Here is a 144,179-nt window from a genome sequence, read left to right as displayed (position 1 = left end):
GTTAATTCTCTTTTTGTTGCTTCCCTTGGTTTGAGAGAGAATCCATATAGTTAAAAGGAGGATACCGCTGGAACTGATAACATCTCCAAAGGTAGAATGAACTTTCAAAGTGTGACCTCTGTACAAAATGTTTGCTTTGATAAATGTATCCAATTCCTATTCTGATAGCAGATGTACCTTAGAATACTTTTGTAGAGTTGCTTTGTGTTTGGTATAGGATGAACTCAAACCATAATTTAAATTTTAAGTATGTCATAGAATTTTACCTTTTCAACTTCTGCAGTAATAAAATGCTGTAGTTTTCTACCCTAAAATCACAGTTAAATTGGTGATCTGGGATTTTATTTTTTCTGTTGTTTCTGTAGCAAAAGTGCTTAGATTGTATACTAAATTATGCCCATTTCTAGACTACCAACAATGCAGGTTCAGGCGGATCTGTAAATGCCATATCATATTTGCTGTTTTCCACCAGATGTTTTGAACATCTTTGCTAGTAAGAGGAGGACAAATAAACCTCCACTTAAACCTGTGCCACCCTATTGACTCCTGTTCTATATTATAATCACACTAAATCCATGGAATAGGTTTTAAATTTAAATATAGTCAACAAATTTAAACAATTCGGATTACTTCATGAAGTTGTACTTGAACTAATACCATATAAAAATACTGAAATTAAACATTGCAAATAATTACTCAGAACTAGTAGTTTGTATACCACACCTGTCATTCATTCTTTCAAGTATAGTTATGTGCCTTATCCATAATCCAGCATTTTTGGGTTTCATTTAAATTTCTGGTAGATTCAGAAGGGTAGTTACCAAATTCAGGTTTACAAATATCTGATTATAACAAGGGGTGAGATTTTAGTCTTATGTCAAGGTTAAATTAAATTGTTCAGCCAAGTGGAGTACATCACTAATTGGAATCTCCCCCTCCCCCCCCCCCTTTTTTTTTTTTATTAACTGAAAAGGCCAAAAAATGTGATGATTTACTGTTGTAGTCTTATGTTTAAGACTTTTGAAAAACACACAACTCCCCTACACTTTTTCAGCTATAAGTATCAATAAAAATTATTATTTTTCCTGTCTTTCCCACCTTTCCCACCTTTGCTATAGCATTTTTTTATTTTTTTCCCCACTACAGAATCTATTTTCCTCTTGGTGAATAAATGGGGCTATCTATGTTGGTAGTTCAGCTTGTAAGTACCAAGAGACACTTTACTCTTCAAATTTAATTTTCTTTGATTTTCACAGCTTTGCATAGATATTCAGTGTGGAAAAGCTCTTATACTGTCTTTTTTAAAATGAATTTAGTGCCTGTGAATAGATCAATATCCCCAGAGGCTGGAATGTTCTGTTTATTTGCTGAAAACACACAACAAAATGCAGCAAAGGTTTAAACTTTTGGCTGGTTTCCTTGTGCAACAAAAGGCTGAAATGGCAATCTCTAAATAAAGTATTTTATATCTGTTGAGATACAGGAGTGAGTGTTGAATCTACCAAGGAAAGTGTATTTATGTAGCATGGATGTGTGGCAACTGCGTAGCTAATCCATTTCTATTCAGACTGCTAAGCAGCCTTCTGATGGTAAGGATCTATGAATTACCACTGAGTTGAGATGAATTTGAAGCTGAATTTAATGATGACGCAGAGCATCCAGTCTTATGACTCATTCATTTTCTGTTGATTAGAGTCTGGAGATAATCCAGGATCATCACAAAAACAGATTTAGAAGGAAACTCTTTTCATTATTTTAGCAATGACTATCTGACCAGATTAAGATGCAGGAACCTTCACATCCATAAACTGTACAAACTTGTGGAAAAAAAAATAAAAATATTGTTATGTGATTCAGTAGTCAGTTCTGTTTTCAAAACTCATTTAAGATCATAAAATGGTTTAATTTGGAAGAGACATATAGGTCCCATCCAGCCAACACAAAGTGGGGATACCTTCCAAGTTTAAGCTTGTTGTTCATGACACTATCCCATTGAATTTGAGAAATCATCCAAGAATGGAAGCTCCACAACCTCTCTGTGGAAGATTTTTATGGACCAAAGATACTAACCATATAAGGCCAAGGTTGCAAAGATTTAAAGTACCTGGAAGTACCTGTACCCCTGGATCTTGATACCTGAGTTTTGTTTGTTTGTTTGTTTGTTTGTTTGTTTACAGCTACATTTCTGTATACCTTGCATCCAAAAATTGCAGCCTTTCATCCTGGTCTGAAGAATTTCATAAGCTACTATATTGGCTACTAAAGTGACACTTTAGGAGGAGAGAAATAGCTGAAACATTTCTAGGTAAAGAAGCTGTAAGTGCATCAAAGAGGGTAGTATTGAATCAGTTAAAGATTTAAAGTAATTTTCTGTTGTTCCCTTATGGAGATGTCATTTTATTTTTTTATTTTTATTTTTTTAATGTGCCATTTTAAACATGAAGATATTAACAAACAAAAAACAATGTTCACATTTTAAAAGAAATTCTGCATGCACATGCTGTGCAAAAAAGGAAGTAGATCTGTCATTCTAAAGACAGCATTAATCCTACCAGTATTTGTAGAGAGCTGGTATCCATAAATGTGTGTGCAATAAATAGTCTAATTGCTTCATTCACAGTTGCAGGACATGCATTCTCTTCCTTGGTGACAGCAAACTTCACATTGTTTCCTATTCATTGTATTTCTTGGTGAAGACCGGGGCTTCATATCAATCACAAAAGCATCTGCTTGCATTAAATATTTCTTGCTCTTTTCCTGTGACGAGTGATTTATTGTCATGTTTGACAGTGCTTGTGTTTGTATCATGTCAATGCTGTCCAGCATCTTTTTCTTATAATTCAGTAGTGTTTGAGCACTCGTCAATTTTAAATGCATTGCTTAACCCTCACATTACTGACATTCTTAATTTTTTTTTTTCCTTCTTGTCTTGTGACTAGAGGTTTTTCGTTTTTACTGATTTTGCACTGTTTGTCCTGCTTTTCTTAGCTATACTCTTTACTTTGGGACAGTGGGACCTTCCCCTTATCTGCTTAACATACTCCCCACTGCTATGCCACTGTTATACCTGCACAATCACTTGTGAATATGCAGGATTAGTGGAATTTTCCACTACAAAAACACCTTCTACTGCAAGAACACAACTTTGTTTCTCATACGCCTTAGCCGCACCTCCAGCTCTTGGAGCCTCTGCTCTGTGTTGGCTTGTGCCTGAGGCTTGTGCTGGTGCAGCAGCCAGCACAGGCAGAGCCCAGTTTTTCCCTGATGGCACTCACCCCTGTGCATGGGTGAGAGCGTGACATCTGCCTCCCCACGGTCATCCTGGGCAATGCCGCTGGGCTCCCAGGGCATGGTTTGCCTCGGGTTGCCCAAGTCCCCCCTTCAGACTCCATACAGCACACTGGAACACGTGGTGTTGTGGAGGGTGCTGAGCTATTCTCATTGCCTTGCTGGAGGAACAAGGACAGGCAGCAGAGCTTTAGCTCCAGAATGAGTGCAGTTGGAGCCCACGGAATCAGCTCCTCAGTAGAACTCTCCCCAATGCTGTGGCAGCTAATCTGACAGCACCTCATGCCCACATTTCCTGACCAAGTGTGGTACAGACACTCACAGACAAAGCATTTGTTCAAGTAAGCAATATATTGGCATTTTTGCAGAGGTCAAAGCTCCCGGAGTGAATGGACACTCCCCGGGAGACCAGGTGGTCACTGTCCAGCTGGAAAGAAGAGTCTCTGCTTCAAGCCTCCCTTAAGCAGCCTCTTCAGCTGCATGGGGAGTGACTCCCCCAAGGGTGGTTTTGCTGTGGAGAGAACATGGAGGAGCAATTCCCACTGCCGACTGAGCAGCACCTTCTCCATGTCCAGTGTGCTCAGCTCTGTGGCATATGGCAAGCAGGGTGTCTGTCAGTCATCTTTGTAACCACCATAATCATCGCTGGCTGTGGGGCTGGAAATCCCTCCTGTGCATGCTTGCCTAGGGGATGGTGGTCAGGAGGTGCTTGACAGCTGTCTTCAAGGCATGGGTGGCAAAGCTGGCACCTAACAGGATATAGACACAGAGCTGAAGATGTCTGAGGTGGAAGGTGTGCCGAGCATGCCTAGGTGTGTCCTAAAGAACTGCATCTCTGGCACAGCGCAGCTCTGTGGCCACCTCATGCTGCTGCTAACAATGGCCTCTGCCTACTCGACTCTTAGGAAGGTGTCCGAGTTGTCTTGCTGTACCCCAAGCGTCAACTCGATGGAGAGGGTTTTCTTGAGGATGTTGGTCAGCCTGAGCTTGCAGAAGCGGGTGGAGGGCAGCACCATTAGCTGGAGTTTGGATGACTGAGGCATAGCCACCCAGGCTTCCGTCACCAGCTCCTGGAACCACTTTGCTGTTTTCTTCACATCCAAGTAGGAGCCGCTGCAGAGGGTGTCTAGGAGGCTGGAGTCCTGATGGCTCAGCTCGTCCTCAGGATGGTGGAGGAAGCACAGAATGTCTCCCACCAGACACCGGATGGATTGGAGGGCCTGGGCAGTCGCCAGTGGCATGAAGTTTGGCAAGGGGTCTTGCACCTGGGAAGGGGCAACCCTGGCTGTGCGTACAGACTGGGGGATGAGATGCTGGAGAGCAGCCCTGCAGAGAGGGATCTGGGGTTTTTGGTTAGTAGCAGGCCGGATGTGGTCCGGCGGTGTGCACCGGCAGCCCCAAGGGCCAGCCTGGCCTGGGTTACATCAGGCATGGCATTGCTGATCGGTTGAGGGAGGTGGTTGTCCCACTCTGCTCTGCGCTGGTGTGGCCTCACAATGGGTACTGTGTGTGGTTCTGGGCACCACAGTACTGGGGGGACATGAAGCTATTGGAGAGTGTCCAGAGAAGGGCTACAAAGATGGTGAAGGGCCTAGTGGAGAAGAAGTATGAGGAGTGGCTGAGGTCGCTTGGACTGTTCAGCCTGGAAAAGAGGAGGCTGAGGGGAGACCTCATCGCAGTCTACAGCTTCCTTGTGAGGGGGAGTGGATGGGCAGGCGCTGATCTATTCTCTTTAGTGACCAGTGATAGGAGCTGCAGGAATTGTGTCAAGCTGTGACAGGGGAGGTTCAGGCTGGATGTAAGGTTCTTCACCGAGAGGGTGGTCACCCACTGGAACAGGCTGCCTAGGGATGTAGTCATGGCACCAAGCCTGGTGGAGTTCAAGAAGTGTTTGGACTGTGCACTTAGTCACATGGTCTGAATTTTTGGGTAGACGTGTGGAGCCAAGAGTTGGACTTGATGATCCTTATGGGTCCCTTCCAACTCAGGATATTCTATGATTCTTCAAAGTGGCAGCCAAACAACTTCTCAGAAGGATTTGAAATTTCTAAAGCCTTAATTAAATAAATCATCTATATGTCTGCATGTTACTTGTGACTGCTCATGAGTTTTTGTCCATTAGGAAATAAAAGGTGACATTCCTGCTGGAGGAGAGAAAGCAAAAGGTGAAATATCTACTCAGAGTGCAGAAATATTTTAAAATAAATATGCACAGACAGCAGTAGAATGGCTGATGTTTGATATATACTTTTATAATATAAAAGTAAAAACATATGCTATTTAGAACAGCTCACCTTTTTAGACTACAAGGGATGACTTTCTCATGTATATTCACTGGCATTTTTTTCTCACACTTTTTTTTTTTTATTAATTACAGATAATTCACAGTCTCAGGTTGTTTATTTGTTTGTTTGTTTATTTGGTATTGGCTTAAGAGGCTCTTTTATTATTGTTTTATTTTTATTTTTTTCTGACAAAGATTTTTTTTTTTCATCAAACTAGGTGCAAATATAGTCATGCCAGAAATCTAGATAACAGAATTGTCCACAGAGATGAAAGCTTGAACACTTCAGCAATAAAAGTATACACCTCATACACCTCTATTATTTGAGATAATGGAGATACCCCTTTTTACTTATTATAACATTTTAACCACAATACCTCTCTTTAAAGCAGATTTTGTCCTTTTAATTTGCTTTGTTTTTTCTTTACTTCCTTTTCCTTCCCTCTATTTTTTTCCTCAGTCCTCTCACAAACTTTAGCTTTTATTTACTTCTTTTTAACTGTATTATTTTTAATGCCATGTATCCTATGGCAAATGAAAATAATAATAAAAAAAATAAAAAATAGAAAAAAAGGAAAAAAAGACCTGAAAGCTGGATGTTTTTCTCTTATCCTTCTTTTCACCAGCATATCATCTGTATGTTCTTACCATTTTTTGTATGTATATTCATTCTTCTTTCCTAGTGTGTACTCATCCTCACTGGATATAAGAGAAGGAACAACAAATATCTTGTCCTTCTGCCTTTCTTCATGTTCACACATCAGCTGGAAATGAGGAGAAAGGAAAGCTAACATTCTCATGTGTTTCAGTGCCTGCTCTTCTACAGAAAGCATCATTGCCATCTACTCCTTTTTTACTTTCCGGAAAAAGTGAAGCTTTGATCTGAGTAGCTCAGGACATGGAACAGTGCTTTTTTTGGGAAGCATGACATAACTTCTCTTTTGTGGACTTTTAAAGTTTTAATCTGTTGTGTACAACAGGAATGACTGAAAAATACTACTCATTCATTCAAGGATAGCATTTGTCTAATTGGATTAGAATTTATTTTACTTATTATTTGTGGTTCACCTCATCATATTCCTCACTAGTGAGTCTGAGGAGGCTGTTTTGTGGAGGAGACTCTTTGCAAGCCTGAAAAGTGTCTTCTTCTTCTCTGAAGATGGTACTATTGGTGATGAGTCTCATTCAGAATTTGCATATTTCTTTTAACTTCCTGTTTCTTTTGCCACATGCTAGTTGCCATACACTGATTCCATGTGTGCAACCAGTTAGCCTAATGATCTCTTGAAATTGTTATAAAGCCACAGCCAATCACTTGGCTGGAAGACACATTTCTTCCTAGAAGCACAATGCCTACACTACTCCCAGATTGACCAGAATGGAGGAGTGTGCTTGTTTCTGACTTGTGCAATTGTGAGCACATTATACTTGACCTGTTTTATTTTAGCTGACTGTGGTGTGGCAGACTGATTTTAAACTGGCTCTGTGGGTTTTAAAAGCTTTTGTAAAGCAGGCTGTGGCTGTACTTAAGACTTGTTCCTTCCTTGCTGATGAAGGGACTGCACCATAAGTACGTTATCTTCTATGGCAGTACATTAGAGAGCCTTTGCCGTATTGTCCCTCAGAATTCAGTGCTCTGTTATACTTAAGGGTTTTTGTCCCCCACTTTGACAAAAACTGCTAAAATACTGTATTTTAGCTTCTGCACAAATAGCCACTGTCTGTAGTTTTTGTTTATTCTCCATACACTTTCATGAATGGTTTGCTATCTTTTTACTTAAAGTCATCTTCGTCTCTTTCTCTCTTAAAAATGTTTTCCCAGTGCTGAACTTACGGTGTATTTTTTTTAGTTTTCTATGGAGCTGGACTGTGCCAGTATTTTATTTATTTATTTATTTGAAATGGCAGTGTTGTTACCTGGTAAATCAATAATAATACATTTAATTCTTCATTTGTTTTATCTGCATAATATTAATGTACTGTGTTTGCATACAGACTGTTTTTCTTTAGTCTCTTTTCTGTTCTTTCTTTGATCATTGATTGTCTTGCTGCAATCTTTGGTTCTTGATGCTGCATTACTTTAAATTTGCTGGAATACCAGAAATCTTCTGCCTTTATGTAGAAGTACTTTGACTGTTCTCATGCATCCAACAAAAATATCATGATTATACCTTAGTTACTGTTGAATGGTGACAAAGTAAGCCTGTTGAAGGCAAGAAACTGTTATCTGTACAAATGAACTCCAAACACCTTAGAGTATACGTGTGAGTCACACCATCTGTACCACTGTTTTGTGCTATGCCCTGCACAATTTTTTCAGGATTAAAGTTAAAAACTTTGCATGCTATGGGTGAAGGCACTTGTTGGCATTAAGGTGCCAGTCATCTGGTGGAAATTTTCACATCTTCAAGCTCCTGCCTGTCTGGAAGGAAGCTCAGGAAACAGAACAAAGCCAGCAGCATGCTTCTTCTGGTGTTAAAGAGTTCAGATGATACCTCAGATTGGGATATTGTCAGTAATTTACCCATTTTCAATGTACAGCTCTGGATTTTGTAGATTTTTGTCATATTCCTTCAAGGTCCTCTATTTTTTCTAAACAGTTCTGGCTTACTCAGCTATTGTCTAAAAGTAAACTGTTTCATGCTTTTAGCTTAAAGCAACAAGGAAGTCTGAGGAAAGTTACAGTTCTATAGTATCTTTTTTGAGATTAGAAGACCAAAACTTCAGGCAGTGTTCACTGTTCATATGCCCCATGGATTTATGTAGCAATTATATTTTCTTCTTTATTCATTAATCTTTTCTTGATGTTCGATTTGGTTGGTTGGTATTTTATTTTATCTCTGCTGATCACTGAAGTGAAGGTTTCATGGAACTACTTATCATATTACTCAGGAGCAAGGTTTGGGTGTTAATGGACAATTGAGAACAATTCTAACTTCACAAGTGGAAGTCTTCCCCCATACTGCCTCCTTCATATTTTTATATTTAATTACATTGAATCTCATCAGCCTTTTTTATTGTTAGATTCCTTGGACATGTAAAGTACAGTTCATCTCAGTCAGTACTCATAATTGTGACAGTGAGTAACATGGCTGTCAGCAAACTTCACCAGCCCATTTTCAGGACACTTATGAAAATGTTGAACAACCAAATACACCTCCCTCCACTTCAGTGATTAATGACTTTTTATGACCTGAAACTAAACGTTTATTTTTTTATTTGTCTATGCAAGGACCTTCCATCTTATATCATGATTTCTTACTTTACTAAAAAGCCTTTAAATCAACTAGATCATCTTATTTGAGTGGGTCATAAAATGTGTACAAAATTCAAATACGTTTGTAAAGTTCCCTTTTCAAATGCCATATTCTCTTTTCTTCAGTGATCCATGTGCTCACTCTATACTGATTAGTTTGTACTGATTTGCCAAGTACAGGCAATAGGTTTGCAAACCCACAATTGCTATTGTTCTATTGTTGCTCTAGAACATTTTTAAAAATTTGTTGTCACACTTGCCATACTCCACCTGTGTTTACCAAGGAAGAGTTAACCTACCATCACTAGTAGCCTAGTTATTTCATCCTTGAACTCCTTTAGAACTTTTGAGTGAATACCAAAACCTGTTTTGGGGATTTCTTACTCTTTGGTTTCTTTATTTACCCTATAACCTTTGCTGTAGTCACTTCAGTTTGAATCAAGTATGAGTCCTCCAAAACAGAGAGTTCTACTGTGGGAATACTTGTAGTTTCTTCTCCTCTGAAGACAATGCAAATAATTAATTTGGTCTCAAATCCTATATAGATGTAGTTGAAAAAATGAGGAAAGTGATTTTAGGTTTCATCTCTCTTTCACAGAGTTCCCAATTGTAGCCTCAAGATAAGCTACAAGCTTATAAACCCAAGCAGGAAACAAGATTTCATATGTGCACCAACACTGAACATTTCCTGTTGGGTTTCTTTGGGGTCTCAGTGTTTGGAATGCTGGCCGTTTTCATTTCTGAGCTAGCCTACTCATTCATCCCTAAGGATTTTTGTTTACCAAGGTCATCTTCATGTATTGCAGTCCTGGACCTAATTATCTATTAGGTTTTCCAGTGATGAAAATCAAGATGCCTAAGGCTATTTATTGAAGCCTGTGTTGGGAATTCATAAGAGAAGTTTTTGCCATATAATAGGGTTTCATCATTTGGGAAAAAAAAAAAAAAAGTGAATAAGTAGCTGGACATCCTAGCTGATCACAGAATAACTGTCAACTGTCAGCAGGAACCAGTCTTGCAAAAGGCAAGTATTACCCTTAGGTAACAGGGAGAAGAATTTTTAGGAAAGAGAAAAATAATAAAGTTGTTATTCAGGGCTTGGGTGAGAGGCCTCTTCTTGATTTCATGTTCAGATCAGGTTCCTGTACTCAAAAACAAATGAATGGAAGTTTTACTGGTGTAGATGATGGGTCCTTAGATGGCTGGGGTAGCAGGAAACCTTTCTCCTGAGTTTATAAGAGATCACTTTGTTTAGGCAATTGAGAGTGGATAAAAAGACATCAAATACTGAATCCTAGAGATTACACTAAAGCAAAAAGAAGGTAAACAGGCCATGAATTAATTTTAGATATTACATGAAGTTGCACAGTAGTTAGGTACTTCCATTTCTAGAGCAACCTTCCACTAACATGCCATCCCCCACCCCAAACCAACCAACCCGCCCCCCTCCCCCCCCAAAAAAAATAGACAGCACTGTAAGATCCAGGAACTTTATTCCAGTCATTTGCTCCTGATGCACCATGAGTCTTCAGGTGTCTTTTCTGTGACAGATATTCTCAAAGATTATGTTGTCAATGGCTGCGATTTTGTTTTGTTGTCAGGTGTGTCAGGTGAAATAATTTGAATGAACTTGTTTTACCTAAGGTAAAGCTTCTATAGCTTTTATATTTTCAGAAAGGAGTGTTCTATATGCTTTCTAACCATGATTTGGTTTGCCAGGAACTATGAAACTTGACTGATAAACTGATGTTAGCAGAAGGCCTATTGCAGAGCTATCCAGGCCTCTGTGATGTGAGTCTCTGATGAGCTTGCCTCTTGGCATTGCTGTTTCCATATTTTTTCCTATTATTGGCCCAACCTGAGCAACGTGCTTTGCAGGGGATCTCCTGGACAGTCTACACAAAATATCCACAAGCCATTTCTACAACAACTGGATTCAGTGGCACTTTTTGGAACATTATGAGCCAAACTTATTATTATATAAAATAGGACAAAGCTCGTTTTGTTGAAAAATTGGATATTGTATTGCCAGTCCTTTTATTTTGCTTACCTTTTAGCAATTAAGACTACAAACGTTTTTGACATTTTACAAAGTAGAATTTGATAATTGAAGATTGTCAGGAGTTTATAGATAGGGACTGATCTCGTCCAATCATTTACATGTAGTATATTTCATCTTCATGGTTATATTATTCAGCTTTTATTTGTTAAAGAAGCAATTAAAATTTGGGCGTCCTTCCGCTTAAAAAAATGCAAGATTGTTAAGGCCATTTATATCTGATCCTCTTAGGTTTAGTTGCCTGAAAGCCTGACTCAGACTGACTAATTCTGTGAGGATACAGCAAAGCATGTGTCATAAGGGAACCACCTTTGTTTTTGCTGAGCTCTTACTCTTGGAAGATATTTGTTGCCTTATAAATATTAACTGAATTGTTCTGATAAAACTGATTCGTTATTTATAGCATGTCTTTATTTTTTGTCATGCATAATTTAATATCTTTTAGCATGAATGTAATTGCTAGGCCTTTGCAAATATAATTTATGTTGAGCTTAAAGGATGGGAAGAAACAGCTGTGTTCTAGTCCATGGATTTCTGTAATGTCTCTGCTGCTGCCATATGGTAAAATTTGAATAAACAAACATGATCACAGTATGAATGGAACAGCATATATTTTATGCTAATCCAGTTTTAGAGTATTTTGTGAATATACTCATTATTTAGACATTCTTTGGCTCTGCTAGTTTGTATCTTCTTGAATGAACAGCTTCATATCACAGGATGGAAAACAGCTTTGGAAAGAACAGCAGATATCCAAACCTCCTAGCACTAAATTCCTAAACCAAACAGATCTTTTTAGCAATAGTCAGGTAGTACGTTTCCCATACAGCTTAATGCAAAATCACTTTTTAATCTTCCAGACTTACCTACTTATTTATATCCTACAAAACTAAGATACTGTCTTTTCGCTGGTTATACTGTATCTGCTTGTTCAAATTGGTTCTAGTAATCACATTTCTGAAGTATCTCATGATAGTTGCCTTGATTGTGATGAGATAATTGAACTCTTTCCTTTCTGCTGTGGACCTCTGTGTTATTAAAGACAACTTTGTCTATAGCTTGAATGCTCTTGTAAAGTCTGGATATAGCTAAAATTCTGGAAACAGGAAAATCAGAATTACATTTTTTCAATGTACAGTAATTATTAACTTTGTATAATTATGACCTAAATTCTACAGAAAATTTGTTCTGAAAGAGAATTTTATCTGTAGTGACAACACTAAAGTGAGCCCTCATACCAAGTAAGATAAATGCTTGTTTCATGATTGTCCATTATCTCAGAACTTCAAAATTTGTGGCATTTACTTGGTAAGTAAATATCCAATTTGTACTGCACTTCAACACAAGTATTTCTCCAGGAATTACCTTTGTTTTCGCAGAATTTATTATAGTGAAGTTCAAGTTATAGGAAAGTTTGAATGTTAGTGAATTGCCTGTTAATTAAAGGAATATGAAAACAACCTATTTCAAATACTTTGATCACAAATTATAGCAAAAAAAATGTATAAAAATCCTCAGGGAATTCTGGGTTTATTCATACACTATATGGTCTAAATTCAGCGATTTAAATACTTTATTCTTTCAAGTAATAAAAACAGCAACAACGACAACAACAACAACAAAAGCAACAAAACAACAACAACAACAAAACTGTCCTCCCACAAAAAACTTAGCATAACTGTACTGTAAGCTTATGTTATGTTTATGATGAACTATCCTCATTTTGATGTTGGATAAAGTCTTCACCTTCTTTGTTACTAATTTTGCTTGAGGAAGGACTTCAGGATTGAGCTACTCATTTCTTACTGATTTAAAACTTTCCAGCTAATCTAAAGGTAACTAGAACATAAATCCATTCTATATTCAGTACATACTAGAACCATGGATTATTGTCCTCAGGCTCATATTGACTTAAAATAAATAAATAAATAACATAATTGCATTGTTACTAAAGTGTTAAATACAAACAGTTGATACTAGAACATTTCAAAAGCTCAAGCTATAATTAAAAAGGATTAAATCCATTCTCTTCATTCAGAGCCACTAACTTGAGATGACTTGCAGAAATACTGTTTTGAGTTTGCTTAGCCTTACTTACTTTTTTATTTTTCTTTGTCTGATATGTACGTGAGTACAATACAAATATATTGAGACAAATTTTCTGTGATTAAGCACTCAATCAATTCTATTGCACTTGCATTATCTTGTTTAGCAATTGTTACCTGTAACATTGTCTGACAAATAACAATTATAGATACAATGAATGAGAAGAATTAATATCTATGGAAAAGTGTTTAATCAACAACAACAACAAAAACAAACAAACAAAAAACCACAGTCAGGTGTAAGGTATTTTTCCTTTCTTAGAAAATCTATCTGCTTTTCCTTCAGTCAGAAAACTAAGATATGATTCAACCCTCAATATTATCCCATGGGTTCAATTTACTTCCAACTCTCCAACCTTTCCAAATCCAGTTACATTTGACAAGTAGGACGATTCATAAAATGGAAACATTTTCCTGAGTGTTTGGTTCTTTGCACACATCGTACAGATATTTGAGTACTGTGGGTATAGACTATCTTTAGGTCTTTGACACAGAGAATCTGCTTGTGATGGAACATAAGACTGAGGATGACTACTTCATAACAATATAGTCCTCTGAGGAGCCTGCAGCTGGAGAGCAGTTACAAAAACATGTCAATTACCTACAGGCTGCTTTCATGCTAAAGGAGATGTCTTGAAGGGGAGGTCATTGTTAGACATAAATATGTGACAGCAATTTCAGATGTGTATTGTAAGGCCAAAACAGCAACTGACTTTTGCTCAAAGTGGAGGAGTTTGAATTCCATAAACAAATACACCAACAAGGGAGGGCACTTTTATTTCTTGAGGGGATTATTCTTCATACAAAATATACATTGCGAACTAAATTGTGTCTGTGAATTCATGGGAGAGTAATTGTAGGCCACTTTTAAGTATATAACACAGCTTCATTACAACATCTCTTTGGAAGGTGCTGCACTTCCTCAATACTGTGATATAGAGAATTTACTTTCATAATTTTGGTACTCTACAGCAGATTGGACCAGGTGGACTGATAAATCTATACAGTGTTTTTCAACTCTTTTTTTTCAACAGCAGTGTGCTCAGGTGGCCAAGAAGGCCAACAGCATCCTGGCTTGCATAAGAAGCAGTGTGGCCAGCAGGTCTAGGGAAGTGATTGTGCCCCTGTACGTTGCTCTGGTGAGGCCGCACCTCGAGTACTGTGTTCAGTTTTGGGCCCCTCGCTACAAGAAGGACATGGAGGTGCTCGAGAGAGTCCAGAGAAGGGCAACGAAGCTGGTGAGGGGTCTGGAGAACAAGTCTTACGAGGAGCGGCTGAGGGAGCTGGGGTTGTTTAGCCTCGAGAAGAGGAGGCTCGGGAGACCTCATCGCTCTCTATAGGTACCTTAAAGGAGGCTGTAGAGAGGTGGGGGTTGGTCTATTCTCCCATGTGCCTGGTGACAGGATGAGGGGGAATGGGCTAAAGTTGCGCCAGGGGAGGTTTAGGTTGGATATTAGGAAGAATTTCTTTACTGAAAGGGTTGTTAGGCACTGGAATGGACTGCCCAGGGAGGTGGTTGAGTCACCATCCCTGGAGGTCTTTAAAAGACGTTTAGATGTAGCCCTTAGTGATATGGTTTAGTGTAGGACTTGTTAGTGTTAGGGCTGAGGTTGGACTAGATGATCTTGGAGGTCTCTTCCAACCTAGACGATTCTGTGATTCTGTGAACTCAGTGATATAGATGCTCTTCAAAAATCCTAGAATATTTTTCAAACAATACTTATAATTTTGAGAATCATTTAACTATCAACACATAGTAGGCACCCATGGGAGAAATCATAACAGATATGAAATGTTATGTATCACCACTATGCAAAAGAATTAGATTTACCCAGAGAATTCGTCAGGTGAAAAGTAATTTTCTTTAAGGTTAGGATATGTAATGAAAGTAGACTCTCAAAAGTAAAAATTTTGGTCAAGTTCACTATAACAATCTAAAGGATTTATGAGCAGGGTCCCTGTTCATTCTTTCTATGTCACAATTCCACTATACAGCTGTTGATAACCATGCTTCTGCTGACCTGTTTTCTTTACCTTAGGCACACTGGGTTCTTTGGTTTCTAGGATGGCAACTTGAATTATTTCCTTTTCCATAACCAAATGCTTGTCCAGTGGCTTATGCACTCTTTTTGGTCTTGAAATAAAAAGTTTATTTCTACATTTTCAAGCAAATGTGTCTTTGCAAAACTGTGTTCTTTTGCTAACAGCTTTAACGTTTCTTTCCATGCACAGCAGATATACACACTTAAAAAAACAATGATGTCATTTTTGGGTTACAGGGAACAGCAAATCAAGTAAGCTCTTCCAATTATAATTTTTACATAGCTACTTCTATCTGTTTGTTCAGCTATCCAGGGAACCACAAAAGGTGGCAAATAAGTCTGGTCACATGTCTGTTAATAAGATAAGCCAGGCCTTAAGATAAGATAAATAAGATCCAGCCTGGCCTTGAACACCTCCAGGGATGGGGCAACCGCAACATCTCTGGCCAGCCTGTTCCAGTGCCTCACCACCCCTGCAGTGAAGAATTTCCTCCTAACATCTAATCTAAATCTCTCCTCTTTTAGTTTAAAACCATTCCCCCTTGTCCTATCAATATCAGCCCATATAAAAAGTCATTCTCATCTTCTTTTATATAAGCCTTCTTTAAGTACTGAAAGGGTGCAATGGGGTCTCCCTGGAGCTTTCTCTTCTCCAGGCTGAACAGCCCTAGTTCTCTCAACCTTTCTTCATAGTAGGGGTGCTCCAGCCTCTTGATCATCTTTGTGACCCTCTTCTGGACCTACTCTAATATGTCCTCATCCTTCTTGTGCTGGGGGCCCCAGACCTGGATGCAACACTCCAAGTGGGCCTTCACAAGAGAAGAGGGAGAAAATTACTTCTCAAGACCTGCTGGCCACTGCTTTTTTGGTGCAGCCCAGGATGCAGTTGTCCTTCTGGGCTGTGGGCACCCACTGCTGGCTCATGTTGAGCTTTTCGTCCACCAGAACCCCAAGTCCTTCTCTGCAGGGTTGTTCTCAGTGAGTTCTTCTCCTAGTTTGTACTCATGTCTGGGATTGCCCTGGCCCAGGTGCAGCACCTTGCACGTGGACTTTTTGAACCTCATGCAGTTCACATGGACCCACTTCTCAAGCTTATCCAGGTCCCTTTGGATGGCATCCCTTCCTTCTTTGGTATCACTGCCCCACTCATGTTGATGTCATTTGCAAATTTGCTGAGGGTGCACTTGATCCCACTGTCTGTGTCATTGATAAAGATATTAAACAGCACTGGTCAAAAGTTGGACCCCAGAGGAATAGGTCTCCCATCAAAGGCCTCTACCTGGACATAAGCTGTTGACTGCAACTCTGGATGTGGCCATTCAGAAAATTCCTTATCCACAAAACAGATGACCCATCAAATCCATCTCTCTCCAATCTGGAGATCAGGATGTCATGTGGACTATGTCAATGACCGTACAGAAGGCCAGGTAGATTACATTGGTTGGTCTTCCCTTGTCAACTGATGCAGTCTCTCCATCACAGAAGTACACCAGATTGGTCAGGCATGATTTGCCCTTGGTGAAGTCATGCTAGCTGTCTCAGGCCACCTCTTCATCTTGTATGTGCATTTAACACTGCTTCCAGGAGAATTTGTTCCATGGTCTTCCTAGGCACTGAGGTGGGGCTCACTGGTGTGTTGCCTGGGGCTTCCTTTGTACCCTTTTTAAAAATGGGAGTGATGTTTCCCTTTTTCCGGTTACCAGGATGTTCACCTGATTGCCATGATTTTTCAAATAGGATGGAGAGAGGCTTGGAAAACCCATCAGCCAGTTCCTTCAGGACTCTGGGATGCATGGCATTGAGTCCTGTAGACTTATACCTGTTCGCTTTCATCAGGTGATCTTGAACCTGCTCTTGGCTTATAGGGGGAGGGACTTTGCTCCCTCTACCTCTGCCTAGAGGTTCAGGGACTTGAGAGACATGGGAAGCTTTACTGCCAGTGAAAACTGAGGCAAGGAACTCATCGAGTACCTCAGCCTTCTCTATGCCTGTCGTTACCAGTTCTCCCTTCTCATTTATCAGAGGGGGGACACGCTCCTTGGCCTTTCTTTTCTGAGCAATGTACCTGTAGAATCCCTTCTTGTTATTCTTTGCATCCCTTGCCAAGCTCAGTTCCATCTCTGCCCTGGCTTTCCTGATCCCATCCCTGTACATCTGGGCAGCATCCCTGTACTCTTCCCAGGCCACGTGTCCCTGCTTCCACTGCCTGTGCATTTCCTTGTTACCCCTCAGTTTGACCAGCAGGCCTTGCTCAGCCATCCTGGTTTCCTACCTTCCCTGCTTGATTTCTTACACATGGGGATGGAGAGCTCTTGCACTCTAAGAAAAGTGTCCTTAAAGAGTTGCCAGCTCTGATCAGCTCCTTTGTTCCTAAGGACAGTGTCCCAGGGGATCTCATCCACTAGTCTTTAGACAACTCTTTGCTGTAAGTTTGCTCTTTGGTGTTTGGGGTCCTGGCTTTGCTTCTTGCCAGGCCCATATTCCTTGAGATCACAAACTCAACCAGGGCATGGTTGCTGCAACCCACACTGCCTTGGTTCTTAACCTCTTTAATGAATTCTTCCACACAGGTGAACACCAGGTCCAGTAACGCTTCTCCTCTTGTTGGTTTGTCTAATACCTGAACCAGGACATTATCCTCAACACATTCCAGGATTCTCCTGGAGTCTCTGCTGTGCTTCTTTCCCAACAGACATCTGGGTGTTTAAAGCCCCTTATCATGCTGAGAGCATGCGAGCGTGATGCTTCCTGTAGCTGAAGCAAGAAGACCTCATCCATAGGCTCTACTAAATCAGGTGACCTGTGGTAGACCCCAACATCAAGGTGTCTTTTATTGATCCAGACCTTAACTTTTACACACAAGTTCTCAACCCATCCATGGCTGTTTCTCAGAAGCATCTCTTTGCAGTCAATCCCTTCCATAACATAGAGAGCAGCACCCCCCACCCCTCGTTCCCTGCCCATCTCTTCTGAAGAGTTTGTAGCCCTCTGTGCCAGTGTAACAGTTGTGTGATCCATCCCACCACACTTCTGTGATAGCAATCATGTCATGGCTTTCTAACTGCACTATTGTTTCCACATCCTCCTGCTTCTTTCCCATGCTGCGTGCATTGGTGTACTTCAGCTGGAGGCACTTCAGCTGGGCTATCAGTATAGTACTGTCCCTTCAGACACTGGTAAACTAAAATCACACAGCACTGAACAAGCTCCCAGTCAGGGTACAACATGGTGTGTGGATCTCATCTATGGAAATTTACACCATTTTTGGTCTTTTGAGCTCTTACAGGATTTTCTTAAAGAATTTCTTCTAGAATTGCATACTTTTCAAATATGGTTTCAGTAGGGGATGGAGCCCCTGAGTGTTCTCTAGAGCTGAGTGCAGTCTTCGAAGCCTGAAACTGAAATTGTGATTTAGTGAAATGTGAGCTATGTTTCTGCTTAGAAATGCGCAGTTATGGGAATATTTTCACAGAAGAAAAAGCAGTTGTCTTTTTAATTTAATTTAATTTAATTTAATTTAATTTAATTTTATTTTATTTTATTTTATTTTATTTTATTTTATTTTATTATTTTATTTTATTTTATTTTATTTATTTTATTTTATTTTTTTGTACTGATATGTATATGAAAATGAGATGCTTCTATTTTAATTAGCTTGCTTCAGATATTGAAGACATAATTACATTGCTTCTGTCCATGTATGGAGGGGAGAAAAACCCATGTGACAAAGGTGACTGCTAATATAGCAGACAATATAATACTGCATCCAGATCAGAAGAAATAAAACAGAAATAATGGCATAGTGAAGGTGAGTCACAAGAGATCAATTGTAGGAACTTTTTTTTTTTTTTTTAGGAAAATACTTTAGACATATGTTAACTAGTCTTCCTGTTTCTTCATGAGCTTTACATTTTCTGCTGAAGAAATGCTGAAAGACCTGAAATTTCATTGTATTAATCTAGAGCTCTGTCTCTCTTTCATGCATAGTCTTGAGGAAAGCTTTTGCTCTCCACTAAATGCCAAACTCTACGTTTGTGTTTATTCTACCTAAACTGCACAGAAAAATGGTTCAAGGGGCTAGAAAAGGTGGGGGCACATATTTAAGCTGGAAAGCATCTATGGAAGTGATTCTTCACTAAATACAGCAAAGAAAATGCAAGCGCATGTCAAGTGTCTTGTTATGAGCTTCGATATTTACTTTTTCTTTATTTATTTTTTTAAAGAAAGCCTTGTAAAAATGTTGAAAGTCCTGTTTTTTTATTATTAGAGTAAAAAGTCAGGATGTACTTTGTCATCTTTTAAATTTTTCTGTTCTGCAAACGTTTTCCTTGTATAGTCATCCCCCACTACACTCTCATCATTTTCTTTTTCATACAGATTAAAATTACTGTGATTGTTTACTTTGGTACTAACAAGTAGCACAGGTAACATGCAAAAAATTCCAGAAATAGCCTTTATTTAATCTGCTATTATTGCAAAAACATTCTGTGTAGCTTTATGCTTATGGTTTTTGTTCATGATGTAGAAAAATCAATATGGGACTGCATTGGCATAGCTGAATTTAGAAAAATGCATTTACAGTTCTGTGTTAACAGTACACTAGTAGCCTGCATCATGTTTTTATTGCAGAGAGCTCAACTTGTTGTAAAATGCACTGATCATATCCATATAGCACTGTGGCCAGTCAGTCTTCATGTGCGAAATGGCCCTTGTTTCTCACCTTTCTATCGACCCATATCATTCTGAAAAATGCCTGCCTCATGCAACCCCTAAGACTACCTCATCATGTTTGTTTGTTTTGTTGGTTTATTATTATTATGTACAAGGTAATATGAAACAGTTGCAGCTGTTTGACTTTTACTCTAGTATGGGGCTCTGCTGCTTGCTTCTGCTGTCTTGAAGGAAAAGACAAGGTAAGTGTTGCTCTTGTTGCAGCCATCTGCTCTGTCTGGAGATACAAGGGTGAAGTGACTGTGCTTGGATTTTTTCAGACTTATACTTGACCATAAAGGGGATCAGGACAGTCATGATGGCAGGGAGTGTCCCAGCCTGTGTTCTGTTCACCCTGATTGTGTAATGGGCAGGGCAGTGGCTGGCCATAGTTGACAATTTTTTTACCTGTAGCTTTGTTTAATTTTTATTCTTTGCCCTTGAACAACAGATTAATTTTGTACCTGTAAAAGGAAATCTTTAATCTAGGCAACCTCAAGGCTTTCTCCATGGCAGCTTTCAGGTGTAGGTTCCTGTCTACGGTTTGTGCTGCAGTGGACACAAACAATGCTACTTATTGTTAAAGATTAGTAATGTTATTATTCTGTATGTTGCTAGTTTTTGTTTGTTTGCTTATTTGTTTTTCCTTTGTTAATGCTTTAGAACTCCTTTTTCTTTTTTCTTTCTTTCTTCTTCTTTTTCTTTCTTTCTTCCTCTTTTTCTTTTTCTTTCTTTCTTTCTTTCTTTCTTTCTTTCTTTCTTTCTTTCTTTCTTTCTTTCTTTCTTTCTTTCTTTCTTTCTTTCTTTCTTTTTCTTTCTTTCTTTCTTTCTTTTTCCTTCCTTCCTTCCTTCCTTCCTTCCTTCTTTCTTTCTTTCTTTCTTTCTTTCTTTCTTTCTTTCTTTCTTTCTTTCTTTCTTTCTTTCTTTCTTTCTTTCTTTCTTTCTTTCTTCCTTCCTTCCTTCCTTCCTTCCTTCCTTCCTTCCTTCCTTCCTTCCTTCCTTCCTTCCTTCCTTCCTTCCTTCCTTCCTTTCTTCCTTTCTTCCTTTCTTCCTTTCTTTCTTTCATTTTTCTTTCTTTCTCTCTCTCTTTCTTTCCTTTGTTTCTTTCTTTCTCTCTCTCTTTCCTTCCTTCCTTTCTTTCTTCCTTTCTTTCTTTCTTTCTTTCTTTCTTTCTTTCTTTCTTTCTTTCTTTCTTTCTTTCTTTCTTTCTTTCTTTCTTTCTTTCTTTCTTTCTTTCTTTCTTTCTTTCTTTCTTTCTTTCTTTCTTTCTCTTTCTTTCTTTCTTTCTTTCTTTCTTTCTTTCTTTCCTCTCTCTCTTTCTTTCTTTCCTCTCTTTCTCTCTCTCTCTCTTTCTTTCTTTCCTCTCTTTCTCTCTCTCTCTCTTTCTTTCTTTCTTTCTCTCTTTCTCTCTCTCTTTCTCTCTCTCTTTCTTTCTCTCTTTCTTTCTTTCTTCCTTTCTCTCTTTCTCTCTTTCTTTCTCTCTTTCTCTCTTTCTCTCTTTCTTTCTTTCTTCTTTTTTTTTTTTTCTGCATCCATTCTGTACTGTATCTTTGTGCCAAACTACAGAGTTTGAGAAACATTATTTAGGCTGTTATTTTTAAGTTGAGAGCATGAAAAGCATGCTTCATCATGAGAAAGGCTTTGCAGAGGTAATGCAACAATTCTTTAAGGCAGAAATCTCAGAGTTTGGAATTGTCTGGAGCTTTTTATTCACAAAAGTGTGAAGTGTGATATTTTGAGTAGATGCATTATTTAATGTATCTGAAAAGTCTAAAGAGTTTAAATTTGGGACCCTAAAGATTACCAGCCTTACTAAAAAACAACAGTTAAATTGTTTCATTTTGAAGGGCCGATATCATCACCAAAATTTGCAGTACTTTTTTTTTCTTTCTGCAGCATTGCTTAACTGAATCTAAACAAGAAAACCTCAAAACTTCAGCCACACTCACACTCAGGTAATATTTTACATTGCCTCAGTCAGAACAGGCAGGTAAGAAACGTCCTAATGCATCCTATCAAAGAGGAAAAACAAACAAATAAACAAACAAAATATTACATATATATATATATACACACACATCAGCTTTCATTGTATTTACTAATGCCTTCACAAACATAGCAAAGAAGTAAAGAGCACTCTGAATTCTGCAATGTCCCATGAGTGGACAGCTGAGCAGGTGAGCTGTTACCCAATGTTGACACCATTTGTCTGGCTAACCTGTTGTACTATTTGAAAATACAGAGTTAAATAAATATTGCAGCTGCTGTAGTTCCTAAGCTCAATAAGACAGAGCTTTAGGTGGAATTATTTTCCTCTGAACAGTTTACATAGGTTTTGGATTTATTTATTTATTTATTTAATCTCCATTTGTATTAAAATGGTGATTGTTATAATAAGCGGGTGATATGTTTCATGTGCACTGGTGTTTCTTCTTCCTCTTCATTTTCATGTATCTTTAGCTTTTAAAAGAGAACAGTGTACAAATTTAAAAACAAGAAGTACATCTGACCGCTGTATTTGCTTCTGCTTTTCACCAGCTTGCTCTACGTAGGTTTACAGTATCAGTACTGGCATTGCAACACTTGCTGTTATGTCTTTGAAATTCCAATTCCCATTTTCACTGTTTTTCTTTGCTTTAGTAATAGACATAGAATTTGCATCTCCAGAAATAGTTGAGGATTTTTTAATATCCTTCGCTGAACACATCTGTTCCCTAGGGCATGCCTTTACTGCTATGGGGCTATGCATGCAATGTAACATGCCAAAGACTAAGGAACAAAGATTGATATATGTGAAGGAACTATACGATGACTTGTGCTCTCCAGAGGGAGGTCTCAAGCCAAGTGCATTTGCAGCCTGTCAGTACTTGTTGGCGGATCAAGATACCCAGGCACACTGAGGTCTCAGAAACATGGATTTTTGAGTGATTTCTCACTACAGCTACTTTTGTAACTATCCAGAAGATAATTTTCCAGCTGCTGTTTCAAATGCAGGTCTTTCTTCCATTTCTGAACAAAAGCAAACAAATTAACCCTCTGAGACCTGAGAACAAGGCAAACCAGATGTTATTTCTTATAACAAGATTATGTGTTTAATTCCCACATGAGCAGGTTTTATCACATCACGACTGCAACAACCTAAAAAGGCAAGAAGGGCCACTAGAGCTCTTTTTTTTTTTTTTTTTTTTTCCCCTCTTACTTATATTGAGCAAGCTCACTATGTCTGTACATGGTGGCTGCCTCATATAAAATATCACTATCCCTCCTAATAAAGGACTTTCTTATTCTTCTGAGATTCCACTTTCTGCTGTTGGACTGCAACTGCCATGGAAGTAAAAATTATGAATACCAGGAAACTGGGACCACTTACTTTATTAGAAATTCCAATTTAATTCATCTCTTTCTCTTTCTGATGCATGATGTCATTTTATAGATGAATGAGGCAGAATAACAGGGGGAACTAGGTAGTTCAATGCTTAAGTGCTAGAGAAAAGGTAGGAGACAGTATATATCCTTTTTTTTTTTTTTTTTTTTTCTGGGCTCAGCCACTGAAGTTGTGCTATGAAGGTGTGCATGCTGTTGCTAGGAAAAAAAAAAATGTCATGTGAGTCTCTTGCATAATGTCATTACTATTTGATCTTGAAATGTTACATTTGTGTCATCTTGCAGCTTATGCCTCTAATAGCTAAATCCCTCACATAAGGCACCTGTTATGGGACAAAGGAAACAAATGAAGGAATAGAAGGAATAATGGAAAAGCTGCAACAGAAGAGAGCAGATGCAGTGAGAATGAAATTAGCTGATTCTACCTTGGTGTAATGTATTCTAAATAGACGAAAGGGGACTGAATTACTGAGTTGGGGAAGTTTTGATTGAAAAACCGCGATATGTATCCTTCTGGCTTTGGCCATGTGGGAGGAGGGGAGTAAAGGAAATAGGAAGGGAAGTTTCTGTGGTACCCAGATGGCTGATACAACTAATTTTATCTTGTGCCTTTTCAAATACATAATTGTTTAGGTATGTTGGATATGTTCACAGGTATGCCTCATAGAAACGTGTAGTTAAACACATACATATAATCTTCTCAAGAGTTTCTTTTGAAAAAAAAAAAGATGGAGATCTAAGGGAATGCTTTCTAATTCTAACCTCACACTTGGCACCTGAATTCCTCAGTCATTTTATATATTGCCATCAAGAGTCTTGGGATGATCATTACGAACAAGTAGACTTAATTAACTGTAACAAATGAGGTTAAAATATCTTTTAGAAGAGACCTAAATTAGCAGAGAAAACAACTGGTGTATTGTCAGCTCCACTGTGGGCCTAGTCTTCTCTTAAAGTCTGCCAAGATGTGAGAAAATGTTCAAGGTATTGTGATACTGACTGTAAAAAAATTAGCCAAGACATATTTTTAGCCCATCAAATGCACTTTGTACAGATACTGCTTTACAATAAAAGCAGAGATAAGACTGTCAAGTTATAAAAAGCCACAAACACCGTCAAGCCATAAAAACCAGGAACGAAACAAATGACCACCCTCCCGCATTAGGAAAATTTCAGTGATATAAGTGATGGTATTTGAACACTGAGATTGCAGTGGAACCAGTTGAAAAGCTTTTGTTATTCTAATGTATTGAGTTTATGTGGCAAGGGTTTGGTAGCAAGGGTTACAGGTGTGGTCTCTGTGAGCCGGGCCTAGCAGCTGTCCCATGTCAGAGCCAGCTCCAGCTGCTCTAAAATGGACCCAACTGCTGGCCAGAGCTGAGCCAGGAAGTGACGCTGGGTAGGCCTCTAGGAAAGCAGATTGAAGAAACGGAGAAAACTGCTGTGCTACAGCAGCTGGGAGAGAGGAGTGAGAAAATCAGAGAGAACCAGCCCTGCAGCTACCCAGGTGAGTGCAGCAGGAGGGCAGGAGGTGCTCCAGGCAGGCAGCAGCAGTTCCCCTGTGGCCTGTGCAGGGAGAGGCCCCTGGTGCAGCAGGCTGTCGCCCTGCAGCCCATGGGTCCCACATGGAGCAGATCTCCACGCTGCAGCCCGTGGAGGAGCCCCCGGTGGAGCAGGTGGATGTGGCCTGGAGGAGGCTGCGGCCCCCTGAGAGCCCCCGCAGGAGCAGGCCCCGGGCCGGAGCTGCAGCCCGTGGACAGGAGCCCATGCAGGAGCAGTGGGTCTGGGGGGAGCTGCCGCCCACCCGTGGGGGACCCGTGCTGGAGCAGTTTGCTCCTGGGGGATGGATGGACCCTGTGGTACGGAGCCATGTGGGAGCAGTTCTTGAAGAGCTGCTGCCTGTGGGCAGCCCTCACAGGCTCAGTTCGGGAAGGACGGCATCCCGTGGGAGGGACCCCATGTAGAGCAGGAGCAGAGAGGGACCGTGAAGGAGCAGTGGCGGAGAAGTGCTATGGACTGACCACAACCCCAATTCCCCATTCCCCTGCGCCGCTTGGGGGGAGGAGGTGGAAAAGGGTGGATGGGGGAAGGTGATTTTTGTTTTTAGTTTCTCACTGTTCTAGTCTTCTAGTGATAGTCAATAGATTATATTAACCTCCCTCATGCTGAGTCAGTTTTGCCTGTGATGATGATTGCTGCGTGATCTCCCTATCCTTTTCTCAAACCTTGAGCCCTTTCCATCGTATTTTCTCCATTGTTTTCTTTGAGGAGGGGGAATGAGAGAATGGTTGTAAGCAAGAAAAGAGCTGCAGCCTTCCCTGCTGTCACTCTTGTGGGTGTCACCCACACATTGTACCGTGTGCACTAGTAGCCTGTGTTGTCTGTACACTTCTGTTTGCCATAATTTGACTGATTATTCTTAAAAGTGGCTACAGGACCATCCTTACTCATTCTTACACTCCTTGTATACATCTACCATTGGTTTTCCAGGGGAGAAGTTGAAGGAGATTTGAACTTGAACAACTAACCTGGGATCTGTCAGAATGCTTCTTAAGCACAATTTGCAATTTCAGCAAGAATATTCAAGTATATGCATTAAAATTGGATATTTTTGGATGTTATTATTATTATTATTTGTTGTCCCTATAAGGATGGCTCCTAAACATCTGATTTCCTGATAAAATGGCAGCAATAAACTCACCCACAAGAGGATAGACAGAGATATACTACCATGACTTCAGAATCAATTTTAGAGAACACTGCTGGAAGCTTTTATGTTTGTCTTCAGGTGAAGCCGTATGGGATCCCACCCACTTGCAGACTTAGAAAACATAGCTGACTGAAAATAATGCAATTTTATTATATTACTGGTATCTATGTAAGAGTTGAGTTAAATCAATGAACTTTAAATTCACATCTATATCAGCGGACATGGCAGGTAAGATACATGAGCACAGGATGCAAGCAAAATCTTCCCCTATAGACAATTCCTTACATGGTTAAGCTTAACTGTTAACATGACAGTTAAATGCAAGCAGATTAAGTTTGTCCCCAAATTTAGTAAAAGGCAAATTCTTCCTTCATAGTTTGATTAAAACTTGCACCATGTTTAAATCTCTTCATGTCGCTGCCCCTAAATTGCCATGTAAGATCTAGCAATTCATTTAACTTTTGTGTGCCTGAGTTTTATCTGCATACAAAATGGACAAAAACAAATGCTGAGAAAACAGTTTAGATTTTACCATACACCCTTGTTTGAACAGGTTGGAAGCCACTGCTCATTAGCTCATGATCTATTTAATGGTCTTTGTAAACCTGTATTAGCTTATGCATATGCATCCTAACTACCCTTTGGGAAGCTAAGGTTGATCTCTAGAGTATTCTGGCTAGAACTGAAGCATGGCAAAAGAATGTTTTAGCCATCACCTGAAGCTTTGCAGAAGAAGTATATTCAAGGAAAAGCAGGTGGCAATTTGCCAGTTTATGTGCTGTTCAAACAGAGCAATGATGGTGGGCTAATATTCCTCTTCCCTGCTTTAACATTTAAGGCATCATGAGAGGTAGCTGGTGCCCCCTCAGGTCTTGTACTTATCCACAGCAGTGTATCCAAGAGCTATAGGATTTTTATCAGGAGGACTTAGAGGTTTCTCCAACTACAGCCACAAGGTGCATAGGTCATCAGGTACTATGTTATTGAAACATCTTGTACCTGAATTTCTGTAATTTTTATCTCTTTATGGTGTTGTACTGGGAATAGTTAGACCACATTTTTTTTTGTCCCAGGCAGCTTAGTTGGGTCCATTTAATATTTCTGTTTTTATAGCTCTCCTGTCAATTCTGCAGACTTGGAGGAGAGGCCACTTAACCAATTACAGTCAAGGCAGTGTGAAATTCACCAAAGATGGAGCTATATTTCTGCCAAATAATAGCAACAACAACAACATAATAACAACAACAATAATAATAATTCTGTAAAGTGATATAACTTTAATTTTTTGGTGCATTTGGTCTTATTTTTAATATATTCTTTGTGACTGTATACTATCCATAGATTCCTTGCCTTTTTCATTGACTGAAACCATCTGTAAACTAACTGGATGTTTCTTCTGTCATTATACTTCATTATGAAATGTATGTTTTCATGCCTTACTTATTGAACTCTGTTGACACTTTTGTGTGAGAATGAAAATCACTATTTTTCTTGTAGGCTTTTCTTTGATATTCAATGTGATAATGTTCATGTATATTGGTTTATTTTCCTAAAACTTAGATGGGGAGGGAATGTGCCATTTACATGAGGGGCAAACAGGTAAGATCAATTATTTCTGAACTCCTAGAGGCTGGTGTTCAGATTGTGGTATGTGGCACCCTGTCAGCTCCCTATATTGCTCTCGCTAACTTTGGTTATGCTAGTAAGCATCAGTATACAAGACTGTATGATGGGGATCCAAGTACCAAACAGTAAATTGTTAGCAACTATTTATAGATATTTTGAATCAAGTGATTTGCTAGACATTATCTAGGCATGCAGTGTGGTAGAAAGAGGGATAAAATCCAATTTTGTTTGGCAATATTTTACAGCCTTATCTTTGATTGACAGATTTCAAGGCCAGAAGAGAAACCATTAGATCGTCTAGTCACATATGTCCTGTACATTACATGACATTAAATTTCAAACAATGACTCCAGACTAAGTACATTTTCTGGAAAGGTGCCTAGCTTTGATTTGAGAGCACCAAGTAATGGGCAATCTACCAGTCCCTTTGGGAGTTTGTTCCAGATGTTAATCACCTACACTGTTAAATTTTTTATCTTATTCCTATTTTGAATTTGTCTGCCTTCCTTTTCTATCCACTGGTTTCTATCTATCCCCTTAAAGAGTTCTTTACTTCCTTGTGAGGTTGCTTATACACTGTAATCAAGCTACCTGCCTGTCAGTCTTTTATATATATATATATATATATATATATATATATAAGATAAATGGACTGATATTTTTAAGTCCTCACTCACCTGAATTTTCTGCAGCCTGGAATAATTTTGTATTATTTTTTTTTCCCGTATCAGCTCTGTGTTTTTTTTTTTTTTTTCCAGAGATATTTTAAAAATGAACTCTGCGCAGTATTCAGAACAGGAGGTAGTTTGCCAGCATCAATCTCACCAGTTCTATCTAGAGGCATAAAATCACCATTGCTTTTCATTATTCCTCCTCCCTTCTGGTTCCTTTGAGGTTTGCATTAACCTACATCATGTCTGTGTTTTTCTGGAAACACTTTTTTATTTGTCTGCAATGATTCTGAATTTCTTTTTCAGATTTGCTGCTATCAGGAAATAGTTTCTCATTGTATAGATATGACCTGCATTTTGAGGGGCAAGAGAAGGAAGAGAGTTTTCATTTCTGAAAAAGCGTGTTGTGTCAGTTCCACAGCTGGTCTCTCCTTGGCCTTAGCTTTGTCTACTACTCTTATGTAATGGTCATTTACTTTTTTAGTTCTGTTTAATGCGTGCTTCTAAATTATGCTTAGCAATGTAGGTTTTTATACTACTTACGTCTAGAAACAGCCCGTTTAATACTGTTTATTTACCGCCATTTTTTTTTCAACTAATCAATTATCTAATTCTTGTTCTTTTTAATGAATGCTTTCCTGGTACTGTGTAATTTTGATTTCTTAATGAAAGAATCATAGATATGAAGTCAAGAGCCTCATAAATGTTATACTTGTGCAATAAATTCACCAGTGAGAACTCTAATCTTACAAATTTAATTTAATCAGATTTAATCTGATTTGATTTACCAGAGCTTTTTTGCCCTTAGATGGTATCAGTTGACCTTGATTATATTTCTCACATTTAATTTTTAATTGATAGAATTCCATTCTAGATTTTCCATGATTTTTCCCAGCATAATATGATTAAACACATTTTCCCATTGGAGCATTCATAATATTTTCTGAAACCTCCACAGTGCCTCTGATATCTCAGAATGTAATGTAAGTGAGGAAAGTCCACAAAATTCTTCAGACATCTTGCTAACAATGTGTGTGTGAAAGTTACACAGGACTGCTGATGTAAAACTGCCTAATTCTAATATATTTTTCTTTAATACTTTTCCTTAGTTATTAATGGATTGAAAAAACTATCATCCCTGTAAAGAGATATTTGTAAAGCACTGTGCTTGTTTCCAAATCCTGAGCAGAAGTATTGGCTCTACTATTTCTGCATCATTATTCACAATTTTATGATCTCCTCTGTTAAAATATTAATGGTATTTATTTACTGCATGGATACTTTCTCTTTTCTCTCTTCTCTTTTCTCTTTCTCTTTTCTCTTTTCTCTTTTCTTAAGCCATGTCAGACACATGTTTTTCCCCAACATGTATTTATCTTCTCATATATGTACATTTGATACTTACTTTTCCTTCTTTTTTTTTAATGTTTTTTTTCTGTCAACTTTGAGTTTCCCATCACTGCTTTTATGACATCAGTCTTTCCCATTCACTGCAGCACATGCTGAATTCTGTAACAGAAGAAATTGGTGTTGTACAGGTAAGTTTTGTTCATTACACACTGTACATTATTCAGGGTACCAGTATGTAATGAAAGGATGTCTCATAATGCATGAGTGCACAAAACCATATTAAGTTTCAACAGGTCACACCACCTCTGACCTCCTTTTCTTGATAGTCCCTTATTTACCAGTCTTAATATTTTTGTGACTCCCCTTCCCTCCCCTTCCCTCCCCTTCCCTTCCCTTCCCACTGTATTTCAGATCTGTTCCAACATTCTTGGAAACAGAAACGTGTAGAAAGAATGTACAGAAAGAACTGTAAGAATCATTACAATATTGGGAAAGAGGACAGCTTAATTTTATTAACTTTTTCTTTGAAATTGTCTATGACAACCAAAGTTTTCCTTTCTGTCTGTAACATAGACGTGTCATGTGAGTATCAATTTGTTTTAAGTTTGTAAAGCTCAACTGAAAATAACATGTAGTTACTTTAGCCATTGATGTTACTGCAATATAGTTTAATTAGAATATTTTGGTTTTATTCAGAATAGGTGAACACTGAAATAATTGACCTTTTAGTACAAATGTCTGATATCTTCTTTAAACCAGTGCTTTTCTAGTAGTTTGTATATCACTTTCTGCATAGCAGTCTGACACAACATTGATGAGTGTTTTGTAATAACAGAATAAATAAATAAAGAAGAAAAGCAACCTAATCTTTAAGGTTGCTATGTTTTTGAAAACTGTAAGTAATAAATTTGAAATACCTAATTTGGACAAGGAATAAGTGTCGTAAGATCATGAGTTGTACATTCATCATCTCCTGATAGGCCCTATAATTGTGCTGGTTCTTAAAAACAAAACAAAAAACACTAAAGTTAACTTCACAAGACTATATTACAAAAGCATTTGACCTGACCGTAACAAGAATTGCAAAAATGCATAAACATGTTAGCTGCCTACATCTCAGCTTATGCTGCAGTTGTACTTCATGCATTTATAGTTTTGAAAACTGAGATGCCCCTTCAGACATTCAAATACTTCTGAATGCTTAAATCATAGACACTTAAGAGCAACAAGCTGAAAAATCAGAGTAGAGTTTTTATGGTTTTGGAAATTCTTTATCCCATGTTTTAAAAATTGAAACAATAAGAGAAGAAATAACTCATGAACCATTAAAATAGATCATCAAGGAAAATTAGGAACTCTATGAACTATGACAAAATATTTAAAACATTAATGGCTTTTAATTAACTGCAGTTTTTGCCTGAGAATTTAGATTCCAATACATTAAAAGTATTGGGTGTGTACATTGAGCTATAATAGTTTAATTCAAATTGACACTGGGTTATGTAATAATAACAATGCAATTACTCTCATCAAATGTATATGCATGTGTATGCATGCATGGGTGCACAAGGATTTTTGTGAAGATGTATGCATGTGCCATGTTCACTCCTACCATGGATAAAATTATCTCATTTGTGCATCTGATTGTTTGTGAAGAATGAGAAAAAAATATATTCCCATAGGAGTGACTGGTGTCCTAGAGGACAATTAATATCATAGAAACATATCATATCATAGAATGACTCAGTTGGAAGGCACCTTAAAGATGACCTAGTTCCAACACCCCTGCCGTGGGCAGGGATGCCACACACTAGATCAGGCTGGCCAAAGCCCCATCCAGCCTGGCCTTGAATACCTCAAGGGATGGGACATCCACAGCTTCTCTGGGCAACGTGTTACAGTGCCTCACCACCCTTACAATGAACAATTTCCTCTTAACATCTAATCTAAATCTCTCCTGTTTTAGTTTAAAACCATTCCTCCTTGTTCTATCAATATCAGCCCATGTAAAAAGTCATTCTCATCTTCCTTTAAGTACTGAAAGACTGCAGTGAGCTCTCCCTGGAGTCTTCTCTTCTCCAGGCTGAACATCTCCAGCTCTCACAAGCTTTCTTCATAGGAGAGGTGCTCCAGTACTCTGATAATCTTCGTGGCCCTCCTCTGGGCCTGCTCTAACAGATCCACATCCTGCTTGTGCTGGGGGCCCTAGACCTGGACACAGCACTCCAACTGGGGCCTCACAAGAGCAGAGTAGAGAGAAAATCACAGAATCACAGAACTGTAGGGGTTGGAAGGGACCTCAAGAGATCATTGGGTCCAAACCCCCTGCCAAAGCAGGTTCCCTGGAGCAGGTAAAATCACTTCCCAAGACCTGCTGGCCTTTCCTCTTATGATGTGGCCCAGGATGCAGTTGTCCTTCTGGGCTGCAAGCATACACTGTTGGCTCATGTTGAGCTTTTCGTCCACCAGAACCCCCAAGTCCTTCTCTGCAGGGTTGTTCTCAGTGAGTTCTTCTCCTAGTTTGTACTCATGTCTGGGATTGCCCTGGCCCACGTGCAGCACCTTGCACGTGGACTTTTTGAACCTCACGCTGTTCACATGGACCCACTTCTCAAGCTTGTCCAGGTCCCTTTGGATGGCATCCCTTCCTTCTGTTGTATCAACTGCCCACTCATGTTGATGTCATTTGCAAATTTGCTGAGGGTGCACTTGATCCCACTGTCTGTGTCATTGATAAAGATATTAAACAGCACAGGTCACAAGGTGGACCCCTCAGGGACACCAGTCATCACCAGCCTCTACCTGGACATAGAGCCATTGAGCCCCACTCTCTGGGTGTGACCTTCAAGCCAAATAGCTCGTGAATAAATTGTAATGAATTAGGTGTGACATGCAAGATATACTTTAGTATCCTGTTAAGAAGGCTGAGTGAGTGAGGAATTAAAGGAAAGATCTCAAAGTTGATGGGAAAAAAAAAAAAAAAGATTATTTATTTCTCCACCTTTTTAATCTTTCCATGTCAGAGCCTACTGTCATGTTCTCCCAAATCCTTTGTTAGTTCTTTTCCATCATGCAGACTCCCTACTTCTACTAGTGCTGTTTTTTTTTTTTTGTTTGTTTGTTTTTGTTTGTTTTTTTTTTTCCCCATCAATGATTTACTACTATGAAGATCAACAAGACTGGAAGAGGTGAAAAAAATGAATGGAGAAAGAGAAAGAGCATGGGACACTTCAGTTGAGACAAAGAGCTCTCAGCATATATTGCAGGCCTGCCAACATGTGAAAGAAGTGGTGTACTTGGAGATGGCACAGAGGACCCTGCCTCCCCACAGGGGAGAGTGTTCCAGGGTTCTTAGCAGGTGCACATACATTCCCCTCTGCACTTAATGCAGCTACGGCAGCCCTACTCATCTATGCTTGAAATCTTTCCCACAGATGCTTTGGTTTTTGCTGTTTTGGCAGACTGAGGATTCTTTGGGTGCAGGCAATATCCACCATTCAGAAAAATGAAGACAGATTGTTTGTTTGTCACAATGATAGATTATAAGAAAGAGCAGAATGATAAGGGATAATGCATTTCAGGGTTTGTCTGACTCTTTAAAAATATGGTCAGACTGTCTGAAATTGCAACTGTTTCTAATATTCATGCTTTTCTTTGTCATTTCTTCTTCTTTTCTTCCTCGTCTTCATCCTCGTCCTCCTTCTTCTTTTCAATTTCAAACTAAAAAAAAATAATCTCATCACACAATAAATTAATGCCAAAGGAAGGTTTCAAGATATGTGGTTTGCTATTTTTACCAGGTTTATAAGTGGAAAGAGGTAAAATTCTATTTGTGTGATTCACTTCAAAGTGTTTTTATAAGATGTTGCAGGTACAACTTCTGATGCTTTGGGAAGCTTATTTCTTGTAAACTTTCCTTAGTTTTTGGATAATGAACTTGCAAAGCATTTCAAGGCAGAATACTATTTCATTCCACTACATTATTTTGTAGACTTTTGTCTATTTTTGTCTCTATATATCTGTCCTCTTTTTAAATAAAAAAACTATTACAATGTGCAACTCTATTTGAATAACTATTTGAAATACATAATCGGACTTTTGGTGTTCCTACTGTGTGCCCTTCTTGTAATATGAAACAGAATTATGCAACAGAAAAAAAAAATGCAGATTTTCATATTAATCATGACTGTGATAGTATGTCAAGGAAGAGAAAGATATCTGAGAGTGAAAAATAGACAAACAACCCAGAAAAGAAAGCCTGTATTTAAGTATTTTTGTGACTGAGGACAGGAAGTGCAGAAAATAAATAAACTAAAAGAAAGAGAAAAATTAATTTTAGATATCCTTCTGGGCTGAGTGCATAATTGAGACATTGTCTGCCTCAATTTTATTTTCTCTCAATCCGCATAGCAATGTTAACTTCATATCAGATACTAGTGCTGGCTTAAATATGCATGTTTCCTCCTGATTTCAAGTAAATGGTCAAACTGACAGGTGTGCAGAGCAGAGTCTTAGGCATCACTTCTTTTAAACCACTAACCCAGTCACTAATGGAAGGGACGATACCTTAATACCTCCTGAAAAAACAACAACAACAACAACAAAAGAAACAAACAAATAAAAAAACAACCAAAAAGTAAGAAAAGTAAGAAAAAACTACTTCTAGATTCTAAGGAAAAGAATTTGCATAATGTTTTTTCTATGAATTTGACTGACCTCTCTCACAAGAAGGCATTGTTGCCTCAACATTGATAATCCTTTACATATATATATACTTATATATTCAACAAAACATAGAACACTCTGGAGTTTAGTGCCTAGAAATTCCACATAAGTTTAATCAAGACTGCCTTGAAAATGGGCTAGAAAAAGCAGTTTGAGCTTTAGAATTTGTATCTCTTTTGATACCTTTCACTCCAAATGGTAGCCAACCATTATAACTCATTTTCTCTTCAGCCTCCTGAGGCAGGGAAGGATACTCCTGTGAGGAAAATGCAGGAGAGAAACTTTTTCCACAGTTCATCATTAGAGTAAGAACCTCAAGGCATTTCCTCAAGGCATTGCTGCTGTCCCTAGGCATTAATGGAACAGTGCATTATGGTCAATTAATCCATCTGTTGTTGATAGTTTATGTTTTACTATCAGCCTGCTCCCATCTTGTGAGGTTGCCTCTGCAGCAGATACACCTTCTTTTTTGACAGTTTTCTTAAAGATTCATGTTCAGGGTATCCTGGGCTTAAATGGCAGCAAATATATTGTGTGAGCTCCTTACTTTTACTTCTGAATTCTCAATGTACTCTCTAGCTCTCCCTGCGGATGGTATTTGCAGATTTTATTGTGACAGCTCCGTGCTTCTTTGATAGAACAAAAAAGTTCACCTATCATTTTAATTGCAAGTTAATCCTGTAAATTGTTGTTCATTCTGGATGGGGAGCCACAAATCAGAAAGAAGGGCAATAGTTTTGAATTTGGTAAGACTGAAGCATAAACTGAGGGTAATCTGTTTTAAGCAGGGGAGTTGGAAGCTGCAAGGTAAAGAAATCATTTTTCCATAATCAGTAATTAGACTGTTTTGTTTCATAGCTAGTCTCCTGTTTGTGAGACACTAAGTGGAAGCTGAGATGTTATTTCTGTCTTTTTGTAAACCTTATTCATAGTTAGCACAATTCAAATATGTCCTAGGCAACTCCTAGCCAAACTGTAGCAATGGCAATGTGTTTTCTGGTGCTCTTAAAAAGCACCAGAAGCATGCTTGAAAAAAGCACAAGAAAACAGTTATATGTTTGTTTTTCTGATTGAGTTTTGCCACATCACATGCCAATCTTTTGAAAGTGTTTTTTGCTGTGTTAAATCATAATGTACCTTACAATGCCTAAACTGTACTACATCCCAGAAAGGCAGCTGCAACCCTACCGCTCTGTTTTAAAGGGCATTCAACATCCCCTGTGTTATCACAGTTAATTACAGGAAATCTCACCAGTTTGAATTCAGTCTTTAATGTGAACCCATTTGAAATTCTGATTTGGAAGAAGAACCTTTGAGGAAGATGATCTGTAAATTCAGTGCCAAGGGTTTCACTGCATATAAAATGACTCCCTTCATTGGTTCTGAAGTTTAACTGAGTTAGAAAGAAATGGCTAATATGGAACAGAACAGAAAACATCATGAGAGCTTAACAATATCTTCTTATAGTATTTATTATGCTGTATTTTGCAGAATTTTCCTGAGGAAAATCCCTACCTTTTTCAATAAAAAAAACCTAGAGAAATTGGTCTTCTTTTTTTTCTTATTTATAGTAATATTCCAGTAATGTGTTTCAGGCATATTTAAGTTAGGCATACCTAATTAAAATGCAGTGAAAATTAAAGCATTTGTATTTCTCCATTGTCTTTTATAGAAAACAAATGGAAGTTTAAGGTTTTGGTTACCCTGTTGCTAGGTGGTTTTTTTTTTTTTGTTGTTGTTTTTTTTTTTTCCTTTTTTAGCCCTAGGGCAGAGAAAATGTAATCAGCTGTTCTCCTGGCCCAGCTTTGTCATGGGAGAGGAAGAGTATTGGTGAAATACCACTAGGGATGACAATACTATAAAAGATTTCAACTAGACAAGAAAAGTAGATTTGTCTATAGTTTACATGTCATCTCCTAGCCCTTGGTGTCTTTCAGGAAAATGTCAACAGTACAACCTGTCTTTACAAGTATTACTGCTTTTCCACAGAGTAAGAAAATAACTTAGAAAACTATTTACTACCATGCAGTCACCGGCTGATGGCTTTCTCATTTAACAGCAGTATTCCAGTAGGTACTAGATGTTGTATGGAAGACAGAAAAGTCTGTCTCTCTCCAAATGAGCTGACAAACCAAATAATATCAAGGTGATGATGACTGTGGATGATAAAAGACAGCAAAATGAAATAAAGAAGGATGAGCTTATCTGATTCAAGTGCTCCTTTTAAGAATGTAGGATCACTTTACTGGTGGTTTATTTTGTTTTGTTTTAATGCAAATGAAAATGCACAAGAAAAATAGATTACATAGACAAAATATTATGGAGAGGCTGGAACAGATTTTGAAGCTGACTTTGTGAGCAGAAAAGGATAAAGAAAGAAATGGAAAAGGTAGTTCTATGGGAAAAAATGGAGAAAGCAAATAACTTCATAGAATCATAGGATCATAGAATATACCAAGTTGGAAGGGACCCATAAGGATCCAACTCCTAACAAGTCCAACTTGTTTACTCAAATATTCTATCATAAAGTATAATAGGAAAATGTACTGGAAGAAAAGCTTGCCAATGCATTTAGATGTTGTATTTCTCTATAGAATCTAGAACATGAACAATTAATTAACGACTATTTAAAAAAATTATCTGGTATCAAATGCTGACTGGGTGTTAAAATGGGACATTAGTTAGAATCTGCTAGAGGTGTAGGCAACAGCAGTGCATTTGCCCAACAGTAGCTGAACCAAGACCCATCTCATTTTCCAGATTTTGTCTGTGTTTCTCCTAACAAATAATTCTTTCATAACTGCACTACAGACTTTTTCTTATAGTTTCATATAAAGAAAAAAAAATTAATCTGAGCAAGAGTTTATAGTGAAGAGTGTGATGTCAGTCTGGGCAATTTTCAGAAGCTTTATTTGTCAAGATTGTATTTATCTGGGAAAGAAAGAATGTGATAGCAGTCAATGTAAAATTATTTTGGAGAAACCAAAATATAGCAGAGAAACAGATGAATTAAAGATGTGTAACTTTGGAAGAGAAACTAAAGCAAGAGAATGTCTTCATCTGTTAACTAATTGTTAAAGAAAGGGTAAATAAAATCATTCAGTTTGTGCTTATGAAAAGAGAGAAGTCACAAATCCCACAATGCCAGCTGAATAAAATGAATAAAATACCCTGAAATATCAATCTAGGCAAAGTATACAGGCAGGAAAAAAAAAAAAAAAGCCACAGAGAAGACTAATCAAAAGTAACCAGTTTAGAAATGATAATGAGTACTAATGAGATTGAGGAAAAACTGGCATGGAAATTAATTTGGATCGGGACCATAATGCTCCAAGATCAAAATATCATTCAGTAAAACAAGACTGAGAAAAATATCAGAGAAAAAAAAAATGAGGAACTGCAGAAACACATCAAAGACTGGGCAAGAAATGTTGACAGGTGAAAAAGCATGTAGAAAAACAAACAAACAAACATAAAACAGTAGTAATGTGTAATTTAAAAAAAAAAAAAAAACGTGTCAAGGGAGCTCTAGAGGCTAAGCTTGAGCTGCTTTATCGGAATGACTCTCCAGGCGATACTGTAGATGGTTTGTGCTAAGAATAATGGGAGAAGCTGAGTATATTGTAGCAACTGAAATTTGAAATGTAATTTTTGGGTTCAGCATCTCTCAATAGGTAAAAGTGCCAGGCTAATTTTCAACATCTCTGTGCTTTGTATTCTTTGCTTCTTATTCTCCCTTACATTTGTAGCCTATACACATCCTGTTCTCAGTGCGATTTCAAAGGCAGGTAAAGGCCTACAAATAAGAGTAACATCAGAGTAACACAGGAGTATACTCAGTCATTATCTCAAAGCAAAACAAAACAAAACAAAACAAAAAATATTTTGTAGCTGTTGTATGGATTTTCACAAGACTTTGTCAGGAACTGCTTTACTGGGCAGTGCTTTTCTATATTTACATACCTGATGGAGACCTTACCTCATGAAAGAGGAAAATGAGCCAGATAAGCATCTGATTCTTTAGCCTCTTTACATCAATTTTTTTTTGGATGATTACATCATTTTTCTGATGTAGGGCAAGTTATGCTACCAACTGCTATACTCTTCATAAGCTAGCTCCAGATTTAAGTATCTTTGTAGGGAAAACAGCTACATGTGTGTACGAGAGCGTGGGGATCAAGGAGACTCCTGATGCATTTAGTTTCATTGTGTTGTGCCATCTCCATGAAACCACATAAGTGGGCTCTTGGTAATACAGAGTATGGGAGCTACTGTGACTCTTCTTATTCCAATATCAACAAACTATGAGCTGTCAGCTACTACTTTCTCTGAAAACTGTGCTCAATCTAGTGATGGGTTGTCGTACACTTAATGCTTGAATATCTGGGTCCCAAGTGTGGATGTCCATTCATGATGACAGAACTGCAGTTGTGGTTCTGAGAGTCCTTTGCTGTCTCTGTTGGCTGTGAAGAACCACTAAAAACCTTCATACCTTGGAATGATGATACTCTTTTCGTGTCCATTTAATTCGTCCTTGCATCCCAGTCTGAAAGGCAGACACCCATGAATTGACCGCCTAATGAAGAATCTTACGTGCTGTCATCCAAACTGGCAATAAAATTTATCAATACTGAGCCGTACAAAAGTACAAGAACTTCTTAGGTATCTCTGGTGACCCCTGTGACTTTTCATTAAACAATTGTTCCTTAACCAAAATATATTTGCAGTTACATGTGAATGCTTAACCTGACCTTTCAAATGTGGGGCATTAGGTATAAAATATGGCCCACAGCTGAGACAGCAGCAGCATTACTGTAGGCAGTATTTCTCACTAAAAACAATTTGCAGTCTTCAAAAGAGAACATGCAAGCTTCTTGGTGTCTTCAGTAATCTTAAAACAGTCCATGAAACCTTATGCAAAGATCTGGTAGCTGTTTGGTCTGAACACTGCTAGTCAGAGACATGCAGATGTGCAGGAAACCAAGGAATTGCATGCTCCAGCACATGAAGGCTGGCTGCTTTCATCTCACATGGCAGCCTTAATGAATTCCAGCAGCTTCTGGCTGTGTAAGACAGCAGAGCCAGCAACACCACAAGTTTTATAAACAATTCAAGGAGATATTAGCCAGTTGCAGTAGAGCTCCCTTGTGTCTTTAGGCATGGAGTAACTTAATGGCAAGTATTGCCACTTTGTGACCAGACAGGCACAGAATAATTCAAAGATTAATCTTAAACATAGGGAAATATATACAACTCAGCATAAGAAAACCAGAAATAATATGTGCTGCTAATTAATGCAAGCCTCTCAAAGGCTTCATGATTTGAAATAAACAACAACAACAACAACAAAAGAATGATTACATGGCTGGTATTGGCTGTTTTAATCTGATCTGAGATAATTCGTGAACAACAATAACAAAAAATAAAGCAATATTTATCAGAAAAAAAATCGTTCAGGTCAAGTTATGTAAATGATTTTTCACTGGCCTTTTAAATGCTCTAAAAAATGCATTATACCTGAGTTCTCTGTCGTTCTAAATTTGACTGTGCTTGGAGAAGGCTAGAGAAATGATCAGACAGAAGATACTGAAAAGGAAGTTTGCATAAATGAACTCATTTATGCACCAGCACATTCCTTGAAATAGCCCTAATGCACATGACCAGTAGAATATATCGGTTTCGGCAATCCTGTCTCTGGAGAATGTTCTTTGACACTTTGAACATTTAGCATCAGAAGAAACAGTAGCTATCTATACCTTGTCAGCACCATACAAGCAGTGTTGTTTAAGGCTTAACTTTGTGATATATAAGTTAACATCTAAACTAATTTATGGTAATTGTCCCTGATAAACATACAAAAAGTTATGACATTAATAATATTTAGATACTCTATCTGCCAACCACAATCTGTTCATTATTTGAGAAGCCAGTATTTTCCAAGATACATTATTTTTAAACTGGCATGAAAACTGTCAAAGAAGATAAACTATCTTTAAATCAGAAAATAGCTTCTTCCCTGCTGTCTTATCAAACAACACCATATAGTCTAGAAATGTATGCTTGCTGAATTGCTAATGGGGAGATTTTTATGTATAGGTCTAGAAGTTATGACACTTGATTTGGGTAAACATGTTTTAAAAAAAATCTTTGGCTCCTAAGAATAAAACAAAGCATATGGGAATAGAATATTTAGTATTAGTTTGTGCCAGATGAATGGGAAGATAGGGGAGAAAAATAACTGAGATTTAGGTGTGCTGTGGCCCCATAAATAAAATAATAAAATAAAATAAAATAAAATAAAATAAAATAAAATAAAATAAAATAAAATAAAATAAAATAAAATAAAATAAAATAAATAAAATAAATAAAATTAAAAATAAAATAAAATAAAATAAAATAAAATAAAATAAAATAAAATAAAATAAAATAAAATAAATAAAATAAAATAAATAAAATAAAATAAAAAAATAAAATAAAATAAAATAAAATAAAATAAAATAAAATAAAATAAAATAAAATAATAAAAAAATCAAAAGCACTGAAGTTTGAAGAATAAACAAAAGACAGAAAGATGTAACTTCTTGGTTAACTGAAGTATCATCAGTGTCATCAGAAATTTAACATAGAATTTAAAGCCTAGCTATGAATATCATCAAGGTATCTTACAGGGTAACCAAACATTGCAGAAAGTTTAGTCAATGTGTCAGTAGAGTTGAACTTCAGATTATATTGGTACTGACAGTTGACTGGGACACTGGGACACAGTAGCATGGACTGCATAGTTAAATGCCCTGATGTGGGACACTGACATCTGAGCAGAGTGCTGCAGGATCCTGGATATGGTCTGCAGAGACAACTGGAGGCAGTCACTATATGGGTGCAATAGAGTCAAAGGCTGAAGACTGGAGACCAGGGACCATCGTTTGGTCCTGGAACAACCAGGTGGCAAAGCATTGCTCTCACCTTTAAATAAAAATAATAATAAATAATAAAAATAATAAAAAAAATCAATATCTCCTCTTCAAAACCTTGTGGCTGTGTTGTAAAGGCCTTTTAAGAACAATCCCTGGCATGACCTAATCCCCAGACTCCACCCAGGAACTGTCTGATAACATGATAAAAGCTGAAAAATATCAAAACTCTTCTGTGGAGTATGCTGAGAGTTAAACATTGTGAATTAACGTGAGTCAGTACTTGTGAGACCCTGGCCCTGCTTAATTTAGTAGTCTGGACGTTAGCAAAGGAAGTCTGAGTACCCTGCAGGTTTGAGCTCTAACTCATGGATTCTAATCCCATCTGTGTTAAAAAGTACTATAGTTTTGTGAAAAACTGTATAAAATCAGAATTCCTCTTTTGGATGCTGCTTAGTAAAAGAGAATTGACTTCCTTGAGATTCTGTCTGCAATGCTGGCTAATGTCTCATACTTTGTATTTTATTTTGTCATGTTCAAATTGAACCAGGTTTGCTCAGCAGTCTTGATCCTTTAGTGCAGTCCTAGAAAAGCATGCTTACAGCCTATCAGGACACAAGCTTGGTGAGTGCTGTTCATTGTCTCTCAGCCATGGTGTCCTCTTATAGGTCCCCCACTCTAAAGACTGAAATCAACAGGATCCTAGGGAGCCTTCGGAGCACACTTGTTCGGCAGACATGAGCTAGCCAGGACACACACAGGCTGAAGATAGAATTGGGGTCTCTAGTCTCTTCTCTGAGGGCTAGAGAATTAATCCTGGTAAGTTCCTAGATCTGTAAAAGAAATTGTATAACAACGATTCAGAGTGCTTGTACTACTAGTTCCTATGTCTCTAAATGAATAAATAATAATAATAATGATAAAACACATATACAAAAAAAAAAAAGGAAAAGAAAAAACCAAAACACTGTCCATATTATTTTAGGTACCCCATTGATTCTTTTTGTTTGTTTATTTGGAAATAAACAATATATAAATAATTATTGGGTTTGTAACCTGGAGTAAATATTCAAGATTTTGTGTTTTATCAGACATATGAATTTGGGCTAGGAAGTACAGAGAAATGTAAATATTTTAAACAAGGTATCTTTAAGGAATCTGGTGTTACCTGATGAAATTGTAAAGAAGGTAAATTATTATCCCATAAATGCTTTTTAATATGAGTATAGCATAAAGGAACATATTATATTTTCCTGTGTTTGTTCACATTTTGATATCTAATGCATGATACCTGAATAATGCCTGAATTTGTGGTCTAGAATATATGTATTGCAGCTAATTTGGAACTTAATGAATTGTTTTTAATGCCTAAAATTAAAATGAAAATTTCTCTAGCACAAGAATATATTTTCCATTCCATTGCAATTTTCTGTTCAAAGAATGTTCTCTTGCTTACCTTAAAAAAACCTCATACCCTGCAAATCTGCATTATTTAGTACTCTCCATCTCTCAATGCATTATTTAACTTTCAACAACATACCTGAGGATATAATCTAACAGAACTGTAGCAAAGCAAACCCCTCCTCTTCAGCCTAAAATTCTAAATAGAGTATACTCATTATTTGTGGTACTTATTTTCAGAACAATGAGCTGTGAAGAGTGGCTTCAGGTATTGAACTGACTTTATTGCTCTAAGCTTAAAACAAAGCAAAAAGAGAGAATAATAATGCTTCAGCTTTCATTCAGGAATATACCATTCATGTGCATTCCTCCTGTAGATGACAATTAATGTGGAAGTTTAAGAATATGCCTACATATCTGTTTCAACCTGATGCAATTTGAAAATCAGTATAAAATCAAAATCTTAAAAATCTCATTTTCTACTAAATAAAACATGGCCATTTATTCCTTTTTATTCCTTTTGATAATTGGAAACTACAGCTACAGCAAAAAAAAATAAATGCAACTCTAAAATGTGTGTTAAATGGAATAATCATACATAACAAATATGCTTAAAAAAACATGCTTAGGTCAATGAAAATAGTATACACACAAATATTAATAGTATACACACAAATTTTGTTCAGAGTATGAAGTAGTTTATGCAGATATCCAAAACATATGTACATACAAGTTTATTTTTTTCAAAAATCTGGTCCCTTTAAATGGGTTGTTAAGTAAATTGTGAACTAGGAAAAAAAAAAAAAAAAGAAAAAGACTTAAAAGGTTATTTGAATCTAAGTCAGTAAATAACTCCCACACTTGAAGTTACATTATTGATTTTCAACTATGTAAAGCACATAAAGCAATAAGTACTTATTTCCCTGTAGGAAGAATAACCCAATTATCTCACAAACTACTGTTTCAGTTTAGCCACTAAAATAAGTATTTGCTGAAAGTAACTTTGCTCATTTCTTTCAGAACATTACTTGAAAGGCATAAATTACCCGGAGACAGAACAATATGATTATTACTCAAATTCATGCTTTCCAGATCATACTCATATTAATATTTTTAGATACATGTATACACTTTTTCTCTTCTTTTTCAAAATCTAAGAGTAGATTGAGGAGGAACTTACAGTACTTTCGTCCCACTTTGTATACTTGAATATTTCCTCTCATTTACCTGCTAATAACATGCTTTAATTTATTCAAGGAAGAAATCCCTAAATTTTCACTTAATACAAGTTCATAGTAAGTAGTGTTCCCCTTGCAAAGACCTCAGATTTTAAAGGCAGGTAAGCTATTTTTGTGTTTCTGCTGAGATTGAAACCAATGGTGTGATGAAAAGCTCTAAAATTCCTACTGATGAATGAGAAATCAAAAGCACATTAGACTTTTGTGCACGTGCAGAAATCATTTGTGTGTATCAAACTAAAGCAAACTAAACACCATTATTACTCCTCCCTAATACTGATATATTATTATATTTTCTAAATGTAAATCATGGGATTAAACAACTGAAGACAGAGGTGTTGATTTCAATGTCAGCTCTACTCTCTGAGAATAGAAAATAAAGATAACTCCCTCTGCATGACTAATCATTACATTGTGTACTGAAGGTTTTTCATAGTTGCTGGTAGTTTGTAATAGTAGAAATGTTTCACTGAATGGTGAAAAACCTCGGCATTAAAATCTCTCATACTTGTCTGGATGCAATCATTTAGTCCCAAAGGCCATTAAGACTTCTGTTTCCCCATCTGTGTCCATAGGATCCAGGATCTGGGGAGTTCATTCACATGTATTTTTCTATACATGTACCTGAATGTGTACATATCTATTCACATTATCTTTATGACTCCAAATAATACATGGATGGGGACCCATTCTTGCTACCTTTGTTTGCCTTCCTTGTCTTACTTACTGTGTAGTAATGGACCTGACATTTTGCACTGGTAAAGTAGATGAAAATCCAGATGAATTGTTATGTTAGTAATTATCATGAAATTATATAAGACAGACAAGGCTGACAGAGAAAAAAAGTCTTTTATTGAAGAAAGCAATATTAGAAAAAAATACAGACTTTCAGGTGCACAAACCCTTTTCTAGTCTGAAACAGAACAATTCAAATTATTTCTGCCACTGTTTAGTGCTTCTGTTTTTTGGAAGATGGTGAACTGCTCTATAGCTAATGTTATAATGCATAACCCCTGAGATCATGGTGGGTTTTTTGTGTGTTTTTTGTTTGTTTCTTTGTTTCTGCAAAACAGAGTTTATATTTTCTTTGGATTAGTTAATACGTGAAGTCAATTTCCACTGAATAATCAGTGTTCATTCAACAGGTCTTTAACTATTGTCATGCATTAGCAGATTTTTTGCTAGCAAAGTGAAGAGAGAACACCAGTCACTTTATAGTGACAGTATGCAAAACAATCTAAGCTAGACTATTTTGTGTTATTTTTTATTAGATATTTATATTATGGTAGCAATTACCTGCTCATGTCAGAACCGCTGTCTTGCTGAGCCAGATACCAGTCAAACAGGAATGCCCTGCTCTGCTGAGCTTAAAAGTCTAGCAGTAACTAGATATTGTGAAATAATATTGGGTCATACTGAGTTCAGGCTTCCATAATGATATGAGAATGGCTCTCTTCCTCTGTCAGCATCTTCCCCGCTTCTAGGAGCCTGGAAGTGAAAACAGACCCCACTAAAGTCAAAACATTGTTTAGCTGATTACTCAATTTCATTCTAATTTATTTATTGAACTGTATATGTTGCAGAGAAATGATGCTGCATATGGTTTTCCTATCAGGTTTGTGTCACTTTGCCACACAAATGAAACATCTGTTGGTACCAGAAGAGCTGATTGCTATAACACCACTGTGCAGGCTCTGTCACTGGATTTAGCACAGCACTACAGGTCACTGAAATGCACAGAGTGGCATCATTTCTCATTAGTTTTATTTATGTAATTAATTATTCTTATAACATTTTCAGAAACTCCATAAATTAGTTATCATGTAAGAGGTTTACTCACTGTTGTCATCTTGTTTGTCATGCACAGCTGCCTGGGAAAAGGTGAATGAAATGAGTAAGAGCTCTTTTTGTTTGAAATAATGAAGGTTACATTCTGTTGTAGGGTGTTACCACTTTTATTTCTTTCAGAGTACTTAAAATGTATGTATGAAGTTAATAAACAAAATTGTGACAGAATCATGGTGATTAAATTTGCAAGGATTAGCAGACACAGGGAGTCATTTTTTACTTTAGCAAAAGTATGACCAACTATGTGTTCCAGGCATGTCCTTTCGTCTGCTAATAGAGATCCCAAAGCTCTAGCAATATTGCCAAAGAGTTGTAAAGACCTCACCAGTATACTGGGTATTTACTGCAAATGAGTACTCGGGCTGTAGGGAAATATCCACTCATTATGTTAGATCCATCAAAGTGCAAACTTGCATTCCACTGAGATCTACTCTTCTGGATAACAGCTCAGTCAATATCTTCTCTGCTAAGCCTCCTTACATCTTCAAGGTAATGTTTTGCCGTAGGCAATGTGACTATAAAAATACAGGATTTTGAAAAAGCCAATTAGAACAAAACAGTTCCAGTTTACTTTTGAAAGTTCACAATGCTAAGAAAAGGTATATTTTAATTAAAAAAGGCAGATTAAGGTTTTTTGAACTGTAGCAGCTTTTTGTGTGCTTGGGCACTTCATGGATTTCCATGCATTCACTCTGTGAAACAAAGCACAAAGGTCTTAAAAGCACAGTGTGCAAGTAGAAAATTTGAAAGGACAGAAGATGTTTCAAAGAGAGCCAGAACAGCTTGCCCACCTTCTCAGGAGGGAAACTGACTAAACCTGCGATCTGTATTTTTCGGAATTTTATTTCCAATTGTAGAGGATTTAAAAGAGAAAAACTATATATCCACCTATTTGAGCTCAAAGAAAAGCACCATGCAGTTGTACATTTTGTTTCTATTATAATAGTTTTCAGATGAAGAATCCAGACTGAGGTCCCTTGTAGGTGTTAGACAAAAGTATTACTACAACAAACCTTGATGCTATGGCAAACTTACTATTTTAGTAACAGACATGACAATATTATGAACAAAATACAAGCAGGGAGGACAAACAAAACAATCTTTTTTTTTTATGGGCACAGTTTGCAAATAAAACTTTCATTTCATTTAATTCTGTTTTTATTAGTAGCAACATTCATTGATCTAAAAAAATGATAGGTGAAAAGAAGAGCAACTGGACCTAGTCAAACAAAGGGTCAATCTAGCACAGTATCCTGTCTCTGAGAGTAGCTGTCACCGACATATACAGAAGGGATAAATGCAGAAATACGTTCCCAGAATATTCTCCTAGTCTTCAGAAATTCAACTTAGAAACTTTGTGAATCAGAAGTGGTGTCATGGTCATAGAATCCTAGAATCATAGAATGGTAGAATTGTAGAGTTACAGAATGACTTGGGTTGGAAGGGACCTTAAAGACCACTTAGTTTCAATACCCCTGATGTAGGCAGGGATGCCACCCACTAGATAAGGTTGGCCAAGGCCACATCCATCCTGACTGTGAACACCTCCAGGGATGGGGCATCCTCAACTTCTCTGGCCAACATGTTCCAGTGCCTCATCACCCTCTGAGTGAAGAATTTCTTCCTAACATCTAATCTATATCTCCCCTCTTATAGTTTAAAACCATTCCTCCTTGTCTTGTCATCATCTCACTAAAGATCTTTCTTATAATCCCCCTTTAATTACTGAAAGGTGGCAATGAGGTCTCCCTGGAGCTTTCTCTTCTCCAGGCTGAACATCCCCAGCTCTCTCAGCCTTTCTTCATAGAAGAGGTGCTCCAACCCCTTGATCGTCTTGTGGCCCTCCTCTGGACCTGCTCAAACAGCTCCTCATCTTTCCTGTGCTGGGGGCCCCAGACCTGGACACAGCACTTCAGGTGGGGCCTCACAAGGGCAGAGCAGAGGGGCACAGTCACCTCCCTCCACCTTCTGGCCACCCCTCTGTTGATACAGCCTAAGATGCAGTTGGCCTTCTAGGCTGCAAGCACTCATTGCTGGCTCATGTCAAGATTTTTGTCCACCAGAACCCCCAGTCCTTCTCTGCAGGGCTTCTCTCAGTGAGTTCTTTTCCCAGTCTGTGCTCCAATGCTGTTTATAGTCTTTGCTGGATGTCTCCTCCACAGCTTTGTCAGGTTGCTTTTTGGACACATTAGCTTTTAGCATCAAAAACAATTATGCAGCAAGGGGTTACACACATGCATATTTATCCTGCATGGTGAATAGAGCTGGTGTTTCAAAGAGCTTTGAAAGAGGGTAGGGTCAAGTTTTGGGCAGGTGTGAAGCAGTCTAATGGGTGCTAAAAACTGACCACTATCTGTAAAAACAAGGACAGTTTCCAGGGTCAGTCACCACCTCCTTCTATTAGGAGGTAATAAAAAAGTGTGTTTCCATTGACTGACTGCAACACTTTGCAAATTTCCGTATTCTTCCAATGGGGTTCAACTCAGTGTTTATGTGTTGCTTCTGTGAGTACATGGTAACGGTGCAGAATGATGGGGAGGAGTAGGAAGAACACTCCAGTTTCAGTGACTGTCCCTGGTGTTATCTTGGCTGTAATGCACCTTCTCTGGGGTTTGTAATTTCAATTTTAGCTGTGGCTGACTCAGCCATGTTGTAACCTTGCAACTCTTACGCTGAAAGAATCAGTGCAAAAGCTTGTCAGAGGGCAAATTCCCTTCCCTCCTTTCTCCTTCCTTTACCTTGTTGCTTTTGTTGTTGTTGAAAAATTTCTTCTAAGCATCAAGGGCAAAAGGGTAATCTGACCTCCTAGGGTCAGGTTCCTTTCCATTTACTGTCTTCATCAAGCTGGAGTCATATGATAATTTTTTCCACAGCTCTTCTTTAAGCATGTGGAATGTTTAAAATGGCTGCACGATGACTTAGTGCTACTAATATTGACAGTCAGACAGGGTAAAAAGATAGTAAAATGGAGATCTTTTCCGACAGCTGTAGAAACCACCAGTGCTCTCCTTTTGTTCAGCTTTACAGCACTATCCATTATTGTCGACACCATTGTCATAGCTGGGATGTGACAACCTTATTTGTCCTAAAGGACTTAATTTGTGATATAAAACATTCCTAGTAAGCTTAGTGCACATTTAGTTCATCTCTGAGGGGATGGGAGACAACCAGCTTTATACTGTAAGGTGCTTTCCACATACGGTAGGAATTGAAAGTGCTCAGCACAGCGTAAGATCAAGGTCAGGGAATGCAAGCAAACTCATTAAAGCATTTATGGGGGGTCTGGATAGATTAGGTGCCCTTGCTGACCTCTGCACTATTTCTTTCATTCTTCTGCAGATAAATAAATAAAAAGGCTGCCTTGGAACCATACCTTGGTGTACGTTTTGAAGTGTGTGTTATTATTAGTATAATTATAGCATACCTTCATACCTTTGTTATTATATTTTGTATGCTTCTTTGTGTTATTTGGAAAGCACACATATTTATTGCTTTTGAAAATATATCTGTAGAAGTTATATACAAGCTTTTACTTCCTGAACCCAATGACACCTCCACTCTTGATATCTCATCATTCATGTTAAATATATACAGCAGACATTACTTTTATCAATTTTTTTCTTGAATAAAATCATATGGTAGCAGGGGGAAAGTTTTTTTTTTTTTTAATTTTGTCTTCTTTCAGTTAATTTTAACTTCATTATTAAGATGAATTGTAATGATGTTTAAAATCCTAGAGGCGAACTGGTTTCATTTGATTTCTTCTGGTAGATGAGAAAAAAACTGTTAGCAGTTGCAATCTTCTGTGAAATGTATCCCATACTCTTGAGCTTACATTTTTAATGTGCCTTTCAAACTAAAATTGATTTCTTTCTTTCTTTTAAAATAAAAAAAAATGCATATTTTATGAGAAAATGAATACCTTTGATATTTTTTTTAGAATTGGTTGATAAGCATTCACAGCAAATATGATGACAAGAACAGTTACCTTCTTAACTATTCATAAAAATCTACATTCTTTCACACATAATTTTATATCTTTAAAAATGTCTCATCAAGCTGGAATGCACAAATGTTTGTGTAAAAACTGTCAGAGGTAATTATTATTTAAAATAATATATTTCTGACTTTCTATCCGCTTTACATAGTGCAAACTACCAATTCTAGGGTAATCAAACTACAAGCACTTGTACCTTGTGGACAAAGGTAAATATAAAACAAATCACTTACAGATGATGGGGAAAAACAGAATTATCCTACTTTTTATCAGTAAGTGGTAAAAATATTTTATGGTTACCTGAAATATTATTCCTGGGTATAATGTCCTATCTGAAACTCTGCATGAATAAATAAACAATGAGACTTGTGGCTTTGCATGGTAATTTGACATAGTCACATAATTGTATGTATTTTGCTGTGAGGAAGGTTATGAGTTAATCCTTTTTCATCTGTATTAAACTCGGACTTGTGAAATTTGAGCATCCCCTCCTCCCTCCTTTCCTGGTTAAAATCCTAGGTCTCACCTTGCTGGTCTAATTATTAGCAAATTGCTCTTGCTAGATCAATGGGCATGCTTTCAACTCTAATAAAAACGGGAAAAAATGTTCAAAGCAAAGTTATTTTTAGTTCTACAGTTAGATTGATTTTTCTTTTTTTTTCTTTTTTTTTTTTTGTAACACCAAACTTTTCTTTCTTTACTTGCCAATTCAAATTCCAGATTTTAAACAAGCTTAAAACAAAACAAAATAACAATAAAAAACTTTAGCCTCACTTCCTGTAAATCTTGTGTGATGTAATTTCTCCTTGAAACACCTCTTTCATTTGTCTGGTCCAAATATAATCAAGGAAACCTCTCTCATGTTTTTGGTGTTAGTTGTGATTTCCAAAATCTTTTTCCTCTGTGAATATTTCTCGGTCTGACAGTGAATTATAGTATCCTTGATGCAGAGCCCAAAGCAGTCTTCTTTCAGGCCTTCTACAGTGTTTTTCTTGTTAAGGTCTTATGAAAAGTAAAAGAAAAATAATTCTTACAAAGACACATTCTGATTAGAGGTGGTCAAAAATTAAAATACAGTTTTGCAGGTAAAAAGCCTGCAATCCCCTCCCCCCCACACACACCCCCCCCACCCCCTTGTCTTCCCCTAGAGATTTCAGGATACTATCTCCACAAATGTTTTTTATCCTTGCCATTGCTTCATTTATATGTTTACTGCTAAAATGATATTTCGGTGACTCTTCATCAATGACATTATGAGCTTACTTCAGCTTTAATTTTAGTTGCTAAATGTAGCTTGTTGCCTTAGTTCACAGTGAGCAAAGAAAGCCCAGGCATAATAACAACAGTGACCAGCTAAAGTCACTGATAACATCAGGGATGCCAGTTCTATGGAAACACAGAGTTCAGACTGGAAGCTTCAAACCTAGCCCAGAACAGCTATTTTGAGCAATTCTATATACCTTGGCAGTAATGAGTCAGCCTCTAGAACATAGTTTGTTTTTTTTTACTGCTTTTTCTGGGTCTGTTGAAGTGGCTGACATATCAGCTTTTCAAAAGAGTATGCAGAGAAAACCTGAATAAACATGCAATTGTAAATGTGTGCCTACTTGAGAGCCTCCTTGTTACAGTTCATCATGTTATTCTTACTGGTGCCAGCTGTAAACATGGCTTCATTCTTCCTTGCTCTATAAACCTTGTTTTTGGTATGTCAACCAAGTTGACTTTCAACAGTAAGAAATACGTACCGATTCTTTTGTTGTTCTTGAAGATATATATAAATAGCAAAGGAAATCCAGATTCATACCACACCTGTATAAGTGTACAGGTGTACAGGTGTATTGCTGTCCTTCTTTTGCTGAGATACTTTTTTGGCTAACAGAGATATGTATTTTTCTCTGTCCCTGAAGAACAGATTTTTGACTTAATTGAAATATTTAGAATTCCCATTTCTGAAATGAGCTTCTGACTTGGATAACACTGTAATTAAAACTGCCATTGTTATGAGACCTTAGTTGTGAACTGGTCTCTTGACTGAAAAGGAAAATGAAAGTAGTTAAGTTGTTAATTTGGAATAATACTACTTTACTCTTACTTTATTCTTAGAGAGAACATTCTTCAGAAATTAGTTACAGCTACTGGGAATCTAACAGCTATTGGACAGTAAACACCACAGAATCACAGAGTCACTGAATGGCTGAGGTTGGAAGGGACCTGTGAAGATCATCTAGTCCAACCCCCCTGCCAAGCAGGATCACCTAGAGCATGTTGCACAGGATGGCATCCAGGTGGGTTTTGAATATCTCCAGGGAAGGAGACTCACAACCTCTCAGGACAACCTGTCCCAGTGCTCTGTCACCCTCACAGTACAGAAGTGCCCCCTCATATTCAGCCAGAACCTCCTGTGCTTCAGTTTGTGCCCATTGCCTCTTGTACTGTCAGAGTGCACCACTTAAAAGAGTCTGGCCCCATCCTCTTGACACACTCCCTTAAGATATTTGAGATATTTAAGATATACACATTAATAAGATCTGCTCTCAGTCGTCTCTTCTCCAAGTTTAACAGGCCCAGCTCTCTCAGCCTCTCCTCATATAAAAGATGCTCCAGTCCCCTAATCATCTTTGTAGCCCTCCACTGGACTCACTCCAGGAGCTCCACATCCCTCTTGTACTAGGGAGCCCAGAACTGGACACAATACTCCAGGTGTGGTCTCTCCAAGGCTGAGTAGAGGAGGAGGATCACCTCCCTTGACCTGCTGGCAACACTCTTCCGAATACAGCCCAGGATACTGTTGGCCTTCTTGGCCACAAGATCACATTGCTGACTCATGGTCAGCCTGCTGTCCACCAGGATTCAGAGGTCCTTCTCCACAGGGCTCCTTCCTAGCAGGTCAGCTCCAACCTGTACTGGTGCATGGGGTTATTCCTCCCTAGTTACAGGACCCTGCACTGCCTTTGTTGAACTTCATGAGATTTGTCACTGTACAATGCTCTGCCCTGTTCAGGTCCTTCTGAATGGCAGCACATTCAGGTACTACAGTTTCACAAATAAAAAATGTAATGACCCCACAAATCAAATCATTTTATTCTAAGCTCTACTATTGTTCAGAGAAATCGTACGAGATTTATTTTTAATCCATGTTACTAAAGGCATGAAAAGGAAGGAGAACTCTGTTAATTTGTTTGTGAACAGAGAAAAGAATGGCAACTAATACTGTGTTTCAAGCGGGAAGACATAATGTCACCTCTCAGCTCTTACACTGACCTGGGCCTCTGGACTGTGCTTTGACCCTGTGAAACAATCCCTTTTTCCATGTCCCCATTCTATGTGAAGGAAACTAGGACAAAGCAGCCAAAAAGAAGCTGTTTTGTGCCTTAGCAAGCTGAACACCCTGGGGAACATACTCTGGACTGTTTACTTCCATGCTCTGCAGTGTAGCCAGGGGAGTTTTGCCTGCTTAAATTATCATTTAGAGTAGATGTGTAGAAGATCTACTGTGGAAAGTACCTATGTTTCTTACATGACTTCTGTTTCATCAGCAGCATGGTTACCAAATGCTAATTAGTTTTCTTTCTCTCCTCCAACATAAACTTCAGAATTACCACCTTAATGAAAAATTCTAACTGTCTGGGAGAATGCATAGACTGGACAAATCTATTCCTCAATGAAAGGATTCTGTTCAAGGGTCTTCTCTAAGGCCACTTTACATCTGTGAAACAACTTTGTGACAAAGGATTCTCCATCAAGACATAGTCTTAAGCTCTACATCACCACGTATGGAAAACAAAGAGATCGCCAGTACTGAAGCTGTATAAGACAATAACAGAGGTAAATAGTCTTAGGGGAGGGTCATCATATTTTAGGCATAAAAAGGCACTTTCATAGGCACCTTCTGAACTGAAATTACTACGCTTAGATCAATTAATACAAATTCGATTAGAGTTTTTTAGTGAGTTAGAGTCAGGACTAGTCCTGGAACACCTGAGATATTCGTGTCCACTGAAACCATGATGGAAGGAGTAATGAAGGTGAGTAAGACAATGGAAAAGAACATTGTTATGCCATATGTTTGTACTAGCAAGTTGGGAGCTAAGTTATTCAAGAGAGACTGATATTACTGCAGATGTTTGTTTTTTTTTGTCATTCAGTATTTCATTCTTGCTATGTTTTTCAAACAGGAGTTGCTTTCTCTTTTTGCCACTGAAATTTTCTCTACAACTTTAATTTGATGCAGATGAGTGTAGAGTATTGAAAAAAATATTGATGGCAGAAACTGTGATTTGGAACTCAATCTGATCTCAATCTCAATCAAAAATCTCAATTTGCTGGACTATGAACAGATGTATATTTCATGAATGTCTGTGGCAGTTTATGCTACTACTACCTCCCAGCTGATTGCTACTAACCCTTTGCTATGGGCTTCTGCTCACACAGCTGTGACAATAGGCTCATTCTTACTCTATGTGCAATAGATATTACTCTGCAATATCAGCAGAGCTAACAGCTTTGACCCTACTTGATTGATACGACCTGAATCAGATAAAAACTCACAGGAACATCTCTGTTGACAGAACATTTAGGCAGTAACCTTCAGAAGAAAGGAACTGTAAGAAGTAACTGTTCTATAATGTCTTAAATCTCTTCAGCTGGACCTGGAAGAAAACCTCTGTCTATGGACTTTGCCTTTGAAGAAACTGGAAACCATTTGAATTTAGTATTTTATGTGATTGATATTGTTTGACACAAAGACCTAATATGACTACTATATGACCATCTCAAGTAAGCAGACTAAGAAGCAATTGAGCAGGAAACAACCCCAGCACTATCTACCCTAACAGATAGTCTTTAACTGCTTAGGTGTTTTGCCAAGGCAGTGTTAAAAAGCTGTGTGCAGCAGGACATGGCCTGCTCTGCCACAAGAAACTGTCAGTCACCAGGATTATAAATATAGCATTTTTCAAAAGCAGAAATTCAGTTTTAGACAGCCCATCTTTCTGAAATATACACTGAAAATTACTCACAAGAGATTCAGTGGTTTCCCCATGGGAATCTGCTGTCACACAATAGGTTAAAAGAAGCTGTTTTCTTAGAAGCCAGTGTTCTTGTTTCAATACACATTCAAACTGCTGTAACAGATTTTTTATTAGAAATCTGCTATGGAAGAAAAGGGAGATTCTTCTACTTTCAAATACAATCATCTGTATCTTTCAAGCCACCATATCATTTCTGAATGATATTTGTCAGGGTCTCAGCCAGAATAAAGGAAATGAAGTGCAAACTTGAGTCATTTTTTGCTCACGATGTTGCGTCTCAGACTCAAACAACTCCATTGAAAGTGGCCCAACAAAACCTTTAACTCATAGAGAATTACCTATTTAATAACTTTCATCAACACAGTTGCATTAAGATGTTACCAATTTGTTCATTACTAACCTTTAAGCAGCAAATTTAAGAAAAAAAAGCACAAAATAGAAAATAAGCTAGCAATAAAATAGAAAATTTCAGAAGGGAAGTAACCTTGAGAGACACTAAACTTTATTACATAATGGTAATTGTTAGTAAATTCACATTTTTTTAATAATTTTTTCTTCGTTTATTTATTTTGCTTGCTTCTGGTACAAACTACAAACTTAGATATAATGGTCAGCTGAGAGCAATCAAATTCAATAAAGAGAGAGAGTGAGAGAACTTTCCTAGAAAGGTAATAGCTTTTTAGTGAACAGACTTCAACAGTACATGTTCATTTTCATTCAGAACAACTATGTGCACATAGCTGGTAATGTACCTAGCTAGGATGTACCAGAAAGAAAAGTTTCACTTATGTAAAGAAAAGAGAGTCACAATTCACAGTTCTTCCTAGCTAGATTACCCAACCTTTCCATTAGTGAGACAGGAGTGATACATCTTAGATAATTCAGGGAGTTTCTGGAAGATTAATCAATGAAGTTTGCAAAAACATTTTGAAGCTGCAATGTTCAATATGTGCTAAGTGCTTTTATTTTGTGGCCTTTAAATACTTAGTAAAAGACTGCATTGCATTATTGTTTTAGTGCATCCTCTCACATACCTTACCAGAGAGGGAGGAAAAAAAAAAAAAGTTTGTCAAATATGTACAAAAGAAAACAGAGAATAAACAAGAAAGACAAAAATAAGGAAGTGGTTGGATGGTATTCTACTCTATGCATGGATCATGTGATTTCATCACATTCCTGCAACAAACCTTTGGACTTAGACAAGTGGTGCATTAAATACTGTCATGGAGATTCTTGCTTTAGTAGCGTACAAATATAAATTCACTAATGAAGAGTAGTGAATTTCAGATATAACTCATTTAGCACATCTGTGCAAGAACACTAATTTGTTTAATTTAGACTGTACACGTGGCTTAGTGTTCAAAAGTTACATTAAGTAAAAAACGGTCCTCATCCTTTTAATATTCCAGACAAAATATTCTTTAAATATTTTTCACCAGAGTCAAATCTAAACTGAATCAGAGGCTGAATTCACAGAAGGTGAAACTGATTAGAAGTGAAACAGTTCGGAAGGTTACAGGTGCTAGTGTTGCTAGTGGGAGATATCTCCCTGACATGCTAGATACAGAGGCAATTGACACCAATGAGCGATCTGTGGTCCCTTTCTCAGTGTTTGGCTATGTTCTCAGCTGCTTGGATTGCTTTGCTATGCCTTGAAGCACTTAGAGGAACAAAACCAACCACCTCAGACTGTACTTCTGTTCCAGCTCAACAGAAAGAGAGGTGAGGAAGTGAGCAAGGGCATCACAAATTAAAATGTTCCTTAGGTGGGCAATGACTTGATGTGTAAAAGAAAGGGCATGGCTTTCCAAGGTTTCTAATAGGAAGTAAGAGGTACAGGAGCCTGGAACATATATTGAGGTTTTTGCTTATAGCAATGGGCTGTTCAGTAGATAAATGGGACTTGGATTTGGAGACCTGGTTTTGGGGAAGGGTAATGAAGCAGAAGATAGGAGGAGGGGTTGGGAGAATGGAGAAAGTTAGTTCGCAGACCCACCTCCTTCTCTGCGTGTGTGTGAAGAAGCATTAACCCAAGAGCTATTACTGCTCCATATCAAAGGGGATTCATTGTCCAACATTTTTCCTTGTTCTGTCTTTTCCCTTCTTTCCACATGTATTGACTGTATTTTGAGAAAGTGTATGTTGCATGCTCTTATAGAAACATCAGAACAACTTTTAATTACATATGTTGTAATGGCTTTTCTTCAGGCTAATAGTTCTCATAACACATCATACCTTAAGAACACCATTTTCTAGTCTTAGACTGCATTCAGTGTAGAGCAAGTCCTTTCATCCCATTTAAATTACCTCCAAACTCCATTTGCAATGCTTTAAGCAAAGTAACTTTCAATCTATATCTTTTGATTGGACTTGTCTTGTCTCTGAAGCGTACAAATCTCAGTTACATCTTATAAAGATTATTATCTAAAATTATTTTGGTTAGAGTTAGGACTTCTGCTAACTAAGGAAAAGCCTTTCATCATAATTTTCATTTTTCTTTGCTCTCATTTTATGCTTCCAACATAAATCTTACCTATGCAGAGACAGCCCAAAATATGCCAACCTACAAACTGGGAAAACTGATGTTTATCAAGGATGTGGAACTCTGGATATTTATATACAATTGTCCCAGATAAATCAAAAGGTCACAAAACTAAAAGCTTTAAAACTTCATGTCTTTCACAATAAGGCTGCAACTGAGGAAATGGGGGGGGGGGGGGGGGGAATGGGGAGGGATGGGGGTGAAAGGGATGTGAGGAAGTCAAACTGAATTCAGGATCTATAGTGTTCTGTCTGGATATACTGTTTTCCTTTGATAAAGATGTCACATTTTGTCATTTCAAAACTACATTTCTATTACAAATATTCCCCAGGAACAACTTTAAACATCTAATAAACATCAAATCACTTCATCACTGAGTTTATTCCTGGCTATATATTCTCTATGGCACCTTTAGGACAAATTAAAATTTGCCTTTTTTGATAAGCAACTTGGGTGAAATGTGTCATCTTCCTTTTGATATACTGTAGGTGAAATGTGCGTAAAGAAGCATGCAGAAAGCTTGTTTACCCTTCTATTTCTCTGTGATTCTTCTTATGCTTATTGCTGAGCTTGTAGCCATTGTGGGCTCTTAAAACCTGAAGTTGCAACAAACTAATGTGTCAGGTTTTCAGTTAAAATAAATGAGTTGGGCTTCTCCCAGAGACAGCAGCTTTACAAATGAAGTTTTATCATCCATTCTCCTGGTATTTTTATCTGACCAAGGATGACTTACCTGTACAGGCTTTTCTTTTTATCCGTTCTTATATTTCAAAGCTTTTTTTTTCTGTCTCAGACCTGACACTGACAATCCTTTTGTGTTCCTCTTGGTGCCTCAGAGGCTTAATGGTCCAGCACAGTAGCTGAACCTTTAGAAATTTCTTCTGTGTCTCTGCAGAGTCTAGTTCAGTAGGGGCCACAGAGCTGTCACCATGAAAAGTGAGAGGCCCCTGTGGTTAAACGTTCCTTAGTGTTTTCATTTCTGAAAGCAACAGCAGAATGGGTAAATGGATTTCTTTCAACCACACTGTTGCCTTACAGCTGTCTTCTTGGGGTTGTGTGATGGGGTGAGGCTGTGAGAGGAAGCTGGCTAATTCCCTTTACTTACTATGGGTGATTCATTTGATGAAGGGCTTGATAGCTAACAATTTCAAAAAATCAATTATTGGCAAGGCTATTAATGTTAAATACTTAAATGCCTCATATAATAATGTAATTTAAATGCAATTAAACAGTTATTAAATGTCAAATATCAATTAATGATTGAAGGAACATTCACATTTACTAACTGAGTAGAAAACTTGGAGCCATTGTGATGACCACAGTGAATATGGAATTCACTACAAATAAAATGTTTGGAGATTTTGAGGTATTTTAAAAGTAATTTTCCATGCAGCTTGCTGAGAGCTAAATTTTCGTATTTTAAAATGAAGCTGTAACTGCTCCTGCAGATATTGCCATGAATAATAGCCTGCTGATTTTAATGGCAAACAGACATGTGCTACTTGCAAAAGTAAAAGCTTTGCAAGTTGTAGGCATTCATCCTCTTGAGAAACATTTATGTTTTTATTTTACATGATTATTTCTTTCTTTCAGCTTGTGTTCCATGGTTCTAACAAATGAAATATGGGATTTCGCTTACTTCTGAGCCTGGTAATTTGATTTATTTTATTTTTTTTTATATGGTATTGAGTTGAGATAGGGTTTTGGTTATATTGGATAAGCCTGGCTTATGTAAGCCTCACTGTTAATGATTCCTTATAATTTTTCGTGTATAGTAATTTCATAAATGTTTTATTAGGGAGACTGTTGTATAATGTTGAACCTCACAACCTTAAAATTCGTCTTATTGATATTACGAATTTGCATTGTATGTGAGAGATTATTTTATTTATTTATTTTGTAATAATGTATAAATGTCTTCTCAATACTGTGTTTTCCCTGTTTCTTGTCACCATGCTGATGCTGATGAACTAACACATATGGCAGATGGCTGAGAAACCTAGCAGTGGACCTACACTTCACAGTCTGTGTTATATAAGGACAATACACAATCTACAAGGAAGTGGTATTTTAATGGTTGTTCAGCTGCAAATCCAATGAATCCTAAATTATCAAAGCTTACCTTTAGTTAATTATACAGCAGACACAAACAAATCCAGGAAATTCCAGAGGCACCCAGAAGATAACTTTTTCTTACAGGTACTAAGGGATCCAATAAGGAAATATGCCCTCTCCAAGCTGTTGTATGTAAATACAGATTATCTCATTGGTGAAGTGAGGATTGGTGGCCTTGACCGCAATGATCATGAAATTGTTGAGTTTAAAATCCTTGGAGATACGGGAACACCTGTCTGCAGATCTGCTACCCTAGATTTTGGGAAAGCAAACTTTAGGCTGTTTAAGGGACTAGTTAAAAAGGACCTGTAGGAATCTGCTTTCAAAAGCATTGGGGTCCATAAATACCAGACACTTTATAAGAGCCATCTTTTAAGGGCACAGGACCAGATAATTCCAACATGTCTGAAATCAAGCAAGCAGTGCAGAATGCCAGGTTGGCTGAACAGCAATCTCTTCCTGGAAGTTTGGTGGAAAAAGAAAGTGTGTGGGTTTTGGAATCGAGGTCGGGCTACACAGGAGGACTAAAAAGTTGCTGCTTACCATAGTGGGGAGAAAATTTGTATGGTCAAAGCTCTGCTGGAGTTGCAGCTGGCCAGTACTGTGGTGAATAACAAAAAAGGCTTTTTGAAAGTATGTTTACAGCAAAAGATGGATTAAAGAAAACATTGGTCCACTACTTAATGAGGTTGGTCACCTTGTGAATAAGGATGAAGATAAAGCTTAATGCCTTCTTTGTCTCTCTCTTTAACACCAGTGTTAAAGTTCTTGGGATCAAGTCTTGGGACCTCCAGAGCCTGGGCTGGAGGACAATGACTTGGGGGGGGGTGATGAGCTCCCTGTTGCCATTAAACATGTATAGGATTTTCTGCTGCAGCTGAAAGCCCAGAATTCTACGAGGCCCAATGGAATTCATCCCAGGGTACTGAAAGTGTTGGCCAATATTATTGTGAGATTTCTCTCAGTTATTTATCAACAGTCTTGGGAATCTGGAAATGTTCCTGTTTAGTGGAAGCTGGCAAAAGTCATTCTAATTTTCAAAAAGGGAAAGAAAAGACCTTGGTAATTATAGGCCTGTCAGTCTCACTTTAGAGGCTGGTGAAATTATGGAGACGATTATTCAGGGAGTTGTTGAAAAATACTTGAAAAACAATGCAGTTATTGATCAAAGCCATCATGCATTCAAGAAGAGAAAGTCATACTTTACTAATGTAATGTCCTTTCATTATGAGGTTACCCACCTAGTGGAAGAAAGGAAAGCAGTAGATGTCAAGTAAATGTCTTTTTTTTTTTTTTGAATTTTTATTTTAGCTAAGCTTTTGATATTGTCTCTCACAGTATTCTTCTGGAGAAAATGTCCAGCATTCAGTATTGTATGTATGTATGTATACATTATTTACAACTATGTAATAAAATGCATCAAAAACCCAGCTGGCAGGTCAGGCTCAAAGGGCTATAGCAAAAGGGGTTACATCAGGCTGGAGACCAGTCACTTGTGGTGCTCCCCAGGGATCCATTTGTGGTCAGTTCTCTTCAATGCTTTTATCAATAACCTGGACACAGGAGTTGAGTGCACACTAAGTAAGTTTGTGAATGATACTTAATTTGGAGGAGCTTTTGATCCCCTTACAGAGAGATTTTGATAGGTGAGAGCACTGAGCAATCACCGACCCCATGAAATTTAACAAGAGCAAATGCCAGATTCTCTGCTTCTCAAGTGCAGATTATACCCTCTCAAGGTATAATCCTTGATGAATTAATAGAATGGGGAACAAGTGGCCGGACTGCAACCCTGCAGAGACTGATGTGCAGGTTTTGGTTAACAGTAATCTTAATAAGAGTCAACAATGTGCCCTGACAGCCAAAAAGGTCAACCGTCTCCTGGAGTGCATTAAACGCAGTGTATCTAGTTGTTTGAGGGAAGTGATTATGCTGCTATAGTTTGCACTGGTGCAACTTCACCTCAAGTACTGAGCGTAGTTTTGGGTGCCACAATACAAGAAGGATATAAAATATTAGAGTGTCCAAAAAGGGACAGCAAAGGTGGTAAAAGGACTGGAGGGCAATACATATGAATAGCTGAGGATACTTGGTTTGTTCAGATTGAAGAGGAGACTGAAGTGTGACCTCTGCTGTTTAGAAGGTCCTTATGACAGGTAGTGGAGAGGGACATTCTGATCTCTCTGGTAACCAGTGATAGGATATGAGGGAATGGCTTAAAAATGCACCATGGAAGTTTAAAGAGTATTTTAGTAAAAGGTTCTTCACTGAGAGGGTGGATGGGCACTAGAACAGCATATCCAGAGGAGTCGTCATGGCCCCATGTCTGCCAGTGTTCAGAGAGTGTTTGGACAACACTCTTAGATACATGGTTTGACTCTTAGGTTACTCTGTGTGGAGCCAGGAGTTGTACTGAATGGCCCTAGTGGGTCCATTTCAACAAAGAACATTCTGTGATTTTAATTTTCTCCAGCTGGAAGAAATTAAGGTGTTATAAGGAAGTGTTGTGTGTAGGGGTGAAAAAATAGTGGGTTTGTACTTCTGAGCTGGGACATGAGAAATTTTCCATCTCTGACTGGAGATTTCTACAGTGTTGCTATCCTACTAGGACTGTGAAGTGAACCTATTTGGTTGACCCCCTTACTTTTTACTTGGTGATAGCTCTGCAAGTTGTTTGCAAGGTTTTGTGATATTTATGAAACCTGCTGTGCTTGGAAGGTTTGCAATATCAGGGCCTCAATACTAGTAAGAATAATCTGCCATCTGTTTTGTTATATTAGCATATAATTTTAAAGGAGAAAAAGAGCAGCTTCAGATACCTACTATGTATTGTGGCTGGTAGTCTCTTGTGCTGCTTTAAAGAGTCAGAAGATAGTTAATGAGTGAGTAATACAATACCGAGCAATTAAAAGTCTTACAGCAAGTATTATCAAAAGGAGAAGACGACTGACTCTCTTATTTCTGCTGTTGTGCCAATCAAATTGAAACCTTAGTTCATGGGCAAATGTGATGTAATGAACCTCCACTTTAGAGATTATTTTCTGTCTTTTCTTTCCCTTTTACTCAGCAAATTAAACACCAGTTTCTAAAACCTTTAACTCCACCTTTATTGTCTACAATGAGCAACTGAAGCTGGAGGATTTTGAGAATAAGGCTGTGTATAGCAGGAATGAGAACATCTGAATTCTGCTCTCAGCTGCAGCATTTGGGTTACAGAAGTATTGATGGAAAACAATTAGAAATGAATGATTTAAGAATTTTTTCGTCACATCTGAAACCTGGGGACATGACTGATAAGAACAAAATGTTTTCAGCAGGCTCACAGGCTATGACTCAGTAATGTAGATTAATATTTTGAGTATTGGAAACATGCACAATAACAGGAGTCAGGAGAGACAAACCATGCTTTCTGAGACTTATTTGAATACCAAGTAGTGATCATCATTCAGCATGTAAGAACTACAAATAGCTATCATCTTCACAGAAGCCAGTGAGCACTACCAGATTTGACAGACAGGTGGTTTTATGATTTCACAGGTACATTGGGCTGCCAGACAAGGAAGCATAAGATTTTGATAGATTAGGTGAGAGTTGTAAACTGATTGTGGCTGATGTGTCAGGCCCCTAAGATGCCTTTTATGTTTTGTTTGAACAGCTTGACAAACCTACAACATTGGATGGGCTTTCCTGTTCTGTTATTGTCATTTGAAATTTGCTGTCATATGTTTGGGATCCAGCCCATGTGTTGTAAAGCAGCTGAAGCATGAGGTTATATAAGGAAAGTTGGTGAAGCAGACCATTCCTGCTCTGCCCACTACAAAAGGCTGTTATGAGTTTTCAAAAGTGCAGGCTGCTGGCAGCACAGATGAGAGCAGGCTGAATTGTTGATGCGATTCTGGCTGGTGGCAGATATATTACCTATATACCACTGAATAACCAGACATGCCCTACTGTAGTTACATACCTCTTCATGTTGATTAACTGGCATGTAACCACAGAAGAAGTCATATGACCAGCAAATTAGCCAGGTTTTAATCAAACCATTGTTTATGGCATTTCAGACAGGGGAGGAATGAAATAGCTAATCCCTGTTTATGCCTCTGATCTAACAAATAATTGTAAAAGATAATTCTAAATGTAGAAATATCTTTCAATTGTAAAAGAAGAAATTTGTGGGCCAAAGTTTTGAAAAGTAGCTTCTTGGTGTTTGGAAATCTGCTTGCACTCACATATTGAGCCCAGTTACTGGCAGGCAAAAGCAGTTTGACTTTGCTCACACAAAACTTGTACCAAGCAAATGTTACTGCCAGGAAAATGCAGGTGCAATCATATGTATTGACAAAGTGGGACTGATTTAAAAACCTTTCAAAATGTAATCCAGAATGATGCTTTGATCTAGATGAGTTGCGTGACTTGTTGGTTTTGTGACTTTCTATGTTTCCTGTAGTGGAAAAAAACTCTTTTATTAACAGCACTGCTTTGAAAAGGGCTCAGGAGAATTTTATCAGGAACCTATACTTAGGCAGTGAAGCAGGCACAGTAGCATCTGCCCCAACCCCTCTCACACCAGATGAATATGTGGGATGACAAATGGGAAGAAAAAAGCACAAACAATAATAAAAAAACATATTTGTGAACACTTTGGGTACAGGAAAAGGTACCGTCAAATGCAAATAAAATTTAAGAGAAAAAGACAAAGACAGGAAAAAAGGCAAAAACAAATGTTTTAGACCTCAGTTTCATCTTGAAACGGCTTGGTTCTACAAGAGCCTTTTTATTGGAGGTGTAATTGGGAATGAAATTGTTTCAAACTGAACTGATATACAAAACAGCATAGAAGAAATCAACAAAATAAGTAGCAACAAAACATGAAGATTTTTAAAATGTTAAAGGAGCTCAAAACCCAAACAACTGAGCTAGCAAACTCTAACATGTAGCTTTTTGATTAAAGCTGTCTTAATGTCACAGAATTAGAAGATGGTTAATGCAATGCCAGTTGTTGAGGGAGGTTCTGTGAGAGGTAATTACAGGCTAGCTGTACACAAAATATTGCTAGGCACTCTTCTTAAAATGGGATTATTGTTCATATGAATAAATGGTAGACACTGAGGAATAGTTAAACAGATTTTGCCTTGCAAAAGTATTGTAGTGCTTTGAAGAAGACTGTAAGCCCATACACAGGAGACATATCGTTGATATGGTTTTCTTGTATTTCTAGCAGATATTTGACAAGGTCCCTTCTCAAAGGGTCTTAGAGCAATTTAGCTGTCATGGGACAAAGTGTAAGGTCATCACATTTTTAAATAACTGTCTTAGAAAATGTGAAGAAGAGACTTGGAATAAATGGTCAGTAATCTGAAAGGGAAAAGGTTAGCAGTAGACTCCCACAGTTTATGTAGTGTGGGGCTACTTTGATCATGAATGATCAGGGGATGAGCAGGAAGGAGACAAAGTTTACTGAGGACACTGGATGATTCAGTAGAGTAAATACAAAGGCTGACTGTGAAGATCTGTGCAGGGAGTGGGTAATAAAATGGCAGATTACATTTTCAAGTGATAAACAGATGATGGCAAACAGCGTGCAGGGAGTTATTAGGAAAAGAATAGGCAGATCATTTTCACATCAGCTGTCAATGCCATAATGCATCTGTACCTTAACACTCTTCTCAGTATTTGCTCACTCTTCTAAGAAGTGTTGTAATAAAACAGAAGAGATACAGAGAGACACTACAGGGCATCTGAAGGTATGGAATTGCTTCTGTATGATGAATCATAAAAATTGAGTAAAGGTCTTCCTTTGCCCTGGAAAAGGGAAAGGATACTTTAAAGAAACCCATCAAATCATAGATGAAACAGATGCAAACAGAGATGCATTACAATTTGGGAAGTTCCTTCTGCTTATTTTTTGTTTACCGTCCTTTCTATTACAAGAACGTACCAACATCATATCAAGTACCGGATGATAAATAGACAGAAATAGGTTGTTCTCCACCAGGTTCATAGTTAATCTGTGGAAAGCATTTTCACAGGATGATCTAGACACTGGAAGTCTTATGGGGGCTCTGGGGAAATCTGGACAAGTTTTTTGGAGAGATATTTTTCTGGGATTATTGGGGGGGGGGGAGGTATAATTCTAGTTCTCAAAGACCTAATTGTGATTTTCTAGGGTTTACAGGTGATTCATGACTGTCCTGTTCTTGAGACACATGTTGGCTACTGCTGGAAACAATATTCTGAACTAGATCAGTTTATATTGCTCTTGAATTTATCTGATTCCTTAATTCTGCAGAGTAACCAAATGATAAAGCTTCTAATACAATAAGAAGAGCAATTGACTTATCATATTTTGGAATTACATTGAACATATTCAGAAAAAGTAATACTAGACATTTTTTTTCTCTATTTTCTTCTCCTATTCACTTACATATAAAGGAGCCAGTAAATGAAGTTCTGCTGTAAGAAATTAATCCAAGTTTTTGTGTTAAAATAATCTCTTAGTAAAACATCAGACGATCAGATGAAATTCCTTTTAAAGCTTGGGAAAAGAAATAGCCCAAGACATAGATGAAGCCTTAGCAGAGTATGTTATGTCAAGACAACAAAGACAAGATCCGTGGGAGCTTCTGTGAGAGGACCAAAAGCCTTCTGGCTGCCAGAAAGCCAGGAAAGGGCAACAGCAGCAGTGCAGCTTGCTTTCTACCATGGTGTCCCTTCAATTTCTTAAAGGTACTGTGGTATACTCTGAAGTTTGTCTACCTAAAAAAAATAATAAATCAAGCACATTAAACATCCACTGAGACTGCTCAGAAAAGAGTCTTGGCCAGTCATTGTGCTCATCTGTGCAAACAATAGCTGTCATACACAATCAGATTACCTGCCAGGAGGATGTGACGAATTACCATCTGACTATACCTCCATAATTCATATTTTACGCAGAGCACTGCTCACTTATACATAAATACTGGAGGCATATTAAGCCTTGTATATGAAATCGGTATGAATACAATCATTGTCATGGGATTACATGTTAAAAATATTTTAAACATAGTTTTAAATTTAAAATCAATTGCTCTTTGGTCACAGGCGAAAAGAACTTTTTAATGGGCATAGAGATCAGGATTACTCAGCTACCACTGTGGGTTAAATGTTTGATATGATTGGAAAATAATGTATAAGTCCTATCCACTTTTTTGAAAGAAAAAAAATCTGATATTTTTAATTTATTGGAACAAGTGTTTGGGGATTTTCCTCAAAACATGAAAAATGACTTTTGAGGGTTATTTTAATGAAAACAATAGAAATTTTTAAATGAAATTGGATTAAGTAATTTTTTTACTTCTAAAAATTTCCAGTGCCATGCTTGTGAGACTCTTTGCTTACTGCTTATTTCTTGTGAACAAGCTTAGATTCATTCAGTAACAACTCTGCCATAGCAAAGATATAAGAATTCATTTAGTGTAGAAAAATGTGAACCAGATGGGAAGGACACGTTCCGGTTTTCCTAAATCAGCATACCTTTCAAATATATATATGTGTGTTTGTGTGTGCTTGCATGCATGTGCATGGTTTCAAAAAAATTAAAAGGAAATATATGTTTCCTAATTCTGAACTACATTAAGAGCAAGATTTATAGCTTATGGGTATTACAGAACCATTTTACTGTGATACAGTGGATCCTGCAGCATGATTAAGCTCTCTGTATTTGTTTTATGAAAATGGCATTTGTAAGAACAAGTATTGTAATAAATTGAGGAATTACACATTATCTGCATTGTCTGATCTCTTTGTACATCCAGGTTCCTAATCTAAATGTACAGACATTTGGCTGCCGACACAAATATCTCCTTTGCCAGATTCATGGATTTCACACATTTGCATGCAGCTTTGCCGTACAGGAGAAAGACATTTGCCTTACAATTATATCTACTCTGATATGCCTTTTAAATGTTTAAGGGGGTTCACACTATTGACTCTGTGGTGTGTCTGCCTGAGGACAGTACTAACAGCAAAAGATAGGTTGAAGAAAAATGTTCGTAACTATTTAAAAATATGGGAATTGTTTTGACTTAGAATACTTCTGATGCAGCTCAGGTGAAGAGGTCTGCCTGTGCTTGTCATGGTAAAACTTTGTATTCCCTGAATGACAGATTTCTGGAGGCATTCTTCCCTATATCTTTGAAGGATTACATTTCAAAGCTTGGGATTTCCCTCTCAAGGGAAATTCTTTTCCTATAAGAATTCTAGAATATTGACTCAGAGTCAAATAATTGACAATTGGAAATTTCCCACAGAAAGGAAGTGTTCTGTCTTGATTTTTTTTTCAGAAAACAAGACTGAGCAATATGTTAAAAAATGCCTGGGGAAGCCCCTGCACTGAAAAGCAGACTCCAGAGCTGGCAAAGCCTTGGCTGAACGTGGGGTCCTAGGGGATCTACAACCGCCAAATTCCCATCAGAGTGTGTGTGGAGACACAGGAAGCCCTGAGAGGACATCTCAGACAAGGACTCTTAGGGCTGCTGACTCCTTTCTCTCTCCATCAAAGCCAGTCATCTGAACTAAACACTTTGGTCAGAGGTGACAGTTCCTTGGGCTCTTGACCCTGGGAGCTACAATGCCCTGCAGCATCTAATAGGGAGCAAAGCTGCATAGTCTTTGCAGACCTAAAGGCCCAGATATGCTTGCAGCCCCATGGCTGAGCTGGCAGAGAACAGGCAGGTGTCTTGTGGAAATTTATTGAAACTGAAATGTCACTGTGAAAACTTCTGGATTCGGTGTTTCGACATTTTTCACTGAAAAACTGTTCAGTTGGAAAATTCTTGACCAGCTTTTTCTGGAGGCTGTAATTTGAGTGAATTAGACATGTACTGTGAGAAATGATAACTGATCATAGGGGTGAAAGGAGGAAAGGAAAACTGTTGTTGGGAGAACAGGTGTAACAAGGAATTCGGATAATGTTTTCTGGGCTTTGTTTTTTTAATGTTGCAATTTATGTTCTCTTCTGTATTTTCAGGCATGCAACTCTAAATCAGAGATCAGTGGTGCAGAGCAGACAAGCAGCAGAAGTTATATTATAGAACACAGCTCCCTTTTTTTCTTTTTTTCTTTTTTTTTTTCTTTTTTGTTTGAGTCAGGCAAGACTTTCAGTTGGATAGTATATATTTACAAAATACTATTGACAGTTTATATTTCAAAAAAAAAAAAGCATTAAAGACACTCCTATTTCCAAAACAATACCAAATTGCAATCAGGTGTTTATATATAAATATGGAAGCATCTACAGAGTATGAGAAACACCTTGGAAAACATTTTTATGAGGCTATTTGGAGAACTGACCACATAAGTCCCATGGAGGGTTGTGACAGAATTTCCTTTGAAAATAGACACCTGCATGTTTCAGTATCAGCTGCCCTGGAATGCTTTCTGTAACACGGTGGCAGAAACCACAGCTGCTCAGTTTTCTTCAGGAAAAAAAAAAAAAAAGAGGAACCTGGATGCCAGAATGTAGCAGTACACCTTGGTTTAAAATATAGTGATGTCGTCTTCTCAAAAGCTCAAACTTTGAATGTACAAAATGATTGTACAAAAATGAATGTACAAAATGAATGTACAATGATTTTGAGGGACAAATCACTCTAAGCTATATTGCGTGGTAAAAGACAGTGTAGTTGATATAACAATTGCCTTTCAACAGTTAATCTACTTCAGAATTGCATATATTTGAGCATATTTAGCTTGCTCTGCAGAGTTCATCTAGCTTTTAAGCACTGTTGGCTCACAGCTTCCTGGCTCCAGCTCCAACAGGGATTAACAGCATGGGTTTTATGATGAGCTTCTTTGGCAGCAAGCAGGTAAAAGCAAAACTTCAAAACCATTTCCCTTTGTTGGGAGAACACCCTAAAGGAATTCAGAGGAAATAGTGCTGTCTGTCTGAAACAGTTACAGTCAGCCAGCAGTCTAGTGTCTCAGCAAGTAGCACTGCAGTCACTCAGTAATTTGTGTGCTACATGCCTCCAAGGCTATAAAATAGCCTGTATGGTATACAGCAATAGCTGAGCTGTTAAAGAAAAGGATTGAATGCATGTTAACGCATGCAAGGATTCATCTGAATTGTGTCACCTGTGCATTATATTTACGTCACCTATGCAATAGAAAATATAGTTTGGCTGATTCTGAAAGCAGAAGCCTGGATTTTTTTTTCCCTCAAGGGTTCCAGATTTGCTGTTTATAAAAGTACACTGCAATACAGATTCTACACCACTTTAAAATTGGGCTAAGTTCTTACAAAACACATGTAATCTGAATTTTATATATATATATATATATATAAAGTTTACATCTCTAAGTATATCATTTGATATACATATGTCATCTGACATACTTTAACAGATTTTGGATCTGAAAGAAAATAAAGTGGTCGTTTAAGGCACTATGGATGGCAGTGTGATCAGCCCCAGTTCCACTGCTAACCCATCATGGCACAATCACCAAGACACAAACTCCTGGCAGTGCCTGATGACCTCTGGGGCCAGGCAGACCAGCAGAGCAGCCTCAGAAGGAAAAGTGAGAAGCCTGCCTCTTTTTCTGAGTGATACATAGCTCTAAGAGTTTTCACAAGCTGTATACTCAAGCAGCAGATGTTTCCCCCAACCTCCCGTGTGCTCTGCAGGAACTGAAGAGAGGCAGGTGCAAAGCCACCACGCAGACCAGGTCTCCAGCTCCTGTGATCTGGACATCTCTAGTGTAGGTGAGGTCGGGAAGGCAGCAGCATGGTTTATTAGGGCACACTCTAAACTCAGCATAAGGCAGGAATAACATAGGTATTGAATTCAGGCTACTGCTAGAAGCATGGACAGAAATGTGGTGATCGCAAAGCCCAGCAAGGTAAATCTTCATTGAGCTTGCTAGTGAAGTATGAACCAGGCTGACCAGCTCCTGTCAGCAGCCTCTGATGGCAGGTCTCCTGCAAAACAGCCCAATTTACTTTGCAGCTGCTCTTCCTAGAGCAGAGACTTCAAGAAGGGAAGACAGCAGCATTTAACAATTCTTTAGGGAGATGACCTTAAAAACAAATGAAAACCAAGAAACAAAACATGCTGCTTTTTATGTCAGGATTTTCCCCAGGTACTGGAAGCATTTACTGTACAGCATTCCACACCATTATAAAGGACTTGTTTGTAGTTGTCAGTGTCTTTTGTGCAGTGATGGGTTTCTCTGAAAATTCATAACTATACAACTGTTTCTGGAGACTGCTCTGTACAAAACATTTTTAAAAATGTGGTCTCAAATGTGTACGTCAGAAATGAACACAGAAGTATTATTAGTTGCCTAATAATACAGCACAAATATTACATAAACAATAGTTATCCTTGTTGTACCAACATTGTAACAAATGTAACAACAATGAATAATGAAAATGTATTATGGCAAGACTGATGACTATGTTTGTCTTTCCTCATAGTGTGCTGTCCTATCTGCATGCATACAGAAGTTATATGGCATGACTGTCATAATTTTGGTAGCAGCTAATGTGTGTTAGACATCTTCAGAGCATTCTGTCTGGATTTAAATTAAATAGCAGAAATTGTTTTGTCCTAGGGGTAAATGACATATTTTTGTTTGTTTTGTTTTGTTATTGTTTATTTTTAAGTAAAACTTATTCCAAAAATACTTGTCTGATCTTAACTTGCAGCCTTTAGCTTTTGCTACAGCTTGGAGAATGATACTGCTTGCTTCCACAGAAGTTTGGCTCACACTGTGGAGAGGTTGTGTGGGGTGGTCAGCACCACCAGTGAGCAAGACTCAGGCACTGAATTCTGCAGAACTGTAAGTCTGGTGCCTTTCACTGAGGTTAGAATTTGCTTTAAAGCTCTACTCAGAAAGAAATGATGGTGCAGGTGTTGCACAATGGAAAGTGCCTAAGAAACATCACCTGTCCTTGACAGTAGTGATTGGGAAAATTGTGATGCCTCCTACAAACTGGATTATTTAAAAAATTTTGAGGATATTTATTTCAAAAGCCAGACTGTGACACATGCACACCTCATGCTGCAGCTCATATACTATTTCTTCTCCTTCAAATTCATACCAACATTTTTAACAAGGAGCGTAAAACTTTTAACTCATCAAAGTGCATCACGGAGCTTGTGCATGTATGCATGCACATGTTTCCTATTTCTCCTTGATTTTTTTTCCCCTTGATATATTGTTTTTTTTTTTTTTTCTCTCTCCTAGTTTCTATTGGATCTCTGAAGAGCCATTGTAGTTCACACAGTTATCTCTGGCTTGTCCAAGACTCACCCAGAGACACAAGAATTCATGTATGATAGACATCTCATTGTCACTTTTTTCACCCAGTGCCTTATGCTCTGTACAGAGGTCAGAGACTGAAGGCCTTCCTTTGCTACTTGTAAAAGTTTTTCATCAAAGTGTACCCACGTAGTTATATTTGCTACCAAGTAGAGGCACTCAGCTTTGCTCCAAACAAAGCAATATCAGAAGATGAATAGTCCCATTAATGGGATGTTCTCCTGCACCTAGTTAACACTGCTGAAGCGACAGTGCAGCACTGAACTAGTGTGACCTTAATGCCTCTGGTACGTGGAGTTGCTTGTTCTGAGCTAACCTGGTTATCTGCACACTGTGCCATGCGCTCAGCCAGACTACCTATAATCCAGCCGTGACTGATGCACAGCTCAGATAAAGATTTCCAGCATTTTTAATCTGGTGACCTGCTTACAAAATGAGAGACTTCTCTTGAATATCCTTACCTTAGATCTCTCTTCCTTTTCTGACTGTAACTGAACAGCTTACTGACTCTTTTCAGGATAATATATAGCTGTGAAATTTTTCAAAAATGACCTTTATAAATATAAAGATAAAAAAGATGAGATTTCAGAAGAGAGCTGTAAAATTTCCAGTTTCTTACCATCTTCTTCCCTGTGAACGTAAGATATGTATGAATTTTGAAAATCGAACTACTTAGTTGCCAAAGCACAAAGTCAACAATGAAAATTTTTCATTATTTCTTTAAAAAGAGACTGGCCACCTATGTTTACTATCTGATGTGCTGGAGAGGTTCATCTTTTAATCTCTCGTATACTTGCTTGAAGAGGGAAGATTTTCATGTTAGCTGATAGGTTAAGTTGATCATTTAATTTGCTGTCAGTGAGACTGCAAAAAAGAAACACATGTTTTAGGTGTTTGTGCCACTAGGATACAAACTGGCAGAAAACTTTTAAGGTTGCTTGAATTCTGCCACTCTATTGTTCTTTAAGATACAGTTCTTTCAAAAAAAGATCTAAATCTTCCAAACTGATAAATTAGGGGAGGGGAGCAAACTCAGCTGTATTTATGACAGATTAACAACATCTGTGTCTGGTTCAGAAGTGACAGAGACAAATAGAGGGCACATGAAAAGTTTTTCAGTTAAAAAAAGCTTGTAGGTGTTTCCAAAATAAAATATTTTAAAATAATTTATTTTTCATAGAACTTTTCTATAAATATAGCAAATTTTCACCCTTTGGGTAATCACCCATGACAACCTGAACTACCTTCCATGAAATGTCAGTTAAAGAACAGTTTCATAAGTGTTATCCATCAAAAGCATTTCTGGGCTCAGAAATCCCCAGATTTTAAAGCAAAGCATGTGAAAGTATCACTGGAGATTATATTTTTTACAGGGGTAGAAAATTTGGGATGAGCATGTAATGAAATGCATGCTAATAAAGAGAAGCAGCAAAAAGAAAGTAGAGCAGTGGAGGGTTAGGAGATGGGACGCAGAAAGAAACTGGTTCTTCAAAGAACTGGTTCTTCAAGAAACTGGGCTTCAAGTCCAATTCTCCTTTCTATGTTAAATAACTTATCATGCCAGATTTTCATCCAGTGTAATTCTTTCAGACTGCTGGCTTGTGATGGTCAGTAGGTCAATAGTTCAAACCTCCAAAGAAGGCTTGGCTGACAGTCTTCCATGACTGTCTTTATATCAGCGAAAATCATAGGACGATTGGTCCCACCATTGTTTAAAATGATAAATATGTATAATGTTTAAAATGCTTAAATATGTACCAAGGTTTGACACAAGCAATGATGAAGCATAGTATCTTCACGTACTAAACCTTTCCTGTACTACAAAACAATTGTATATACCTTATGGTTCTGTGATATGGTTTTTTGATAGAGTTGTGCTATCTTTAGAAGGCTCAAAAATCATCACTGAACTTTTGTTTTTTCTCTTACAAAGAGTCAAGAGTAAAAGAAGAGAGTCCCAAACCTGACTTTGAGGGAATTTTAACTGTTTTGTTTTAATGTCCTAAAGGCCATCAGTTTGCTAGAAGATGCCTGAAAAAGTCAGCATATACTGCTTTCTTATAGCCTTCTGGGCCTTCAAAATTTTTCTGATAGAAGAAAACACACGTGCCTCTGTCATTAAGCAAGGAAGAACTTGCTATACAGATTATATATGAACATATCATGGGTATACCTGTGCATGTTATGTAATCTAGAGAACAAACATTTGGTTTTGGAGGAAAAAGTGGAAACACAGTAAATATGTTTTTAATTGTGTCACTGGTATTCCTCTTACACATAACAAAATTGCAATGAAGTTGAGTTTTTAAAACTAAGAGTATTACTGCAGTGGCCACTGGTCTGTTTTGTCATGGTTTCTTATCCTGCTGAAGACTATTTCTTTCTTACAGAACAAACAGCGATTTAGGCTGGAAGGGAACTCTGGAGGTCATCTGGTCCAACTCTCCTGTTCAGGATATCATCTCTGTGACTGAACTGACCATATTCATACAATCATATCATCACAGAATGGTTTGGGTTGGAAGGGACCTTAAAGACCATCTAGTTCCAATCCCCTGCCATGGGCAGGGACACCTCCCACTAGACCAGGTTGCCTATAGCCCCATCCAACTTGGCCTTGAACACCTCCAGGGATGGGGCATCCACAACACATCTGGGCAACTTTTTCCAGTGCCTCACCATCCCCACAGTAAATAATTTCTTCCTAATATCTAATCTAAATCTACCCTCTCTTAGTTTAAAACCATTGTTCCTTGTCCTATCATTGCATCCCTAATGAAGAGTCCCTCTCCTGCTTTCCTGTAGGTACTGGAATACTGCTATGAGGTGACCCTAGAGCCTTCTCTTCAGGCTGAACTGCCCGAACTCTCTCAGCCTGTCTTAATAGGAGAGCTGCTCCAGTACTCTGATTATTCTCATGGTCCTCCTTTGGACTTGCTCTAACAGGTCCACGTCCGTCTTGTGCTGGGGGCCCCAGAGCTGAATGCAGGACTCCAGGTAGTGTCTCACAAGAGCAGAGCAGAGGGGGAGAATCACCTCCCTCACTCTGCTGGCCATGCTGCTTTTGATGCGGCCCTGTATATGGTTGGCTTTCTCGGCTGCAAGAGCACATTTCCAGCTGATGCTGAGATTCTCATCAGACAACACCCCCAGGTCCTTCTCCTCAGGGCTGCTCACAACCCATTCTGTGCCCAGTCTGTTTTTGTGCTTGGGATTGCCCCAACCCATGTGCAGGACCTTGCCCTTGGCCTTGTTAAACTTCATGACTTTCGCACAGGCCCACTTCTCAAGCCTGTCTTTCTGGATAATATCCCTTCTCTCCAGAGAATACTATAGTGATTTTTTATTAAACTTTTTTTCTTTTTAATCCCTTGGGACAGATACCCAGTCTGAATGAATATGGCATTCTGTGGACTCGTGGGGAAGTTCTGCCCCAAATCAGAACTAGGGTATAATGTTGTAGAACAGCCTTACTGCTGTCTCCTCTTAAACTTCTTGAGTGGGATCCTGAGGTATGAGGTCAGTGGAATCAAGAACATTTCCTTGTGTGCTGAGTACTATGGAAGCAGTCAGATCATCTTCTGCACTGATGGATTAGAAAAAAAAATGCTATAACATAATGTGGTAGTGGTTAGCATGCAGCCAGAAAATGCAGAATTAGAGATAAAGCAAGCAGAAGAATACTGGGCATGAGCTGCAGGATTTCTGACTGAGCAACACTCCAGAGGAACCCATAATTATCACTGATTTCTGGAAATGCAAGCCAAGATTTGTCTGCACATTGTTTCTTTTTCCATGTTTTTGACGTCAGTAACAGATCTTGCCTCCTTGACAATTGTGGCTAGGACACTACGATAGAGAAGCTATGTATCATTACTACTACAAATCATGCTTTTTCATGAATAATCCTTCACACAAGAGCAAGCACCACTTACTTTAATTTGTAATGAAATAGGTTCTTCTGTAGTGAAACAGTGCTAGTTTAGAATTAATGCCAAAATATATTGCTTTTGTCTTCAAACAGTGCTAAGTACATTGATTTTCTTGGGGAAAAATAAATAAATAAATAAAAATTTGTGCCCTGAATACTTTCTAATTTCTTTCTTTGTGTTTGTAATTGACATTGTGCCATTCCCTCTTCTGTACACCATCCAACATTCTTTACTGCAGACTACCTTAAGTGTATGAGTGCAAGCAGTCCTTTTGACCTTGGAGATATTTTCATGTTATGCTGAATGCAAATTGCTGCATTCAATCTCAAATGTACTTTTATGAGTACCTTTTGTAGGCTTTGATTCTCTGTTTGGCGTATCATCTAGGAAATGTCATATGAAATGTTTTGAGCTAAATGAGGAGGAGCATCTGCAGTTCTAAAAGAAGGGATGGATGTGTGGGTTATAAAAAACTAGTTACCAATGATATGCAAATCGCAAATAGTTAAGAGCTTCCTGTGAGTTCAGTAAAACACTTAAATACTTGTCTGAAGTCTCTTCAAACATATTCAAATACCCTCAGCCTATAAGGGCAAGATCATGATATTGTTGTAAAGAGTGGGTAGTACCCCACAGGTGATCTAACTGACTTAATGTATAATGGTTATTTGAATATGATTCTCAAGCTCACCAGAGGCTCTGCAGGACATTTCTCCAGTATTTATTTAAGACACCATACTGCATTTTTATATGTATGCTGGGGTCAATATCCCACAAAATAGCTATGGGAACCTGTGGTCAAATATGTGATCAAATATGTCCCTGTTCTGTGCTCTACCATCTAAGCATCAGTGTGAAGCATGATAAGAATATGAATACAACATGATATTGAAGGTGATTATCCTTGCTTGTCAAGCTTCTTCAAATGGACGTGAGCTGATTCTGACTCTTATGAACTAAATCCCTCATTGTTTCCTCACCACAGCACCTTAAAATGTCATGGTAGAATAGTTTAATATTACTACAGAAAGTCAAAATATATAATCCCCTTTGAATCAGCTTGTTATTGTGGAAAGATATCCTGCCATTCAGTTTTCCCTGTTACACTGAAGAGAGGGGAATGTGATCTTGGACTATCCAGCAAAATGCACAGCCATTCAAGATTCATTACCCAGTGCTTGTTTGTTCAGAATTCATCATTACTGAAGGAAAAATATTTTCTTTCCCTACTGTATTTTAGATTAAAGTTAAATATTATTACCCTATAAGGAAAAGAAGACTTCAGATGATTTCTTTCTCTATGGAAAGAGTAGAGTTAATTATATATCTGATGTAGTCACTCAGCAGAAGATAAAACTGAATCTGTCATCTTGTATGACTGCCTTCCTAACATTGCATGAAAGCAAGAGAGAGAAAGAGCTGTCTGTTTGCTCAGCAGTAGTCCATTTGAAAAGAGAAAAGGAGAACTCAGCTTCAGTAAAGATATGTCAGACAGTAATGCCAGGAGGCATTTTCAGGCATCCCAAATGAAAGAAAAGGGAGACCCCAGACTGATGTAGGCAACATTGCCATAAGCACAATTAGTACAATCAAATCAATACTAGAGAAATGTACCTTAAAACTTCAGTTACTGAAAAGATCCGAACTCTCTGAGAGTGGCTGTCTGCTGGAAACAAAAGCATGGCTTATCAAAATTGCAGTGTGACAGTAAAAGTGTTACAGTCAGGGCCTTCTGCTCATCATATTTTCAATTTTGCTACTCTCAGCTAAGATTTCTTTAGGTATTAACCCTAAGTGAGCAATTTAGCGGCAGATTAAAATACATATTGCACTGTCTCCACCTCCTATCCTCCATTTCATTCTTGACTCACACCTGCCAATGAATCTAATGAATGAAAATGTCTTTATTTGGTAGCTGATGCACAGTCTACTCACAGTTACTATGTCTACAGTAACAAATCATGGGCTTTCTTTATACTAAATGTACTAGTTTGTACATGGTTTTACTAGAAGACACTTCTGGCATTAAACAGAAAAGGGTGTAACATTTTTTAACTGCTTCCATAAAGAAGTAAATCTTTGGGGAATTAATGTATTTTATTAAATAAACAAACAACCATGATTTTTTTGTTATTTTTAAGAAGAATAAGAACATTAGGCAATACTAGGCTAATCTGTGCTCATCCAAGATATACTAGTGTCTTGTTTTTGTGATTAATGTTGCTTGAAAAGATATATAGAGCAATATTTATTGCTTAAAGCTTGAAAGAGAATGGAAACCTGATGATAAGATCTAGGGAAAATCTGCCCTGTGGAAAGGTTTTGAAAACCTGTCTCAGTCTGAGCAATTCTGAAAGCAAAAGCAAAAACAAAGCAAAAACAAAACAAAATGAAACAAAAAACAAAACAAAATGCATTTTTTTTTTCTGAATCAGAGAATAAATTTGTGTTTGATGAGGTTGCTTAGAATTCTGACGGAAGTAGGAGAAATGGGAAATTCTTATGTTTCCAGATGAAAATTTGTGGTAAATGTGGAATGTATTCCAGGAAGCATTTAATATGTGTTTATGCTGTAAAATGACATCTACATGTGAAAACAATTGCTTTCCTTAGATAGGTAAATATATTTTTATTGAAGATAATAGAAGTTAGAGATGAAACAGACTTTATTAGGTCATTTTCCCTGTCCTCATGTAATGAGATAATTTTAGGAAACTGTACACTATCTGAACTTTCTGAACGGCTGTCAGCAGTTTCATACCCACGTTATTTTTTTTTTTCCTTATAAATTAAATTCTCTATTAGCAATAGTACTTCAAGCAGTAGTGCATTTCTGTGAAATAGTTTTTGTTGTTGTTGTTTTTAATCTTCTTAGATGATTACAATCACTAGACTTTCAGCTTTGTGCCTTATATCATCACATAAGTTTTGATATTGAATTTCCCCCAAAAGACACTGCCAGAATAGCTTTGTTTTATTATTGTATTATCACACATTTCAAAAACAACCATCACTAGTATCTTCATAAACAAATATATCCAATATTGGATTTCTTTCAAATATGGTAGTAGAGTTGTCTTGTGTATGTCAGAGTCTTTTAATAAAAATGACAGATATAAAGTGCTGTCCAGAGACCTCAACCATTGCTAAGAAAATGTTTTACTCGGAAATATATGTTATACTTTGCCTTCAGAATGGTAAAATATATAAATACATGATAGTAAAGATTAAATCTTCTGGCTTCAGAAGAGAGACAAAGCCACAGAACTCTGTTATATATATACTTTTCCTTCATATTTCATAGTCCTTACAGAAGGAACATGTGCTATGAGAGCAGAACCATCCCATCTGAACGCACCTCCCTTTCTGGATGCATGTGGGAAATTGCAAGTTATGGCTTGCCTGTCTGAGAGCTAATCTGATTTTACAGCTAGTAACTACCTGAAAATGAGTAGATGAAAACTTTCGTTCCAGTCAGGCAGACAGTCTGGAACAATGCAAACAGTTTGAAAATACTTCTGTCCACCACCTCTTTTGTGTAGCAACTCCTTTGATGTAATTTTCAAGAAGAATCTATCTGCTCTAACACTGCATTATTAGGAAAATTAAGTATAATGAAACATTGAAAATGATCACATGTGGAAGTAGAATACTGAACTGGGGAGGCTGCTGATATAGCTTAGAGGATAATATGAAGTTTGCTGCCTGGTGAATCATAGGTTTGCAGACTGGTCAGATTTTAGACTGGGAAAGTTTTCCATCAGGTTAAAATGGTAAGCACTTGAAGTTATCCATTTGCCCCCACTGTAAAAAAGATTATGGTATTCCTCCTGAGGTCATCTCAGTCTGTGACATGGTTACAAGTCTTTTACATATGTTTTTTCATGTTCTTGCCTAGTAATACACCTTAGATTTATTTTTTACTGAGGAGTGAAATGTAGAAAAGCTCTTTAGGCATGGTTCAGATACAAGTGTAACACAGGAGGCCAGTCTAGAAATACAATCCTATGGCCTTTCTGGTATCGATTAATTATATTTTTATGCTCATTTTGTTTGTTTGTTTGTTTGTTTTTCCTGCTGAAATAAACACTTTACTGGTCAGGAGGAAGACTCTGTGGTATCTGTGCAATCTTGTCAAAGGACTCTACAGCTGAAGTTATCATATAATTGTAAACGGTATAGGAAAAATTTTGTTTCTTTAGCATTGCCCTCAACTTTGCCAGTGTCTAACAGGCATGTCTCCATGTAAGTAACTACAGTCCACCCAGAATAAATCAAATCAAAGGAGATCAAAACTCACACTAAAAGCAGTGTCTTAACTGCTTAACATGTTAAGGTATGGATAACTGTTGACCTTTTTTTTTTTTGAGGACAGCATTTTTAGGAAATTTTTTTCACAGTGCTTTCCTTTTCACTACCCTGTACCAGTGCTTCTGCATTATCATAACAGTGCCCATCACTTGCACACCTACTGCAGGCAGGCAAGCGGCTAGACAACTGTACAAAAGAAAAAAAACCTTCACACCTAATAATATTAATGAATTATTAATAAAAGAGAAGAGGCAGAAAGTGACATTTCTTTTGTTATATGGGCATTCTCAAATAAAAAAAAAATAACAAACAAACAAAGAAAACTCCTACTAATCAATTACAAAACAAATTAAAATTTGTATAATATTATATTACTTATGTCTGAAGGGTTTTCTGCTTCTATTCCCACTTGTGACATCCTCATATTCCCACATGTGACATTGTTATCTCTTCTTTGGGAACTTGAGTAAAAAACAAGTTAAGCACATTCAGCAAAAGCAGAGTGGGTTCCATAATTCGAGTTGACTTTGTGGTACAATTTGTAATCCAAGTATTTAACATGGTACATAGATTTTTAGAACATGAAATCTATCTCTGTCTCCTTTTTAAACATTTACTGTAAGATTCAAAGATTTATTCTAAGAGACTTTTTTTTTTTCTGAGAAGTTAGTGCTAGGTTATTTCTACTCCAGAACTGTAGTTTAATATGTTATTTGTGAAGCAAGTAACTATTCAACCTTTACAGTACCTTTAAACCAGGTGTGCACATGGGCTGTGGGCACTAACAGGCAGCGAAAGAAAAGGCCTTTTATTTGCTATTAAAATATCCTTGTGAGATTAACACCCACAACCACCCCAATTTTGCTGTTGATGATGAAAATTGTTGCTAGGAGAAGAAACAGAAAAGTTTTGGTAGTTTTCCCCCTCCTCCACACCCAACAGAACTGAACTTCAAAGTTATGAAATGTTATAAGGAGAATAGATGTAATTCATTTTAAGAACTTATTTTGTTAGCCTAAGGTTAGGTTACAAGTAAACTCCAGTGCTGCTTGTGAATGAGCTAGTTTGTCTAGAAATATGATCTACTTCTATCCTAACACAGCAGCTGAGATGACAAAAGCATTACTGCCCTATTACTAAGACTCTGGCCAACATGATCTGTCCTATTGAAATACTTTTTGTTAAGGTTCCTCTTTTGTTTGATGTCCAAAATTAGTTGAGACATCTCCAACAACTTCATCACATGATTTGTGCATACCAATAATATATTTCAGCTTGAAGATTTTAAGGTTCTCTGAACAAGATTCTGTGATATAAAGCAGAGTTATAATTCTTGATGCCCTTGGATCTTGTGTCATCATTCACACCTGCAGAAAGTGCATATTGCCATTCCAATATAATGAGGTATAACAGGAAAATAGGATTCACAGATGTAGAGAGTCAGTCCCAAGGCCCTATTCTGATGCCCATCAATTTGCAAGGTCTTTTTAAACTTCAGAGATATTATTCTAAGTTTATACTAGTTATTAAATTCAAGAAAGGAAGGAAGGAAGGAAGGGATGGAGGGAGGGAGGGAGGGAGGAAGGGAGGGAGGGAGGGAGGAAGGGAGAGAGGAAGGATGGGAGGGAGGAAGGAAGGGAGGGAGGCAGGGAGGCGGGGAGGCAGGGAGAGAGGGAAGGAAGGAGAGAAGGGAGGGAGGGAGGAAGGAAGGAAGGAAGGAAGGAAGGAAGGAAGGAAGGAAGGAAGGAAGGAAGGAAGGAAGGAAGGAAGGAAGGAAGGAAGGAAGGAAGGAAGGAAGGAAGGAAGGAAGGAAGGAAGGAAGGAAGGAAGGAAGGAAGGAAGGAAGGAAGGAAGGAAGGAAGGAAGGAAGGAAGGAAGGAAGGAAGGAAGGAAGGAAGGGAGGAAGGAAGGGAGGAAGGGAAGGTGGGAGGAAGGGAAGGTGGGAGGAAGGGTGGGAAGGAGGGAGGGATGGAGGGAGGGAAGGAGGAAGGAAGGAAGGGAGGAAGGGAGGGAGGGAGGAAGGAAGAAAAAGAAAAGAGGGAGGGAACGAAGGAGTGAGGGGAAAAAAAACAAACATGAATTGTTCTTCAGACTTTAAGGAAAGACAAAACTATCAAAATGTAGTTAAGGGAATTTATAGTCGCTATAAATTAAGACCTAAATAATGTCATAGTTTAATGTTTGTGCTTATGACACATGATACAGCAGGATGACACAATCCACAACAGAATTAAAAAATTGGTTTGATATAGCAGATTTTGTTATTGGAATTACTGGAGCCAGATATTTTCCTTCTTACTTTAAACAGCAGGAGTCAGACAAAGGTTAACTTCTTTACCTCAGTACCAAATGAAACTAGTTTATCTCATACAGTAAAAAGAATCTAATTTGAATCTTATTTTTTTGCTCCGTATTGGAACGTAGTATGTTGGTTTTGTGGTTTGAGTAATTTTATTTTGTATTATTAAATTGATGCTATTATAGTCAGCCAGTAGTCACTCAGCAATAGAGATGTTTCTCCATGCCATTATGTTTGGCTTTAGGTTTTGTGACCTTTATAAGCTATCTAACAGAGAGAGAAAGCTTGAGAGACATATCTTATTGTGCCAGACAATGTATACAATAAATACAAGCTGTAGAGAGGTATGATTTCATAGCATAAATCTTTTATTTTTTATCTTATTTTTTTCCTCAGTCAGATTGGAAGTACTCAGTAATTCACATTAACAACCTTTAATTTACTGTTTTCCCCGGATACCACTGAGGGCTGGTAGGAGGGAAAAAACTCATTACAAAAGCATCTTTCTCTATTGGAGAACAAAGATGGGAGGCAGAGCATGCCATGGATTGGTTATCACTTCTCAATTGCTTATCATCTTGAAAACTGAGTTTAAATCTCTTTGCAAATAATAGTTTAAGTTTATGCCAGCAATTTCTTTAATTTCCTGGTAGGCAGAAAACAAAATTGGAGACATTGGTTAAATTATTTTAAAGAGCCAGTGCTTGTTTTTCTATGTCAGTAAGCGCTGTGGATGTGTTTATCCCCTACCATGATAAAACGTCCCTTATTGCTCAAGTTCGGAGGTCTCTCTATAAGCTACAAAAGATGTTTTGCAGGGCAAGAGATCATTTGCAAGGCTTTATCACGTCTCAGGGATCTTGTTTGTTCCCTTTGCTTGTGTATCAGAACAGTTACTTTTTTTGTTAGGTAAAGAGAAGAAGAAAGGGAAAAAGGAAAGATGTCAAATATAGACCATGTGAAACAAATAGAAACTACAGAGTCTTTTCTATTTCAAAGAAAAATAGTATATACTTTGTATTTACTTGGTTTCCTGCTATGGTAAGTTTCTTGCTTTTAATAGCTTCAGATAAATTTTCATTATTCAGTAGAATGAGGCACAGTTGCCAGTACCAAAACTGTGTGCGTTTCAGTGCCATTAAGCAATGAAAGTCAGTTGTATTTATGGCTACTTCAGTTACTGTAGGCTCTGCAGGCTCTCTTGAAAGACACACACAACTATGACAGAGAAAATCACACAGTGAGAAGGAAGACAACAGCACTTAAAACATGCTGCTTCAGACCATGACTTCTGATTTTGCAGGGACTCATTCACAGCATTATGCACTTCTTTGAATAGAAAGTTGTGTCTCAGTTCTTAAGAAGAAAGGCTCCTCCTAAACAAATGCTTAGCATGGTGTTTCTGGAGCATTTCAGGATTTCCCAGAGTGTTACAGATGACAGAAACTAAGAAAAACATCAAATAGTGTATTTGTAATCCCTAAGACATCTGAAAATGATGGTAGAGTTGGACTGAAATGTATAGAACATAGAGGTGAAATAACAAGTAACATCTAAGGCAGTCTTTCTCTAGGTCTCCTCTTTAATTTACAGAGTTTAACCTCAAAATCATAATTTTTCTGCTATCAAAGGAGTTCATCATTTTTAAAAGCTTGGCAACAATTCACTGAACACTTTAGAAGAGGAATTCTTAAAAAAATTACTTGGATCTGAAGATATGAAATATGAACTTTTGAAAAATTTCCCCTTTATGTTAGTAGTGTTTTAGGATTTCACTAGTGCTGTTGAAAGACTATTCAACGTTAGCAGAGCTAACGAACCTTTTGTTTCATACTTTCTTGATGGTATTTTTATCCCAATATTTTGCAATTCAATTTCATGTTTTAAGATATGTAATCTCTTTTATTTGAATAACATTTAATTTCACTCTATTTGAATAACATTTAATTTAATTCTATTACCCAGTGTTTCAATTATTGTTTATGTTGGAAGGGGTTGTTCAACACCAGTCAGCTTCTCAGTTCCTGGGTCTTTATGAAAATTGTATTAGTACGGGCTTGGTACAACATTTAACACTGATGCAGCAGACCTTATAGTGCTGGAATTCTTGTACATATTATAACCTTAATAGTACTGTTCATCAGAATATAGTATCTCCATTTCCCCAATAAGCATGGTAACATCTTTTCCCTTCTTCCAACAGAAGGACTTTTTCTGTTTGTTTGTTTGTTTTGTTTTGTTTTCTTTTGTTTTTTTCAGATTTCACCAGGAGGTAATGCTCATTAAAGTGATTTTCTCATTAATTATGTTACAAGTAATTGAATACCATCCTGTGTTGTTTGTGTAAAACAAAGCAGTTCTATAAATAACAATCACCTGGACAGTGTTAGATTGACAACTGAACAACTATAGTCATTATAACATCACTAGCCATACTGACAGGGCGTTTAAGTCCAACTTCAGTATATCTTTGTTTCTGAAACAGTAAATACTGGTACTATAACTTGATTTGCTTGTAATTAGCCATAAATGGAAAACTCCACATGATGTGAGCAATAGATTAAGGTTCTCACAGAGTTCTCATTTGACAAATAACCACTGAGGTAGCCTTTCCTCAACTGGAGTGTTAATACTTCCTTTTGTATAAACTGGAAGTAGAAGGTACAAAAACCTAGTTTGGAGTATCCAAGTATCCAACATTTTATTTAATTATTTTATATATATCTATATATTTTAAGAAGCCTCTTGCACAATGAGTGAAATTACCTGTGGGTTAACTTTTGCTACCACTATTTATTTGGCTGTTTATCTTTAATTTGATCAGAGTTTTAATGAGTCAAGTTATATGTTTCACGCACCAAATACTGTCTGAATTTCTCAGTACCTTTTCCATCTGATTAAAAATTCTGTCTCAGATGCTGAAATACACAAGCTCATATTCCTCTTTAAAGAACATGGAAGTGATAACAGGTTGTGCTGAGATGTGGTGGAAAAAGCTTCTGCATATAGTCGTCAGTATAGTGTTATAAATGAAGGTCAAATGCATACACTTTCTGCTCCATTACTGATGTTTCAAGTAAAAGGGATTACTTCTCTTACAGTGCTGTCCTGAGGAAATGTGGGGAGGCTAAATAAATTTCACATGCTGACTCTCTGAGCTGCCTGTGCAATTTATTCCTCAGAGTGCTAGGGCATGGTAAGAAGTCTGTCTTGCACTCAAAGTATGTTACTGATTTTTTACATGATATCTTCTGGCATAGTTCTCTACTGATTAGCAATGTTACTCAAGCAGGTATCTGAACAGCACATTTAATTTTCCTTGGTCATATGGGTTGTTAGATATGCATCACGAAATGGTGGAGACAGGAGAGGGTATGGTGTTAAAGCAGTGTGGTAGAGAGAACAATAGAATTTGTCTAGCAAATGTCGACTTTAAGTACACATGAATCAGCATAATTGTGTTGGCCTTTGTTAGCACAAAGCCACAATATCGTCCTGCCTTGTATCACATGACATTTTATTATGTTAATGTATTTATATAAGTGGATAAAATTAGAGCTGCCATTAGCAACAACTTTGAATTGTGTAGATTTGCATTTTATTTATTTTATTTTATTTTTTGTATGTTATATGTTTTGTTATTCCTATATATGGAAATAAAGGTAATGAATAATATGTTATTATCACTGATCTGTCACTATACTTCTTTCATATTATTGTTATGTTATTACAATACTAAGTGTGAATGGTTATTTTGAAAAGTAAAGTTATATGATGACATTTAAGGATATCTGTTCTCATTTGCTTGTATTATTGTAGAGTTCATTATTTTTATTGGAATACAGACCCGGCATTGTAAGGATTCCAGATTTCATTACTTTTCACACACAAGCACACATAGCTGTAAATTTAAGTAGAGAATACTGATAAATAAGAGTTGTAAAGAAGCCTTATAAGCACCATGTTTTAGAGCTGGAGCTGTCAGAAAATCTGTTCAGTATCTTCCAGGTCATGCCATTCATGGGAATGAAATTTTGGCGCATTTAGTATGTATACATGCGTGAAGTGTCTCATGGAAAGTGTGTGGGCTCATACACAGTGCACAAGTGATAGTATAAGCAGGTCCATCAGGTCTTCTCTGAGCACTTGCCCAAGTGGAAAATGTATGTGCCTGGTTGCAGCACAGTGCACACACCTTCCCTTCTTCCCTGGGTACCTATGTACTAGACACAGCTAGCTGGTGGATCTCTGGTCTCTGTTCTGCTCTCTCTACTCTGTTGGATCCTTGTAGAGATAGAGGTTGCCCTGCTTGGGAAGAATAGAGAGCATGCATATTGCTGCAAGGAAACGTTGGAGGGGAACAACCAAGAGAGACCCTTGTATATTGAATTTTGACATACCTGAATCTACAGCAAAGAAAGGAATTGAAGTGATTTCAGTGTAATTCCCATCCAGATCCTTGGCCAGAAGTCCATTTATTGTTGTTGTTCACTGCTTGTAGAGTTATTGCATGTAGACACTTAAAATGTGTGCAGGCATATCTGAGTGTGATGATGCATGTCTGCAGCTAATGGCTACATAGGTTGTGACAGGAATTTTCCAAGAAGCATCTAGTCAAATGAATACTATTAAATTCATTGTATGATTCATTTGTTAATGAAAGACGTCTGATGATAACTCATGCTCTTGCCTTATGATGCTTTCATTTTTGGAGGCTTCAGAAAAAAATAAAATGGGGAGAAAAAAAAATTTACATGATATTCCCATGGGCAGCTCACTTCTACCCCAGGATATTTGATGTGGTAGTTTGTGGTGTAGCATGGTCCTCAAGATTAAAGATTTAGTCAGGTATTGCTCTTGATCTTTTCTTACCATTTAATTTTATTTCATTGACAGTTTATATTATAATAGAGTTAACTCTTGGCAAAGTTTCAGAACAGCTATAGTTACTGTATGATGACTGAAGAAAGAACAGCAAGCTTTCTGTTTGTGAAAATATTTGTCTTTTTTTCTGTAATAATTATTGACATCCACATATTTTTGATCTAATGTTTCCAGGTCATAGTTTCAATGTAGATTTATTATTATTATTATTATTATTATTATTATTATTATTATTATTATTATTATTATTATTATTAAGTTGATCTTCCAGTTTGCTCCTGATTCTGCTCAAACTCATCGATAAGTGGACTTTGTTACTGAGCATTTTAGAAGTGAGTGAGCCTTTCCCCAGTTCTGGACAGGATAAAAAAAGTAAAACATGCTACAACATCTATTTCAGTTTTGAGAACCCCTTTTGGCAGGTTTTAAATTTCAATTTAATGAGAAGGTAGCTCTAAATCACTACCATATCCTTATGCCCAATGGCTGTACGAAACACAAGTTCCATAATGTGCTAGCCCTGAGCAATAACACTCATTGCAAGGATCCCCAAGCTAGCCTAAGCAGGCCTGCCTTAGAACTGAAAAGTCTTTTCCCTGTTTCGCACAGTACATTTCTCAGGCTTCTATACCTTTGTATCTAATGAACTCTAAGTATATGCCTTTAGTACTTACACTTGAAGTAAATGAAAAGTTACTACTCTTACTAATCTCAAAACAACAACAACAAACAAACAAAAAACCTTTCAGAGAATGAATGTGTTCATTTGTTGAAATGAACAAGCTCATTTGTTGAAGTCTGAGGTAAAATATGACAAATCTTGCAGTCTTTGCAGTCCTGTTGTTAGGAACCTAGATCACCCAAAATATTGAATAAGTAAAGATAGCAGGTTGCATAAGAATATCAGAAGATGCAACTATGTTTGTTTAACTTAATTTTGGTTACATAAAATTGACAGGCCTTATTTATCTGTTTTCCATTTGGATTAATATATTAGGTATTCCGTTTTTAAGCTAAGCAGACAAACATCAAATGGGTTTCATTTCTGTAAAATGAGAATGAAAGCTTTACTGAGAAATAAGCCTGGGTTTTAATGGCCTGGGTTTTAAGAAGCAGGTTTTGATGCTTTAAGAATAGTTTAAATACAATATAACATTAATTCTCTTATTTATAGGGACTATACATAAATATACAACAAAATATGTTTAAATAGCTGCAAATATATTTATAGTACTAAGTACAGGTGGATGGTCGTTGAGATTTTGTATACCAAAGTTTCAAATAACATGTATTTTTATAAATAAGATAGTGCTGTAACTAACCAAGAATACATTACAAGTTACATTATTAATGCAATTGAGAGAGTTAAAAGAAATACCAGAAAGAAAGAACGAAAGAAAGAAAGAAAGAAAAAGACAGAAAGACAGACAGACAGACAGAAAGAAAGAAAGAAAGAAAGAAAGAAAGAAAGAAAGAAAGAGAAAGAAAGAAAGAAAGAAAGAAAGAAAGAAAGAAAGAAAGAAAGAAAGAAAGAAAGAAAGAAAGAAAGAAAGAAAGAAAAAGAAAGAAAGAAAGAAGAAAGAAAAGGAAGGAGGAAGGAAGGAAGAAGGAAGGAAGGAAGGAAGGAAGGAAGGGAAGGAAGGAAGGAAGGAAGGAAGGAAGGAAGGAAGAGGAAGGAAGGAAGGAAGGAAGGAAGGAAAAAGAAAGAAAGAAGAAAGAAGAAGAAAGAAAGAAGAAAGAAAGAAAAGAAAGAAAAGAAAGAAAGAAAGAAAGAAAGAAAGAAAGAAAGAAAGAAAGAGAAGAAAAGAAAGAAAGAAGGAAGAAAGGAAGGAAGGAAGGAAGGAAGGAAGGAAGGAAGGAAGGAAGGAAGGAAGAAGGAAGGAAGGAAGGAAGGAAGGAAGGAAGGAAGGAAGGAAGGAAGGAAGGAAGGAAGGAAGAAGGAAGGAAGGAAGGAAGGAAGGAAGGAAGGAAATAAGGAAGGAGGGAGGGAGGGAGGGAGGGAGGAAGGAAGGAAGGAAGGAAGGAAGGAAGGAAGGAAGGAAGGGAGGGAGGAAGGGAGGGAGGGAGGAAAGAAAGAAAAAGAAAGAAAGAAAGAAAGAAAGAAAGGAAGGAAGAAAGAAAGAAAGAAAGAAAAGAAAGAAAGAAAGAAAGAAAGAAAGAAAGAAAGAAAGAAAGAAAAAGAAAGAAAGAAAGAAAGAAAGAAAGGAAGGAAGGAAGGAAGGAAGGAAGGAAGGAAGGAAGGAAGGAAGGAAGGAAGGAAGGAAGGAAGGAAGGAAGGAAGAAAGAAAGAAAGAAAGAAAGAAAGAAGAAAGAGAGAAAGAAAGAGAAAGAGAGAAAGAGAAAGAGAGAAAGAAAGAGAGAAAGAAAGAGAGAAAGAGAAAGAGAGAATGAGAGAGAGAAAGAAAGAGAGAGAGAAAGAAGAGAGAGAGAGAGAGAGAGAGAGAAAGAAAGAAAGAAAGAAAGAAAGAAAGAAAGAAAGAAAGAAAGAAAGAAAGAAAAATATTTTGAGATGTAGTCCTGCTGGGTGTAATTTAAACATCTAGGATCATTTGCCATGATAGGTTGTAAACAGATGTGTACGTATATGAGAGGAGGAAATAATACTGATGATGTTTTGAACGGTGTGAAACTTCACAGGACTTTCATGGCAATGATGAAGAATACACTAAAAGTTCTGCAGAGGACTTTGCTGCTGCACTGTCAGCAGAATACCATTATTTCTCAAAAGCAAGAGAGCAACAGCGTGGCTAATATGCAATTAATGTTCTGTTCTATCAGCTATTTTTCACTAACCAAATAAACCTCATCACTAAAACCCTATCTGACCATTGCCTACTTTTCTCCAATCTTTTCAGGCTTCAGTTTGCCCACTTAACTGTTATAGTGGTGTTTTTCCCCAGGGCACTGCTTCTGTTGCAAATAAGTAAGGAGCATGAAGACAAATTTCAGCTGTAGTGTCAATTATCCAAATCTTCATAGATGTATTCCTCAAATATTTCTCAGTGGTTGAACTAGAGATGGATGAGACCCAGAAAGTTCTGCTGCTCTGTGCAACTACTTCTGCTACTGCTAGACTGGATTGATGTCTCCTTCTGCAACTGAGATTCAAAGCTAAGACAGACACTGCTGTGAAATTCAAGAAGCTTCCCACAGGGTCACTTACAACCCTTAATCACAGACATAAGTGTATGAGAAAGCTATTCTGCTTGTGCAAGTCATTTGTTTTAGCCCAAGGCAAATAAAAATGTGGCAGTAGAAGAATACCCTTGGATATGGAAATACAATTTCTGATGTCAATTGATGAGTCCTCACACAATTTTGACAATAAAGACAAAAGTATCAAAATAAGATACTCTTTGTGAAAAAATAGAACTTATTCTGTAGGTTTAAAAGAAAATGCTGTATTTAATAAGTTGTTAGGAAAATGAAATCTTTTTCTGGTGTATAACTATTCATTTTTCTGTAGGCTATATCATTTAGCCACTGAGAGCTCTTTGTATTTGCATTTCATTTAATATTATTTTTCCCTAAATTATTATGAAAAGAAAAGTAACTGAATGGAAAGGTTTCTGTGGTTAAATTCTGTTCTTTGTGGTCCTGGCATTCTTCAGTGGGATTTAATCTCTTAACCTGGAAATTAAAGAATCATGGTGGCTATTTAGAAAGAGAGACACCACTCACAACATGGTTTTCTGTGGGAGGAAACTAGGTGTATATATTCTAAAAGGGAAACCTTAGCTATGTCTGGTGTATTGTTATTTAAATAAGAAAATCTGGGCAAGAGGAATTGAAAGTAGATGCAGAAAGAAAACTCCATCATCTTACTCCATTACACCTGTTTCCTTTCTTCAAGCAATGTGGTGGGATCTATGGAAGGTGGGAAAAATTTAGTGACAAGACCTTTTCTGAAGGAAGAACTAAAACTGTACTCTTTGATATTGAGACAAAAACTGCAACCCTGTATTCAAATCCATCCCAAACTAGAGTGACAATATGCACATTTTACTTTAGTGATTCAGATAATGCCTTCCCCTACGGAGGAACAGTTTCTAGAAAAATGTATTGCCAGCCACCTTGATCTGGACAGCACATACTTCTGGCAGTTTTTAAAACCTGTAGTTGCTCAGGAAATATGCTGAAAGCATATATCCCCCCATTTCACTGGTAAGCAGAGTATGTCACTCACTGTAATGCATTTGTAGCTTTAGGTTTCCACATTCTCTGACTAGGTAGGTTGCCATTCCTGGACTGTAAACTTGGTTTGTACTAACAGAAACTAACAGAAATACGAGTCATGCTACTTAGTAGGACTTCATTGGCTGGGTTATTCAGGTGTTTTATCTAATGCAGTTATTTGCTGGTATAACACAATATTATCTATAAGTATCCGTGTAAGGAAATTGCTTGCCTCCATTGAAGAAAGAGAGAGGATTGCTTTGATAAGACAAAAAAAAAAAAAAAAAGTAGAAGGTATTCCCTCTGACTCTAGCAAAGATCTTATGTAGTAGTTTTGAGTCGTTACCTTATCTGAGTACTGAGAAAAGGTATTACAGAGCAAAAGTGCTTCTCTAAGAAAAAGCAATGTTTGTGTCATTGATGATAGGACAATCCTGTCTTGGTTTTATGACACTTGAAAAAAGGCCCAAACTACTGTGAGGTAGTTTTCTTCCTGTTTTACTCCTGTGTCAATGGATAATGTTTGTTAAACACAGTCATGAGGAATCACCTACTAGTTATTTGTCTGACTTTTACCTCATAAAAAGGCAAACTGCAGAAAACTAACTGTACACAGAATACTCAGTAGAGATAGCAAGGCAGAGCTTAGGGAGAGAAAGAATTTGTATACTGTCATTTTGAAAGGTTGTACTACTACTACTAAAAAAATAAATAAATAAAAAATTAGCAAAGCTAAAATGTGAGAATTTGATCAAGCAAAAGATTTTCAAACTTACTAGAATGTGAAGGAAAAACTCCAAAGAGCACATGGAGCACATAGCAGTCCCCCTGGATGGATAGCATGTATTCAGTGTACAAATTCATAACAAAAAGTTTAGTATACTGTCTTCCAGCAGTATTATAAGACATTAACACATACTGTAATATCCTGATAGCTGCTGTGAACTGGATCACCAGTTCTTGGACTGCCATTCATGGCTGCTGTAAATGGTGTCTGTTTTCTTCTACAGCACTTGATATTCTCAGAAACCTTCCACTTTTCCACTGCTGGGCACTTTACCTACTGCCAGTGCAGCACTTGAACAAGGTGTGTGAAGGCAACACTCCCATTCTGACCAAATTTGCTTGCACTTCACATTCTGTTACTAGCATGCTGAGTCTGGGGGAGAGAATGAAGCCCCATGCTTGGATTTAGGGGAAAAAACAAATGTCTTGCTCTCTCTTCATGCCAGAACATCCCTAAAATAAAAGGCATTTTAAAAAAATAAAATTCTTTTGACTATTTGTTTCAAACCATCTTTTTTTTTTAATATATATTTTTTTGTTGTTGTAGTTGGTTGGTTGGTTTGGAACTTTTTTTTTTTTTTCTTCTGAGAAACAAGGAAACCAGGTAGAAAGACTTCCACGTTGTTTTTCTATTGTTGGTGGTGGTGGTGCTGATGTTGGTGTTTGTTGTTGTTGTTGTACTTATTTTTTTTTTAATACCATAAGGACCTAAAGAAATGGAGTATCTGTAGAGAAAAATACCTATAAGGAACAGGAATGCTGAATATTAGGAAGAAGTGAAGTTTCTGATGAGGAGATAAATTGACAACAACCAAATCTTCCAAGGTTGTATGAGCATCAAAATCTTGGTGGATATTCCTGTTGGCCAGTAAGTTTTCTTTTTACTATTATTATTTTTTTAAGTGTTTGTAAGGACTGAAAAGTGAAAAGGGGGGAAAAAAAGTGGCATGAAACAATTCCATTGAGACTTCACACTACTCACTTCAAAAGAGACAAGTTTTTCTTTGAAGTTGCTCAAGCTAGGCTGAGAAGATTGACAGTTGGGTGTGAAAATGGGAAAAAGGTATGTTATAATAAATCTTTATTGCTTACAATGGAGCTTCTGCTTATGGCAACAAATGATTGCAACTCCTTATGTTGTGTTTTTATTTCATTGGCTTCAGCACCACAGTCTAAGGTGCAGTATCATTCACATGATTTGAGCTTTCTGCTTTTAAGTAGTATCCTATGTAGCTTAATCTGCTGTAACACTAACTTTCTAACTGCAGTAACGGGAACCCATATAATTCAAGTTTTGCTTTCACTCTCCTCACTATTAATCTGAAGTGCCACTGCTTCAGTCATTAAATTTTCTTCTTTTAAATAATGCTATAAATGACTGTACGTAGTTACTGTTTACCGTCTATTCTCTATCTACCTTTTGTTATTTAGATGAATAGTTGTGATAATATAGAAGAAATGCAATATAGGAAAACTTATCATTTTTGTTAAAAATATATATATATTTAGACATGACTTTTGAAGTCCTCTCTAATCTTCTCCACTTCTAGGAATACTGATTGTGCTCATGCTGTACTCATGAATATTATCTTCTGAACCTACCAACTTTCTTGCTTGAGGTGATAAAGAAATCTTATTGGAGTAACATGTTGGCCAATATAAAACTGGATTCTTGTCTCTTGACTTCTTCATAAGATACAGCCAGTAAATTAAAGGAAGAGTGTAATTACAAGGACATTGAATTTTAATGTACCAGAAGCTACATTTTCTAGTATAATACATAACATAGTTGGTTGGTTAGACAATACTTAAATATATCTTAGTCTTTAGTCAGTGTCTCAGTAATGAAATGTTTCAGTTCAATTTCATAATTATCTGTTAAAATCCTATAACAATAATTCTGCCATATAAATTTTGGCTGGATAATGCAATCTTAGATATTAAAACAGGTTCTTCATTTTTTGTTCATTCATCTCTGACATCTTGCATTTCTAAACTAGTACAGTCTTTGAATATGAAAATATAGTATGATTGCAAGTAGTCTTCCTAAAAATGACAATAATATAAGCAACATTACATTATGCATGTGTTGAAAGAAACTGTTGTGTTCCTGGCTATAGAATCACTGAGATTTTGTTTATATGTGAGTAAAAATCACAAATTTGTTTTCTTATGCGTGTAGTAAAATGCTCAAAATGCAGTGAGTTTATTTCATATATAATTGTTTTACTTATATTTTAACCTGTTAGTTTATACACACAGATATTTAAAATATAAATGTATAAGAGCAACACCATGTGAAATATAATTATTTCAAACCTTAAGAATATATTTCAGGAACATGCTTACAATCCACCAAAAGGAGATATGCTGTAAAAACTGGACTCTTGTGTACTAAATTTAATTCCAACATAATTTATTCCAGTGTTATAAAGTGCCCTTAATATCCTTATCTCCTCTACTATAATAATTGTTGTATGCAATTGAACCATTTGTTAGGGTAAAACCCAGTAGTACTTCTAGGAATAAGTCTCTCCCTTGTCTTTTCTTTATAACCTTGGAAAGTTTCATTCAGTTATTCCAGCAAGGTTTTTGCTGCTGGAAGAAGTTCTAGCTTTGGTTGCTTAAGACCTTAATTTTGCTGAGTCCAAAGTACTAGCCTGCCTTCCTGTCTCACTCTGCTGTGGTGTTTACTGTTTGTACACCAGTTTCTTCTTTGCTGCCTGCAGTATTGGAATCTGAATTAAGTTTTTCAGAGTTTTCTCTTTCATTTACTATTTTGTAGAAGGCTGGATGATAAAAGTAAGCCCATCACTGCCACAGGTAAAATTGTAATGCTTACTGTTTTGAAAATGGTCAGAGAATTTAAAAATCTCTTTGGTTGAGGTGGCACAAGAAATTTAGTAACTGGTTGATGGTATCAAACAAACCACCTTCAGTATTTAAGGCAGAGTTTTGCTTTCTAGATCCATGATGACGTCACCACTAGATTGTATTATCTCTACTTTAGATAAGCATTATGCAAATAGAAATAGTTACTGTTGAGATGAAGTTTCTGTCTTGTCCTGTTCCAGTTTCTTGGAGGGCTGTTCATGAGTCACCCACAGCAAGATTAAGACACAACTGAGGTCAAATGTTGTCCACCAGTTTATTACGTTTTTGAGAGTTAAAAAAGGAGTGATTGAAAAGGTATTGAAATGTAAGCAAAGGTGTCTTATAGATTGCAAGAGACAGATAGTCACCAGCACGGATCCAGCACCACCCTGTTGGTCTGTTGTCTTCAAAGATGTGGCAGGGAGAGTGCCTCATGTCCTGAACAGGCACTGTCATTTTATATTGTAACCATGTGGTCTTTTATTCTGATTTCCAAGGTAACAGTACATAACCAGTTCAGCACTGTGCATGTTCTTATTTCTGATTGGTGAAGATCATTGTCCCTGCGTGGGGAGACCTCCAGCACCACGCGCCTACCACATGCTGTACTGGCATTTTTCTCCTGCCCACGCTTTCTGGCCTGTCCAGGTAGCAGCCAACCAAGAAGAGATGTACTATCCGTAGCGACAGCTGTTCTGTGACTTTGTATGACACTGTTCTGTTTATGTAACTAGAAAGTCCAATGTCAATGTAGGTTCATGACAATGGGCGCTATACACCTGACTTGCTTTACAGGTGATTCCAGCATATCTTGTACATATTCACTGTACACAATCACGTGTAAACACAGAAAAGGGATCCTGCTCTCTCTCTACATTACAGTTGACTTTGATGCTGACTGATAGAAACTCTCCGATAGTGTGGAGCAATCTATTAACATATTTTATTAACTTTTTCAGAAAGAAATTTCCTACTTCTCTGGGGATCTAATACTTAAAACATATTTCTTTCTTCGTGCAAGGTTATACAGGTGGCCTTGTGCCTGAAAGGTATTCTCAGATGCTTACCAAGAATCTTATGCTAACAATTTTGTAAGCAGAGTTTATTTCCAGGTGTCTTGATCCCTCAGGCAAGAGGTATTGTGTTTGGCTGGGGTTTGGTCCAGATAAATTGAGATTCTATCAAGTTTCACTGTTGCACGTCTCAAATCCTTAGCTCAGTGGATCATCTCCAGCTCAAAAGCTCCAACAGTGTTGCGCTACTCCATGCTGTACGGAGCCCAACTGCATTTCTTAGCTGAAGCCACCACTGGTGTCTACCAGTGATTTTGACACTGAGGCATTTACTTTTTTACTGAGGCATTTTACTTTTTGGGTGTCAGGAAGAAAGAGGTGTATACAAGCTGCTGCCATATGCTTTATCAACAAAGAAAAAAAGGGACAGTCATTGTTCTTGTAAATCATCCATCCTTCCATAATATACGTGACAGAAAATTGAAAGATTGCTCCAAGTTTCATCAACTCTGTTAGAAATGATAATTCCAGCAAGGATGAAATCCACTGGAAGCGTTTCTTTCCACAATCAATTTGCCCTAGAAAAGAGACTTTCTTGAGGAGGAACAATGGGGGAAAAACTGCAGTGCAGCACTGAAGGAAAATCTTGGTGCTCCACACTATAGGATGGTTCTCTAGGAGGTAATGTCATGCCAGCTTACCCATTTCACTGTCAGAAGAGGACATAATTGTGTCTTATCTCTAAATCTCTTTTCTTTATTGTATTTATAATCTGTGTCTGATCTATGTCTCATGCTTTTCATGCTGAATGGATATCACCGTCTTTGTAAAATATTCACAGTAACATTCAGAAACCTCACATTTCTGTTTTGATGATCTCATTTAATGAAATTTTATCAAATGGTTTTACAATCACAAAAAAAATGTTCAGTGTAAAACTGGAAACATTTTTATTATGATGTTATTTGTTTTCATGGTTTTCCTTTATTCTCACTGCAAATCACATCAGCCTCCCAATGACACTGAAGTCATATCACAGAATGCAGTATATTTGATGGTGTATTTGTTATTGAGAGACAGGTTTTGTTAGACAACTGTGATCAGTAGTTTTATACAGATTAGAGCTCTGTTTACCAAAATCTGTCTTACTGTTGGAGGGAGGGTAGATGAAAAGTGTCAAAGAATAAACTTTAAGCTGTACAGTGGTGTACGACAGTGGATATGTTATTTCTTACACAATGGGACAGACAACTCTGATCTTCAAATGAGCTTGTTTTGTTCTGAATGCACAGTAGGTTAATATTATTACCTGTCTGTCCCACTGGAAGGTTAAAAGTGTCCGGAGCAGTGACTTAGGGTTGATTTTTTCCACATGAGAGACACAATCTACTCCAAGCATATTTTTTCATATTTCTGTAGGAAACTTGTTTTCATGTGAACTATGGGCTCATGTAAAATAGGTGTTTGGAATATTTATTTATTTTTAATTTTTGGTTCACTGATAACTATTTTTATCTGATATTAAAAACCAGAATTTTATGCATTTGCAGTCATTAGATCTTTTCATCATCATTGACCTGATTCTGTATATTTTGAATTGGCCTGCACCGTGGGACAGTATAACTATAAAATGGGCAGGGTAGCCCTTCAGGATGCTTTAAGAGCCTAATGATATAGCTTATAATCATTACAATTCCATATGAATCTAGAGATGTGTTTATCAAGTAACTCAGTTTCATGGGGATTCGCTGTTGAGCATATTTACACAGAAATAGGATTCTTGGGAGAATGTTCGTTTTTATTGTTTCCATTTTAGCTACAAAGATAAAGGGCAGAAAATCCTATCTGTTTAAATCATCCCTTACTTTTTGAAATAATTTGCTGTAATTTTCTCTAAATGAGCCTTTTAAAGCAGGTGTTGTGCATACTCTTGGGTGCTAGTGTCTCTCAGCTCTGAGTAAATTTATTCAGAATTGTATCCACCTCCTTCTAGTGAGAGAAGCAAAAATAAAGCTGCAGACATGTGATAGGTCCTAGATGAGAGGAAGAGTGGTACAGATCGTCCCCTGTTCTTTGACATCATCCATGGACATTTTCCTTCACCACCCCAAAAAAAGGAGCGAGCAGAAAAAAGTATCAGTATTGTGTAGGTGTCATTGCACAGCCTGTACTTGCCAGGAGGTAGGTGGAATTTGATCTTGCCCCTCCCCCACTCCCTGCACATAATTCATAGTATTTAGATCGTTTTATATGTTCACTTTTTCACATATTGAAAGTAACTATATATCCAGTAACTATATTAAAATGGCAACTAGCAGGGAGGAGGGAAAAAAAGCAAATCCATCATGTACCTGCACTTAATCTTGAGCTCATCAGATTGTATCCAATGGTCCTAAAATATTTTTTTTTTGTTATGACATCTGGCTTTCAACCAAAGTGGGTATTTTTCTCGTGCCTGAAATAAACAAAGATTAATTTATTTGATCAAAGCCCTTTGCCACCCTTATCTGGAAGAACACCAAATGAATTTTTTGTTTTGTTTTGTTTTGTTTCGATTTGATTTGAATTGAATTGATTTATTTTTCCCTACCAGTAAGTTCCACAAGACAGAATATTTTTGAGGATGAGTGGGAAAACTAGCTAAAAATACAGCTGTCACAGAACAGATGATCTGACATGTCCTTCAGAGACAAAGCCTATGAAACCTGGTAAAGGTGTCAGGTGTAGCTGGATTTCAGGCCCTGAGGTCAATCCCTTTCAAAAAAATGTCTGAAGCCGGTGTTGCCTTCTTGGCCCTATTGTTACTTGTACTACTTTGATGAAACTAGCATGGATATGTATGGACCATTAAGGAAAGATATTAACCATATTGGTGGCACACCATCCTTTTTCTGATGTACCCTCTGATGAAGCCATTCTGGTGTGTAGCACCATCAGTTATTCTAACAGAAGGCTCTTGAACTGTAGATCACTCGTTATTATGAAACCTGTAAGTTAGGTTTCTTCCTTGTGCTGTCGTGGTTGTTTTTGGATCTCCTATCTCTCAATGCTAGTGTTTCATGAATTTTTGATTGAGAAAGAAAAAATATTTTTCTAACTATAAACATTACCAGGGCTCAAAAGCTTTCATTATGAATTTTGTGCAATATTGACAAGAATACACCATCCTGCTCCTTTTCTCTTTCAATGTTTATTGTTTGTCTGAAAAAGTAATGGGCTGCACTTGTAGATTCCTTTGATTTCCTCTTTCAGAATGAAAGGGGGCAAAGTATATGAGTAACTGGCTTGACTGCCCAAAGCAGACATCTGCCTTTGCTGTATTAAGGACAGTAGTGCAGATTTCAAATGAAAAAGGTGATATTTGCCCACAATTAACAAATTTAGTTGTTAAATGTTTTGTTTTGGTGTTGTCATGTTTGACTAGATGGCATTCATAATCTCTGTCTTGGAAATATGACTTCTCTGTCTGGATGGACTTCCATGTGTTTTTTTGAGTAGCATCTTATGCACACTTTCTAAACATGACTGAAAGTGGGTTTGGTGGTTTTCTGAATTCTTTTGTGTTTCCCGTCATTATCAATGAAAGCATTCATTATGATTCTGATACCCTTTATAGCAAATATAAATAAAATCTGACAAAATTGTAAGTAAATCCTTTAGTGTTGGAAACTGATAGAATAGGGCAAAAATTAATTTTATGCATGAAAAATCTCATTAAGCAGCTTTATGGAAATAAACGGATTTGGCATCAGAGCCCATGATATATGCAGTTCATTGCTCTGCTGATGCCACCGCTGAGCCCAGTCTGTTAATGCTTCTCACATGAATTGTGTTCACCTTCATGGGATCTGTGTTAGACTACCCAGACAACACAAAGGTCAGTGGTATCTGGGGCAAAAATGTCTTGCTATTCTTCCATGTATTCAGAAAATTAATACACATCAGCTGAAACAACATAATTTTCTGAACCATTTTTTCCCCTGATGTGTAGCAATGTCCCCTAGAGGCTAGGAGGACAAGCCAGGGAAGACTTAGAAAGGTCATCTAGGACTCATGAAAACCATTAGCTAAAGTGCATGAAAAGTTGCTTATAACTAAATTGTGTTTCACAGAATAAACAAACACACAGTCCCTTCAAGATGCAATTGCAAAGCATTGGCTCCTCTTCTCAGAACACTTCAGTTTCTAATTTTAAGAGCAGAGAATGTCCTCAAGGTACGAATGGGAGATAATCAAATGAAGTGGGGGATTTGAAAAGGCCAGAAGCAGCACTTGCTAATTTCCCTACATTAAATGTGGAGAAGCCTTTATGTATTTGTGACTCCTTCAGCTTGAGGAAACACGAATATTTCTGTTTTTCCTTTTGGGACAGAGACAGGTAATTTTGATTAATATCTGCCTGGCACCAATAATTTCTAATCACTTCAATTTCTGTGCTTGATTTTTAAAGTTTAAACATCATTGAACCCTTCAGAATAATTATTTTTTTTTCCCCAAAAAATTATATGCTAACATAGAGAGAAGTAATCTCCTGTCTAAACTATACTAGTATTTCCTATCATTTTTGCATTTCAGTGATATGCCAGCTACTATTAATATTATATAAAAGAAAAAATGTGCCCCTTGTGATCATTATATAAATATGTACTAGACAGTCACAATAATAATAAAAGTCTTCAATTTTTAATGAAAAAGAAGTTAACAACACAGGTTAATCAATGTAATTTATCTACATAAGAATTTAGTATCAAGTAATATGCATTGTATCCACATGTACAATGGTACCATGGTGTGATATCAAGAAGGGAGGATACAAGCTAACTCATGGCTCTGATTCTCAAGACAGAACATCAAAAATAATCTGACTGAGAATCTATTGCCCATACCTGTTCTTTCTACCTGCAGGGGACAAACGTCTGAGATGTTTATGCAGATGTTCTGGAACCCAGCTAGTTAGCAAAACAGTTTTTCAGAGTAAATTGAAGTCAGAGGTGCTTCATTCTAAAAAATTGTGGTGCAGCTCTTCTCAGTTCCTCAGGTGAATTACTAGTGGTTCAGCAATCTGTGTATAGAATTGAGACAGGCATCTACGGTAATAACCTGAGCACCATCTGAAGTCATGTCATCTTTGAGGTATATTCTGGTCACTCTGTCTGATGTTATGGCTAAGACCCAAGGAGACGTGTAAAGCAGACCTTAAGATCCATGTTTTTCTCTTCTTCAGCCAGTTCAGGAACCCTTACTTATCTCTAGATATGACAAAATAATTAGAACAGTAATAGTTCTTTCACAATATCTCTATCATTTTTAATGTCTCTTTATCCAGATTTTTTTCTTCATGACAGATTGTGAAACCCTTTGGATTTAGGTATCTCCTCCTTCATAATTATAATCCTTTTTAAAATCATGCAGCTCCCTTATTGCTTGGCACATGTGTACATCCTGCTGCTGGGTTTGCCCTTTGCTTTGTGTATGGCTGGAAGAGATAATCTCTTGGCTATTAACACCTCATTTGGGTCTGTTGGGAAATCATCTAACTAGCTATTATCCATAGAACTCATTAGGGAATTAGCTATTTATGTGTGAGTGAAGATGGTTTTACTGTGCAGTAAAATCTAAAAGTCTGCTAATGTGGGGTGCAGTCTGTTCTTGAAAATAAATTTCTGATAATATAACCAAAATAAATGTGAAATCTCTACTCATATATTTTTAGAAATTTACATTTTATATTACTTGCTCTTTTGGTACATAAGTAAGCTAATTCCTCCATCACGTTCAAATGACTAGACCAGATGAGGAAAGCATGTCAGTAATTTAACATCTTTAATTAAGAAACACTAGACTGAGTTTGTGGTGTCTTGTCACATGAGCTGAGCTAGATGCTGCACAGTTATCAGACAGTTGAAAGGAAGCAGCCAGTTGTAAGAGTGGTTTAAAATTTGACTACAGGAGGGTTTCAGAATTTACATTATTCTGTCTACATGGATATTTTCACTTGAAAATTACCTCTACAATATATGCTGCAATTAAGGAAAAGAATAGTAGAAGCCGACTATGCATTCTGCAGAATAAAAATAAATAAATAAAATTCTAAGAGATTCATGGCTTTGCTAGACATATTTCACAGTTTTGTTTTCCATATGTTCAAGCTGTAAAGGAGGGGAAGTGTCCTGTAGATGGACTCTGATTCTATTAGATCTATTAGGCACTTTGCCTAGATGCAGTTTTTATGTTTTGTCAGAAAGGAAGAAAACATATGAACCTGCATTTTCTGACAAAATACTTTCTTTTTTTTTTTTTCCAGTCTAAAAGCCATAATAATCATTCAGCTAGAGCCAGCTCAGGATAAAAGGCTCATTAAAAGCTTCAGGTATGAAGCCTCTTCTGTGTGAGACTGAGTTCTTGCTGAGAAAAACCTAGTGTAGCTCCTAATAGTCCTGCCATGCTGTCAGAAATTTCTCTTTTACTCAATGTGTCTCATGGCCTCTTGCAGTCTGTGAGGACCCCAATTTGTATCTCATCTCTGAAGGAGCAAGTTCAGCCACTGGATGGGGGACTGTGGTAATTGCTTAAGTCAGTTTAGCGTGTCTGTTCCCTTGTCAGCAGACACCATTGGCCTAATGTTTAAATTGCACAAAGATATATATTAATCTTTTATTTGCTCAGTCATCAGGATTTCATCAATTAATACATGCAGCAGACCTTACCAACCATGACTGGAGATTACCGTCTTGATATTTTCCCGCATGAGAAAAACATAACTACAGAAGTTGTTACTGTTTGGTTTCATGAGGTTGCAAATATAGTCTGTAAATATTTCTGGTAGATGTAAATCTCCAAATGGGTTTAAATGTCATTAACAGGTAGTGGAACATTTCTAGTCCTCTGTAGGTTAACCAGCTAGCACTGGTATCTTCAGTGCAAGAGGCAAGATTAGATTAGTGATTTGACTACGTGAATGCCTCTCCTCTGTTCATGTTTACAGGAGTGTTGAAAAAGGCATTTTGACCGCTGGCTTATGGTCATCCATGCATGCAAACACTTGACTTCGCTGAGACATGACAACCTGCTTCTCACCTGTCACACCCTGGCTGAGACCAGTGCCTCTGTGTGTCTCCTCACAGGACAGAGAGGTGCTGGAGCTGGCATCCCACACACCCACCACTGGTGGTAGGTCAGTGTTCCTCCACTGCCTGTCTGCAGGGAGGTGAACAATTCCACCCCAGCTGTGGTGTATCAGAATGGGATGGAGGAGAGCACTCAGACCTGTGCTACCACTGTGCTCTGCTAAGGGGTGATGATTAACAGCAGCAAGGCTGTGCACTCCACTGTACTTGTAGCACAAAATACTGCTCATTTCAGGGTAACTTGTCTGAATTTGCTCTGAAAGGGAGAGGAACAGAAGGATTCCCACTCACAGTGGGAATCAGCAGAGAGGCAGTTTAGGAAACTACTACCCCTCAGCCTTAGCTGGTTACTGACTGCCTTCTGATGCTAGTGCCTGGCTTCAACAGCGTGAATCGGTTTTAACAGATGCTCGCACTTCAAGTGTGAGAGCACATTTGGTGTGCTCATAGGCATACTGTGAATAAACCGGGGACTGTGACCTCCGCTGCCTGTCTATGCAGGCATAGCTCCAGATTGCCAGTATCACAGCCTTCTGGAGCATGCAGTGCTCCTCACAGCTGAACAGTCTTGTAACTCAAGCATGTGCTGACTGGGTGTTGCTGTTTCAACTCCCAGCCTCGCTTCTCAGGGGAAAAGAGAGGGGAAGGTAGAAAGCATAAAGTCACAAAATTGGGAGGGGCTGGAGAGGAAATGTGTCAATAAACAAACACAGCCTCTGTGAGACTACTTGTGCTACAAACAAATTTCCTAGGCAGGAAGGGAAAATATCTTATTAATGGCCAGAAATTAGAATGAAGAAAAATATGTGGTGTGTTTTTTTTTTTAACTCACTTTTTTACACTGTAGCACCAGACAAGAAGTCAGATACAAGCTGACTTATGCCAATTCATGAACAACAACAACAACAAATGCTGTAAAAAGAAGTAATAACCTGTGGAAAACCTGCCAAATTCCTGTCTCTGTTCAGAAGTATATGAAATAAAGACAAAGATTAAAAATTAAATGTTCATAGCTTTTTCCTTTCTTTTTCTTTCTCTTTCTCTTTCCTTCCTTCCTTCCTTCCTTCCTTCCTTCCTTCCTTCCTTCCTTCCTTCCTTCCTTCCTTCTTTCCTTCCTTCCTTCCTTCCTTCTTTCCTTCCTTCCTTCCTTCCTTCCTTCCTTCCTTCCTTCCTTCCTTCCTTCCTTCCTTCCTTCCTTCCTTCCTTCCTTCCTTCCTTCCTTCCTTCCTTCCTTCCTTCCTTCCTTCCTTCCTTCCTTCCTTCCTTCCTTCCTCCCTCCCTCCCTCCCTCCCCTCCCCTCCCCTCCCCTCCCCTCCCCTCCCCTCCCCTCCCCTCCCCTCCCCTCCCCTCCCCTCCCCTCCCCTCCCCTCCCCTCCCCTCCCCTCCCCTCCCCTCCCCTCCCCTCCCCTCCCCTCCCCTCCCCTCCCCTCCCCTCCCCTCCCCTCCCCTCCCCTTCCCTTCCCTTCCCTTCCCTTCCCTTCCCTTCCCTTCCCTTCCCTTCCCTTCCCTTCCCTTCCCTTCCCTTCCCTTCCCTTCCCTTCCCTTCCCTTCCCTTCCCTTCCCTTCCCTTCCCTTCCCTTCCCTTCCCTTCCCTTCCCTTCCCTTCCCTTCCCTTCCCTTCCCCTTCCCTCTCCCTCTCCCTCTCCCTCTCCCTCTCCCTCTCCCTCTCCCTCTCCCTCTCCCTCTCCCTTTCCCTTTCCCTTTCCTGTCATTATAAACTAAGTAAATAGCAGTAAGACTAGACAAAAAAAGAAAACTTTAGACTGGAAATGATCACTCTATTAGTGAAAATGATAAATGACAATGATTACGACAGTTCTCAGCAGCATTTTGACATGCAGATTTTTAAAATTTACTGTGAAAGCTTCAGAAGAATAGTGTAATAAAGAGTCTGCAGAAATAAGCAACCAGTATACAATGCAAAACTACACAGAGTGATTGATCTGAAATTTTTTCAGTCTTAACAGCACATAAATACATGGAAGATAAATGCCTGGCAAACTGAGTGCAGAGGCATGGCTGTGAACACTTAGGCCATAGTAGTTTTGCCAAAACTTAAAAGAGCTTTTAAAGACAGTGATTACTATAGAGCTGACACAAATAACTCTCCAGATAGAATACAAAAAGCACGACTCATGGAATCACAGAATCACAGAATATCCCAAGTTGGAAGGGACCCATAAGGATCATCGAGTCCAGCTCCTGACACCACACAGGACTACCCAAAAATTCAGGCCATGTGACAAAGTGCACACAGTCCAAGCACTTCTTAAACTCCGACAGGCTTGATGCAGTGACTACATCCCTAGGGAGCCTGTTCCAGTGTGCGACAACCTTCTTGGTTAAGAACCTCTTCCTGATATCCAAATGAAGGTGGAAGGGTTAAAAAAAAAAAACAAAAAACAAAAAACACTAAATCTGTTGTAAAACAACAGTGCAAACATAAGACAAAAAAGAGACAAATAGATTGTAGTTCAAGACTAGTGTCCACCATGGAGAAAAATATAATTGAAAAAATCCTATTGATGGTATTGCATTCAATAATTATCTCAAGAAAATTATTGTTTCAAAGCCTGCAGCCAAGAAAAATAAAGAAGATACTAAATCAAGAAGGAGGGCAAATCAGTAACTCAGAAGACAAAAGTTTTGAATGTCTGTAGCATAAATGTACAGAAGAGCAAAAGTAAATGATCTGTAAAACTCAGATGAGGAACAGATGCAAACAGAGTTCAAGAAATTGGTAAATAGCTTCTAATGGCACAGGGTTATAGGTTACAAATATTTTATTTGGCCTTTGAAACTTCAATTTATTTTCATAGAAACAGAGCAAAGTTGAAGCTGTATAATTGCATGGTCTTACAGCTGCTGTGTAACTTTTACACAGAAATGTTATGGAAAAATACATGGGGAAAATTTGGGATAGCATTGGAATAGCAAAATCCACTGCTTTCAGCTAATGCAAATGGATTCAAGAACTTAGTAACTTTAACTGGTTCCACAGTATTGCAACCCATTCTGCTGGGGTTGGAAGGGACCTCTGGAAGCCATCTGGTCCAGCCCCCAGTTCAAGCAGAACAACCCAGAGCAAGGTGCCCAGAACATTGTCCAGGTGGTTTTTGAAGATCTCCAAGGCTGGAGACTCCACAGCCTCCCTGGGCAACCTGTGCCAGTGCTATATTACCCACACAGAAAATAAGTTTCCTGATGTTCAGAGAAAACCTGTGTCCCAGTTTGTGTCCATTGTCTCATGTTTTGCCACTGGGCACCATTTAAAAGAGCCTGTCTCTGTCCTCTTTGCACCCTCCGTTCAGGTATTTGTACACATCGATGAGATTCCCCCTGAGCCACCTTCTCTCCAGGCTGAACAGTCTCAGCTTTCTCAGCCTTTCCATATAAGACAGATGCTCCAGTCCCTTCATTATTTTCGTGGACCTTTGTTGGACTCTCTCCAGTTGTCCATGTCTCTTTTCTACTGGAGAGCCCAGATCTGGGCCCAGTACTCCATGTGTGGCTTCATCAGTGCTGAGTAGAGGGGAAGGATCACCTCCCTCGACCTGCTAGGAATACTTTGTCTAAGGCAGCCAAGAGCACCTTTAGCTTTCTTAATGGCAAGGGCACATTACTGACTCATGCTCTGCTTGGTGTCTACCAGAACCACCAGGATCTTTTCTGCAGTGCTGCTTTCCAGCTGAGTGGCCCGCAGCATGTGCTGGTGCCTGTCATTGTTCTTTCCCAGGAGCAGGACTTCACACGTTCCCTTGTTGAACTTTATGAGTTTCATCAGCTCATTTCTCTAACCTGCTCAGGTCCCACTGAATGGCAGCATGACCCTCTGGTGTATCAGTCATCCCCCCTAGCTTTGAGTCATCTGCAAAATTGCTTGCATGCAAGCACGACAAAAACAGAGAGGGAGAAAGACAGAAAGAGTAAACAAGAAAGTAAGTGGAGAAACAAGATATTGCTAAAATCACAGAGATATAAATTGGTTCAGCAGCTTGGTGGGCATTTAGATGTCAAACAAACTTTGAGCATGTTTCATTGAAACACTGAAGACACCTGACTTCCAAATACCTGAAGCAGAAAAGCTAGCTGTTGCCATATGGGTTTCAAGGAAAGATCCTAGCAGTTTCTACTTGGTAAGAAAAACACTATTTACTGCATTTAAGCATCAGGATGGATACAAAGATGGCTGAGGATGCATTACAGTATCCTTGTCAGGAGGAATGCCAGTACCATTATAAAAAAAGATATTAACAGTATTAACAGGAGTAACATGGAATAATGATCTGATTTATGATCCTCTGGAATAAGAACACAGAGACAATATGGCAGAAATACTGGCATGTTTCACTCATAGTCTTATTGGTCTTCTAAAGACTGTAAATTCATTACAATATATATTAAAACATTAACATTACATTATATGCAACATTTTCATAAGGAGTCCTATGGACTATGTTTTGAACTCTAAACACTACAAGAAGGCTCTACATAAAGATTCTAGCTGATATATCCATATACAAGAAGCATTATATTGGTGAATTGTCCCAAACTATCTCTTAATTACCTCAAATATGTGTGAATCTTTAGGGTGACTACTGAAGAAACCAAGAGTGGAAGCATGGTTAGACGTTGACATCTTTCAGCCATCACCTGTACTAAGTCATGTATTCTTTGAGTGTATGCATGTAGTATTATATGAATAAAGGGGAATATGTAGCTACTTTATTAGCAATAGGACAGATGTTAATAGTCACTTTTCACAGTTACTAGTGTGAGTGTGAAATATATCTAAGGTGAAAAAGAAAGTTTTGCTTTAACTTTCACATTGCAGAGTTTACTTAAAGGCAGCCATATCTACATTTCAAGTAGAAGGTGACCATAAGCTAGTAGAAAGCATTTTTAAAAGCTACTGCTAGTAGCCTGAAATGCTGTTGCTACACATTACCCTTTACATTAATTTTAAAAAAAAAAAGTACAAGAGGATTTTCCTGCCTCAAAATTATGCTGCATACAAAGTATGTAATCTGCAGAGGAAGGTGGGCTTTTATTCAGAAAGAAGCATACAAAAATATAGAAATAAGCTAAATGTCAGCCAACTCAGGTTGTGCACTAATTTCAAATCTCCAGGGCTAGCAAGAATGTGTTTGCAATCTGCTCAGGATGTAGACTGAAAGTGACAAACAAGGTAAAAAAATAAATAAATAAATAAGAAAGGAAGGCTGTAGACCAGCTGGACACCTCCAACATCCTAGAAAAACTCATACTCTTTCCATGATTAGAGAATATGAGACACATCCTGTCTAACAGATCCTTATGGTTGTTTATAACAAAACAAAACAAAGAAAAATTCTGAAACTGAAAGCTGCATCCAGAAAATAAAATTTTCCGTCTATTGACTAAACATGACACTGCATGTTTTCTTTCTTTCTTTCTTTTTCTTTCTCTTTCTTTCTTTCTTTCTTTCTTTCTTTCTTTCTTTCTTTCTTTCTTTCTTTCTTTCTTTCTTTCTCTTTCTTTTTCTTTCTTTGTCTTTCTTTGTCTTTCTTTTTCTTTTTTTTTCTTTCTTTCTTTCTTTTTCTTTCTTTCTTTCTTTCTTTCTTTCTTTCTTTCTTTCTTTCTTTCTTTCTTTCTTTCTTTGTCTTTCTTTTTCTTTCTTTCTTTCTTTCTTTCTTTCTTTCTTTCTTTCTTTCTTTCTTTCTTTCTTTCTTTCTTTCTTTCTTTCTTTCTTTCTTTCTTTCTCTTTCTTTCTTTTTCTTTCCTTCCTTCCTTCCTTCCTTCCTTCCTTCCTTCCTTCCTTCCTTCCTTCCTTCCTTCCTTCCTTCCTTCCTTCCTTCCTTTCTTTTTCTGGAGAAAAGTAGAAAAGGATGAGTTTCTTTGCTAGACTTCACTTTCCAAAAAAAAATATTGTTTTGCTCACTTCATGGGAGATAAATGGAGATCTAAATAACTTCACAAAAAGGCAGTGAAGTGTTTGAAAAAGTTTGGTATTGCATACTGTGTCTTTTCAGGCAGGGGGACCCAATATACCTGTAAAAAATTTATGCAATATATTTTGTCAATGTGTGAATTGTATTTCTTTCTCATGGGAAGGTGAGTACTGAATTTGCTATTGCACTATTGTGCTGAATGGTAGAAACTGCAGATCATACTACTATGACACAAAGAGAAAAGCAGAGGTACACTTGAATGTATTGAGCTTACTTCATATATTTGCCATATGTTGTTGCTGCTCTGCAGTTACAATTTTTTAAAAAAATATTAGAAACGTGCTTACCCTTTCTACTTAGCTATGCAAGAAAAACAGAATTCAGCTGTGTCACTGCATCATGATGACACACCAGTCCAACTGTAAAGCTGAGCTAGCCGTTAAAATCACTAATGCTATTAAGGAATATGCAAAATGGAAAGAAATGCCAGCCATACCTGAGTTAAGTTAGGGTTCCACAGAAGGTCTTATTGTGGCCTGTTGTAACACTTAAATGCAGTCTGTGGTCCCCACATTATCACAGTTGAAATGATGAAAGAAATAATATAAAAAATAATGAATTGGTCAAGAATTGAAGCCCACAACAACTAATTTAGCCTCTGAGGGCTAAAAATTTGATAGTTTAAAGATCAAATTCTGTATGTTGAGTAATATCAAATTACATGTATCAAATAAGCACCTCTTACATTCAGTCACTCTGGGTGGATGAATTTTATAAAAATATACACCAGGAAAAAAAAAAAACACAGAAGTGGAGCATGGTGTAATGTACATCTGCTGAAATTTGGTTAGTGGGACAAAAGAAGAACGTGATCAAGAAGTTGGTAAATAATCTGAGATCAGACCTTCAAAACACCATATCATGAGATCAGTCAGCATTAGGAAAATTGCTTTTTGCTAAAAGAAACATATTCCCCAATTTACAGGCATAAGTTATCTACAGGGTATAAATGAGACACTAGGCACTGTAACGCACGAAAGAACAATCCATTTAAAACACAAAAGGAAAACAAATTTGTTTCCAAGTGAATTAAGATGTATCTAATAAAATTAAAATAAAAACTAAATACAATCATAGAATTTGAAGTATACCTGTAATTTATGATAATCATATTTAAGTTTGCTGTCTTTTGTAAATATGACAGAAGAATGTATGAGAGGACTAACCAGTTTTCAGTGGAGCTAAATATAAAATCTGGAATGCAAATCAGGCTCAACAGAACTAGCTAGAGTTACCAGGACAAAGGGATAAACGCTTCTGTGTTACATAGCCTGTGCCTGCACCTGCTTTTAGTGCTTGAACATTGAGTAAGAAATCTTTTTGCAGCAGGTCATGGTTTAATGATCACTTGAAATTTTCACTTTCTATTGAAAAGCTAAATTAAGAGCCTAAATATTTCATTAAATAGAAAATTAGATCTTTTGAACCATTTATTACTCTATAACAGACAAGGGAGGTGAATACAGTGACAGAATGTGATTTTGCAAAATATAATTTAGCACTGAACATTTTCCAAGTGTCTGATAAGATATGTTTACTTTATGTATCTTGAGGTTTCTAATCCTTCTACCAGGACCTTCTAGAGGAGATACACTGAATAATCTCCCTTCTCTTCACCTGTATAACATATTTAATAAGCATGTTAATTTTAAAATAAATAAGGTATTTCAGCATACTTATTAATCTACTGCTTCTAGAATGGCTCAAAACACACAGTTGACAGTATACCCAAGCAAATAACAGTCTCTCACTAACAACTTTCTTCTGTATGTTGTAAACAACTGCTAAGAAAAGCACAAGCCTGAGGGTCCTATAAGCCAAATCCTTTTTTTTTTTTTTTTAATAAAATTATGTATGTCACCATTGGCAATGTATCCCAACTAGCTGTATTTCACCCCAAAACACAAGACAAAGTATACGTGTTCACTAGATGAAGTCTGACACTGTGAACATCTCTTGTGATAGTTCTTCATATAGGGGACATCATTTTACGCATCGGTGACATACATGTCTTCAAGTATGTAAGTGTTCACAGATGTTGAAAATCATCTCAAACAGAAATTGAATTGTGGTGTATCACAGGGAGGATTCTGTCATTGTACTAGGTGACACTCTAAACTCTTTCTCCTAATTTCTTCTAAACTTCTTTGATCTCTTTAGACTTAAATTAGAGAGCATGTTTGGGAAATGGCTTGTTTGGTTGTTTTGCCCATTACAAAGCAATTACTTAGCAACTTGGGTAGAGAGCTATTCTTTCAATAGTTTTCTGTTGTTTGAGGGTTGGGCAGATGACAGTCTTTGTGATGAGCATGAACTACTATGTCTGTGATAGGAACAATATCATTCAGTTAAACAAATTCTTCAAAGAATTGGTTTTAGATGATATTTCAGAAAGGCTGCCTTTAACGGAAGAATCATCACTTAGATCCACCAAGAAAACTTCTGCACAAGTTCCTTGTCATATTTTACTTCGTGTAAGACATTTTCCTGAAGATGACCCTGGCTTATGCTGATATCTCCTGATGATCATCATCAACAACTTGCCTGGAAATATTTTGTATAAAGATAACAAATCTTTGCTTTTACTTAAAGTTATAAAGTATGCACTGTTCTGAAAACTATTTATACTCTTATTGTCATGTGTTTTATATCTCTCTTCATAAAGACTTGCATATTTCCATCAGTTTTAACATGCTGAGTACTCCACATTGGAATTCAAACACATAAATGACCAGGAATCAGAGTTTTCCAAGAGGAGCTTTTACTGTAAAATTGTTTTTAAATGTCAAGATCATACTCAATTTAGTATACCAAATTCATTCTGCAATGTCTATCGTGGAATGAGATCTAGCCATCTACCTTCATATGCCAGCTATTTTTATTCGTCTCTTACTCATCTTCATTTCTCATTTGGAGTGGAGCAACATAAAAGCTTTCTGTCCTCTAGCATACCTGGACTTCATTGAATAAGCTGACTTACCTGTGTCATCTGATGGTGGATGGGGGGAAAAGAACGTCTGAGCACTTCACGTCTAAAAACCAATACAGTTCCAGTGAATAATTACATTTAGAAGAGAAATTTCTAAGTGCAGGCCAGAAACACTTCACTTTTTTGCTTACTTGTTACATAGCAAGTACACAAACACCTTGTAACAAGAAATGTTGACCATTAGTATCAAATTTTAATTTATGGTTATGACTCCAAAATTTCTGGATATTTGCTATTTGTTTCCATTTTATGATGATACATTTTCATTTTGATGTGCATACATTTTTTAATTACTGTTTGTTGGGGCTACACAAAAATGAAGCTATAATGCATAAATGAGTGTAAATTTGCATGAGATAATCATGCCTCTTCAATATTGCAAAATTTGAGTTACAGCTAAATTGTTCCCATCCTTTATGGGGCTGAATAGTCATCTCATGACATTTAAATTAAATTATATTGCTATTATAAAGTGTGTGTCATGTGGGATAATTGCTGTATGTTTTATCAAAGTTCAAAAGAGTTTGCTAAAGCAAAAGCTGAGACTTTTAATATTGTGCCTAGGAAAATGGCAGGTAACTTTAACACCGTTTTTATGTTTGGTCCCCTGAGTAAGGGGTAAGTAAGGAGTATTTTTAACATATTAAATTCAGGTATCTGTTGAAGATTAGAAACTTCCAAAATATCAGCGACCCTACTTCAGCTCTAACCAGTCATATGCTTCCCTTGTAAGAAACAAACTAAACATCAAAAAGCAACCAAACCAACCACCACCACCACCACCAAAAAAAAAAAAAAAAAAAAAAAAGAGGACCCAAGCTGCCTAATTTTCCTGAATCGAAATGACATTCAAACACGACTGCCTGTTTTCTAACACCTAATATTCCAAGACATCTAAAATCAATCAGTGTCCATGCTCACTCTAGGATGGCCTGTTGCTCAAGCTGAGAAATATTACACCAATTAGGTGGATACCTAACTCTTGCTTGAACTGCTGGGGAGAAAGAACAGGGTGGCAAAAAAACCTTTAAAGTTACCTTACCTGTTGAATGTATTCAAGACAATCCATTTCATACAGGCTTCTGAGCACTGAGTACAGCAGTCCTCACTATTTTCATAGCTGGAGGAGGAGGAGGATGGTTTCTGCTGGTTTTGTATAATAATCTAGATAGAGTGCTCAGGTAGGAAGCCTCAGTGACTGGAGAGGTTAAGGAAGGAATGGGCCTCTAAATCTCTGAATTTCTTCAGTGCTTTAAACAGCAGCCACTAGGCTGGACAAGTAAAGCCATTTTCAACTTCTCCCATTAAAGCCAAAGCACTCACAGAAAAGCATTGAAGAATCAGAGGTACCGATGAAAAATAAGCAAGGATTCCTGACTTTTTGACCTTTAGATGGGTAGACCTCAAGTACTAGACTTCTGGGATCTGACCCTTAGTGCTACTGCTATTTGCTGATGATTATGCTACAGATAAATAAATAAATAAATAAATAAATAAATAAATAAATCCCTAGAACAGGAACCAGCATCTTTGTTACAGTTTTCACTGGGCCACAGTGTTAGATTCCTTGTGCTTATTGCCTTTTCTCTAAGTGGTGGTTTTACCCAGGTGGGCAGATAAACTCCGCCACAACTGCTTGTTCAATCACCCTGTCAGAGGAAGAGAGGGAGAAGAAAGAACGCTGGAATAAAAGAAACAAACAAACAAACAAAACCAACAACAATAACAACAACAACAAAAAACTCGTGCATTGAGAAAATGTAATTTAATTAAAGGAAAAAGGAAGAGGGAAAAAGAAAGCAAAGGCCACATGGAAGCACAGAGACAGCGAAAAAAAAATTATTCTCTACTTCCCAGCAACAAGCAATGTTTGGCCATGTCCCAGGAAGTAGGTCTTCAATACACGTAGCAGTTGTTTGGGAGGACAGACGACTTCATAATGAGAGCCCCCCCCACTCCTTCCCCTTCCCCTCCTTCTATTGCTGAATGTGGACACCATATGGCATGGTATATATGGAAATATCCCTTTGGTTGGTTTAGGTCAGCCACCCTGGCAATGTCCTCACCCTATGTCTTGCCCTCCACCAGCCTGCTGGCTTTGGGGAGGAGGGGTTTTGGACAGTCTTGATGCTGTGCAAGTATTGCTCAGCAATAGACACGACACAGGTGTGGTATCAGTGCTGTTCTAGTTACAAGTGCAGAGCGCAGCATTATATGGGCTGCTGCAGGGAAAATTTATTCCATCCCATCCAGCCCCAGTACACACCATCTTCCATACTAAGCCTGAAGAGACTCTCTGCAGAGAGTGAATTTAGCCAGCTTCACCTTTCCCAACTTCCTCCCAATGTCAGTTTCATTAACCTTCATGTGTATTGGCCAGGAATTAGCTCAGTTTTAAAAGTTATGTTTGAGAGAATTATGTTTAGCTAAAGCAGAATGAACCATTTATTGGTGTGTGAGAGAACAGAGAAAAAAGACATGAATCAAAAAGATTATAAATTCCTACTATCTCTAAATGAGTAGTGTGAAAAGAAAGCATTTCCAGATTGGCATTAACCTTGAATTAACAGAATCTCACCTTGGAGATTTCATCTTTGCCTTCAGGAAAATGTTGTGTTCTCTCCTGGCTTCAATGACAATAGGCTTTCCGTGCTGAATTTTAGCATACACACATTCCCCCCAAAATTATCTGTATGCTCAAACACATCCAGTCTGGGGTCTCAAGAAAAAATTCGTCTCTGTGTGGAAACTTACTGGCAATTTAGTGTCAAAGTTCACAATAGCATACTTACATGCTACCATCAACAAAGTTCACATTTTATCAAACATAAAATGTAGCCATGTTTTAAAATATGACTATCTTTTCCTGCTAAAAATACATGAAGTGAAGCAATAATGTTTTGTTTCCCAAATACCCAAATTTACAGCAAGATTGGATAATCTATAACAGTAAAGGGCAATGTGATGCCTTACTGCATCGAGCCATTTCAGGGAGATACTGTATCTTGTCAGGCATCCTATGGTCCTGAACTCTCTGTAATGTGCAGAGCAGCACGGTGCAGTAAGCTTCTCTTCAACTCCTGGGTAGCTCTGCCTGCTACCAGGGAAAAGGAATGGCCCCCTTATAATCCTGCCTCTTTCTGTGTTTTATCACCCAAGGAGTGCTAGAAGGAGTTTTGATAGGAGTACTAATAGTCCTTTTTACATGAAACTTATGAATATATTTCTCCCTACTGAAACCACGTTGACTGGTGATAAAACCAGTTATAATCTAGCCATTAATTTTTGCATTCTCTCTCTCTCTGGGCAAGGCTAGGCATTTCAGTTGGTATATGCCTTTGATGTTACGATTTCGTTTTTCATCTGACTTAGTAGCTTTGACTAATTCTGTTAAGGACAATTGTCCCAGGAAAAAGAAATACTATTACATAAAATGTTATGGTTTCTCCCTGAACAATGCTAATAAGTTCACACTGGCTCTGTAAGTCTAGATCTTTAAACAGACTAATTCCAAGTTCACACCATAGATCTGTTTTCAGATGAAGAGTTCAGGTTTGAAATGAAAGTAGAACTGCAGTGAAATTATAGAAATACAATATTCAGATGAATTCAAGTAATGACATTCACTTCTGTTTGCTTTTGAGTTACGGGCTTACACTTGTGGACCACTAACTTTATTTCTGGCAGTGCACAAAGAGTTCAAAAACTGAGCAGAAAGGAGGTGGAAAGTGAATTTATTAAGAAATTTTGTAAGCTTTAGAGTTAGTATTTTCTGTCTTAATATCAAATAAGATAACACCATTTTCAACAGCATTATATTAAAGTTACATTAGAACAATGAATTATATAATAATAGAATAATAGAATCATTGACTGGTTTGTGTTGGAAGGCATCTTAAAGACCATCTAGTTCCAACCCCCCTGCCATGGACAACGACACCTCCCAGTAGACCAGGTTGCTCAAAGCCCCATGCAACCTGGTCTTGGACATTTCCAGGGATGGGGTATCCACAGCTTCTCTGGGCAACTTGGTCCACTGTCTCACCACCGTCGAAGTAAAGAATTTCTTCTGAATATCTTATCTAAATGGTTTTAAACCAGCACTCCTTGTCCTATCACTACACTCTCTGACAAAGGGTTCCTCCACAGCTTTCCTGTAGACCCTCTTTATGTACTGGAAGGCTGCTATAAGGTCTCCCTGGAGCCTTCTCTTTTCCATGATGAACAACCTAAGCTCCCTCAACCTGTCCACAGGAGAGATGCTTCAGCCCTCAGATCATCCTCATGGCCCTCCTCTGGACTCTCTCCAACAGGTCCATGTCATTCTTGTGCTGGGCGCCCCTTAATGCAGTGTTCCAGGTGGGGTCTCATGAGAGCAGTGTAGAAGGGGAGAATCATTTCCCTCTCACTGCTGGCCATGCTTCTCTTGATGCCACCCAGGGTAAGGTTGGCTTTCTGGGCTGCAAGCACACATTGCAGGCTCATGTTCAGTTTCTCATCAATGAACACCTCCAGGTCTTTCTCCTCCAGACTGCTCTCAATCCATTGTCTTCAAAGCCTGTATTTCTGCTTGGATTTGCCTCAACTCACGTACAGGACCTTGCACTTGGTCTTGTCAAATGGCATAAGTTTCACACAGGCCCACCTCTCAAGCCTGTCCAGGTCCCTCTGGATGGCATCCCTTCCCTACAGTGTGTTGACTGCACCACACAGCTTGGTGTCATTGGCAAACTTGCTGAGGGTGCACTCAATCCCAATGTCCATGTCACCAACAAAGACGATAAACAGCACAGGTTGCAATGCTGACCCCTTAGGAACACCACCCGTTACTACACCACCCACTTGGACATCGAACCATTGACTGCAACACTTTCAGTGCAACCATCGAGCCAATTGCTTACCCACCGAGTGGTCCATCTGCCAAATCCATGCCTCTCCAATTTAGAGACAATGATAGCATGCAGGACAGTGTCAAGTTCTTTGCACAGAACTGGTGGTATTATTATTTATTCTTATTATTATATCTTTTATTTTTTAATTTGTTTGTTTTGTTTTTGAAACTCCTGTAGAAAACCTACAGAAAGGATTATGTATCAACAGACGTCCTCTATATTACAAGGAAAAAAGATCAGAAAAGCAAAATATCCTTAATGCTCAATTTTAACTTGTATACAAAAATGGAATGAAATTGAATTGTAAAGTGTTAGTGGTTTACTTTAAATGTAAACAATAAATTAATTTTGACTTTGCAAAGCAAAGATGAACTGAAGCACTCAAAATCACTAGCCTACAGACAGTGCTTGATTTCATGTGGGTGATGATAGCATCTGATTTCAGTATTGGCAATGGTGTACTGACTCAGGTGTAAAGTTGTTGTGACACAGCCTTTCTTGGGTCTATATTTCCTCAGGTCACAAACTCCAGAAGGGAGCTAGTATAGGTTGAAAATGATACATCACCTTGGAGCTGAATCCAGTGTTTTTCTATGGCCAAGTTATGAAGCCTAGCTTTCAGGATAAAACTGCTCTTGTCTGGAAGCAATCTCTTAAATTGAGTACTGCTCTTACTGGGTGGATGCCAGGGAAGTAAATGAAACCTACAAATACAGCCATGATAGAGCACATCTGGTCTCTCAAACATCAAAGATGACATAAAATTCATATAAGATCTGTCTACTGTAATACTGTAATACTTTCTAATTAGGTACTTTTTTTTTTTTTTTTTTTTTTCCCCACTGTGAGGTTTCGTGAATTTCTGTATGGTATCAGTGCTGGGAAAATTCAGCTATCCTCTGCCAAGTTTCTTCTGGATGAGTCCACTACATTAAATTAGAAAGCTTTCATAAGGATATACTAAAATTACTTTTTGCTAATACATTTTTAAAGTCTTGCTGCATCAGTAGCTTTTCTATCTAATGCTAATGAGAGATGACGAATAATTGCTAATACAACTGCCAATTGAAGTCAGCTTGGTAATTTGATTGGTAAAATTAGCATTAATATAGTGTGATTAAATATGGCTAGTATAATACAAAGGATTTCCTATCAGGAATGCATGTTACTATTAGTCTCTTCCAGTGTTTCAGCTAAAATATAGCTGCAGTGAAGTTTCCATACCTCTTTACTCCCACTCCTGGGGGCATTCTAGATATTAAAGTAGAACCAATTCTGACACGATTCACATGGTGTGCATGTGTTCATATGCACATGGTTCAAATGGTCAAACATTCACATGGTCAAACTTATTTCTTTGGTATTTTTCCTGGATACCTGAACGAACATATTGTTACCCTTAGACAACTCTCTCAGATATATGGTCTGATTTTTGGGTGGTCCTGTGTGGAGCCAGGAGAGGGACTTGATGATCCATGTGGGTCCCTTCCAACTCAGGCTATCTTATTATTCTGGAAACTTACCTGTGACATCAAGACTACAATTCTGCTGTCTATAGAAGAGGTTACATAGAATTTATACTGTCTCACACCAAAGACTTCTGGAGCTAAGGCAGAACTTAAACTCAGCTTTATCCTAAGGAGCCAACAGTCCAGGCTTTGGACTCCCTATTGCATTGAGGGGCAGTATGTATGCGATTGAACAACAGTTTTATTTATTTTTCAGACACAATAAAGCTATAGTGTATATGATAGATAGTACCTAAAGCATTTAAGACTGTTTGTTTCACATAAAGCTAAAAAATTCTTTATCCTGAGAGATTTTAACAGAAGAATATTATAGTGCTGGTTGTTATTAAAAGAAACACTGCTGATCCATTATTTATAAAGAGGCTTTGTATAATAAACACAAATACATAGTTCTTTTTTTTTTTTTGGTAACTAAATGATTATATATTAGCTACAGGGCATTTTGTATCTCTGCTTATTTTCATCAACATTTTGACAGCATGACAATCATTCTCCTACAGTTACTGCTGGGGAAAAGTATTTAACACCCTTCTGTTTTTTTTATTAAAAAAAAAAAAAGATTTATTTTCTTTATCATATATAAATAAAAAAATGCTAGTTATCTGAGGAGATGGTTAAGGGTCAGGAAAAACTACATTCTTCTGTCTTTCTTCTTCATGAGCTAACAGTAGGAGAAATATTCCCATTCTTTTTCTGTTTTCAGGTTTGAGACACTGCAACTCTTTTTATTTTGTCTCTCTTTTTATGAATTTAGTACTTTCAGAACTTGCTAAAAGGAGTCTACTGAAAAATGCAGTCCTTTACACAGTGGTAGTAGCACAGGCACTGACAGTATGAACTCCACAACTTCTTCTGCCAAGACGTCTAAATTCAGACCATTATTCAGTGGGACAGGACATATTTGTCTTCATGCCCTTATCAGTAGGACAAATTCAGAAATCAATCACTACAAAGCCTTTAGTCATGTTTTAGCATATTGTTTATGTCTCATTTCTGTGGAGAATGTAGTTCCCTTCAAATTTTTGTACTACAGGTTGACAGCCTACCTACCTTAACTGAAAATTATTTGATGTCAAGTATGTCAAAATCAGGTCTTTTCAGAAATAAGTCCCACTATGTGGCATTTGGTACTTACACATTTACAGGGAATGGCTGTTTAAGTCTTCTGCAGTGATCTTTGGCTTGTCTGGAGAGTTCCTTGAGTGGTCTTTTATCTGCACCGTTACTGCAGCTGCACTTTTTATTTTACTTTTGGATCCTGATGTTGTCCAGTAAACACTAATTGCTGAGGTATACAGCAGAGGCCTGTCTCTTCCAGTGTGCATTAATTGCTCAGAATTAGGTGACACAACCTCGAGAGGGGTGTAACAACCAAGTTCCGACTGAACTCTTGAAGTGACAATGACTTTCCAGGAAAGCTGACTGCCAGTATTGCAAATATAACAGTCCTTAAACACTCTGATGTTTGAGAAAACAGTTCTGTTGTACTCGTATATTAAGGTTTTAAAAATAAATGTTGCTATCCCTGTTTTGGCATTGTCAATGCTTTTCATACGAGTGTTGTGGTCTTTAAGTAGAATAATCTCTAGCTGATCTGTTGAACTGTTTTTCTGTATTTCCGGGGTGGGGGTGGGGTTCTGGTTGAGCAGAGAGATATTTTTACTTAAGATGTGACAAACATAGTAAGTAGATGAATGTTAGTTCAAGCTATCATCTTTAATTAGGGCTTCAAGACTAAATGGAATAAAAAATTTTCACTCTGGAAATAAGCACTCATGATCAATGAAGAGTTACCTTATTTAAATAATTTAAACAGAGATCAATTTTAATCAAAGTTGATATTGAGTATTACATATGAATATGCCTACTTATTTTCTTTAAATTTTGATGTTACTTTGTAAATGAGCAACTCCCTTGCCCAGAGATATGTGGCATCTGGCTGGCAATATTCCTTCAGGGATGAAAATGTGAATGAATATCTACATAAAGCTAGCTGCATGACTAGTACTCTCCATGCAGTTGAGGAGGAATCTGTTTTTCTGCTTGTCAAGGTATATACTCCATTGAGTTTTAAATATCTTCTGATTCCAGATGTATATTTGATATTTGTCTAGCTTATTAAGTACAACAATATATATGTTTTAAAAAGAATAAATATTATTCACAATAAACTATAAAAGCTTCATGTGTGCTTTAAGTTTCTGTGAAGAAAAAGTTTTAATCGCAGATATATCTATATGCAAAACTGAAACAGCTCATATAAATATGTACTAGGACTTTTCCAGAGATTTGCATTGATATGCAGACATTTACATATCCTGAAACACTTGAGACCAGAGAATAAATGCAAAACTCTTTGGCAGGTTTATGCAATAATGCAATAAAAATGCAGAAAGATGCAGAAACACATACAATACTTTTACTGGTTTCACTGACAATACTAGCCAAAACGATGAAAAATTTTCTGATATACTGAGTCATGCCAGATCATACATATAAGATTAAAGTTGTAAAATTCTTGGGATCAAAATTTTTCAATTTTATTTTATTTTATTTATTTTTTTCTCTGTAGTGGTTCCAGTCCATGAATTCTGACTATGGTAATAAAAAAAGAAGAAACCTGAGCTTAATTGTTCAGATGGATGTGTACCTCACTGCCGTCCCTGGGCAGGAGAGGGTTCCAAAACACACTGCAGACACCATGTTTCATTGTGTGTGTGTTTTTTTTTTTTTTTTTTAACTTTCATGCGTTCTCATGTCATGTTCTAGTTCACTTTCTGAAAAGATAATACCCTGAATGTGTGACAAATTTTGAAATCTAGTGAAGTAGGTCATAGATATGAATATTCAGGTGAGAACTCAGTTTCACCTCAGTACTGCGCCTGGAAACAAAGGAAAAATATAACTAAAAAAGTTAAAGGGTTGTGCCATACATTCTTTTCTAGTTCACAGAAGAGTAGCTTTCATGAAAAGACACACTTCTTTGCATGTCTCAGATTTTCTTTCTCAGTTTACCATTTTAAAAACTTAAGATTTTTTTATTTTTCATCTGTTTTCATTTCATTATAAGATTTTCATCATGTCAAGCATTCTCTAAAAATGAGTGGGGATTATACTTTCTCAGCCAATTACTGCTGCTCCCAAGGAGGCTGCTACATTTGTACTAAATAGTGGCAGGTTCTCCTCATCTCTGTGTTAATCTAGTCTGTTGTCTAGTCTGTCCAATGCTGTGCTAACACAGGGAGCAGATGAAATACTTGCTTGTTGCAATGAGACTTAAGAGATGGGAGTCTGCAGTACACGGGTACAGAGGTAAAATACTGATTTGCTAGGAATGGAAGCCGAAAAATTGGAGTGTCCTTCAGGTTCCTGAAGTTTCAACACAAGAAAAGCAAAGACTTTTCTTTTTAGGAAAAAATATTTATCCAGAAACAGATATAGCACAACCTCCTCCCCCCAACTCCTCCCCCATATATTTCAATATATTTTATACTGGGAAAGCCTCACAATCCTTAAGTGCTTATCATGTCAAACATATTTATCGTGACTATAACACCATTTTTATTGTATTCAGAATATTCTTGCTTAGAGTTTCTTAACCCTGATGGTGTTAGGCTAATGACAAAATTATTTTAACAATTCCTCATTTCTAAAGCAGTAAAAGTATAAACAGTAGTGCTGTTTTGAAATAATCAGGTGCTCAAAGGTATCCAGAAAAATAAATGAGCCATGCCTGCCACACAACTCTGTATTCAGTAGCAAACACAAAAAAACCCTGTCTGTTTATCAGTCCTGAAAATTAGGATTTACCATTGTGTTTCAGCCAAAAACAGTGGATAGCAGACCTGAATGTTCGGAAGAGTGCAACAAAGCTGGTAAATGGGCTGGAAATCATGTCCTACAAGGAGAAGTTGAGGGCACTTGGATTGACTGATCTGGAGAAAAGGAGGATGAGATGTAACCTCAGGGCTCTCTGCAACTTCCTGAGGAGGGAAGTGGAGAGGTAGGTGCTGATCTCTGCTCCTGGTAACTGATGACAGGATTCATGGGAAAGGCACAAAGCTGTGCCAGGGGAGGTTCAGACTGGACATTAGGGAAAACTTCTTTACCATGAGGGTGGTCAAACATTGGAACAGGCTTCCTAGTGATGTGGCTTATGCCCCATGTTCAAGAGGCATTTGGATAATGCCCTCAATAACTTGCTTTAACTTTTTGTTAGCCCTAAAGTAGTCAGGCTGTTGGACTCAATGATCTTTGAAATTCCTATCCAACTGAACTATTCTATTCTATATGATGAAATTGGCTTGAGGTTAATACTCAGGGATTAAAACTTCACGTTAATCTAAAATGTTTTTCTCACAAAGCAGAAGAAATATTTGTCCATGAATGAAAATTGCAAATTATGGTCTTAACTTTATAAGAAAATTATCACAATACTAGCAAAATTTCAGATATCAAAATCTGTCCTGCTACTAGTAATTAAAAGCAGGAAACACCCTCCTTCAAACATGGACACAGATGAGCAAGGTCATTCCAAAACCAAAACCCACACATTTTAAAAATTCAATGAAGAAAGCCCTTATAAAATGAAGCCAGCAGGAAACCAAAAAAACAACAACAACAACAACAAAAAAACACCGGGTTAAAGGTAAGGAAAGCATGCCTTTTCCTATTTGATTTAGACAGTGTGGGATTTTCACTGCTGGGCAGAGGTCCCCCATCTAATTTGCACTTGTATGACTTTAGCTGGAGCTTGAAATAGAGACGAGAGAGCAAAAAGACAGTCACTCACTTGCTAACCTCTTACTTTCTGAGTGATTGAGACTTAATAGGAATGTTCTCTGCGACTTGTGATAGCCAGGAGCTCTCATGCACATTCTCCATGCACTTAGGTGCACAGTAGGAAGTTTTGCACATCTGACAAGGTACAAAGAATCAATTTACAGTGAAAGGAAACATCAGATATTGGCACTTAAACACCACACAAGTAGATAACTTGGAAATACCTCAGATGAATTAGAAAGATCTAATGCTTATAAAAAATGATGGAAAGAATGCAACTTCAAACATAGTGTGCTTTTGATTTTGATTGGCATTTGAGCAAACATGCATATATTAGAATGAGATTTAAAAATATCCTTATATGTTTCCTTCACTGCTGTATGTATGTATTTAAAAAGAGCTGATTAATTATTAGCCAGAAAAATATTAGTCAGACAAAATATAAGATTTTGACAAAAAAGCTAAAGCTTTCTGTATTCCAGAATTTTGAAATTTATGTTTCCATTTTCTTTTTTTTTCTTGTGTTACTCTCCACAACATGAAAAATGTCCACGTTTTCCTTGTTTTGTTTTGTTCTGTTTTTGTGTTTCATAACTTTTTTTTTTGCTATCTATGTAATGTTTCCTCAGTACTTTGAAATCTTACAAAAAATAATTCCAAGAACTTAAAATTTGTATAAAATCTTGAATAACTTGAATATATTCTCAGCCAGAGAATATTGTTGACGTGGCACAATAGTCTTTTGTAGTACAGGTCAAAAACTAAGATCCAAAAGTGTTTAGTGATTTGAAATTAATGGCCCTTATTAGGTCAAATATATCCTGACACAACAGGACCAATACAATTCTCTTTAAATTTGATATTAATATTTGTTCTGATTCTAAAGCTGAATTGAGCAATCTTTCTTCCAAAGCCTGTTGCAAAATTGATTGTTTATAAAAGAAAATGATCTATTTATGATACTTTCTCTAAAACCTGGCAATGTACTTTCCCTTTTATAGGAGCAGTTCAGTAATATAATATATAGAGCTGCACTGGGGAGTACACAGTAGAAGTTTATACAGCAGACATCCTTTTATGTGATCCCACTAAAAGCATGGAATATGGCTTACCAAATATCCCTGAAATTGCCTGGATATGAGTAAAATATCATTTCACTGCAGGATAAAGTGTTCCATTTAAAGTGCAAGTGCAGGCTCTAGGGTAATGTTGACAAAGTGAAGTTAAATTATGAACTAATACCTCTCTCTAGAGGACTGTGAGAATATACCAGTGATCTTAAGAATTGAACCAGTTTCCCCTCATGGCAGAAAGAGTGCATATCAAAGAATTCATTATTTTTACGAAACAATCTCCATGAATCACTTTCATAAAAAATAAACCATAAAATATTGTGATTGATGGCACTGAATAGAGAAAAAAAACAGTTTCCAGATGTCTTTCCTTGCACATTGGAGAGCACAAAACAGACATAATACTTCACTGGGAATACCCTCTGTCTGTCAGGGCTCTCCAGCTGACCAAGAGCTGGAGTAGACTGCACTAGCCTTCAGCCTCTGGCTTAGAGGGAGTAACTACAGGAAGAGTAGGGATATTTGTGGCCAGTGCCCAGAGCTGTGGTTACTCTCTTCCTTCCAAAGTTTAATGGGCAGCATGCAGTGAGGTGAAGTACCCCTTTACGGATGTAAGGAATCTCCAAACAGGAAGCACAATGGCTGAATGAAAGCTGGAGTATTCTTCAATAGAAAGGAAGAATCAGCTGCAACATTTTAAAAAATATTTCACATTTAAGAGTTCTGGTTGAGCAGCAAATTAGTTCAGGTGTCTTCTCAATTATTGCTAATTTATCTTAAGAGTAGCTTCTAGTTTCCTCATGCAGACACCAACCCTTCTCTGGGTTGAATCATAATTGAATCTTTGAATGGTTTAGATTGGAAGGGACCCTGAAGACCATCTAGCTTCAACCCCTCCTGCCATAGGCAGGGACACCTCTCACTAGACCAGGTTGCCCAAAGCCCCATCCAACCTGGTCTTGAACAGAGGGTCCAGCACCTGGGGCACAACAACCCTGGGCTACAGGCTGGGAGATGAGTGGTTAGAAAGCTGCCTGGCAGAGAAGGACCTGGGAGTGTTGGTTGATAGTCGGCTGAATATGAGCCAGCAGTGTGCTCAGGTGGCCAAGAAGGCCAACAGCATCCTGGCTTGCATAAGAAACAGCGTGGCCAGAAGGACTAGGGAAGTGCTTGTCCCCCTGTACTCGGCTCTGGTGAGGCTGCACCTTGAGTACTGTGTTCAGTTTTGGGCCCCTCGCTACAAGAAGGACATCGAGGTGCTCGAGCGAGTGCAGAGAAGGGCAACGAAGCTGTGAGGGGTCTGGAGAACAAGTCTTATGAGGAGCGGCTGAGGGAGCTGGGATTGTTCAGCCTGGAGAAGAGAAGGCTCAGGGGTGACCTTATCACACTCTACAGGTACTTTAAAGGAGGCTGTAGCGAAGTGGGGGTTGGTCTATTCTCCCATGTGCCTGGTGACAAGATGACGGGGAATGGGCTAAAGTTGTGCCAGGGGAGGTTTAGGTTGGATATTAGGAAGAAATTCTTTACTGAAAGGGTTGTTAGGCATTGGAATGGACTGCCCAGGGAAGTGGTTCAGTCACCATGCCTGGAGGTCTTTAAAAGACGTTTAGATGTAAAGCTTAGCGATATGGTTTAGTGGAGGACTTGTTAGTGTTAGGTCAGAGGTTGGACTTGGTGATCTTGGAGGTCTCTTCCAACCAAGATGATTCTGTGACTTGAAGGGATGGGGCATCCACAGCTTCTCTGGGCAAACAGTTCCACTGCCTCACCACCCTCATAGTAAAGAATTTCCTCCTAATATCTAAATCTACCCTCTTTTAGTTTAAAACCCCTTGCCCAATCACTACACTCCCTGACGAAAGGTGTGTATAAATTCCTACAGCCATCAACCACATTTCTGTATTTTTTAATTATTTTTTAATTATCTGCATTGGAACATTGGAACTGATATTTTCTTTCAAACTCTTCTGAAAATAAGGGCTGGAGGAGCTATAGGGTGCGGCTACATATTTTTTCAGTACAGCACTGGAGGGAACTCCAGATTCCTCCATTTGTGTTGGACATATACCAGCTGCTAGACTTCGATTTTCTCTACCCAATGTATCATGTGTATTAAAGGCTAATAATTTTAGGGTAAATGCAGAGTCCACTCTGCAAAGCCTTCAACCAAACATTACCATTGGCCCAAACCTGGGTAGACCTCATTTCCCTGAGTGATAAAAGCTGCTTCATATTTATCAGAGGGTGAATGTGTGTCTAGGTGTCAATCTTTGTGGATTGGGTGATATGCTCTAAATTCAAACTCCACTCTGCCTCAAGTTAATTTGGCCACATGATCATGCCTTTAGGCAGAGCTTTTGAATTTATTTTCCTAGATTTTATTTATTTTTGTTTTATCCTCTGAAATGTATTGAGTTGGGGCAGTTGATCATGGATGTTTTCAGATGGAAATGAATATGCAATAAAAAACATCTCTGCAATGTTCGTGTTTACACTGATGATTCTGTAGGTTACAAACATATTTGACAGAGGGGTGGGGATGGTGGGGAAGTTCTATCCCTTATCTTACTTTTGTAATCCACCGGCTCATAGACCATTTACTGCCCAGAAACGACGCTTCTGCTCACACACTGTTGCCTGTTATTCTCCAGAAAGATGAGAGCAGCTGTGGTGGCACCACGTTCCTGCAGATAATCCTTCTAAATTAGGGTGCTGAGGTCAGGAGGTCGGTACCACTTTTCTTCATCATTTTGTGAGAATAAGGGCAGCAAGACAGGCTCTGCTTTGGTCACAAACAACACATCAGCAGAGTGCTATTGGTATGCCAGACTAACAGTGCTGGGTCCACTGGCACAGGTGATGGGGCTCAGCCTCCTCACACCGTGTCTCTGTTGGCACAAGGGCCCTTAGGCTAGCTGCTGCACTCAGGCTCCAGCACTTCCAAGGCAGCCTTGTGCGAACTGCTGCGCTCACCCAGAGACCTGAAGATGCCTGGCAGTTTACAGAATACTTCTAAGTTCTGACAGCAATTCTCTGCAATGTGGGAGGAAAAGGGAAACACTGGGGTCATTGTGAAATACTGGGCAAACCAACCAAACTTGGTCCAGAGTTTCAAGCTGATACTGGTCTATTTTAGGCATAACCTAAGTCCTGTTTGCTTTTTTTTTTTTTTTCTCTTTTTTCTTTGAAGTTGGGGTGGTTTTACCCAGCTGGATAGCTGAGTTCCATCAGAGATGCTCTGTCACTCCCCCTCCTCAAAGGAAGAGGGGGAGAAAATACAATGCAGAGGGCTCATGGGTCAAGATAAGGACAGGGAGATCACTCAACAATTATACTCATGAACAAAACAGACTCAGTGCAGGGAGATTAGAGAAATTGATTACCTATTACTAACAAGCTAGAGAAGTGAGAAACAATCAAACATACAAACAACAAAAAAAACCACCTTCCTCCCATCCACCCTGTTCTACCTCCTCCCCTCTAAGCAGTGTAGGGGAACAGGAAATGGGGGCTGTGGTCAGTCTATAGCACTTTGTCTCCGCTGCTCCCTCACGGTCACTCTCTGCCCCTGCTCCACGTGGGGTCCGTCCCACGGGATGCCGTCCTTCCCGAACTGAGCCTGCGGGGGCTGCCCACAGGCATGCTCCCACATGGCTCCATACCATGGGGTCCATCCATCCCCCAGGAGCACACTGCTCCAGCACAGGTCCCCCATGGGTGGGCAGCAGCTCCTCCAGACCCCCTGCTCCTGCGTGGGCTCCTCTCCATGGGCTGCAGCTCCAGCCTGGGGCCTGCTCCTGCGGGGGCTCTCAGGGGGCCGCAGCCTCCCCCAGGCCACATCCACCTGCTCCACCGGGGGCTCCTCCAGGGGGGGGCTGCAGCGTGGAGATCTGCTCCATGTGGGACCCATGGGCTGCAGGGGGACAGCCTGCTCCACCACGGACCTCTCCACAGGCCACAGGAGAGCTGTTGCTGCGTGCCTGGAGCACCTCCTGCCCTCCTGCTGCACTGAGCTTGGGGGCTGCAGGGCTGGTTCTCACTCCTCACTCTCCCAGCTGCTATTGCCTATCATTTTTTTCCCCTTTCTTAAGTCTGCTCTTACAGAGGCATAAACAACCTTACTTATTGGCTTGGCTCTGGCCAGCAGCAAGTCCCTTTGGAGCTGGCTGAAACTGGCTGTTTTCTGCCATGGGGCAGCTTCTGGATTCTTCTCACACAGGTTACACCTGCAGTCCCCCACTACCAAAACCTTACGACACAAACCCAATACAGGAGTGTTTGAAAGCCCAAGCATGAGTGTTTAGAGGTATTGTGTAGGTGTATTTCAGCACTGCTCTTTTGCTAATATTCAGTTTCTCAAGTAATGAATTTTAAGGCATTGTAATGATGGAGAATGGTTACATGAAATTATATGTTTTGTACCTGTCATTTCACCTCTTTCACATTCCTAGTATTCTTTTTCCCTTACTGACATACAAAATGAAAATGCAGTGGTAATTCTCCTGGGGAATATGCATGGTCCAAAGCAAGATTCTTGCAGAAACTATTTTAGTCCAAGAAAAATGTGCTCCAAATGAGACTGGGAGAGTGACGGGGAGGAATGGGGTGGGGGATGCATAGAAGAGACATATAACAACTGATGACTCCTGAAACAGCTTGTCCATTGTATTTGCCACTCCCATGTATTTACCTCTTCCATTTCCATCTCTCATGTCTCTTAGGTAAAAGATTCATGTAAATGTCTCATTGCTTTGAATCTGTAAAAATCTTCTGGTTTCTGCTCAGTTCTTTCCATTTGCTGACATTTACGCCTTTATTGATCTTTTATCAAATGCTGCAGGTTTACAACTACGTAAAATACAAATGCCATTGTGTATGTCTGGCGAAATAACCATAAGGTAGCTGATCTGGTAATTTACTCAGGATTTCAGGATATTAATTGCAGACATCTGGAACTAGCAGATGCACTAATATAGTAAAGTGGTTGGATGATATTCATGGTTATTTTTGACACTAAAGTTCCTGTGTTGCTTCCTTGCAATAAAAGTGTGGGAACACAGTGACTCCGTCAACTACTAGCCTATGTATTTGAGGGCTTCTATCACAAACTCCTGGCCCTTTGTTAAGCCAAAAGGTGAAAGTCATGTGGCATTACTCTCCAAAAAAATGCAATTGTTTTCAAAAACAATGCAATGTAGGGCAAGTTTAATTGTTAATTTTCAGTGACTCTTATGAGCAGAAAAACACGAAATGAGTCAGAATATACGAGGCTGCCTACTCTAACATTAAACTTCTTAGCATTCAGGTCTCTAAAATTTCCTTCCTCCCCTTTCCCACCCCCCTAGAATAATATATAACAGAAATACATCTAAGAAAAGCAAGTATGAAGTGTCTGTTGAGATTTCTAGTCACATATTGGGGATTTCGTATCCCCTGAAAGTGAAATCTACTCAGCTTTAAGGCGATGTGTGGATTTCATTGCTTTTCTCACATTATTTCTTCTATGTCAAAGGATGTCTGATTTTTAAATTCACAATGAAACAAGCCAGTCATCAGCAGGGTAGAAGTGCAAAGCACTGCTGTTCTTACATCCTGATGCTGTGGAAGCATTCCCTGTTACTTTCCTTGAGGCCACAATGTGGATAGCTTTCCTAAATGCTGTGCCACCTGTGCACAGGCTCAGTTTCCAGCTGTGGAATGTGCCGTGTAGTCCCTGGCTGTGCTACCTGCACTGATGTGAGCAATGCTCTGGAGCATCCTTTTGGTATCTCTCTCAGGCTGGCATCTGGAAGCAGGTAGTAGCAGGAGACCACTGCAGAACACAGTGCAGAGGTTATATAATGTTTGATCTGGAAAGCTACATACCTCAAAAAGGATAATAACAATATTAGAAAGAGCATTTAAAATATGTATCAAGGGATCATTTGTTTTCAGTTACACTTTTTCTTTCTTCGCTTCTTATTGCTCTTCCCAAAACACCTTCTCCTCTAGCAATCACACAGTTAATCTGCCCTCACAGCCATTCCACCCTGTTCACCTCAGAAAAATAGAGAAAGCTGTAGATGGAGGAGCAAACCAGTCAAGTGGTCCCGTTTTTGAGCTGACAGCAGTGCTCAAGGAACTTGCTCTAATGAGTTCTTCAGAGAAAATGGGAAGGAGGATGCAGGGGGGCTCATGCTAGCATCTCCCCAGAAGAACTTTCATCTTCATTATACTTGTGAAATGAGGACAGAGCATAAGACGGTCGTAGTCTCACCCTTCTAGGATATGTTATAGTTGCAGAACCATATTATCTTATCATAAAACAGGAATTGAAAATTCCTTCATACTTGCCAGTGGAATTGCACTCTGTCACCCTGGTGCAGGTCAGAAGCAGGACTATTAAATCTTCAGCCACTGTATTTACACTGTCTATTAAACTAGAATAGCATTTTCATCTTACTTTAGTTCTTCAGTAACTAGTGCAAATAAGAATTGAAGGGGGAAGGGCTTTTTATTTTATTTTATTTTATTTTATTTTATTTTATTTTATTTTATTTTATTTTATTTTATTTACCATTTTATTTTATTTTATTTCATTTTATTTCATTTTATTTTATTTTTTCTAAAGCACGCAACACCCCACTCCTCCAGTCCAGATTTCTTCCAGTGCAGGATTTTTATAGGGAAAATTTAGAATGAAACAACAATGCAAAATACTTCTGAAAGTAAAGCCAGTGAGTGGTGAAAATTCTGAGATCTAGCAAAAATTTTTTTGTCACATAATTTATATATCATAAAAATAATCTTTATCAAGTTATTTCCACTTATTTCTTACACCTTAAAACTCCATTCTCAGGAATTCCTGAACAAAAGGCAATAGTGCTGGAAAGAGATGCAGTGGTATATCATTTCAACACTGAAAGCCAAGGTGAGATGCAGGTTGCTAAAAAGCAGAAGCAGGAGGATTTGAGCTGTATGTGCAATATTAGAAGGCTGCCTGGCCTCTTCTGCCCATCAACAATAATGGAATTGAGTTCCACACTGAAGATAATTGCCTCAAGTCATTCTCCAGCCACAGGGAAGGTAAGATTAATAAAGAACATTTGTTATAATTCTGCAACCAATTTATGTAATGGAACACATAATAAATAACCACATTTAACACAAGCATTTATCGTAGCCAATTTATGCATCAATTTATTCAGTGTGTGTTAAACCAACCATTTGTATGAATAAGTGTTGTTCTCTTTGTGTCCCTTTTCTTCTTTGTTAAAGTTAAAATTACTGTTAGTGAGTTTTTTCTTTATTTCTTTATTATTATTTATTTAGATACAGAGGTGACAGTGACACATGTAAACTTCCCAGTCACTGATATACACTGCAGAGTTTTCTGAGAAGCCTGCATTTCTGCCGGGTGCAATTGGCAGCCATACTTTGAACAAAATCTCCACAGGAACTAGAATTCTCCTGCAATTAGACCATATGTATACCTAAACTCACTGGTTGGATTTGAACTGGAACAGCAGCATATCACTGGAGACTGACATGATTACGTCTTAAAAATCTGACCTGGAATTCCATCCTTCAAACTGATCTTACAGGCCAGAAGAAGAGCTTTCTATGTGTTTGAGCAGGATATGGAAAGCAATCATATAGATGCAGTAGAATACCAAATACAGACAAAGTATCTATTTCTGAATACTGAATAATTAAAAGAAGATAAATTTTTAGTATTTTTCCTGACTATCCTTTAAAGCAAAACAATCACTATTTCAAGTTTAGCTTTCCTTTTATATCTATCTGGTTCAACAGAAAAAGATGTTCTTAAACTTACATTATTTATGATGACATCTATTTCATTAGGTACTTTTGTTGTGATTTGGGCTACAGTGTTTATTTTTCCACATCAGTAACATTACACTGTGTATTTTACAGACGATCCATTCTCTTAAATTATATGCTCCTGAAAATGAAACCATTTAAGCATGCCTAGTAACTGTCTGTATCTTTTCAATCCCATTCTACTTCCTTTCAGTGAGGTGGTGTTTTTCGTTCCAGTTTATTTTCTAGTATCAGGTAGCATGCATAACTGAAAACTCAAATTACTGTCTAAAACCATTGTAGCCACACTGCACGTACCATTAATTAACAGGGACCTGAAAACCCCTGTGCTTTCTCTACACTGTTGTTTCCTTCTGATCCATGTGTCACATGATCACTGAATTGCACAACTGAATTTTATTTCTGAAATTTATTTCAGGGTGGCTTTCTTCCAATCTCCATACCTATATTACAGCATGATTGAAATAATGATACTGTGTTCTATAAATAAATAAATAAAATGTGAGCCATTATAAACTGCAAGGAATGGACATAAATCTTTTCCTCATATTTTCCTCTGACTTCATCTTTGTAGAGTTAAAACCTATAGGGTAGCCCAGAGCAGTCCTGAGGAGTTTAAAACTAAGAACTGCAGAAAAGGTTTGCCCCTTTTCATTGCATACCTTATGCCAAAAAAGATTGAACCAGCAGTCATTGTAGAGTAGGAAATAAAAAGGACCTTTTATTGCCCTATGAAAACTATAATCATGTTGTTTTCTATCCTGATTAAAAAGACTTCTGATTATTATGGTACTAGGATAACTATTGTAATAAGTAGATGTAGAGATGCATATCATTATTTATTGATGGAATACATTAATGCAGAACAAGGGGAAGACAAAGTCAATATTTATGATGAGGAAAAATAAACTGATGTTCACTGAAACAAACCATTAGATTCTTAGTCAGGAAGATAGCCCCCCTCAGAGACATGTAAGCCTGAGATTTATAAATCCCATAACTTCCTTGAGGCCAAAATGCTAAGTATAAATTCACAGGCAGTGTGGAGGTTACTTTTACCATTAGTTTATGCAAAGATATAATTATATCTCAGCATATTCTTATATTTAAATATTAAGTTAAAATCATCATAGTTTTAAGGAATTTGGAATGATAATATACTTGGACTGGTTGTTATCTTACATGTCATTCAAGCAATCAGGCTTATTTGAAAAGAAAATTACATTTAGGGTAACATGTACAGCCCTCTGTTTTTTTGTTTGTTTATTTTCCTATGATGATTAAGAAAAAAAACACATAGCAACCCTTCACTTTGGTTAACTTCAAGTTTCTTTTGTGTTTTTCTTTGTTTATTTGTTTGTTTTCAGAGGCAGAATAGAAGTTTAGGAACTCTTATTTTAAAGAGAATTTTCTGTGTGAAAATGGCAAAAAAATACACTAGCTAATGAATATTTTCTTTTATTTTTATATACATTTCATAGCACTGTTTTCAAGTATCTCTTTTATGAAGCAGAATAGATGAACATGAAACAAAACATTAATCTGTATACCAAATATTAATGGTAATAACAACTTGTTACAGTGTGCTTCATCAATGGAGAAAGCCATTTACTCTGTATGAGTATACCTTTATGTTCTGAAATCAAATTAATCATAGAATCATAGAATGGCTTGGGTTTGGAAGGGACCTTAAAGATCATCCAACTCCAACCCCCCTGCCATGGACAGGGATGCTACCCACTAGATCAGGTAGGTCAAGGCCCAATCAGGCCTGGCCTTGAACACCTCCAGCGATGGTGCATTCAAGGCTTCTCTGGGCAACCTGTACCAGTGCCTCACTACCCTTACAGTGAAGAATTTTCTCCTAATGTCTAGACTAAATCTATCCTCTTTTAGTTTAAGACCATTCCCCCTTGTCTTATCATTATCTACCTGAGTAAAAAGACCTTTTCCATCTTTTTTATAAGACACCTTTAAGTACTGAAATGCTGCAATGAGGTCTTCCGAGAGCCTTCTCTTCTTCAGGCTGAACATCCCCAGCTCTCTCTGTGTTTTCACAGGAGAGGTGCTCCAGCCCTCTGATCATCTTTGTAGCCCTCCTCTGGACTCCCTTTAACAGGTCGACATCTTTCTTGTGCTGGGGAGCCCCAGACCTGGACACAGTACTCCAAGTGGACCTCACAAGGGCAGAGTAGAAGGGGACAATCACCTCCCTTAACCTGCTGCCCACTCCTCTGCTGATATAGCCCAGGACGCAGTTGGCCTTCTGGGCTGCAAGTACACACTGCTGGCTCATGCCTTTCATCCACCAGAACCTCCAGTCATTCTCTGCAGGGCTGCTCTGAATGAGTTCTTCTCCCAGTCTGTACTTTTGTCTGGGATTGCCCTGGCCCAAGTGCAACATCTAGCCCTTGGACTTCTTGAAACTCATGCGTTTCACATGGACCCATTTCTCCAGCCTGTCCAGGTTCCTTTGAATGGCATCTTTTCCTTCTGTTGTATCAACTGCACCACAAAGCTTTATATCATCTGCAAACTTGCTGAGGGTGCACTCAATCCCATTGTCTGTGTCACTGATGAAGATATTGAACAGCACCAGTTCAAAGTAAGACCCCTGAGGGATACCACTCATCACCAGCCTCCATTTGGACATAGAAACACTGACCACTATGCTCTGTGTACAGCCATCAATCCAGTTTCTTAGCCACTGAATGGTCCACCCTTCAAATCCATATCTTTCCAATTTAGAGATTAGGATATGAAGTGCGACTGTATAAAAGGTCTTACAGAAGGCCAGGTAGAAGACATTGGTCAGTCTTCCCTTGTCAACTGATGCAGTCACTCCTTCATAGAAGGCCACCAGATTGGTCAGGCATGATTTACCCTTGGTGAAGCCATGCTGACTGTTCCGGATCACCTCCTTGTCCTGCATGTGCCTTAGTATTGCCTCCAGGGGGATTCATTCCATGATCTTTCCAGGCATAGAAGTGAGGCTCACCAGTCTATAGTTCCATGGGTCTTCCTTTCTACCCTTTTTAAAAATGGGAGTGATGTTTCCCTTTTTTCACTCACTAGGGACTTCACCTGACTGCCATGATTTTTTCAAATATAATGGAGCATGGCTTGGTGACTACATCAGCCAATTCCCTTAGGGCCCTGGGATGCATGGCATCAGGGCACATAGACTTGTAGTTGTTAAGTTGCGTCAGAAGGTCCTGAACCTGCTCTTTGCTTACTAGTGGGAGGGACTCTGCTCCCCAGCCCCTGCCTAGAGGTTCAGGTACCCAAGAGATGTGAGAAGCCTGACCACCAGTGAAGACCAAGACAAAGAAGTACAAAGTACTTCTGCCTTCTCCATGTCTGTCATTACCAGTTCTCCATCTTCATTTGTCAGAGGCAATACACTCTCCCTAGTCTTTCTTTTGTGGCCAATGTACCTGTAGAACTCATTCTTGTTTTCCTTTGCATCCCTTGCCAAGCTTAGTTCTGTCATTGCCTTGGCTTTCCTGATCTCATCCCTGCACATCTGGACAACATTTCTGTACTCTTCCCAGGGCACGTGACCCTGTTTCCACTGTCTGTGCCTTTCCTTCTTTTGCCTAACACCAGTCTATGGGGCCAGATGGGATCCACCAAGAGTACTGAGGGAGCTGGTGAAAGTGGACTGGCAGCAAACAAAGTTGATGCCCATCTACAAGGTCTAGAAGTAGGACCCAAGGAACTACAGGCCTGTCAGTCTGACTTTGGTGCCAGGGAAGCTCATGGAGGAGATCATCTTGAGTGCCATCAAGCAGCATTTACAGGGCAACCAGGTGATCAGTCCCAGTAACCATGGGTTTAGGAAAGACTAGTCCTGCTTGACTAAATTGATTGCCATCTATGACAAGGTAGCCCTCGTAATAGATGAGGGAAAGGCTACAGATGTTGTCTACCTAGAATTTTATAAAACTTTTGACACAGTTCTCCACAGCATTCTGGAGCGACTGGCTACTTGTTGTTGGATGAGCGTACACTTTGCTGGTTAAAAAAATAAAGCTGGGTGGCCAGGCCCACAGAGTTGTGGTGAATCGAGTTAGATCAAGCTGGAGGCTGATCACAAGTGGTGTCCCCCAGTGCTCAATACTGGGGTCACTTCTCTTCTAATCTCAATAAATGATGTGGACAAGGAGGATCAAGTGCACCCCTAGTAAGTTCACAGATGACAAGTTGGGTGGGAGTGCTGATCTGCTCAAGCATAGAAGGGGTCTGCAGAGGGATCTGGACAGGCTAGACTGATGGGCCAAAGCCAACTGTATGAGGTTCAACAACATCAACTGCCAGGTCCTGCACTTGGGGCACAACAACCCCATGCAGTGGTACAGGCTCAGGAAAGAGTGACTGAAAAACTGCCCCTCAGAAAAGGACCTGGGGGTATTGTAGTGGGCTTATGTGCCATGGTTTTGGTAGCCGGAGGGCAGAGGGCGTGGCTTCTGTGAGAAGAATCCAGAAGGTGCCCCATGGTAGATAAGCGCCATGCCACTGGCCAGAGCCAAGCCAATAAGCAATGTTGTTTGCACCTCTGTAACAATGTATTTAAGAAAGGAAAAAAAAAAAAAATTAAAAAAAAAAAACTGCTGCTGGGAGAGAAGGAGAACCTGAGAACCAGCCCTGCAGACCCTAAGGTTAGTGTAGCAGGAGGGCAGGAGGTGCTCCAGGCACACAGGAGAAGTTCCCCTGCAGCCGGTGGAGAGGCCCCTGGTGGAGCAGGCTGTCCCCCTGCATGGGTCCCACATGGAGCAGGTTTGCATGCTGCAGCCCATGGAGGAGACCATGGTGGAGCAGGTGGATGTGGCCTGGAGGAGGCTGCAGCCTGTGGAGAACCCCAACTGGAGCAGATTCCAGTCCAGACCTGTAGCCTGTGGAGAGGGGACAAACCAGGAGCAGGAGGCGTGGGGGAGCTGCTGCCCACCTGGGGGGGACCCGTGCTGGAGCAGTTTGCTCCTGGGGGATGGATGGACCCCGTGGTACGGAGCCATGTGGGAGCAGTTCTTGAAGAGCTGCTGCCTGTGGGCAGCCCCCGCAGGCTCAGTTCGGGAAGGACGGCACCCTGTGGGACGGACCCCACGTGGAGCAGGGGCAGAGAGTGACCGTTAAGGACCAGCGGAGACGAAGCCTCAGCGACTGACCACAGCCCCTATTCCCCGTTCCCCTGCTGCTGCTCGGGGGGAGTAGGTGGAAGAAAGTGGATTGGGGGGAAGGTGTTTTTGTCTTTTTTTCCTTTGTTTCTCACTTCTCGAAATTGTTAGTAATAGGCAGCAAATTTTGCTATCTCCCTACTCTGAGTCTGTTTTGCCTGTCACAATAATTGTTGAGCGATCACCCCATCTTTCGCTCAAACCTTGAGCCCTTTACATCATATTTTCTCCTCCTTTCACTTTGAGGAGGGGGAGTGACAGAGCAGTTGTGGTGGAGCTTGGCTGCTGTACTGAGTAAAACCACCATAGGGTATTGATTGATAGCCGTCTGAGTATTAGCCAGCAGTGTGCTCAGGTGGCCAAGAAGAGCAACAGCATTCTGGCTTGTATCAGAAATAGCATGGCCAGCAGGACTAGGGATGTGATTGTCCCCCTGTGCTTGGCTCTGGTGAGGCCACACCTTGAGTGCTGTGTTCAGTTTTGAGCCCCACACTTCAAGAAGGACATTGAGGTGCTCAAGCGTGTCCAGTGAAGGACAACAAAGCTGTTGAAGGGTCTAGAGAACAAGTCTCTATGAGGAGTAGCTGAGGGAGCCGCTACATTTTTAGCCTAGAAAAAAAATGGAGGCTCAAAGGAGACTTTATCACTCTCTACAGCTACCTCGGAGGAGGTTACAGGGGAGGTGGGGGTTGCTCTCTTCTCCCAGACAAGAAGCGATAGAACAAGAGGATATGGCCTCAAGTTGCACCTGGGGATGTTTAGGGTGGATGCTAGGAAAAAATGTATTCACTGAAAGGAGTGAAAGGGTTGTGAGGCATTGGAACTGGCTACCGAGGGAAGTAGTTGGGTCACCATAGAGGTATTAAAAAGGCATGGAAGTATATTACATACTTCCATAGAGGTATTTAAATGACATGTAGATGTGGTGATTAGGGACATGGTTTAATGGTAGACTTGGCAGTGCTAGGTTAATGGTTGGCCTTAATCTTAGAGGTTTTTTTCCAATCTAAATTATTCTATGATTGTAAGTAATGCAACCATCTGGATATAGTTATTTTATTCAGACTTACTATTGCATGAATGGGATAGGTTGATGTGCTTGATAGAAAATATCTTGCATACATAAAATATTTCTTTTGACAGTTATACTGCTGATGTAATTCAAGATAGACTCAACATCAATACTGTTACTTAATCTTTTCTGTAATAGGAGATACTCAAGTCTTTAAAACAATGTCTTAAGATACTTAAAACATTCAAATAAAAGAGCAACCTTTTAAAGTTCAGAGACTCATAAAACCTTTTTGCATTTCATGAAAATTACCTTTTGTTAGTCTTCAACTCTAGGCAATGCCCCTTAATGATTTGTATGTTGTAGATAAAATTATGAGATAATTTCTTTATTTATGTCTGTCCTGGTTCCAGTTAGGACAGAGTTAATTTTCCTCCTAGTAGCTGGTAGGGTGCTATGTTTTGGATTAGGATGAGAAGAGCGCTGATAACATGCTGATGTTTTAATTGTTGCAGAGCAGTGTTTACACCAGGCCAAGGACTTTTCAGCTTCTCGCTCTGTCCTGCCAGCGAGCAGGCTGGGGGTGCAGCAGGAGCTGGGAGGGGACAGACCCAGGACAGCTGACCCAAACTGGCCAAAGGGGTATTCCATACCATCTGACGTCATGCTAAACAATATATAGGGGTGGCTGGCCGGGGTGGGGGGCCGGCTGCTCGGGGATAGGCTGGGCATCGGTCAGCGGGTGGTGAGCAATTGCATTGTGCATCACTTGTTTCATACACATTATTATTATTAATACTATTATCATTATCACTATTATTATTATTGTTATTATTATTTTCATGTCTTAATAAACTGTCTTTATCTCAACTCACAGGCTTCACTTTCCCGTTTCTCTCCCCCATCCCAGAGAGGGAGGGGGGAGGGTGAGCGAACGGCTGTGTGGTGTTTAGCTGCCAGTCGGGTTAAACCACAACAACGTCATAACTCAGAAGAGAGATATTTCTGTTCAGTGATGAGAAAGTAAGGTAATAATTAATTGGCTCTGAAAATACTTAATATTTAAAATAAGTTTGGAAGAGAATTGGGAAGTATGTTTTTTATAAGATTAATATGACTTTTCACAAAGCTGGCTGTGAAATTTCCTGAGATACTTAGTGTTTCACTGTATAGAGAAAAATATAGTGAAATATCTCTGCTTTAGTCTTTTAACAGTCCTTCTGCTGATCTCAGCCAAAAACCATAAATCAGTCATAAATTAATGAATTAACTAATTAATGCAGAATAATATCCTACCCCTCCCTACATGTTGTTTAAAGTCAAGTGGTCTTTTCCATTTATTTCAACAGAATTAGTTTCTAAGTATAGGTGTTCTTCGCCTTTTGTAAAGTCTACCTGAGTTTCACCAAGTATCAATCAATTGTCAGTATTGCAGAACCCGTTTCCATAGATTCTCACCCAGACACCTTAGTTATTCTTTCCTAGTGGTGATTTCAAATTGCAGGGCGGGATCATCAGAGACCGTAAATCAGTATAGCTCCATTGACTTCAGTGACAGATTTATACCTGTGGATGATTTGTTTCAAAGGATGCTGTAAGTAAATAAATAAATAAATAAATATACTTCTAATAATATGTTGTAATGCTTGACACTTTTCACTTGAAAGACCTTAAAGCACTAAACTTTGTAAGTGAATGTTTGTGTTTATGTATGAAGCTAGATTAACAGCATTCACAGAATGAAGGTAGCGGCCCTCATTTAGTTTGAGTTCTTACTGCAGTAGAGCTGGAATTCCTTAGTATATAAGATGTTACTTATCTGACATATAACCCCTGATGAAGAAAACTTTGCATTCAAACAGCAAATTTACCTGATAATTAGTAAAAAGAATGAAACAGGAGATTGTTGAAAGCACAGGAAATGGGACCAGTCCTCAGTTTTCAGCAAAGTGTAGGTTTCTCCCTGTGTGAAATTCCCTCTTTAACACAACTCCCTGAGCTAAAAGTCTACTTATTCATATCTATGCCTCCAGATATAGAAAATCTTTTATTGGGATTTAGCAGGCTAACTGGAAATGCCCCATACTTGTGTTTTGATCTGTACAGATTCATCTATCACTGAAATGTCAGCGTTTATAATGTCAGCTTTGCAACTGGGAGAGAGGGACAATCAGTCACCCAAGAGATTTTAAAACTGTATCATGAGACAGTATTTAAAATCTGTGACTTTGTAACACAGCTGCAAACTTTATTAAGGAGGAGGAAGTATTTATGCTGGAGGGAAGAATTATAATAGGACCTCACAGGGATTTATATCACAGATATATTAAAAATTAAATTGAATTGAATTTGGTTTTATATTGAGCCTGTCAGACTCAAGACGTTCCAAAGTGCTTAAAAAAGCAATGAGTTACTTACCCATACCAAAATGACTATGCAAGCAGCCTTTATACAGATGAAAGTTATTAAAGGATAATTTCGTACAGTTGTGGATCAAATCTTCAACTGCTTCACAAAACAAGAATGGAAAATATATTTATATATATAAAGTATATATATAATATGTGAATACATTTATAAGTATATTCATTATATCAATATTACCTATATTTATATTCATAAGATATTGATAAAATGTATTGTGTACAGTATTTATATAGTTATACATGTTTTATAGATATACAAATCCACATTTAAGCATGAAAAATGTAAAATTTTTAGGTTATATATACAAAAGACTAGCTTGCAAGTGCAGCAGATGTTTGCCTGCAATTGGAGCACAAATTAGATGTCAGCAATAAAATGACTTGATGAGAGGCACAGAGTAAAACTGAATATCTTTATCTGAAAACCTGTTCAAGGAAATTCTCTGACTTTTTTTTTTTTTTTTTGACTAGAAAATTTTCATGGAACCGGTTGAGTTTTCTAAAACTACAAAAACAACAACAACAAAAACCAACAACCTTTCTAGAGTAAACTTGAAAATAAAGAACTGTTAGATATTTCATTAAAAATTCAAACTGTTCCCAGAAATAATAATAGACCTTTTTGTGAACAGCTTTATTAGTCAATTCTGTAGTCCATGTGGTGTTTTTTTACACAGCTATAGCACACAAGGCAGCTCTTTGGGTCTGCCACAGAATACAAAGAATTTGTTAAACAAACAGAAGCAAAATCCACCCTGTCAGCTCCCTCTGATATTAGTTCCATGGCTTTTGACCCTTGAGTGCTCTGTGTAAGAGGTGGAAGGAAAAACTACCTTTTTTTGTTAGACTTTCCACCCCTTACCCACCACCTTCCTAGTCTTCTTCAGCCCAAATAACTACATATATGAGATTGATTATAGATTAAGTAATTTCTTGACTTTATACTCATTTAGCTTTATTTTGATGTGTTATTCCGTAAAAAAAAAGGTATGACAGTTGGTTATAATTCAGCGATACAGCTGCCTTTTCCAGTTGTTTTTTTTTTTTTTTCTTTTTTCTGTATATATTTTGATCTATATAAAGGGAGGAGTGTAAGCATTATGTTCATTGCTCTGATTTAAACAAAACTTCTGGTTGGTTTGGTGGCAGCTGAATAATTATGGATTTGCTGTACAGCAAGTAAGAATTACAGTTTTAAAACCCTTGTGGTAGCAAAGAAGCTTGCTTAAATTGAGGCCAGAGGTAGGTATTAGCATATTAAACATTTGCATAAGTGATCACAGGGTGGTGACCAGGTAAAATATCAAATGGCCAATTTCCACAATTTCCACAATTACTGTTTCAATGGAAATGTTGATACCTGAAGAAAAGTATAAAATGTTTAACTGTTGTATAGAAGGCTTGCATTTGTCTTAAAGGTAGTTAATGGAGACAGAGCACTGAATGGTACTAAAGCTGCAGAAGGAAAGTCAGTAAAAACAAACAGATCTGAAACACTGTGACTTATGGTGAATGAAACAGAAGTGTCAGAGAGCACATAAAAATATGGTGTTTTACAACAGAAAACCTCCAGTGTGGTAGCATATCTTTCCATGGCAAGTTACTTGAATGGAAATGCTGAACAACGTGCATCCATTCTCTGGCCTTTGTTATTGTTTGCTGTTGTTTTGATTTGGTCAGGTTTCATCACTGCAGGTCATTAAAGCACTGATGATACCATGTTGGGCTCTGATAGAAAATAAATAAATAAATAAACAAACAAACAAATAAATAAATAAATAAATAAAATTATTCTACAGCAGTCTTCTCCAGCACAGCCAGAGCAATTCAGTTGATAAGGGGACAGAGAGGAGGTTCTGACCTATGATGTACTGTGTTTTTGGGTGGCCTGCTTGTATACTTGTTAGAAATGGTTGGGAGTTTTTCCCAAGTGGGTTTTCATCACAGAACAGATAGCCTAGGCTGAAAGTTTTCACAGTTCTATGTTTGTGAGGGGAAAAAAAAAATAAAAAAAAATGCGAGCACAAAAGTTCTCTTGGGCCTGGGATGTAATTTCTGGGCAAAACTGGAGAAATAGGGAGAGAACCATAAACCATCAGTAGTGTGGTGATTAGAGCTGTTGCCTGTGGGCACTGAAGTTCAATGCTTCCTTCAGGGAGCATTAATTTTCCCTTAATTTTAATGCCCCATTTTCTTGTCAAGTGCTGTAACCAAAGGGCTGCTGACTGCTTTGGGGTCAGTTCCTTCTCATTTCCATCTGGAACAGTAGAAAATGAATCCCCTCAGCTATGTGAGAGGTGAAGAAACAGGAGAAACAATTGGCTTCTGATAAATATCTGAAACATCAAAGGCCCTCTCATTCTAACTTTACAGAAACAAAATTTACATTTAGTGGCTTCTTTACATTGCCCGAATGGCCTTACTGTAATGATGAGGCCTGTTGGGGCGCCTCTGATAGCCAAATACATCTTCAGACACTTATCACAGGGGGAAGGTTCAGAGCCATAAATCTGGCAGCACAAGTAGTCAAGAAAATAAATGGACTGTACTTTCTTTCTAAGAACATGTTTACCCTTTATTTTAATCATTTACCCCCTTTTTTAGCAGAGAGAGTTAAAGTATTTTTGTTTGTTTGTTTTCCCAAATAATGGGAGGAAATAAGCAGAACAGCAGCTGGTAATATGGAAATTTGTCCTTAGCCAGGGGCTTTTTAAGTTCTCGTAAATAACTCTGAAGCTAAAGCATCCTCCAGATCTGGTACCTCACTAAGAAAATCTCAGCTTGCTCAGAAGTAAAAGAATCATTAGTGACATTTGTGAAACTTAGTGAATATCTTTAATTTATAGTAGCGAATTTGACATTTCAAAGTTAGCTTTGATGTTTATAAGACTGCATAAGTCTTATAAAAATACAGTGTCAGTGTCAGAGTGGAAGACCACTAGCGTTATAGCACTAAGTTTTCAAAATTCTTTAAACCTCAGGTGCCGAATCTATGATTTATAGGATGTACCTGGACTGAATCCGTAAGAAAAAAAAAAAAAAAAAAAAAAAAAAAACTTTTCAACATTACGATTCATAAACTGACAAACAAACATCTCCTCTTCATCCCCAAGAGCAGAGATGATAAGGTGTATCAGCACAGTTGCAGGACCAAGATAAGGCACTCAAAGCTCTGTTAAGTGACTCCCTTGCTTTGTATAACAGAGGGAGATAGGCTGATGGCTGAGAGACTTTTTAAAGTGTTGATTGTGTTTTGATGAAGCTCAGTGTAATATTAACAAGGAGCTCCTATCAGCTCCAGCAGAATGAGAGTTTTCGTCTCACACCAGACTGAGTGAGGAGTTGGCCTGTGCCTGTCACTGCAGTAAAAGTGCAGTGGAAAATGCTCCGATCTCCCAGCCCTACAACTTTTTATTGTCATTCTGGTGGTCAAGGCTGTGTGCATTAGGAAGGAGAGTAGCAGGACTGGAAAGGACAAGGTGAATGTG

General features: G+C 38.0%; 2 long non-coding RNA genes across 4 annotated transcripts; both read left to right on the top strand.

The window, feature by feature from the left end:
- The first annotated feature begins 29,541 nt into the window (after positions 1–29,541).
- LOC308185305 lies at positions 29,542–53,426 on the top strand. Its single transcript, XR_013943279.1, has 3 exons — positions 29,542–29,673; positions 51,709–51,890; positions 53,199–53,426. It is a non-coding gene; the product is annotated as an uncharacterized lncRNA (long non-coding RNA).
- Positions 53,427–55,770: 2,344 nt separating this feature from the next.
- LOC308185304 lies at positions 55,771–139,277 on the top strand. 3 transcript variants are annotated; one of them, XR_013943276.1, is made up of 5 exons: positions 55,771–56,357; positions 58,771–58,827; positions 122,224–122,403; positions 131,094–131,320; positions 139,143–139,277. It is a non-coding gene; the product is annotated as an uncharacterized lncRNA (long non-coding RNA). The 3 variants fall into 3 exon arrangements; XR_013943278.1 differs by lacking the exons at positions 122,224–122,403; positions 131,094–131,320; positions 139,143–139,277 and adding exons at positions 59,164–59,376; positions 65,791–67,607; XR_013943277.1 differs by lacking the exons at positions 122,224–122,403; positions 131,094–131,320; positions 139,143–139,277 and adding an exon at positions 67,617–68,140.
- The last annotated feature ends 4,902 nt before the right edge of the window (positions 139,278–144,179 follow it).

This window comes from Anser brachyrhynchus, assembly GCF_964034855.1.
Source record: "Anser brachyrhynchus genome assembly, chromosome: Z".
In the NCBI taxonomy this organism is placed as follows: domain Eukaryota; kingdom Metazoa; phylum Chordata; class Aves; order Anseriformes; family Anatidae; genus Anser; species Anser brachyrhynchus.
The sequence above is the reverse complement of the archived record's forward strand: the minus strand, read 5'-3'. Positions and strand labels throughout refer to the sequence as shown.